The sequence below is a fragment of the Prionailurus viverrinus genome, chromosome B4, assembly GCF_022837055.1.
Source record: "Prionailurus viverrinus isolate Anna chromosome B4, UM_Priviv_1.0, whole genome shotgun sequence".
NCBI classification, from domain to species: Eukaryota; Metazoa; Chordata; class Mammalia; order Carnivora; family Felidae; genus Prionailurus; species Prionailurus viverrinus.
In genome coordinates this window covers 129337078-129475327 of record NC_062567.1, presented here as the reverse complement: position 1 = coordinate 129475327, position 138250 = coordinate 129337078, and the positions used below count along the sequence as shown (strand labels likewise).

The 138250-nt window shown below is 55.7% G+C and overlaps 3 protein-coding genes across 17 annotated transcripts; 2 read left to right on the top strand and 1 right to left on the bottom strand.

Annotated features, from left to right (window-relative positions):
* Positions 1-23662: 23662 nt before the first annotated feature.
* On the top strand, positions 23663-57404 carry CSNK1E (casein kinase 1 epsilon). Of its 9 annotated transcripts, XM_047866482.1 has the most exons (12): positions 34435-34580; positions 37968-38055; positions 45887-45997; positions 46111-46259; positions 48000-48228; positions 49207-49377; positions 50869-51017; positions 54266-54326; positions 55134-55326; positions 55425-55564; positions 56301-56366; positions 57355-57404. In XM_047866482.1, exons 2-11 carry the CDS (start codon positions 37980-37982, stop codon positions 56315-56317), a joined length of 1296 nt encoding a protein of 431 aa, XP_047722438.1. In that variant the 5' UTR covers positions 34435-34580; positions 37968-37979; the 3' UTR covers positions 56318-56366; positions 57355-57404. The 9 variants fall into 9 exon arrangements, 8 of the variants coding, with proteins under 8 accessions (XP_047722436.1, XP_047722433.1, XP_047722438.1 ...); XM_047866483.1 differs by lacking the exon at positions 54266-54326; XM_047866484.1 differs by lacking the exons at positions 54266-54326; positions 55134-55326; positions 55425-55564; positions 56301-56366; positions 57355-57404 and adding exons at positions 51611-51714; positions 51811-53493.
* A 13250-nt stretch (positions 57405-70654) lies between these two features.
* On the top strand, positions 70655-120117 carry TMEM184B (transmembrane protein 184B). 3 transcript variants are annotated; one of them, XM_047865199.1, is made up of 10 exons: positions 70984-71125; positions 94388-94547; positions 95599-95847; positions 97312-97477; positions 109401-109491; positions 109954-110029; positions 113089-113180; positions 114152-114321; positions 114766-114960; positions 117603-120117. In XM_047865199.1, exons 2-10 carry the CDS (start codon positions 94527-94529, stop codon positions 117842-117844), a joined length of 1302 nt encoding a protein of 433 aa, XP_047721155.1. In that variant the 5' UTR covers positions 70984-71125; positions 94388-94526; the 3' UTR covers positions 117845-120117. The 3 variants fall into 3 exon arrangements, with proteins under 3 accessions (XP_047721156.1, XP_047721157.1, XP_047721155.1); XM_047865200.1 differs by lacking the exons at positions 70984-71125; positions 94388-94547 and adding an exon at positions 70655-70672; XM_047865201.1 differs by lacking the exon at positions 94388-94547 and having other exon boundaries at positions 70980-71125.
* Positions 120118-121897: 1780 nt separating this feature from the next.
* On the bottom strand, positions 121898-133178 carry MAFF (MAF bZIP transcription factor F). 5 transcript variants are annotated; one of them, XM_047865204.1, is made up of 4 exons: positions 132147-132388; positions 126770-127011; positions 123901-123966; positions 121898-123628 (listed from the first exon to the last, which is right to left on the bottom strand). In XM_047865204.1, the coding sequence occupies exons 3-4, from the start codon at positions 123934-123936 to the stop codon at positions 123176-123178; spliced, it is 489 nt and encodes a 162-aa protein (XP_047721160.1). In that variant the 5' UTR covers positions 123937-123966; positions 126770-127011; positions 132147-132388; the 3' UTR covers positions 121898-123175. The 5 variants fall into 5 exon arrangements, with proteins under 5 accessions (XP_047721160.1, XP_047721163.1, XP_047721159.1 ...); XM_047865207.1 differs by lacking the exon at positions 132147-132388 and adding an exon at positions 127600-128102; XM_047865203.1 differs by lacking the exons at positions 126770-127011; positions 132147-132388 and adding an exon at positions 133019-133178.
* Between the last annotated feature and the right edge of the window lie 5072 nt (positions 133179-138250).

The window sequence follows — 138250 nt, the reverse complement described above, 5'->3', positions numbered from 1 at the left end:
GAGGAAGAGGTGCAGAGGCGGAGAGAAGAGGTGGGTTGGGTTGGGGATGTGGATGTGGCCTCCCGGCCCTGTGTTCGAGGCCCTGTGGGGCAGCCCCACCCTGTCCCACGCATCCCGCGGGGCCTCTGGTTACAGGGCGAGGTAAATCTCCCCAGTCCTTCACCGGACAACTGCAACAATGAAATGTCTGCACCTTATAGATTACAAAGCTTTAAAAAAAAAAAAAAAAAAATTTTTTTTTTAATCTTTATTTTTGAGAGAAAGAGAGAGACAGTGCAAGCAGGGGGGAGGAACTGAGAGAGAGGGAGACACAGACTCAGAAGCAGGCTCCGGGCTCTGAGCTGTCAGCACAGAGCTCGCTGCGGGTCTTGAACTCACAAACTGGGAGATCATGACCCGAGCTGAAGTCGGACACTTACCCAACTAAGCCACCCAGGCGCCCCTACAAAGCCTTAACCTTTGATTTCTCATTTGACATTCCCATCAGCCCTCTGGGGAGGGACCCCGTTCGGATCCTCACTGCACAGGCGGAGGTTCTGAGAGGCGGTGCCCCCCTTCCCCGAGGTCTCACGGCAACATGGCACCTTCCCCGGGCCTACTGGTGACGGGCTCTCAGTCCCTGAGCCACAGCAGAGGCTGGCTGACAGGAGAGCGGGGCTGGAAGGGGGTGCGTGTGGGAGAAGACAGTTGCCAGGCGAGGAGGTGAAGATCTGGGCCTTTCCCTGCAGGCCGTGGGAGCCCTGGACGGTCTTGGAGCAGGGGAGTGAGTGATGGGGGAGGCACTCAGGAAGCCGCGCTCGGGCTGAGTGGGCTGGAGCGGGGAGTGGGCAGGGACGGAAGCTGGCTGTCCAGGGCAGGCGGAGTGGCAGCCCCGAGGGGGTCCGGACTGAGATGTTGCCAGAGGAGCCTCGGCAGGGGGCGGTGGGGGTGACGGGGTGGGGGTGGGGGGAATGGAAGGGGTGGGATGGCTCCCGTCTTCGCCATGACAGGTGAAGGGAGGGAGGACACGGGCAATTGAGCACGGGGAGCAGCAAAGGTGGAAACCTACCGTGAGGATGGACAAGGCTATTTAGGGCCCAGACCCTGCAGGGAAGGGGTGGGTGAGGAGGAGGCCACAGATGACCTCCCCGCCCCAGGGACAGCCAAGAACCCAGGCTGGGGAGGTAGGGGGGCGCGATGGGGTGGGGGGTGGTGGTGGCTAGAAATCAGTCTTCGACTGAGGAATGCCTGGGGCTGACTTTGTTGCTTCAGGAAGGAGGCAGCAAGAAAGGGCAGGGTTCTTGAGCCCACAGCCTCCCTGAGCGTCGCAGTCACGTCCTTCCCTTTCTGAGTCGTCCTGTGGGATCTGTCTTCCCTCTCGGGGCTTTACCGGTAAGAACGACACAGTAACAGCGGCTCTTTCATGGGGACGAGGACATACAGACAGACTAGAGTGGCACAGTGTCAGGCAGGTTCTGGGCTAAGCAAATGAGCATTCCCTCTCTGCCCTCGGGGATGGGTAGGCCTCGGTTGAAGACCTGGAGAATGGGTTTGCTGGAGGCAGGGCAGGGAAGGCAGGCTCCGAACGCTCCCTCAGTCGTCCCGGCCCCCTCCCCGCCCCCAGCCCTCTGTCAGTCTCCCGGCGACACGTCTCAGAGTACTAGAGCTGGCCAGGCCCGCTGGGACCGGGCCTCATCTCCTTGAATTACAGATGGGGACACAGGGGCCCAGAAGGGGAAAGGACATGACCGTGGTTGTGTGGTAACTTGGATAGAAGCAGGAACACCCCAGGCCTGACCCTTCTTGGCCTCAGGCCCGTCTGTGGAAAGGGGATGATGGTGGCTTCCCGCCGGGATGGGGCCTGGGCTCCCAGAACTAACGTGTGCAAAGGGCCCCCCACTTAGTAGGTGCTCAGGAAAGGGCTGAGCCTTCTGCTTATCACGGTCATGCTCACGCACACAGCTGTGGTTAGGAGCGCAGTCTCCGGCGCCACCCAGACCCAGGCCGAATTCCCGGCTCTGCCACTGCTGCTGTGTGACCTTGGGTGAGTGGCTTGGTGTCTCTGAACCTGGGTCTGTTCTGTGAAGTAGGGAAAGCCGCAGCTCCTACTGCCCAGGGCTGCTGGGAGTGTGGAGGGAGGTAATGACTGTGCCATCAGGCTGCCGGCCCCCTCGGCAGCTGTCGTCCTCAACCGCTTGCCAGCCTGTGCCCCTCGCCCCACACCCTGCCACCCGTGCCCACACCCTGCCCCTCCTGCCAAGCTGTGGCCTCGGCCTCTCCTGCCTCCTGGTGACGGCCTGGGCACCCAGGGCCCTTCACCGAGCCGAGGCTGCCTGTTCCTCCTGGCTCAGTTCCAATTCCAATGGAGGGTCTCAGTTCCACTTGGACACCGTGTCTCCCATAGAGCCCAGGACCATCACGCTGGTCAGGGGCCCCGCAGTCTCCATTGCATTATTCAAACGAGGCCCCCTGCATGTTTCCACAGCCCCATCAGAAGTCCTCCTGGGGGCAGAAGGAAGGAGACAGGACTGCGAGGTTAGGAGTGCCACCATGCACCTTATTCATTCAGCCCACAGAACCTTCTCCCCAGGGCGAGGCGCCATTTTCTAACCTCAGCGTCCCTGCACATGTAGTTCCCCTGCCTGGGACGCCCTTCTCCTTTAGCTCCAGTTGGGACTGGAAAGCGGGCGGCCTAGGTCCGCGCCCTGAACCACTCCAGGGTCCCTCTGGAAGAACATGCATGCGGAGGGACGGCATGGGCTGAGCAGAGCCTTAGGGAAGAGAGGTCGGCTCTCATGGGGCAGAACACGCTCCATTGAAGGTAAAGGCTGAGGCTCAAACAACATTCCCAGGCCCCACCTCGACCCCCACCTGGGCTCCAGGCTCCCGGCTGCTCAGCTCCTCGGCAGAAAAAGGAGTCTCAACAGTTCCATCAGAGTCCCAGAATCCTGCCCCATCGGCCAGGCTTGAGTCACCTGCAACCCCTGAGCCCACCACGGCCGTCAGGGGCATGGGCACCTGACTGGCCAGGCCTGAGTTGTGGACAGGAAGAGGCGCTTGTCTTAATGGGGGGAAAGACAGCCTCAGCGGGGCCGGGAGGCTGGGGAGGCTGAGAAGAAAGCCGAAGGGAGGAAGGAGGCCAGGCACCAGGGATGGGAGAGGGAGGCGGGGCAGGAAAAGATCCGTCCCCTTCAACCCCAGCCAACTTCTACTCAGGCACAGCACAGAAGCCGGATGTCAGGAGACAGACGCTGCTGGGCTGTGTGACCTCAGGTTAAGTCACACCATGTCCCCGAGGCTCAGCTTTCTCATCTGTAAGATGGGGCAATAGTGGCACCGAACCCTTGCGCTGTTACGGGAGAGTTAAGGGGCTTAAGCCCTTAGTTAAGGGCAGTTGATATTTTTATCCTCGTCCTTCCAAGTTCACCTTTCAATCCCTGCGCGCCGGGTGACCCTGGCTCAGCACCAGACAGGTGGCAAAACCCCTTTCTAGCCATCATCCGCGGGGGAGCCCCCAGGCCCTGGGAGGCTCCTCAAACCCCGTCTCCCGAGGCGACAGAAAAGGCCGGGCTGCTGGACCGCCTGCCCGAGGCCCCCAGCTGGTCACAACCCGAGCCCCTTCCATCACGGCAGCTGTCGGTGGCATTGGGTAAAGATGGGGAGGGAACAGCTCCTTGCCTGTTTCCCCTCCAGCCGCAGAAGACACCAGAACGATCGCTCCCCAGGGAAGTCCGCGCCAGAGAAGCTGTTAAGAGTAATTCTCACCTCGCCCCCCGCGGGGCCTGTATTCCCCGCCCCCCCCCCCCCCCCCCGGGGACCCTGCGCGGTTCGCGGGGTCCCTGTCCCACACCGCCGCCCCGTGGCGGCCTCGGGGACTGCAGGCGGCGGGCGCCCAGCGACGTGGCCCCGGGCGGAGCATCGGCAGCCCCTCCCCGCCGGGCGCCGCGGCCGCCGGTCCGCTGGGTCTCCGAGGCTTGAGTCCCGCTCTCCGCCTTCTCTGCGCCACCAAACCTCCCCGCAGCCGTCCTGCCGCCCTGCCACCAACACCCAGCGGGCGCCTGCACGAGGTCTCGGGTGCTCCTCCACCGCCGCGGGGCAGGGCTCGTCCGCCGGTTCCACCCGGGCGCGCACATCCAAGCTCCGGAGGTGAAGGCAACTTCCAAGGTCTCGGAGCGGCACGGGGCGCGGAGGGGACGCAGTCAGGATCTGAGCCCAGGTGTGACTTTGTCCCCGTATTTTGTGTGGGGTACCAGAGTTTGCAAAGTGCTTTCCAGAGGGACACTCTCCAGCCCAGCGTCGCCCCCACTGTGCCCCACCCCCCACACCCCCGCCGCCCGGCCGTCCGGATCAGACTCGCGGGCTGTGCTTTCCAGAACCGCAGCCCGGACCCCGCAAAGACCACTCGACGCGTGGCTCATCGGAGTTGACGGCTGTAAATGTAAAACACTCGCCTGATTTCAAGGACTTAGTGTGTGGTTTTTTTTTTTTTTTTTTTACGTTTTTTTAATTTATTTTTGGGACAGAGAGAGACAGAGCATGAACGGGGGAGGGGCAGAGAGAGAGGGAGACACAGAATCGGAAACAGGCTCCAGGCTCCGAGCCATCAGCCCAGAGCCCGACGTGGGGCTCGAACTCACGGACCGCGAGATCATGACCTGGCTGAAGTCGGACGCTTAACCGACTGCGCCACCCAGACGCCCCATGACTTAGTGTGTTTTAAAAAAAATTTTTTTTTAAATAAATAAATTTAAAAAAGCATGCAAGGGGCCCAACTCTTGACTTCGACCCAGGTGCTCGCTGAGACCGGAGCCTGCCAAGATTCTCTCTCTCCGGCCCCCTCTCCACCCCCCCCCCCCACGTCTGCCCCTCTTCCTGCTTAAGCTCTTTCTCTCTCTTAAAGGAAATCTTAAAATAAATAAATAAATAAATAAATACTCCAAAACATGTGTCTTGGAAAGGGTCTCATTCTTCTCGAAAAAAAAAAAAAAGCAAAATATCTCCAGTAACTTTTTATTACCGATTACATGTTGAAAATGATATTTTGGATACCTCGGGTTAAATACAATACATAACTAAAGTTTTGTTTTTTTTTTTTTAGTTTTTTTTTTTTAATTTTTTTTTTTAACGTTTATTTATTTTTGAGACAGAGAGAGACAGAGATGAACGGGGGAGGGTCAGAGAGAGGGAGACACAGAATCTGAAACAGGCTCCAGGCTCTGAGCTGTCAGCACAGAGCCCGACGCGGGACTCGAACTCACGGACCGCGAGATCGTGACCTGGCTGAAGTCGGACGCTTAACCGACTGCGCCATCCAGGCGCCCCCATAACTAAAGTATTTTAATGTATGTATTAAGTATATTTATTGACTGTATTTTCCTCTAGGGGCACCTGGGTGTCTCGGTTAAGCTTCCGACTTCCGCTCAGGTCATGACCGTGGGGCTTGATCTCCCGAAGCGTGAGATCGTGACCTGAGCCGAAACCAAGAGTGAGATCGTGACCTGAGCCGAAACCAAGAGTCGGGTGCTCAACAGACTGAGCCAGCCAGGCGTCCTTCTTTCTACTTTTTTATGTAATAGGTAGAAAATTTAAAAGGACAGATGCAGGTGCTGTTTGAGGTCACATATTTCCACAAGATAGCTCTGGACTAGGTAGACAAAAAGTGCCCATTTCCGGCCCCCGCTCCCAGGCCTCTGGCAGCCCTGAATTGTAACGAATCTTTCAAGGGATGCGGCGGACCACCAAAGTCTGAGTCTAAGCTCCAGGAAGGCCTCTGGCGTGTTCACCGTTATATTTCTCAGACTCTTGTATGGGGCCTGGCACTAAGTAAGGGCTCGCTAAATATTTGCTGAATTCTCACCGAATCCTCCTAGTAAGTAAAGGAGATAAGACACTTTACCAAATAGTAATTATGGGGTTCTGTGCACCAGCCAGAAACCCAGCATTGACTTCTATGTACTAAGAGGAAAGATGGCCCATATATATTGCTAAAGAACATTATCTATGGAATCCCATCAAACAAGCTATTTTTTTAAGTTTATTTTGGGGCGCCTGGGTGGCGCAGTCGGTTAAGCGTCCGACTTCAGCCAGGTCACGATCTCGCGGTCCGTGAGTTCGAGCCCCGCGTCGGGCTCTGGGCTGAGGGCTCGGAGCCTGGAGCCTGTTTCCGATTCTGTGTCTCCCTCTCTCTCTCTCTGCCCCTCCCCCGTTCATGCTCTGTCTCTCTCTGTCCCAAAAATAAATAAAAACGTTGAAAAATGAAAAAAAAATTTTTAAGTTTATTTATTTTGAGAGAGACAGAGCGTGAGCAGGGGAGGGACAGAGAAAGAGGGAGAGAGAGAATCCCAACCAGGGTCCCCTCTGTCAGCACGCAGCCCAATGACGTGGGGCTCGATCCCACGAACCATCGTGAGATCATGGCCTGTACCCAAATCAAGAGTCAGCCACTCAACCCACTGAGCCACCCACAGGCGTCCCCAAAATATTTTTATATAAAGGAGAGATGACCTGATCTCTTCCACAAAGTGCAAAGAAAATGAGATATAGTAGGAACCTACAGATGGAGACTTAATTGACCAATGACACCCTGACAGGTTTTGTTAAGATTCCTGACTTCAACAAATGGAAAAAAAAAAATGACATTTGATAATGTTAGGAAATTGTCATTATAAGATGGTAAAGGGGTTTGGATTTTTTTTTTTTTTAAGTTCTTGTAGAGATACGTCTTCAGGGGCTCCTGGGTGGCTCAGTCGGTTAAGCGTCCGACTTCCGGCTCAGGTCATGATCTCGCCGTTGGTGGGTTCGAGCCCCACCGTTGGTGGGTTCGAGAGAGGATTCCCTCTCTCTTTCTCTCTCTGGCCCTCTCCTGCTCACATTCTCTCTCTCTCTCTCAAAATAAATAAATAAACTTAAACACTTTTTTTTAAAAAGAGAGATACATCTTCAAATGTTTAGGGACTGCTTTATATGTATGTGGGATTTGCCTCAAAATAATATGGGATGGGAGAGCTAAAATCGTTTGATTTGGTATGTGTCTAAGCAGGTCGGTGGGTACAAGGAGGTTCACTTCTTGTTGTTGAAAAGTAGATGTTGAAAAGTTTCTATAATATAAATACTTACAAACGAAGAAATCGGGTCACCTCTCACTAAGCCAACTAGTCGTCGTTTGTTTGGAGGCAAATAAATTGTCCTTCTTTGGAAAAAGATCAAAATCAAAAGACTTTTCACTCTATTAATAACAGACAAATGAGGCTTCAAGGCAAAAGCATAATTATTTTTTAATGTTTATTTACTTTGAGGCAGAGAGAGAGAGAGGGCTCATGCATGAGGGAGGGAGGGAGGGAGGGGCAGAGAGAGAGGAAGAGAGAATCCCAAGCAGGCTCCAGGCTGACAGCAAGCCTATCACACAGGGCTCGATCTCATGAACTCTGAGATCGTGACCTGAGCCGAAATCAAGAGTCAGATGCTTACCTGACTGAGCCCCCCGGGCGCCCCAAGGCAAAGGCATTATTAGAAACAAAGAAGGAATATATAACTCCAAGAAGATCGAACAGTTCTAAACTCATACACCTGGCAACATAACCTCCAAACACATGAAGCAGAACGAGGAGAAATTGGCAAACCCACTATTCACAATTAGTGATTTCATCACAACACTTTCGATGACTGACCTATCAAAAAGAGAAAAGAATCACTAAGGATACAGAAGATATAAACAAGACAGACAGCCAGTGTCATTAGTAATCAGGGAAACATAAATTAAAGCCACAATGAGTTGGGATTTTACTCCCGCTAGCTTGGCAAAAATTATAAAGTCAACCAGTTCCGCATTTGGCAAAGGCATGGCTCAGTGAGGACGCTCACCCACTTTGGGTAGGAGTCAAAACTGGTTCAATCTCCTTGGAAAATAGGTTAGCCTTGCAGAGGGACAGAGAGAGAGAGAGAGAGAGAGAGAGAGAGAATCTCAAGCAGGCTCTGAGCTGTCAGCGCAGAGCCCTACACGCGGGCTCGAGCTCACGCACCCAGGAGATCGCCCTGAGCGGAAATCAAGAGTCAGACACTTAACCGACTGAGCCACCCAGGCGCGCCGAGATTGTTCTTTAAATTGTTTACCTTTTGCGTGCGTGTCTTACCATAAAAACGCTACGCCTGTATATTTGCATATACCACATCTGTATGTAAGGGCACAAGAGGTTGGAAGGAGACCCCAGACTGTTCACAGTAGCTTTGCCTATAGAGTGTTGGGGGGGGGGGGGGGGGAGGATGGGCAAGCAGAGAATTCATGCTTGCTTCAAACATTTCTGGATCGTTTGCATGTTTTTTCCAGAAAGCAATTGTAAAGACACAGAGCAAACGAAGCAAAAGAAAACCCAAATAACGTTACCACGAGGTGGGAGAAAACGGGCACTGGGGCATTTTAGGAGGCTGACTGGTGGGTTGGGAAGGGCTCGCCGCTGGCTGGCGAGTCACGTGATTTCCTGAAGGCTCCGTTTCCTCCTCTGTAAAATGGGCCTCCTGCGGTCCGGTCTCATGGGTCATGGGGTCTCTGAGGGACTGGATGCGATGGGATGGGTGTAGGGCTGGGCTCAGCCCTGGGCACAGGAAAGGCTCCTAAGCGGGGGGGTGGGGGGTGGGGGGTGGGGGTGGGGGGCAGGCGTGTTTGGGAGTCTAGCAGAGGGGATGGAGGGCAGGACTGGGAACGCACTTTCAGCTGGGAGGTGCGGAAGGCTTCTGAGGGAGGTGATGTGTGTGTGCCAGGCCCTGGGGACCCGGGAGAACGTGCAGATGGGACACGAGAACGGTGTATCTGGCTGGAGGACGGGGGAGGGGGGGGGGTGGGAGTGAGGAGGAGGGGCTTCTACAGGTCCGGGGATGGGGGCAGGGCTGGGGGATGAGGTGGGAGGGGAGAAGCTTTCCTTAGGCCCAGGCAGAAAGGAGCGTGAGGGCTAACGGAGGCTTCCTGGGGAACCAGGGAAATCATGCAAATATATGCAAAAGACCCTGCACGTGAGCCCGGCTGGTGGCTGGTGGGAAGAGGCCCCAGCTGGCGATTTTGTTCCCGAAGTGTGGTCCCGGGCCACCTGTGACAGAATCACCTGGGGAACGCATCCTGGTCCCCTGCCACCCCCAGACCTACCGCTTCCATCCCCCGGGGGGCTGCAGCCCAGGAGCCCACGTGTCTAAGGAGCTCCCCAGGTGATTATTTACTTTCGCATTCATTTATTGAGCAAGCACACGGTCATGCATTATAATTATAGCCCCTCGGAATATATGCGCCTCGTAATGCATGATGTAAACATTCAAACAGAAAAGTGAGTCTCCTCATTCTCCGCCCCCGTGCCCAGAGGCAAGCACCAGGACTGTTCCCCTGTGTCCTTCTGGAGGCTACTCTTCACACTCCCATTTGATCCCCTCCCTGAGCCCCCATTTCCTCATCTGTATCGGGTGGCAGTGGCTCTCGGATCTCAGGGCAGCAACGCTGTGGGTCAGGAGAGTCGCGCAATGGAGCAGATCAGACTCTTCAATGCGCGCTGGTTTCCTTCCCGAAGAAAAGGCTGAATCTGGAGCAGAGGTGATAAGAACAGGGAGATTTTTTCCAACATAAGCTGGCCAGGCTTGGGGCCGATGGGTGTGAGTTCAGGATGGGAAGGGGGGCTTGTTATCTCTCCTTGCTCTCAGGCAGAGATCTCTCTCCGCTGGGGTTTTGGGTGCTCTGGGGCCTGGGAGGGCAGCTGTGACCCCCGGCAAAGACCCACCCACTCCCCTTGGCATTCAGGGCCCCCCAAGGTGGGAGGGGAGCCCAGTAACATCTCCACGTTCACTCTGGGTCTCTCTGAATCAGCCTTCACTTTCTTTTTCTTTTCTTTTTTCTTTTTTTTTTTTTTTAACATTTGTTTTTGAGAGAGTGAGAGACAGCACCAGAGGGAGAGGAGCTGAGACACACACACACACACACACACACACACACACACACAGAATCCGAAGCAGGCTCCAGGCTCTGAACTGTCAGCACAGAGCCCAACGCGGGGCTCGAACCCACGAACCGTGAGATCATGACCCGAGCCGAAGTCGGACGCTTCACCGACCGAGCCACCCGGGTGCCCCTAAGCAAATTTATTTTAAAAGGAAACTCTCTTGGGGTGCCTGGGTGGCTCAGCAAAGCCTCGCTACTTTAGTCCAGCACGTAATTCAGCCGGCGCCTGCACCTCTCCAAGGCGGGGCGCTCACCAACCCTCAGGGCCACCTGTTCGAGTGACACGACGCCCCAGAAGCATTCCTGGTTTCCCTATTCTAAGTGACCCCGTTCAAGGCACTTCTAGGGGGTCGCAGGCTCAGGCCCGAAGGTTTCGGACAGTCAGGGCTCGTCTTCTCTCAGTGAGCTGCCCCGCGTCCGCGGGAAGCTTGGCACCGAGGAATGCCCCAGCCCCCCCTCCGCGTGACCCCCACCGGGAGGCACCGCGGCGTCCCGGATGCAGCACCCGCAGCTGCCACACGGGGGCAGCAGGCGAGCGCCCTCCACGCCGCCCGCCGCCTGAGTTCTAGACCAGGGCCTTTGCCTGGACTCTTCAGAGAGCAAAAGCCTCAGGGAGAGGACTTGGGCCTGGGTCTGGCTGTTACTACCTGGTCTGGGCAGGTCACCTCATCCGGGGAGCCTCAGTTTCCCCATCTATCAAATGGACTAGGCTGCCTCCAGGGGACTTTTTTTGACCCTGGCAATCCCTGAGTGAACGTTAGTAACAAACGGAGAGGGGCTCTGTGCCTTGGTGTCCGGGCTCAGACGGTGGGGTCCTGCCTCCAACTGACAGAAGCCTCTTATCCCCAGGTGGAGAAAAGCTGGGAGACGGAGGGAAGTCCCTTGAGGTCACACCTGACCCGAAGCCCAGCCCGGGGCCTGTGGGAATCCCCAGGTACAGATGAGGAACCCGAGCCCCCAAAGGGGAAGCGATGTGCCTGTGCTCTCACACTGAGGACAGGGCAGAGGTGTGCCTCTGTCTCTGACCAGTGCTCCCTGGACCTTTAAGGGACGTTTAAGTCCATTCTGCACACAGAGGGACGAGGGAGAGGCTCCAGAGGCCCCGTGGGAGGTCCTGGACTCAGGGGACAGTCCCCCTTCACAACCTCTGCAGTGTCGGCCCTGCCGCCCAGTACCTGCCTCCCACCTGGTCCCCTTCCAGCTGCCTCCTCATGGCCAGCCTAACACAAGCCCCTTCCATCCCCCGCAAGAGGGAGGACAAAGCTGGGGGTGCCTTTCGAAGCCCCGAGGCATGGCCCCTCTCACGCGCACAGCACAGCAGCTTCAGGAGGCAAACGAAGATACTAAGGCTCAGAGTAGCTCAGAGGCAGGCCAGGACTTGAACCTCCCTGTCTGCAGGCCTGTGTACACCACCCAGCTGTCATACCTCAGGGCAGGAGAGAAAAGGCAGAGGGGATATTTGCCGAGCCCCTAACCACGAGCCTGGCCCTGCCCTGGAGTGCTTGCCTTACTGGGTGCTCCGGTCCCCGTGGGACACAACACCAGCACCTGTCCCACTTACGGATGAGGATGGGGCCATGGCCACTACGAGTGAGCAGGCTGGAACCATATGACCCGGGTCAGCCTGGCTGACACCTGGCACTGAGCCTAGGGTCTGCCCTGTCTCCTGGGCAGGGGCCCAGCAGGCTGCTTCCCATGTGGCCTCAGATGGGGCACAGTAGGGGAACAGGTTTCTAGAGTGGCCTGGGTGAGTCAGAACACCTCCCCGTGCCTCAGTTTCCCCAGGCCTACCCACTCACAATGCAAAAAAGTACCGAAGAGAGCCTCCCAGCTGACCCGGGTAGCGTGTTCCAGACAGTGCCAGGGTTGGGGGAGAGCATCAAGGGCCAACCCTCCAGTAACCCCCCCAGGTTAGGGGGGGGGGGGAGGGAAGGCCACAGAGGGGACAGCCAGGGCCACCAGCCTCAAGGACCATGGGGAGGGGCGCAGAGGATGAGAGGCTGGTGGCATGGTGGCGACAGCTGCGGTCCTCCCCCGCCACCCTGCCCTCAGACCCAGGCAGTGCCCAGCCTTGGCAGAGGTGGTAAAAAATGTGATCCCGGTCTGCAGGGACCGCCCTGGTCAGAGAAATGTGTCAGCGGGAAGGCTAGAGATTCCTCCCCCTCTTCATCATCACCGCCATCATCATCATCATCATCATGGACTTCCAAGAAGTTCAAAGAATTTCCTCCCCTGGCCCCAGTTCAAGGCCACACTATGGAAGCAGGAGTGCTGGGTGAGAAGCCCTCTGGAGGCCCCACCCCCACCCCCGCTGCGGTGGGTGGAGCGGCGGGGGGGGGGGGGGGGATCCTGAAGCTCATCACGTGATTCTCTGCTTGGGAGTCTGGGAGACTTCTCAGAGGGAGTGGCTTGTCCCCCGAGTTTGTTTTGTTTTTTTTTAACGTTTATTTATTTTTGAGACAGGGAGAGACAGAGCATGAACAGGGGAGGAGCAGAGAGAGAGGGAGACCCAGAATCTGAAACAGGCTCCAGGCTCTGAGCTGTCAGCACAGAGCCCATGCGGGGCTCGAACTCACGGACCGTGAGATCATGACCTGAGCGAGCCACCCAGGCGCCCCCCGCCCCCCGCCCCCCGGAGCTTTTTTTAATGTTTATTTATTTTCAGGACGGGGGGGGGGTGGGGGGGGTGGAGATAGAGAATCAGAGTGGGGGAGGGGCAGAGAGAGAGGGAGACACAGAATCGGAAGCAGGCTCCGGGCTCCGAGCCGTTGGCCCAGAGCCCGATGCGGGGCTCGAACCCACGAAGCACGGGATCATGACCTGGGCTGCAGTCAGTCGCGCAACCGCCTGAGCCACACCCAGGCGGCCCCTCTGGGCTTTTAGAAACAGGTCGTATGGTTGCACTCGCATGTGGTACCCAGAGGAGTCAAATTTGTAGAGACAGAAAGAAGGGTGGCAGCCCCTGGCTGGGGGGGGGGGGCGGGTTAGTGTTCGGTGGGCACGGAGTTTCAGTACTGGAAGATGGTGGTGGTGACAGGGGCACGGCAGAGTGAATGAATGTATTTAGTGCCACTCAAAAATGGCTAAAATAGGGGCGCCTGGGTGTCTCAGTCGGTTGAGCGTCCGACTTCGGCTTAGGTCATGATCTCGCGGTTCACCAGTTCGAGCTCCGCGGCGGGCTCTGTGCTGACAGCTCGGAGCCTGGAGCCTGCTTCGGATTCTGGGTCTCCCTCTCTCTCTGCCCCTCCCCTATTCACGCTCTGTCTCTCTCTGTCTCAAAAATAAATAAACATTCAAGAAAAATTTTTTAAATGGCTAAAATGACAACTTCATTTTTAAAAAAATTTTTTGATGTTTATTTTTGAGAGAGACAGAGGTGAATAGGGGAGGGGCAGAGAGAGAGGGAGACACTGAATCTAAAACAGGCTCCAAGCTCTGAGCTGTCCGCACAGAGCCCGACGCAAGGCTCGAACTCCCGACCCGTGAGATCATGGCCTGAGCGGAAGTCAGACACTCAACCGACTGAGCCACCCAGGCACCCCAAATTGTTTTCATTTAAAAAAAAAAACAAAACAAAACAAATTGCAGGAAATCAGGCAGGCAGAGCAGAGCAGTTTTGAGCAACTTCTCAAAGTTGTAGAAGAGGAGGGAGAGCGTGTCCCCAAGAGGCAAGGGGACTGAATTGGGAGCACAGAGTGCAAAAGGGGAAGGAAATGGGGCACTGACGGGGGACAGGCAGGCAGGGCACGGCTAGCACACTCACGACTCCCTTGTCACTGTCATGCAATGTCCCAACACCTCCCAACCCATCCGAGACCCCGACCATCCCAACACAGAGTCACGCTGGGCAAGACACTCCATGCTCCCAAGAGCACGGTCATGGTAACTCAGGGAGTCTTAGAGTCCTCCTGCCCCTACCCCAGCTGTCACGCACACCCTTGGCCTCTGGGAAAACCCTCGGTCCTGTCCTCTGCTAAAAACCTTCTGGGACCCCCCATAGTCTGCAAGATATGACCCAGAGGCTTTGTTCTGGCATTTAAAGCTCCTGGCTCCTGGCCCCAGCTGACCTCTCCCGCCACCCCGCGAGGGCCAATGGGCCCCACCACGCGCAGGACCCTCTGCTCGCCCTGTGGGCACCCACGACCACCTCGAGGAGCAGCAGCCTCACGGGAGCCCACGTCCTGCCGTTCCTTCCCTCCCTCCTTTGGCTCTGGCCTTCCTGCCTCTAGGAATGGCCCCTCCCACCCTCCAAGGCCGACCTCGCCCCCACTTCTGGGTGCCTCCTTCGTCTTCCCCCAAGGCCCTGTGACCTTCCACTGGGCAGAGCCGGCTCCCCACAAACTCCAGGCTCTTCCTGGTGCCAGCGCCCAGTAGGGGCTGCGGCACAATCTGCCGAGAGGTTTGTTTAAAGCGGGCTCCCTGTCCACCCTCTTAACTCAGTGGGAGCAAGTGGGGCTGGCAGAGAGTTCAGAGTCTGGAGCCCTGGGTTCCTGCCCTGTCCAGATTTGCTGTGTGACCTCAGGCAAGTGTCTCCCTTCTCTGGGCTTTGGTTACAACCTTCTAGGAAATGTAGCCTCCTGAGTAGTCAGTGCCAGGGAACACGTTCGGTCACAGAGTAGTAGAGGTGGGGCCGAGGGCGTCATCAGAGCCATGGTCTGAGGGTGGGGCTCAGGTGGTGAGACAGCCAAAGTCACCACCGCCACAGGGGAGTTTTCTGGGTGCTCACCCCCACCCCCCAACCCAGAGCTATGCTCGGCACTTAGCTGAGGCTGCCCTGCCCTGCCGGAATGTCAGGGAGGGGCCAGAGCTTTGTCCCTACCACCAACACCACCTTCATCGTCATCATGCCCAACTCCATCATCATCAAGAAGTTCAAAGAATTTCCTTCTCTTCAGGGCATCTCTGGCCAGAGACGAGCCAGCTCTCTGTATACATAGAGGGCTGGACAAGAAGACCTTCCTAGGCCGCTGGAATTGGGGCTGAAGGGAAGCGCCTGTGTCCCTGTCCTCCTCAGGCACGCGAGCGAGGGAGGGGACCCCGCTTTACTGGCCAGGTGCTGGGCTTTCTCTCCATAAGCTTCCAGGAAGGATTCTCCGCCCATCTTACGGACGGGAAAACTGAGGCTCGGAGAGGTCAAGCTTGCACAGTTGTGAGTGCACGAGGTGGGGCTTAAACCCAAGTCCTCTTGCCTTCTGTTCGCTCACCGCGATGCTGCCGGGAACGTAGAAAAATCGAGAAAACCTGCCTCTGAGAGCTGCTCCTCCCACTTCCCCGAGCGTCCATCCCCCCCCCGCCCGTGACCCGGCGTGCTGGGACGCCGGGGCAGTGCGGCAAAGAGCCAGGCTCTGGGGCCTCCCTACCCGGGTTCACATCTAGCTCTGTCTCTTACCCGCCCCGTGAACTTGAGCCCCAGCCCCCAGGCTGGCCGCAGGGCTAAGCGGGTCTGTGTGTGGAGAACAATTAGAACAGAGTCAGGTACACAGCGGGCCCTTGAGAAGCATCAGCTGGCAGAATTCTCTTTTTCCAGCCGGGCAGACACCTCCTCGTCCTTCGGTATCTTCCTGACCACCCTCCGGGGCCCAGCCCAGGGCTAGCCCCTGCACGCCCTCAGGTCTGCTGCTGGTTGAATAGGCGACTCCGCGTCAGTTTCCTCCTCCCACTACTGCTGGCCATCTCCTCACCTCCCAGGACTTTGTGGAATCTTCCCTGACCTCCTGCTGCCCCATCTCACAACTCCCTGAACCCAGATTCTCCCCAGTCCGCATTCCTCTACCCTTCAAGCACAGGGTGAGGCTCCTCCTATAATGTCTCCACCACACTGCACACCTCCTGGCCTCAGTCCTGCTCTCCAGGAGCCTGGAGTCTGGGCTGCCCCGACCTGCCCCGCCCACCGGCTCTGTGATGTTGGGCAAGACTCTGCCCCTCTCTGAGCCCCGGGGGGATGTCAGCTGTACGAGGGGGAAGAGAACCCACGCCTCAGTGGATGGCTCTGGGTATTAAAGAGAGAGGGTGGGGAACTCTTCGTAAACTGTAGAGGCCGGTGCACTTTGGAGATCTGTATTAGGGGGTGCTAGATGCTAGATTAGGGGGGTGCTGGGATATCATTCCACCATGGGTTAGTTAGAAACCCACCCCCCCTCAGAAGAACTAAGCTGAATGTCCCAGCTGAGTGGGAGGGCGGCTTGTGTCCCGTGGCCTGGGACCCAGAAGGCCTGGGGCGAATTCATTCCGCCCCTGGCCTGAGCCCTTGCTCTGGGCCAAGACATGTGCCAAGCATTGGGACCAGGTGAAGCCACAGTCTGCGTCCCACAAGAGCAGAGAGCCTTATAGGGCAACAGTTCTGGAAACCCTTCCCTACCAGCCAGTGTGAACCAGGAAGCCGGGGCAGGGAGGCGTGAGTGCTGTGGAGGGCAGAGTGTGGGGGATCCTAGAGGACTTCCCAGAGGAAGTGGCCCCAGGACCAGACTTGGCAGGAAGCCCCTGCTACACAGAGTGAACCTGACTGGTAGGAGCCTCCAATGCCCCCGGCACTCCTTGGTAAACTCTAGAAAAGCTTCAGAAGGAGGCAAATTAAGTCTCGAAAGAAACTGCCATGATCCAATCGGAAAATAATTTCGTTAATTTAGTTAAAGAACCACTTAATTGCATTTCTTTCCAAATCCATGCCTACTCAAAAAGCTAGTGAATCCAGCGTCTGCTACATTTAAAGTAAACTCCCAAATCATCCAAGGAAGGGGCCAGTTGAGTCAAGCCCCTGGTAAACCTAGCCCAGAATCATTCCAGTCCTATGACTGCTCATTCAATCGGCTTATCCTTTTTTTTTTTTTTTAATAAAGTATAATTCAGGCAAACAATAGTACACTTCGGTCAAATAACCAGAAAGTTCAGGACGAAGCACGGCCGGCACCAGTTGAATGAGAAATCCGTCACGCCTGCTGGCCAGCTGGGGCTGGCACTGTGTGGTGACAGGGCCGATAGGAAGGTCATGAGCCATGAATGTGAGCTAGACGTTGGCTCCCCACCGCACCCCAGCCTTGTAAGCTCAGGGTGTCATTCTCCGGCTCTGAGTCTCAGTGGCCATATCTGAAAAATGGGGAGGCTGCCATGAGGATTAAATCAGGAGACCAAGATGGATGCCCTACCAGAGGACAACCCTTCTCTCCTGCCCTCCTCCACCCTGGGCCGCCTATGAGAGGCACTTACAAACTGGACACCCGCAGAGCCGCTCTCTGTAAGACGGACCCTTAAACTTTGAATTGCATGTAATTTTTGGAATGGAAAATCTTTGCACGTGGATCAAAGTCTGAAAGTTACCAAAAGGGGTACGGTAAAAGTTTCCGTCCCGTGCCTTGCCCCCAGCCCCCCACTTCCTCTCCTGGAGGGGACGGCCACTCAACAGCTTCTGACACGACCGGCCAGAGACGCACGCGTATGATAGAAACAGAAGAAACTGATGTGCGTTCTTTCTTCTCCCTGCCTTTTTCCATAAAGGGACACCGACGCAGCACAATACTTTGTGTAGCCCTTTCCCCATTTGTAAACAAAGAGCTTCCTCGTTTATGTGACTTCCTTATGGTCCCTTGGATTAATGTTCTATGATTTACTTTCTCAGCCCTTTTACTGATGGACAAAAGGTATTTCCAACTCACACACACACACACACACACACACACACACAGACTCTGCTATGAATAATGCTTTCGATAGGCCATTTCCCTCCTGTGCGATTATACCTGTAAGATAAATACCTAGATTTGGAATTCCGAGGGCAAAGGAAATGTGCAGTTGTCAATTTGGTAGATGTTACCCTCCTTAGAGGCCGTTCTCATTTACTCTCCCACAAATGAAGGTGCCAGTTCCCCCTGAGACTTGCCGTCAGTGTGTTCCCAAAATGTTGTAACTTTCCTCACCTGCCGGCTGAGTGTGGAATCTCTGTGTAAATTTTAACTTGCATTTCTCCTATTTTGTTTTTTCTTTTTCTTTTTTTTTTTTTTCAACGTTTATTTATTTTGGGGACAGAGAGAGACAGAGCATGAACGGGGGAGGGGCAGAGAGAGAGGGAGACACAGAATCGGAAGCAGGCTCCAGGCTCTGAGCCATCAGCCCAGAGCCCGACGCGGGGCTCGAACTCACAGACCGCGAGATTGTGACCTGGCTGAAGTCGGACGCTTAACCGACTGCGCCACCCAGGCGCCCCAACATTTCTCCTATTTTGAATGAGGCAGCAGTCTTGACCTGGGTTTGGGAGACCTTTGTATTTCCTTTTCTGCCAATAGTCTGTTTGTATTCTTATTTTCTTATTGATTTCTAGGTGTTCTTTGTATATGAAGGACAGCATGATTTGCACATTTTTTTTTCCCCTTCTGGAGGGCTGGACTAGGTGACCTTTCTCCTTTCTAGGGCAAGAGCTAATCACCCCCAGGTCTATCTCCATCCGTTTTTCTTAGGCATTTGAGGGTAGGGACCATACCTGGGCGCAACATCCAGGCCTCCCAGTGCGCTGAACGCTAATCTCCAGACTCCTATCCCAGTGCTGTCTGTACTCCTCACTCTGTAATAAGCCTGCGTATTCTAAGTATGTGATGGGCCAAAGCACACCCTCTCTTCCTCCTTCCCAAAGACACACATTTGTGAGAATATGTCCATGGTGAGGAATGGAGTCTTCAACCACAGCCCAAGTCACACCTCAGGCCTTATTCGTACGGTGGGCTGATTCCACTGCCTTTAGTCCCCGTGGCAAACTCCTACACGTACTTGAAGGCCCAGATGCAGTGATGCTTCCTCTGGGAAGACTTCCATGACTCCCATATCTTTTTCTCTTATGGTTCTGTACACCTTGTTTGTGTCTATATTTAGCAGAGCAAGAACTGTGTTTTCTCCCTTTATCTGTCATCTCAAATCTCCTGACACGGATTACCAAATGACTCATCAAAGAAAGGCAGCTTTCTTCACCATTTGGGGCCTTAGTTTTCCTCATTTGAAAAGGGAGATCAGGGGCACCTGGCTCAGTTGGTTAAGCACCTGACTTGGGCTCAGGGCATGATCTCATGGTTCGTGAGTTGAGCCTGCATTAGGCGCTTCGAAGCCTGCTTGGGATTCTCTCTCTCCTCTCTCTCTCCCCCTCCCCCTGCTTGCTTGTGCGCTTTCTGTCTCTCTCTCTCTCAAAAATAAATAAATGTTAGGGGCGCCTGGGTGGCTTGGTCGGTTAAGCGTCCGACTTTGGCTCAGGTCATGATCTCACGGCCCGTGAGTTCGAGCCCCGCGTCGGGCTCTGTGCTGACCGCTCAGAGCCTGGAGCCTGTTTCGGATTCTGTGTCTCCCTCTCTCTCTGCCCCTCCCCTGTTCACGCTCTGTCTCTCTCTGTCTCAAAAAAAATAAATAAACGTTGAAAAAAAATTTTTTTTAATTAATAAATGTTAAAAAAAAAAGAGTAGACTTAGGCTGTGATTACCAATGGATGTTAAAATCACTGGGTCAGATGTTGATGGGTAACTTTATAAGAGACAACAAGGCTAACAACACCTAAAGCCGCCGATCAACGTTACCATCCCTAGAAAGTAGAAGAAAGAGCCTGACAGCACAGCTCTTATGCACCAGGAAGACGATGACGTCATCTGTGGAATATTCTTGATAAAATAATTGTATCCAAATCCAATCAAGCCTCCAGCCTCTAGAGTCCACATTTCAATGACCAGTTTCTAGGAAATATGGGGGATAGTGGAACATGTTAAAAGACACCACAGGGATGCAATCAAGCAACTCCAGACTGGGAAACTCAGTCTGGAATATTATTCAGCCATGAAGAGGAAGGAAGTATGGACAACACGCTATGTGGTTGAAACTTGAAAACATGATGCTAAGGGAAGCCAGACACAAAAGGCCTCATATTGTATGATCTCATTTATAGGAACTATTTCCCATAGGCAAAAGACAAAGGTAGATCAGTGGTCCCCGGGGACTAGGGGAGGGCAGAAATGGGGAGTGACTACCAGTGGGTAAGGGGGTTTCTCTTTGGGGTGATAAAAATGTTAGAGAATTAGGTGGTGGTAATGGCTGCAAACCATGTGACTCTACAAAAAGCCACCAAATTGTACGCTTTAAAATGGTTCATTTTGGGGCGCCTGGGTGGCTCAGTTGGTTAAGCATCCAACTTTAGCTCAGGTCATGATCTCGCGGTCCGTGAGTTCGAGCCCCGCGTCGGGCTCTGTGCCGACAGCTCGGAGCCTGGAGCCTGCTTCGGATTCTGTGTCTCCCTCTCTCTCTGCCCCTCCCCCACTCACGCTCTGTCTCTCTCTGTCTCAAAAATAAATAAAAACATTAAACAAAAATTAAAATGGTTCATTTTATGGTATGTAAATTATAGTGCAATGAAAAAGAGAGAGAAAGAGGAATGTAAGAGATATATCAACCAGATATAATAGGTAGTAGGCCTTCGGTGGCTCGTGATTCAAACAAACCAACTAGAAAAAGACTTTTTTCTTAAAGTGTTTCGTATTGGGGCGCCTGGGTGGCACAGTCGGTTGGGCGTCCGACTTCAGCCAGGTCGCGATCTCGCGGTCCGTGAGTTCGAGCCCCGCGTCAGGCTCTGGGCTGATGGCTCGGAGCCTGGAGCCTGTTTCCGATTCTGTGTCTCCCTCTCTCTCTGCCCCTCCCCCGTCCATGCTCTGTCTGTCTCTGTCCCCAAAATAAATAAACGTTGGGAAAAAAAAAAAAAGTGTTTCGTATTTATTGTGGGGGAGGGGAGGGGAGAGAGAGGGGGAGGGGCAGAGAGAGGAAATCCCAAGCGGGCTCCACGTGGTCAGTACGGAGCCCAACAGGACACGGGGCTCAAACTCATGGACCATGAGGTTATGACCTGAGCCGAGATCAAGAATCGGGCACTTCACCAACTGAGCCGCCCAGGCGCCCCAGGAAAAAGACGTTTTGGAGGCACATTAGGGAATTTGAACAGGGACTGCCTCTTAAATAATTTGATGAAAAAAACGGTGTTACCACTGCTAGGTGTAAGGAGGGTATTATGTGTGTGGGTTGTTGTTCTTTTACAAACCCTTCATCTGTTAGAGGTAATTACTGAAGTATTTATAGGTGAAATAATACATCTGGAATTCCCTTTAACAAAATGTAGGTGAGGGATGGATGAAACAAGAATGGAAAACATTGATGTTTGTTGAAAACGAGTGCCGGGTGCATGGGTTTGTTACCCTATATTCCCTCTACTGTTCAGTATTATTTAAAATATCTAGGGGCGCCTGGCTGGCAGTGAGGCATGAGACGCTTGATCTCAGGGTCATGAGTTCGAGCCCCATATTGGGGGCAGAGATTACTTAAAAATAAATAAATAAATACACGTTAAAGAAATAAAATAAAAGACCCACAATAAAAGGCAAAGCAATAAAGGGGTCGGCTTTTGCTTTCTTCTTTATGTTTTACGGGTCTCTCCAATGTTCTATAATAACTATATGTTGCCTTTATAATCAGAAAAATATATTAAGGCTACAACTAATCAACGAGGCTGAGTTAGCTGACCTCTCAACTTTGGAGCTTGGTCTCTGGAAAGCTCTATCTTCCCTGGGTCCCACCAGTGTGAGTCAGCCTCAAAGTCTCCCAGGCAGGAGGGAAGGACCCACCGACAGGGAGGAAGGAGGGCACGCTGAGACTCTGTGGTTCCCTGTCGCAGTGTTTCTCCTCTTAAAGCCCAAGGATGGACAAACCCTCTCCGTGGCTCCCTTTAGCCCAACTGAGGCTGGTAGCCTTTTTAGCCTGGTGGCTAATCAGGAGGGTGCTTAAAAGTGCCCCTTGGCCTTGAAAGAGGGAAAGCATTTCTGACCTTGAGAAACAACCTCTCAGACCTTGGTTTCCTCATCTTGTATCATGAGGAAAATAGTAATTCCTATTATTCAACACTATGGCAAGGATTACGTGAAAGGGGCTTATCCTAGATTCTAGTAAGTGCTCAATTAATGAGAACGTTTTATGACATAAAGGAGCTTTGGGGAACCTGGGTGGCTCCGTTGGTTAAGCGTCCGACTTTGGCTCAGGTCATTAGCTCACGGTTTGTGGGCTCGAGCCCCGCGTCGGGCTCTGCGCTGACAGCTCAGAGCCTGGAGCCTGCTTTGGATTCTGTGTCTCCCTCTCTCTGCCCCTCTCCTGCTCATACTCTGTCTCTGTCTCAAAAATAAACAATAAACGCTAAAATAAAGGAGCTTTATAAAAGTGATATAAGCCCATTAGAAGAAAATGCAGGAAAATCGAGGATGAAAAAGAAGCCTCATAGTGCCCCCACCCAGAGAGAACCACAGCGAGAATTTCTCTCCAGGCTCTTTCCTGTGCGTGAGATTGTGTTCTGCTTTTAAGCGCAACTGTAATCCTGCTGTCAACACATTTACATCCTGCTTTTCTTCTTGTAATAGTATAACACATTTCCTCATATTATTATAAGCTGTTTGTAAACATCCCTTTTAATGGCTGTGTAATATTCCACCGCGTGTTTGTGCTGGTCACCCCTGCCCTGGGGTTTTGGACACCTACACTTATTTCCAATTCTCACCATTATAAAGAACACCACAATAAATAAATAAAGCAAGCAAGCTATAGGAACACCTCGATGAACATGTATTCTGAATGACTTCCTTAGGTAGATTTTCAGAAACAGAATTGCTCAGGGTGCCTGGGTGGCTCAGGTGGTGATCTCACGGTTGGTGGGTTCAAATCCCCCATGACGGGCAGCTCACGGCCTGGAGCTTGCTTTAGATTCTGTGTCTCCCCCTCTATGCCCCTCCCCCACTCTCTCTCTCTTTCTCTCTCTCAAAAGATAATACACATTAAAAAAAAAATTTTTTTTAATGTGAAAAGAAAAAAGAAAAGAAAAGAAATGGGATTGCTGGGTCCAAAGGTGAGCACATTTTTAAAGCCCTGGATAGGCGAGGCTGGATCGCCTTTTCAAAGAAGCGATGCCCTTTCTTTTCACCACAGCCGGCAGGTTGGCGTTTCCAATACAGAACTTTGCCAAATACAAGCAATCTCGCATGATATAAAGTAGATGAAAATAGTTTTCTGACCACAGGTGTCAGATGCCCGATTACCTTTTCCTAACCCCCAAGGGCTGGAACCACATTTCATGGTTACTCACCATACACCCCCCATTCTGGTTTCCTTGGCGGAAGGGGTCGGAGGAAGGGTCCTGGGGAAGCACCCAGAGGGGGGTACAAAGAGAAGAAAACACTCGGGGGAGCAGAGACTCCCTCTGTCCCTCGGACGTCACTCCTTACTTCCAGTGATTTGAACCTGGAACCTGCGGACCTAACAGTCCCTGTAAACCCGGGGTGGTGGTGGAGGGGTGGGGGTTGGGGGGGGGCAGTAGGGATCCCCGCTCTTTCCAGGCTTTCTCAAAGGGACCCTCGCTTTGGAAAAGTAGTACCTCCCCTTTCAGCCCGCCCACCCCCGGGGGGAGCCCTCGGAGGCTCCCTTTGGTCGGTGCGGCTGGGGGCTGGGGGCTCCGCCCACGTGGGGCGTGCGGGGCGGGAGGAGTGTCCCCGGCAGCTCACCCCGCAAGCACGACAATCACCACCGCCTGGGGCCGGGAAGCCGGGGCGTGGCCTGGAAGCCGGGGCGGGGCCGGGAAGCCGGGGGCGGGGCTGGGAGGGTGGCGTCACGGCCCCGCCCCCGGCCGGCTCCCTCCTTCCTGCGAGGCGCCGCCGCCGAGTCCTCACCTGGAGGGACAGGTGTGCTCATCTCGCGTCTCGGAAGGCCGGCCAGCGAGTGTCAGGTGAGCGTTAGCAGGAGCCCCGGCTGGGGGCTGGGAGGAGGGTCCGGGGCGGGGGGGTCCTCACCGGACGCAGAGGAGAGCCTGGTCAAAGCAGGCTGGTCAGAGAGAGGGAGCTGTGCGTGGGTCTGGGGAGGCGCCGGTTGCCCCCAAACTCCTGCGATGCCTCTTGGCTAGAGTCACGTTGTACTGAACATGTAGGCTCTGGAGGGATTGGAAGGAGAGGAAGTTGAAGTGGAAAACAGCAGGTTTCCAAGTATTTCAGCCACAAAGCTATCATTTTTTTGGACCTGGTATCTTTTCTTCGTTTGAAAAGTAATGCGCATGGATTGACTGTTGGGCAAATGGAGCAAAGTAGGAAAGAAATCAGCCGTGGTCCTAACACACGCACGAAACGACTGTGGATATTGCGGTGTATTTTCTTCCAGCGTCTTGTTTGTGTGCACGATCGTGTGACTATAATTTTATCATACTGTATTTACAATTTTTGTGTCTTGCTTTTCTCCTCTTTACATTGTGTCGTGAGCATTTTCTCGTGTTGTTATTAGTCATCTGTGTGTGTGTGATCATTATTTTTAATGGCTGCATAATGTTACATTTGAGGGAGGGGCCGTGGCTGGGTGCTCCTCTGAACCCTTGCAGGAAGGATTTGAGGGGGGAGACGGGGAAGTGTCAGAGGAAAACACGGGCTCTGGCTCAGGCCAACCTCCACCTCCAACACTGGGATCTCGAGAATGATCTTTGCATCAGTTTCCACATCAGGGAACTGGATCCATAAAGCTACTTCCCCAGAATGTTGTAAGGATTAAGTGAGCTAATTTATGTAGAAAGCCTCCCACATCATCCCCATGGTTCTGGAAGAAAAAGGGTCCACATGTTTGTGAGTTTGGAGGAGGGATTTGGGCCAGCCAGAGCTGCTGAGGGAGTAGACGAAGAGCTGAGGACAGGCTCCCCAGAAGGGAGATGTCTCTGGGTCTGGGGCCGATGGGCTCATATCCGCTGTGTGGGGGCCAGGCACAGACAGGACCCTAAGGCAGGGCTGTGACCTCCAGGCTCCTAGAAGGGTTCAACCCCTTGGGATAAGCTTCCGGAAGGGCTTTGAAGTGAGAGGACTGGAAGAAAAGTAGGAGGGAAGGGTGAAGGTGGAGCTTAGGAACCAACCCCTTGTACAGATAAAGAAACTGAGGTTCTGGGGCGCCTGGGTGGCGCAGTCGGTTAAGCGTCCGACTTCAGCCAGGTCCCGATCTCGCGGTCCGTGAGTTCGAGCCCCGCGTCGGGCTCTGGGCTGATGGCTTAGAGCTTGGAGCCTGCTTCCGATTCTGTGTCTCCCTCTCTCTCTGCCCCTCCCCCGTTCATGCTCTGTCTCTCTCTGTCCCAAAAATAAATAAACGTTGAAAAAAAAAAATTAAAAAAAAAAAAGAAACTGAGGTTCAGAGAACAGGGGATCTGTTCAGGATGCACACAGGAAGCAGTAACGGAGTAGGTGTAGACCCAGGGCTCCTAACCCCCCCCCTCACCCCACACCCCCCCCCCCCCCTGCCCCAGGGATCTCTGCAACAGAGACTACGGGATGCTGGGGGAAGGAGGAGGTCAGGGTTGAGTCATCACTGCCCTTGGACTAGGCTAAGGTATGCCTAGAGAAAACAGAAGTCTGTGCTTTGGCCTCGGTTTCCTCATCTGTGAAATGGGATAATAACTCCCCCCACCCCCCCCCTCACCCCCCCTTCCTAGTACCCACTGCCAAGCTTGTCCATTGACGGGTAGCCAGGGCCTCCTTCCATTTTTAGGGCCTGTTCGATCTCTGGTCATACACCCCCCCCCATGACCCCCTCATCTTCGTGGCCCCCTGGCCATCTTCAGAGAGGGATCTGGGTACCTGTCAGCTGAATCTGGTGAGTACCTGTGGCCCCATCTTGGTTAGGATGAGACATTCCATACCTCATCTGTTTCTAGGCCCGAGAGATTTTGCTCTGTGTTTCTAATTTGGCCTTTGTGGAATGTCCCCCTACAGCATGCGACTCCATGGTGGGAGTTTCCCAAGTGCTAAAAAAATCTTGTAGTGAGGGTCCCCGACCCTCTGAAGCCACGTCTTTCTGCCCAGCCTGTCACTCTAGGACAGTAATAAGGCTGTCAGCCTCCCCTAGCAATTTTAGCAGTCTCCGTCTTAACCCTGGTCACACTGATTTCTAATGACTTCTTTTGGGTTCTGGGTCTCCTACAATAGATGCACTTCCCTAGGGCACAGCCCACCCCAAGGCCCAGGCCAGTCCCAGCTCTGTTCCCTGTGACTGCATCAGTAATAACTGTATCTGTCATTCAGGTGTCAGACTCCGGGCTGCAGGCTTTATGTGCATCAACTCTCGTAATCCAATGGACCTTCCATGTCTTTCTTTTCTTTCTTTTTTTTTTTTTTTAAGTTTATTTATTTTTGAGAGACCGACGGAGCAGGTGGGGGAGGGGCAGAGAGAGAGGGAGACACAGAATCTGAAGCAGAATCCAGGCTCCGAGCCGTCAGCACGGAGCCCAAGGCCGGCCGAGCTCAAGAACTGTGAGATCAGGACCTGAGCCGAAGTCAGCTGCTTAACCGACTGAGCCACTCAGGTGCCCCTCATGTGCGCATTGTAAACCATACATGAAAATAGGATATTTGGAAAGCTAAGATTGGAAACTTAAATAAGAATACAAATTCTGATCTTTCTTCCCACACCCCAGTAGATTGCCTAGGGAACTTCCTGGGCGCTGGCATCTACTTTGGAGACAGCTCCGTTAGTGGTCACCAGAATCCCCTGGATGCTTTTCAGCGTAGGTGAGCAGACTCACGGTGTCCTGAAGAGGAAGGGGACCCGTTCATCGGGGCCTCAGATCCATGCAGGTTCCTGTTGGCGTGCCCCATGGGAAACGAAGGCTGAGTGGGGTACGGTCCCTAAGGCAGGGTGAGGCCCCGGGGTGGGTCCGAAGGGTAAATTGGAGTCCTTCCTAACCTTTGTGAATATTAAATCACGTTCTGGGGGCGCCTGGGTGGCTCAGTCGGTTGAGTGTCCGACTTCGGCTCAGGTCATGATCTCACAGTCTGTGGGTTCGAGCCCCGCATCGGGCTCCGTGCTGACAGCCCAGAGCCTGGAGCCCCTTTTGGATTCCGTGTCTCCCTCTCTCTCTGACCCTCCCTCGTTCATGCTCTGTCTCTCTCTGTCTCAAAATAAATAAACGTTAATTTAAAAAATTTTTTTTAATCTCTCAGTCTCAGGTTTCTACCTGTCAAACAGGTGGGGTGATCTCCCGCTCATAGGCTGGCTGTAGAATTAAGCACGAGCCAATGAAAAGTGCCTAATGTGGTGCCTCATGGTCCAGCAAATTCGAGTTCCCTCACTCTCTCCCTCTTCTTCCTTTCTGTGTGCAGAACTCCAAGCTGTTCTGAGCAAAACCAGTGGATAAATCCCATCTTTAGCTGCTTGTGGTTAAAGACCCTTCGTGCCTCCGTCTCCCTCATCAGCCTTCTCCCCCCAGGGAGGGGGATCCTGGGTGCCACTTGACTGGTGTCCCTACGGTGGGCCCCCCCAGCTTCAAATGTCTGAGATTCCTACCGTAGCGTTGGGTTGGCTCGGGCTGTTCCTCTCCACCCTCCAAATCTCCCCACCTTCGAGCCCCTCCTCCTTCTCCCTTCCCCAGGGGCAACTCCCCAGTTTCTCCAGGGAAGGGGCTTGGTGGGCAATCTGGTTAGAAGAGGCCTCAGGGACTTCTCTGGATGCTCATCCATGTAGCACTTCGCATAAAGTTAGAAACTCCCCCGTTGTGCATTTCACAGGATGCCCTCCCCGGGTGCAGGGGGAGAGGGGCGGCCGGCCACCCCGCGGTGCCACTCCCCCCCACTGACCCCAGGCCACGTGGACGTGACCTGTGGCGCTCACTATTTAGCAGGTCCTCTCCGGGATCCTTCATCCATCTTTTTTTCCTGTGTATACCCAGCTGCCCCAGGATTGTCAATTGGAGGCGAGCAGGACTCGGTGTGGATCTCTCAGGCCCCGTGAGGAGTAGGCATCAGGAAATGTTTGTGGACAGACGTGTGACATGGTGAGATGATGAGTCGCCCCAGCTATGCTGAGTCGAGAAGTGTTGCTGTGGGAATTGGGATCATTAGCCGTGGCAATCATCGTAATTCCCGCGGCCCGGTTAATGAGTGGTTGTGCGTCCCAGAGATGGGATTCCTTGGATTCCCAGAGGATGGAAGGAGCACGTTTTGGAGAGAACTGGCCGCAGTGCGAACGGGGAGGTCGTGTTGAGCCGAGGGGCAGCGAGGTGACAGGCCGAGTTGAAGGAAGGATATAGACAGAGGCGGGAGAGCGGGGGTGGGGAGAGGTGAAGCCGGTGGCCCTTTGGTGATGCTGGGGTGCCTGTGCCTATAGCGACCGGCGTTCCCAGCTCCTCTGGGGAGTCGATTCCCCCAACAAAGACCAGCAGCACAGGGAACACTGAGAGAGGCTTTGCCCCGGCGGAGGGGGGCGGGAACAAGAGCCCACCCCAAGAAGGGGTGGACGGGGTGGGGAGGAACCACAGGATAAGGAAGGCCTGTCCCTAAGGGAAGGCTGTCAGGCATCGGCTGGCCCAGGGATGGAAAGTGCCAGGCCCTCGCCTCCACTCCTACAACCACACACCCACAGCAGAATTTGCTCATTGTACAGGTATTTATGGGGCACCCATTACCAATTGGACACCCACAGGAGCATATAAGAGGATTTCTCTCTCCTGGAGCTTATGTGTAAGGGCATTCAAAATAAACAAGTTAATGTTTTCAGCCCGTGGTAAGTGCCATAAAGAAAATAAGACGGGGACGCCTGGGTGGCACAGGCGGTTGAGAGCACGACTTGGGCTCGGGTCATGATCTCGCAGTTAATGAGTTCGAGGCCCGCGTCGGGCTCCGAGCTGACAGCTCGGAGCCCTGGAGCCCGCTTCGGATTCTGTGTCTCCCTCTCTCCCTGCCCTCCCCCGCTCACACTCTGTGTCTGTCTCTCAAAATAAATAAATAAATAAACATGAAAAATTAATAAACAAAAAAAAGAAAAGAAAGCAGGATGATCCAGTAGGAAGAGAGGCAGAGGGGAAGGAGGCCTGCTTAAGATTGTGTGGTCAGGGCACCTGGCTGGCTCACCCGGTAGAGCACGTGAGTCTTGATCTCGGGTTGTGAGTTCGCGCCCCTTGTTGGGTGTGGAACCTACTAAAAGACTGTGTAGTCAAAGAAGGCCTCTCCGAGGAGGTGACTTTTGAGTTGTGGCTTGAACACCAGTCATTGCGTTCAAGCCCTTGAAGATCTGGGGGGAGATAATTCTAGGCCGGAGGAATGGCAAATGCAAAGGCCTCGAGGCCTTTGAAATGCAAGAAGAAATGAAAAAAGATAGTTTGAGATGAGGTCCGAGAGGCAGGCCGGGGCCAGATCATAGCAGGCCTGGGAAAGAACATTGGATCGCACGCTAAGGACAGAAAATACTAGTGTATTTTCGGTAGCCGAGGGGTGTGATCTCCCAGGTAACAGACCACTGTAGTATCCGAGTGAAGGATGTAGACAGTGAGAGGGGACCGGGTTCAGAGTACAGCTGGGAGGTGTTGCTGATGGGATGTGTACAATGTTTTAAATATGGGAGTGGTGGGGGGAGAAAACCCTTTTCCTCTGAGCCCACACGTGTGTGACCTCGGGATCTTTCTCAACAGAGTGCCCCAGATGTGGAATGTGTAGACCTTCCCCATCCAGTCCAGCCCTTAGTTTATAGATGGGGAGACTGAAGAAAGGGCCTTAGAGCTCTCCTTGTCCAGCCCCTCAGAGAGGGGCTGCGAATTCTCCAAATTCCTGCTGAAATCCGGTGGCTGAGCTGGGACTCAAATGTGGGCTTCCTGGGCCTCTTGCTACCGTACCCGGCTGCCTCACCACCGAAGCTGGAGGAGGAGGAGGAGGAGGGAGGAACCACTGCCTGAGAAAGACCAGGCATGGCGATGTGGTGAGATCACCAGGAGAAGCATCTAGAGCCAGTGGAGTCTGGAGAGGCCCAGGCCAAGTCCCTTGCAGCTGCCCTGAGAGCAGTCAGAGGTGGGTGGGACATCGTGGAAGAGTCTGGGGGCAAGCTGCCAAGGCCTCGCTGGGCGAGAAGAATGCACCAGGGCAGCATTTTCAGGCTGGCAAGCTGGAGGAGGACCCCTTGGAGCCCGTGGTGGGTCATCGACCCTCGGGGGTCTTGGGAGAGGCACAAGTAGCAGCTAAGAAGAGGAAGACTCAGAAAACGCCCTGCAGGGGCATCCGAGAGCCAAGGCCATAGGTGAAGACACAGGGTGGGCAAGGCCAGTGGCTCACCTGGGCCCCCCTGCAGGTGCATACCTCCGCCCACCTCCACTCAAGGGGACGGGGAGGGCAAGGGAAGACGAAGCTGGAGGTGATGCAGCCCGTGTGCTAGAAGTCCGAGTCAGGTGGCCTGGGTTTCCCTCCCTGCCCGCTCTTCACAACATTATCAACATCTTCCTCTCCCTCAGGGCCTCTTCTGGGCCAACTTGCCTGTGCATCATCATCCGTATTATCTCCATTTTACAAACGAGACTCAGAGGTTAAGGAACTTTCCTAGGGTCACACGGTTCAAAAGGAGCGAAGTCAGCATTCGAGGCCAGCTTCTTAACCACAGGGGGCTTCCGTCTTGGGCTACCTTTGTGACTTTGAGTGAGGCTCCCTGGGGCTCATTTTCCGCCTGTAGAATGATCGAGCTGGAATCAAGGAGCCCCCTCGGGCCCCTGTGGCTCTTGGTGGGGCCCAGAATTGCTTTTCTAGGAGAGGGGCTCAAGAGTCTGATGGAGGGGCTGGGGACTCGTCTCCGCCCTGTGTTCTCCACCAGCTTGGGAGAAGTGGGTAGGGGCGCAGATTCTGTCGGTCTACTTCCTCTGCTGAGGATGGACGTGTAGGTTGGATGACTCAGTGCGGGTAATGTGTCCTATAGAGTGCCTGGCACACAGTAGGTGCTCAATATGTGTAGCTCTTGTTTTGTCAGAGAGAGCGAAGGCTGTCTCTTCACGGACTATTCATTCGCTCATTCAGCAAATATTCATTCACACCTCCTGTGTGCCAGACGCTATTCTTTTTTTTTTTTTTTTTTAATTTTTTTTAACGTTTTATTTTATTTTTGAAAGAGACAGAGCGTGAACCGGGGAGGGGCAGAGAGCGAGGGAGACACAGAATCGGAAGCAAGCTCCAGGCTCTGAACTGTCAGCATAGAGCCTGATGCGGGGCTTGAACTCGCAAACTATCAGATCATGACCTGAGCTGAAATCGGCCGCCTAACCGACTGAGCCACCCAGGCGCCCCGCCAGAGACACTATTCTTGATACTGGCGACCAGTGGTGTCCCCAAAATAGCAATAATGCCCTGCCTTCATGTAGCTGTTATTCTAGAAGGAGACTCAGACAGACCAAAAAAAAAAAAAAAAAAAAAATTCAAGTATCATGTAGAATACGTTATAGAGAGATATGTTTTATAGAGAATATGTTAGAGAGAGAAATGATACATAGAGAATATATTATAGAGAGATAAGTGCCAGGAAAAAATGAAGCAGAGAAAGGGGGGAAGCAGTGCCCTAGTGGGGTCAGGATCTTCAGTTAGGAGGACTGGAAGATCTCTCTGTGAAGGGGGTGAAAGCCAAGACCTCAGGGAGGTGAGGGAATGAGCCATGTGGGTGTCTGAGGGAAAAGCATCCCAGGCAGCAGGAACAGCCAGGGCTAAGGCCTCGGCACAGATTGCATAGGGCCATTTGAAGGACCTTCCCTGATGTTTAGTAAACCCCAGGGTGCCCATAGTCAAGACTCAGATTACAGATCCCTTTGGGAGGACTGAAAACTTCCCCCCCCCCATCTCTGGTTTCTTCTGCAATATTGTTTTGTGGTCTGGCAGTTCCAGGGCATTCCTTGAGATCCCCAGCCCGGTGCTCCAGGGTGCCGAGGAAACAGTAGGGTCAGATTGGGAGAGTGTTGGGGAGTCTCTCCTCCTGACCCCAGTGCAGAGCAGCCAGACTCCAGGGTGGGGCCCATGTGAGCTGGGACCTATTGTTCAAGGTTGATTGCATCTTCTGGGTGAGTGAGTGGGTGTGCAGGGAGCGGACTGGGGTGAACTCAAGCGGGCCACACCTTGGGTGTTACGTCCCAGGAGGAATCATTGAGAACCTAGTATGAAGACAGAAGTCAGGCCCAGAGGCTGCTAGAACTCCGTAAGCTTTCTCCCCCCCTTGGAACTGCCTCCATTCCTCCACTCAGTTTTATGTCACATCTCAGTTTCTCCTTAGAGCTGAGCTGCAAAGCTCTTTAGAAGGACCCTGGGGGGCTAGTCTTCCAGGAGTTTAGGAAGGAGGAGAACTGGGGCCCACACATAGGTAATCAGAGCCTGGGTGTGGGCGGTGGGTGGAGACAGCAGGAGAAAGCCTTGGAGCAGGCCTTAGGGGACAAGTAGATCTTAAGACTGGGTGGCCCAGGAAACTGACCAGGATCCTTCCGTGGGGGGTGGGGGTGTGACAAGATTGGACAGGGAAACTGGGACTTTGTGGTTAATGCGTGCCCTTAGGCAAGCACTGTTAAGAGCCTCAGATGCGGGCTCTGTGCTGTGTAAACTCAGGGAAAGAATAGAGTAGGATTTAATCTGTTGTTGTCTGAGAGGTTAACCACCTCCCCCAGGGCCAGGTGCTTCGTGGATGCTAAAGCCGGACCAGTCCCTTCCTGGAGAGGGAGGCCGTAATTGGGAAGCAGAGCCCGGGTCGGAGGGGTGGGCGGTGACACAGGGGTGCATTCCACCCTTGCTCAGTACTTCCAAGGGCCCTCTGCCTGGGGCCCCAGGCCTGGGCACCTTGTGTCACTTTAGGAGAACCTGCAGCCCCATGGAGGGCTGGCATCCTTGGACACTGGAAACAGAGCCTCTGGATTCAGGGTTGGCGAGATTGAGATGAGAACAGATGACAAAGGGCATTGGTATGTATCACAGGGTGGTGGCTGGCCTCTAGGACAGGGTCACACTTGGGGACTTCTAGGGGATGAAGGAAGTCATAAAAATGGATACAACAGACTCACGTGAGGAAACGAGATGGGGGGCTGCTGCCTCGGCCAGCTGAGTGTGGTCACAGCCCGGTGTGAGTTTGGACCCAGAGTTGCCTGTTTTCCCAGGGCTTCAAGAGAAATAGGGAATATGGATCTGTAACATGAAATCGGCCTATTTACAATACTGGTTATCAATGAACAAAACAGTATAAATAACAAAGAAACGCCCACCACCTTCCCTGGTGACCCCTGCTCTGGCAAAGGGTGCGCTGAGGTCAGGTCCCCAGCTGACTGGTGATCTCCCCTGGGAGAAGGTTTGTTGTCACTTTCCTGCTCTTGGAAATGACCTCATGATAGACTCAGTCTTCCAGGGACATCGGGAGAACAGAGCTATCTCTTTGGCTGTGCTGTGTGGTCCTGAGCAAACCCCTCCCCTCTCTGGGTCCCATTTCCTGCTGTGTGATAGAGAAGAACCTGGTCTGCCGGGCTCCCACCAGTTTGGACAGTGTGTGACTAAGTCCCTCAGCCTTGAGGGAAGATGCAGTTATTATGGAAGTGACTCTTCCCGGGAACCATGCTTCCGGGATTGGATACAGTGCACTCTGGCATTTTGTGTGTCCACAATCACAGTTGTGCCTGTGAATGGATGTGTGTCATAATTTGGAGCTGTGCATGGCGCAGTGTCAATATCATCTTAATAACTTTGCCCTAGAACCTTTCATTGGCTACCCTGGAAGCTGGTGAGAAGCCTTAATTAATTCTCCCAGTGACCTGGGGAGCAGGGTCTTCTTCCTGATTTGCAGATATGGAACCCCAAGCCCAGAGTTGGGAGGTGCCTTAGCTAACCTTGCACCACTGGCGCCTCTGACTCAAGTGTTAGTTCCGACGCAGTGTGTGGGGTTCCTCATGAAACCGGTGAGACCAGGATTAGGGTTTGGGGGTCTGTTTTGTACCCATCACAGTTTGAGCTGCTGGAAAAGCAGGGAGGGAGACGGAAAAGGTCTTTGCCTTTGATCTTTCCATGGGTGGTGGTGGTGGTGGTGGTGAGGATAGCTGAGCCCTGGCTACCTCCCTGGGTCTTTTGTCAACATCCCTATCTCTTGCTGTCCTGCCAAATCATTGACCCCTGAATTAACCTGGACTGTGTCCTCTGCAGTCCTCAGAGCCCCCGAAACATTCTCCTCTGGTTTGAGAGGAGAAAGAACCGAGCAGGTGGAAGAGGAGGCTCTGGGTCTAGAAAACCCCAGCTTTTCGTGCGCCCGCCTCCTCCCCACCCCCACCCAGCGTTTTCCACCTGTGCCCCAGACTGGATCAGGGTGTCGGTGTCTGTGTGTTCCCCGGCCCCACACGTAAGACCGCCTTCCCGCAACGGGCTACTCGTCAGGCTGGGGGACTGTGTTTCCCTGCCGCGCCCCCCCTCCCCCCACCAGCGTCCCCGGGAGCCGAGGGCGCGGGCCCTTTAAATCCTCCGGGGCGGCGGCGGCGGGCCGGGGATGACATCAGCGGTCGGGCCCGGGGCTCAATGGGAGCCGGCGGGCGCGCGCCGGGCGGGAGCGCGCGAGCCGGCGGCGGGGGCGGGCGGGCAGGAGGGCCCGGAGGAGGGAGGTGGCGGCGGCGGCGGCGGCAAGAACCTAGAGCCAGAGCCCGGCCGGGGCCGAGCGGAGCGGAGCGGAGCGCGGCGGCGGCGGCGGCGGCGGCGGCGGCTGGGCCGGGAGAGGCTGGCGCGCCGGGCGGCTCCGCGAATCCTCCGGCATCCGCCCCGGCGGGCCGCCCCCGCCCGCGGCAGCCCCCAGAGCAGCGGCCCGGTACCGGCGCCTTCCCGGCGGGGTAAATATTGGGGGGCCGCGGGCCCGCGGAGGGGCGCAAACCCGGGGGGAAACGGGGCTCCCTCCGCCTCTTTGTTTTTGCGCGAGAGGGAGGGGAGGGGAGGGCGGACACACGCGCGTTCGCACTCGGGTACGGGGAGGGGGGGGCAGCCCGGGCGCCGCCCGCTCGGCCCGGCGAGGACAAAGGCGCGGCTGGGGACGAGGAGGAGGAGGAGGGTGACTATTATTTTGCAGGCTTAACCGGGGGAGGCCCCCCCAGTCTGGCCCGCCTCCCCCTCCCCCAGCTGGACCCTTCAAGGCCCCAGCCGGCCGAGAGGCCACCCCGGGCTGGGATTGGGGGGACGCTGCGGGGGGGAGGGGGAGGTCCGGGACTAGGGTGCTGGGGCCACCCTAGACTGTTGATACTGTTGATTCGGGCTTCTCGGCCAAACCCTGGGCTTCTGTGTGTTTCACTGGACAATCAGCAGCGCCTCCCCCCTTCTCTCCCGGCTCGGGGCTCCGGACCTGGGGGTCAGCGAGGCTGCTCCCGTGTGTTGGATGGGGGTGCTCCGGGGGCGCCTGGGGGCCCTGAGGTGATGGGGTGTGTGGTCACTCAGCCACAGATTCTGTTTTCCTTTGTGGAGAGAAAGAAAGGGGTGGGGGTTATTTATCAGATCGCATTCTCCCGTTTCTGCTGGGAGAAATCCATGTTTTGCGAGTCTCCGTGGACACAAACTATGTTTTGTCCGGGTCTCTCTAGAGAGAGGATTCCCAAGCTCCTCTTCACGCCCAAACTCAAAGTGGGGTGAGCCCCCTCCCCAACTTTTCCCTTAGTTCTCTTGCTTGTGTTCTCAGCACAACCTTCCTGGGCACAGCCTTCCTCAGGGAGAAGGATTTGGGGAGAAGGAGATCCAGAGTGTCTGAAGTTACGCCCAGGGAATGCCTGTTTGGGGGCTCCTTTGCCTTACTGTCTAGAGCGTCCCTCCAATTTTTATGTTAATGGCCCAGCGATAAGGGCTCTGGCTGGGGGTGAGGGGGTATCAGAGAGTAAGAAAACTGTCCATGTGCTCTGCTGCTTGGTAGTTTGTGTAATTTTTTTTTAACCAGCTGAAACTCCGGATTTGCGTCTGCCTTTTTTTTTTTTTTTTTCTTTTTCACTTCGTTTTTTCCACCCCCCCCACCCCCCCACCCCCCATGGGAGAATCGGCAAAGAACTGGAAAGCTTCTCCTTTTCCTGACTCTATCCTTTCTCCTTTCCTCTGGGCGGCTTTTTAGGGGACAGTGCTGGGACAGTCTAGGCTCTCTCTGGGGCCCTGCCCCCCGCCCCGGGTCTGGGTGGCTAGCGCCCAGCCGTGGTTTCCTGCAGGGCTGTTGTTTGCACCCTCTCTTCTTCCCTTCTCTGCCCACAGCCCGGTGAGTGGGGAGGGGCTGGGGGGTCATGTGCAGTGTATTTATGTAATTTATGTAAGACACCCAGACGGAGGGCGCGGGTATTTATATAACCTGGCGTGGGTATTTATGTAATATAGGATGCGGGTATATTTATGTTTCTCTCCTAACCTGCGGCTTTCCTGGCTGCCATGTGTGGTCTCTGAATTGGCGTTGGCAGAAAACGGACTGGGGGGGCAGTGTTTGTGTATGTACACACCCGTGACCCCCCCGGTCCCCTCCCCCTCTGTGCGGCTCACGGTGTGCGTCTGCTTTCCTTTCTTCCTTTGGTGGGTACACACAGGTCGGTGTGTATGTGAAATGTGAGTTTTCTGCAAATGTGGAGAGTGTTCCGCTGGCAGCCGCGGCACCTCAGCCGGGACTGGCCAGGCGTGTGGGCAGAGGCCCTTGGTTGAGAGCCCAGAGTTTGGCTGGCATGGGGTGGAGGCTACTTCCTTGTGGCCACCGGGGGAAGGGCCAGTGGAGGCTCCCTGGGCGTTAGGTGCCAGGGCTGGATGTGTCTCCTGGGCAGGAGCTGTTGGCTTCTGGCCTCTGCGGGGCCAGAGAGCTCCAGCCTGGCCATCTGTGAACTAGATCTCGCCCATCTCCCCTCCCAGGTGGGTCTGGCTTTGGGGATGGCGTTTGGCATAGGAAAGAGGCAGGGCTGCTGTGCCTGGTACAGCTGCTTTTCCGTCTTCCTGCTTTGCTTCCCAGGCCTGGCAGGAAATCAGTCCTGATTGTGTCAGGTGGGGCAGCGGGAACCCCGTCTGGGTCCGAGGTGAGGAGACTGCCACCAAGTTGCTGCTGGGGAGTGTGGGGCAGGTGATGTGGTCTCCCTAGTTCCCTGTGTACAAAGGGAGACCCCCCCCATATGAACACTCTGAGACGTTAGGGATCCCCCGTCTTTCTCCCCATTTGATAGTTCACCATCCCCTCTCCCCTAACTGTAGAAACCATCTCCTGGCCTTTGAGTTTCTTCTTCTGCAGGCCAGGATCCTGGAGGGCACAGGGATCCCCACCAGGGTGGCCCCTGATGTCTCATGGGCTTGGGCACAGGATGGGGCACAGGAGGAGGGGAGCTGCTCACATCAGCATCCTTCCCTCAGACCTCTCCCCCCACCCCAGAGGCCAGTGGCTAAAAACCTGGCTTTGGTTGCCTCAGTTGCTCTGTGGGGCCCTCTGGGGAGACCCTCCTTCTAGTCTTGAAGGAAGCCAGCCCCAAACTGTCCGTCCCCAAAAATACGTGCAGCGAGACCTGTGTGAGGTGCTTGGTGTTGTGGGAGAGGGAGGTGACTGGGTGTTCTGGCTGCCCCCTGAGTTGGGGAGGAGGCCCCTCTCCAGCAGGGCACACTGCACACTGGCAAGTTCTGGCCTCTGGAAAGACCAGGCCGGGCCATGGAGGCCTCGTGTCCGGTTCCTGGCACTAGAAGCAGAGAAGGTTAGGGGTGGGGGCCGGGGTTAGGGTTCACCTTGTCCTTCCGTCCCTGGAGGTTGGAACTTGCCGGTGGTTGCCATGGTAGCACCCCCAGAACGAGCAGCTCCTGTGTCCCCCCCTCCCCCATCACCCCCTTTGTCTTTGATTTTCCTTTCAGGGTCTTGGCCCTTTGTGACTGGCCCGCACCTGAGAGGCTCTTATTGGAGGGTCCCCAGATGCGTGTCCCCCGAGGAGATGCTTGCTTGGCTCTTTCCTCCCGGGCCTTATCTCCAATTCCGCCTTCTGCCTGGCCACCCTGACATGTGTTCGCAGCCCGCCTCCGCTATTGCTCACACGTGGAGGCCATCAGGCCACCTGACACCTGGGTGCCCTCGGGCAAAGCCAGGCCAAATCTCTTCCTGTGCAGTGGGAGGGAGAATGTTGGTCTCCCGAGTTCCTTGGGTCTTTCCCTGGCCTTTGGTGGGGGATCTGGTGGGGTCTAGCGGTCTAGGCTCCCTTCCCGGCTCTCCGCTTCCCTGACCCGTGTGTCTCTGCTTCCCTCCGCAGCGAGAGTGAGTCATGGAGCTGCGTGTGGGGAACAAATACCGCCTGGGACGGAAGATCGGGAGTGGGTCCTTTGGAGACATCTACCTGGGTAAGTGTCTCTAGTTCCGGCCTAGTGGTTTTGGGGCCCTGGGGACAGCGCCGGGGACAAGCAGGAGGGAATGTGGCAGGTCTTCAGGCTCTGAAGCCAGAACTTGGCCTCAGGCCTCCCGTGGCATGTTTGGGCCATTTTGTCCCCAGGGCCATCCCAGGTAAGGAGGGAAGCAGCAGGTTGTGGGGGAGGCAGGCCAGGGGGCTCCTCACGCAGTCAGGGTGGGGTGGGGTGCCCACCTGCTGCAGGCTGGGCGGAAGAGGGTGTTTTTAGCTCTGGTTTCCAGCTGCAGGTGACCTGGGTCTCCAGCCGGGCGCGGGAAAGGCCAGGCTGGGGTAGCACCCCTGTTTCTTGCCTCCTGGGAGAAGGATGCTAATAGGCAGAGGAGGCCTGGGCCCCCTCCCTCTGCTTGGGGGGCCCCCTGGAATTCAGCCCAGGCAGGCTTCGGAATGACAATGACGCAGGCTCTCCCAGTAACCTCTGGGTGGGGGCGGGGGGTAGGGGTCTGGCCATAGCGTTCTGGATCTTTCTCTCCGGATGTGCTTCCTGTTGAAAGTCTGAGTTTGTTCCCGTGTTGTCATTTGAAACGAATCGCTCACCCCGTTCCCTGACCTGGCAGAAAAGGGTCTGGAGGGGAGATACTGTGTGGGTAACCTTGAATGGGAGTTGTTAGAGCAGGGTGGCCAGCCCCTGGGGTCTATCCTCGTCCCTGTCCCTCTTTTCCTCCTTGGAAAAGCAAGGTAAATAATTTCTGTCCCGGGCAGAGAAAAGAAAGCATCAAGGCAGTGTGCTGTGCTCATCGGTTCTGAACTTGGGGAGGAGGGGGTTTCTCTCACCCAGTGGTCTGGGTCTCTGCCCTCTTGGGGTACGGACTCCTTCTTGGTGAGCTGCTGCCTCCCCCGTCGGAGGGGACAGGGAGGGGACATTCTCTGAGCATGTAGTTGGTTCTGGGCAGGGTCCTAGTTGAATGTGGTCGCCCCGCACAGCAGCAGCCTCTAGAGCCGTGCTGTCCCTTCCGCACACATCAAGAAGCAGGTGCAGTACCATTGATGGCAGTACCTGGCCATCAAATTGGCCACCCAGGGTTTCTCTTGAACACTAGAAAAGGCAGTCTTTATACCCCACATGAGCGAGAGGGTGTGACACAGAACATGAGGGGAAGACGTCAGACAGACCCGAGTTCCAGACCTGGCTGTGTGCAGCTGCAGGAAAGTCGTGTGGCTGCTCTGTGCCTCAGTGTCCCCATATGGGAAGTTTGTGTGATGTTGAGGCCTGGCTGACCAAGAGCAAAAGGCACGGGGAGTAGTTTTCGGCACGCGTGCACATCTGCTTCTAGGAAGCGTCCAATCCAGGGCCTTCTCTTTGCAGAAGGGAACAGAATGGGGAGAGGCAGGCCAAGGTCATTTCAGAAAGCTAGTGTCCCTGGTCCATGTGGTGGGACCTCCCTGGGGGCAGGACTTCCTGTTTATCTAGTTTATTTTAAAAACCAGACCCAGATTTGCTTCTCTTTGGACAGGCCCTGATGTAAATTCTACCAGGGTGCTTCTCGTATGCCCTTGAACAGGTGATGACCTCTGCCAGCCTTGGCTCCCCTGTCAGTAAAACGGGGTCATGAGGCCCGCAGGGTGGTGAGAAGTCACGAGATCAGAGTGTGCACAACGCCCGCACGTTTCGGCCCAGCGGTAGTGTTTTTATGTCCCCCCCCGCCCCCCCCCCCCCCCCCCCCCGCCAGCCCTCCGTCTTTTTTGGGATTTGCTACTGTCCAAAGGATTTGGGTCCCCTTCGGCCTGAGTGGAGGTGGGGAGCCCGTTCTGCCCTGAGCAGCTGCCCTGTCCAGCCTTTGCTGGGTGCTCAGGCCGAGGGGGTCCTGGCGTGACGCCGCGTCCTGCTCATTCCTGGGCTCCTGCTGGTGTGGGGACAGTGGCGATTGTAGGGCCTCCCCAGCTGGCCTCGCTGGCTCCCTTTGTTCAGAGCTCTGGCTGCATTCTTGTCGCTGGTGCCTGTGCCAGGGCCTGACTCCAGATGGCCTCTGCAGGTGGGGTTGGGTGCGGTCTCCAGGCCCTGCTTTCCAGGATCACCCGAAGGCGAGTGCTTTGTGGATATGGCTTCGAAGCCTGCAGCTTCTCTTCCGGTCCCGCCTCCAAGTATCATAACGGGACAACCAGGAGAGTGGGACCAGCTTTGTCAGGGCCTCGGGTCAGCTACACGGAGTCCAGAAGTGGCCGAGACTGTGCCCACTCTACCACCACTGGCTGTGCGCCCTTGAGAACTCCCTATGCCTCTTAGTCTCTGCTCCTCGGTTCTCAATGGCGAGGGGACGGTGCTCCCCAACGGGTGCTTGTGGGGGTGCTTTCTTCTGCACTTCCAGTCCAGCCAGGTCCCTGATTATATACGTGAGTCTGTGCTGGGGAGAATGAGCCCCCACGTGAGGTTGGTCACCCCCTCTCCCCACCCAGGACTTCCCCAGGCCCCAGATCCTAGGGCGGGCCGGCTCCAAGCCCTTCTCCGTGTCCCAAGTTTGTTTTCCAGACTGGCCCATCCCCCAACAGGGCCACTGTATCCAACTGCTGGGTCACCTCCACCACCCCTGCTCTGGCACTCTTCACTTAGAATTCTCCTCCATTGCCTCCACAGAAGGTGAGCGGTGTTCATCCAGGACAGGGCTGCCTCAGTGGTCCAGGGCTCACTGTGTATGTGTCTGTCGATTGAACGACTGAGCTGCTAGACAGTTGGAGTAGAGAAAAAAAAAAAAGAGTCTTTGGGGACTAACATTTAAATCCTGGCTCTGCCCCCAGCTAGACCTATGACCTCGGGCCAGTTACGTCACCTTACTGAGCCTCAGTAGCCGAACGCAGGGAGCTCAGAGACAAGGCTTGCAGCTTCCTGATAGAACCCAGAGGCAGCAAAAGGCCTTGTGGTGGTGGGAGCCTTTGGGGGCAGGCAGCTGTGGTGGCTTTCCAGCACTCTGCAGGGACACGAAGCCTTGGCCTAGGAGCGAGGTCCGTGTCCTGGGGAAGCGAGCGTGGCATTTAGTCTTTGACCTTTGGTGTTTTAGTTTCTGTGGGTGTGAAGGAGAGATACAAACAGTAGTCCTTGCGGGACTGCAGGAGAGTTCAAAGGAATAAAGGGCTCCTTCCCCTCTCCCCCTCTCCCTCCTGCACACATCTGCTGAATCATAAGAGGCCCCACTTCCAAAGTGTCAAGGTCTCTGCCTCCTGCCTGGCTGGGACCACAGTCAGCTCTTGCCTGGACAGTTAGTTGGAGCGGCTCCTTCTGGGGCTCCCTCGCCCCTCACGTGCCCTTCCAGTCCTTTCTAATATGGCGGTGGGTCCGAACGAGGCCGGGGGGAGTACAGATTTATTTGTCCCACAGGAGATATTTGGCAAGATCTGGGGACATTTTTGATCGTTTCAACTCGGGGAAGAGGAGGGTACCGCTGGCACCTGGTGGGTGGAGGTCAGAGATGCTGCTGACGGCGCAGCAATGCACAGGACAGTCCCCACAGCAAAGAACTGCTGGGCCTCAGGTGTCAGTGGGAAGGCCGAGAAAGCCTGTAATAAAGGCATTCATACCCGGCCTGCAGAGTCTCAGGCTCATGGCCAGGATCTTAGCCTGGCATTTGAGACCCTTCTGATCGCTCCCTTGCTCACCTCTTCCCGTGCCTTCAAGCTCTGGCTGCACCAAACGACTCAGAGTTCGCTGCACCCCACTCCCGTCTGGCCTTCGCAGGTGCCGTGACCTCCCTCTGGCACAGTCCCGCTCATGCATCGGGAGCCCTGGCGGCCTTTCCTCCCACTGGCCTGCGCGTGGTTAGGACCTATGTGGGCTCACCTCTGAAGCCCGGGGGCCGGTACTTACCAAACCCAACTTTTGTTGAGCACTTACTGCGTGCCAGGCACTCAAAACACCCTCTCCCGTGCCACATCCTTGCTGTCCCCCAGACACGTGTGTGGCTGTCCCCAGCGATGACTGGTTGCTATGCCAGAAGCGCTTTACAGTTTGCAAAGTACTTTTTCTCCCGTGGCTCCCTGGATTTGGTCCTCTGTGATCTTTTTCATTTTAGTTTCATTTTACGGGGTTCAAAACTGAAACGACACAAAACCAAAACCCAAAACACAAAAGCATGCGAAGTGAAAGAAGCCAGTCACAAAAGATCGCACGTCGTGTGATTTCACTTACACGAAACGTCCAGGATAGGCACATCCATAGACACAAAGCAGATGAGTGGTTTTGCCCAGAGCTGGGGTTTGGGGGAGTTGTCGAGCAAGTACTGAGGGGTCCTGGTGTTCGGGGTGAACTTGTGAATGTGCTAAAAAACCACTGCATTGTATACTTCAGAAGTGATTGGAAGTGTGTGAATTCTGTTCCAACACAGGTGTTGGGAAAAAGTGACCACGAGGAACCTGGTGTCCAGTGCGGTGTCCTTCACCCTTCCGGGGCTAGGGGTCGGCGTAGCCCTGTAGCCCTCCCGGGTCCTTACTGGTTTCTCACGCTTCTTTGCAGTGTTCTCTTACGTAGATACAACCAAACACAGATAGGGACGATTTCCCCACCTTTGTTTGTTTGTTTGTTTTTAAACTGGAAAGAGCAGAGAAGACGTACTAGTCTGTACTTTGCCTTTTCACTTCCTGTATCTTTGAGATCTGTCGGCTCGGGCACAGAGAGAGCTTCCTCATTCTTTTTCCATTGTATTCTGGGTTATCGGTGGGCCCTTCTTTCTTTAACCCGTGGCCAGAATGATGGCCATCTGGGCTGTGTCCACGTTTTGTTGTTGGAAACAGCTCACCACGGACAGCCTCGTCCCGGGCCTCTTTGGCACTCGCCAGGGTGTGGAGTGCACTCCCGAAGCGGGAGCGGGGATGCACCCGGGGCACAGTGCCCACCGCCCCACAGCTCTGCCGGGACAGCACACGCGTCTTACTGTTGTGGCATTGCCACCAGTCAGAGGTGGGAGTGCTTTTTCAGGACCATGTGCGTTTCTCTTATAAGGGGGCTGAGCATCTTTTCATAAGAGTACGCCATTTTTATATAAACGGTTTCCTCCTCTCCATGTGTGTGTTCAGATTCTTTACACTATTTCCTTTGAGCCTTGAGTCTTTTTCCTACTGATACGTAGGAGCTCGTTAACGTAGTAGGGCCACCAGCTCTTTGCCGCTGCAAAGAGTTACAAGTATGTATTTCTTAGGACTTTGTTGCTGGTATTTTTGCCACAGAGAAGGGATTCCCTTTCTGGATGGGACAGAGCCCCCCCCCCCCCCTTTTTTTTTTTAATGGCCTTCGGATTTTAAATCAGGGATTAAAAGGCTTGCCTACCCCAAAGTTAGAAGGCAGTTCTCTCTTCTATTCCTCTAACGTCTCATTGTTTTTTTTTAACTTTTTAATATTTTTTTTTTGTTTTTAAGTAATCTCTACACCCGAAGTGGGGCTTGAACTTACAACCCCGAGATCAAGAGTCACATGCTCCACTGACTGAGCCAGCCAGGCGCCCCTCGATGTTTTGTTTTTATTAAGCATCGAGTAGGCACAAAGGAATACGTACAACAGATATGCATAATATTGGGCACCCTTCCCCTCGGGGGAGGACGCCCCCTGGCAGCCCACTGTATCCCCTCCTCTGCTTTCCCCTCACAGAGCGAACCACTGACAATTGAAATCGTTCCCTCTTGCGAAAGAGTTTTATCACGTTTGTATCCCTAGACCTGACAGTGCTCAGCCCTGCACGTTTTGAACTGTGCCTGCCTTGTTCTGTCTTCCTCTTTTTTCAGTTGAGGTGAAATGCACCTAAGAAAATTAACCGTTTTTAAAGTACACAGCTAAGTGGCCGGTGGGACGTTCCCAGTGTCGTGCCGCAACCACCATTCCCACCTAGTCCCGAAACATTTTCATCACCCCAAAAGAAAACCCTGTACCCATTAAGTAGGTACTCCCTCTTTCCCCCTCCCCCGACCCCTGGCAGGCACCAATCTACTTCCCGTCTCCGCAGATTGACCTATTCTGGACATTTCCGATAACGGAATCATGCAATATTTACGCTTGTGCGTCTGGCCTCTTCACGTAGCGTGTTTGTAAGGTTCATTAGCGTTGCGGCGCGAGTCCGGCCTTCGTCCCCTTTTTGGGCGGGTTAACATCCCACCGCGTGGAGAGATGCATTCAGTGTGTCCACGGGTTCGGTGCTGGGCACCGGGTTGTGTTCCCGTTGGGTTCCTGTGAATGGTTCCGCCCCTTGTTCTCTTGTACTGAGTGTGAAGATGCCGGGAGCCGCCCGCCAGCCTTTCCTCTGCACTGCTCTGCGGCATTCCTCTCTCTGAGACTGCGTCCTGACTTGGCCGTTCTGAGGTTGGACCTTTGGCTGGTTTGGTGGTGTGCACATTCTTGTCCTCCCGGGGGCTCACATGTTTCTGGAGGGCACACACTCAGGGGTGGGCTTGCTTGGGCGAGGGTTTGTGTGTGTTCAGCTTTACTAGATGAAGAAACGTCAACCTGGTTTTCAAAGTGGCTATGCTCGGGTGCCTGGCTGGTTGAGTCGGTAGAGCATACAGCTCTCGATCTCAGGGTCGTGAGTTCAAGCCCCACATTGGGTGTAGAGATTACTTTAAAAAAGGGGGGGGAGCACCTGGGTGGCTCAGTTGGTTAAGCGTCCGACTTTGGCTCAGGTCATGATCTCATGGTTTGTGAGTTCCAGCCCCACGTGGGCTCTGTGCTGACAGCTCAGAGCCTGGAGCCTGCTTCGGATTCTGTGTTTCCCTCTCTCTCTGCCCCTCCCCTGCTCATGCTCTGTCTCTATCTCTCAAAAATAAATTAAAATGTTTTAAAAAATTAAAAAAAAAAAAAAAAGGCTGGGGCGCCCTGGTGGCTCAGTCACTTGAGCATCTGGCTCTTGATTTCAGTTCAGACAGTGATCTCATGATTTGTGAGTTCAAGCCCCACCTCAGGCTCTACGCTGACAGCCAGGAGCCTGCTTGGGATTCTCTCGTTCCTCCCCTCTCAAAATAAACTTGAAAACAAAGTGGGGGGGGGGCAAAGTGGCTATGCTCACCTACACCCCCCACCTTTTTCTTTTTTCTACACACTTTTGCTTCACTTGGGCTTTCTCCTGGTGTGTGGTGTGAACTATGGTGACTTTTCTCAGACGGCCAGCCAGCTGTTCCAAGGACCCTTATTACAGAGCCTCCTCCTTTCCCCTGACTTGAGACTCAGACCTTCCCTCACCCTAAATTCTTCTCGTGGTAGTGTTCTTTCTGCTCTGTTTGTGTGTTAAGACTACACTGTTTCAGTGGTTGCAGCTACAGTTATAGTGGCCCATCTCTCAAGTCTAGCCCCCAGACCTCTAGCTCAGTCCACTCCGTATTGGAGCTGGGGAAACTGAGGCAAGGCACAATTTGGATTTGGGTCTTTGTTGAGACAGAGCCTTGCCCTGCCCCCTTCTCTCCTTCCCACACTGACATCCCACTGACCTCACTCCTCTCCGGCTCAGTGGCTCCCATTCACCAGGATAAAATTCCTTTTACGTGACACGTCTCCCTTTACATCTGGCCTTCCCGCTGCGCCGGCCTGTGGCTCTGTGACATGTCTGTAGTTCTTCCCATCCCTCCCCTCACACACGCTGCCTTTCTTGCTCTCCGCAGTCGCCTAAGCTGGGCTGGTTCCTGCCCCTGTGCCCGCAGCCCCTCCACTTCCCTTGGATGCAGTGCTGGGCCCTTTGCCACCATTCCGGCCTCCCCCGAGGGGTGCTGAACTGCTCCGGGGCGAACACGAGTTAGCCCTGGCCCGGGGCCACCTGCCTGGCCCAGCGTGACCCAGGTCCCTTGTGCTCCTCCCCCGCCCCTGGCAGGTGCCAACATCGCCTCTGGTGAAGAAGTTGCCATCAAGCTAGAGTGTGTGAAAACGAAGCACCCGCAGCTGCACATCGAGAGCAAGTTCTACAAGATGATGCAGGGGGGAGGTGAGAGCTGTCGGGGCCTGGGGGCAGAGCGTGAGGAACTGTGCATGAATATGCGCGTGCATTCACAGGAGGGCCTACCCTGACGCACCCCCCCCCCCTTCTCTGGCCCTCAGTGGGAATCCCGTCCATCAAGTGGTGCGGAGCCGAAGGTGACTACAATGTGATGGTCATGGAGCTGCTGGGGCCCAGCCTGGAGGACCTCTTCAACTTCTGCTCCCGCAAGTTCAGCCTCAAGACGGTGCTGCTCCTGGCCGACCAGATGGTGAGCCCCCACCTCCCCTCCCAAGCCAGGGACCGTGGGCTCTGCTGGGCTTGCAGCTGCCCTCCCAACCGCTGCGTCCCCACCGGGCCACTGGGCACAGGGTGCCGGCTCTGCCTGCTGCCTCTGGAGGCTGCCACAGCGGGAGGCAGTGACAGGACCATAGGACAGGCTTGGTTCCTGGACCGGGACCAGGGGTCCTTGGCCATTGGCTATAGAATGGAGGAAGGGGTTAAATGCAGATTCCCGGTCCCACTCCAGAAATCCTGGGTTGGGCTCTTGGGGTAGGACTCTGCTCTCGGGTGATTCTAAAACTAGTGATCATACAGACCTGGGTCCCACCCCGCTGTGGTGACTGTAGGAGACCGCTAAGCCTCTCGGAGCCTCAGTCGTCTCAGATGAGAGTCTCCCCTTGGCTGGGTTGTTCGTTGTGGGGTCACATGGGACTCCACACAGTGCCTGGACCAGAGCAGATGCCTACTGATGAGCTCTCCTTGGGTCCTGACGCCCTGTTAAACTCAGGGGAGGAAAACGCTTTAAAAATATAAAAGCACAGAATTTTGGACTCTTATTTTATTTTATTTTTTTTTATTTAAAAAAATTTTTTTTTTCAACATTTATTTATTTTTGGGACAGAGAGAGACAGAGCATGAACGGGGGAGGGGCAGAGAGAGAGAGGGAGACACAGAATCGGAAACAGGCTCCAGGCTCTGAGCCATCAGCGCAGAGCCCGACGCGGGGCTCGAACTCACGGACCGCGAGATCGTGACCTGGCTGAAGTCGGACGCTTAACCGACTGCGCCACCCAGGCGCCCCATCTTATTTTATTTTTAAATTAGCTCTGCGCCCAACGTGGGGCTCAAACTCACGACGCTGAGATCAAGAGTCGCACATTCTGCTGAGTAAGCCAGCCAGGTGCCTCAAAAGCGTAGCATGTTGGACCCGGAATGATACACAGACCTCTTATTAGGCAGGGGTCAGGGTCTGCGGCTGACCTACAGAAAGTCTGCAGGCACCTGCAATTTTGGTCTAAATGTGTGTGTGCAGAGGAGAGTCGTCAGGTTCTCACGGGATGTGACACTCAATAAAGGCTTAGGAAATACTCAGCCATGCCAAGGGAAGCTGTGGATTTTCAGAAGCCTGAGGTCCAGAAAGGGGACTGACTAGCCAGAGGGTGTGTATCGTACGCGTATAAGTCAACTTACTTTACTGACCTGATGTTTAAAGGAAGAGAAGAGTCTATGTGTCTGCCTGACTTGGGTGTCCTTTGCAAGCTGGGGGACAAATCCTGTCTTTTAGACTCCATCTCTGTCACCATTGTCGAGGCTTCACTGGCTCTTCTCCCTCTCCCCCCTTCCCCCGTCATTTGGTTGCCAGAACACCCTTCGAAATGCTTCTCTGACTCTGGCTTCAGGCAGCAAAGGCTTCCATGGGGGCCCAGATGCCTTTCCAGGTTTCGTTTCCTATCTTGCTCTCTTTCCCCATCTCACAACAACCTCGGTGAACTCCTCTTTCAGAATTTCTGTATCACTTCCTCCAGGAAGCCTTCTCTGACTTGCCCCTGGAAATCGTCTTACATAGTTGCAGACAGATCTTTCTCCCCTACCCGGGGCAGGGACCATGGATGTGTTTTCTGTCCCTGCCACCCCAGTCCTCCGCCCCCAATCCGGGGCCTGGCGCAGAGTGCTTGGTGAAGGCCCTTCCGTGGACCGCTTGCTGAATGATTTGCTGTCCCCTCCCCAGATCAGCCGCATCGAGTACATCCACTCCAAGAACTTCATACACCGCGACGTCAAGCCCGACAACTTCCTCATGGGGTTGGGGAAGAAAGGCAACCTGGTGTACATCATCGACTTTGGCCTGGCCAAGAAATACCGGGACGCCCGCACCCACCAGCATATCCCCTACCGGGAAAACAAGAACTTGACTGGCACTGCCCGCTATGCCTCCATCAACACCCATCTGGGCATCGGTGAGTGTCCGAGGCCCAAGAGCAGTGTGCACCCATGGGCTGCTGGTCGGGACCCTGGCTTTCTGTGGCCTGGATTTACCCCTCACCACCATCCCCCCTCCCCCCCCCCCCCCCCGCCCCCGGCCTTTTTTTCAGTTTATTTATTTTGAGAGAGAGATTGAATCCCAACTAGGCTGCGTGCCATCAGCGCAGAGCCAGATGCAGGGCTCGAACTCACAGACTTGCGGGATCATGACCTGAGCTGAAATAAGAGTTGGACGCTTAACCAGCTGAGCCACCCAGGCGCCCAGTTCCCCCAATTTTTGCCCCAAAGTCAGATCTTCCCCTTAAGAAGAAGAACTGTGGCGTAGCGAGCGCCTGAACGTGCCTTTTTCATCCCCGCGGCAGCCTTGGAGAACGGGTGGGGACGGTCCCCTTTTACAGTGTGGCGAACGCGGGCTCACGGGCGCAGCACAGGTTGCTTTAGGCTGCGCAGCTTGGTACGAAAGCTGGATTTGACCTCAGCCCTGGGTGATGCCACGCTTGTGCCCTGCCCGCAGAGTGGGCACCCGTTATACATAGTTACTGATTGAATAAGTAGCTGAGCTGGAGAAACTGCCCTTTTCTTTCCTTTTTTTTTTTTTTTTTTTTTAATGTTTATTTGGGTTGGGGGGCAGTGTGTGTGAGTTGGGGAGGGACAGAGAGAGAGAGGGAGACAAAGGATCTGAAGCAGGCTGCGTGCCGACAGCAGAGAGCTCAGACCGTGAACCGCGAGATCATGGCCCCGAGCCGAAGCCAGATGCGCCCCCACACTGCCCTTTTCTGCAGAAGCGTTGATAACCTGCACCTGTTGGTGTTGGGGTTGCAGCAAGTGAGCGTGAGGGGGTGCAGGGGCGGTGCCCCCCCCCCCCCCCCCCCCCCGTTGAGGAGGGTGTCCTGGAGGAGGGGATCCCGGCCCAGGCGGACCCTGCCCCTCACCCCGTCCTCGATTCCATGCAGAGCAAAGCCGTCGAGACGACCTGGAGAGTCTGGGCTACGTGCTCATGTACTTCAACCTGGGCTCCCTGCCCTGGCAGGGCCTCAAAGCGGCCACCAAGCGCCAGAAGTACGAGCGCATCAGCGAGAAGAAGATGTCGACGCCCATCGAGGTCCTCTGCAAAGGCTACCCCTGTGAGTAGCCCAGGTGGGGAGGCGGCCAGCCTGGGGACCCCCGAAAGCCTCTCGGAGGGGAAGACAAGGCCACGCAGCCCACACGGGACCGCTGCTGCCCCCCCCCCCCCCGCCCCCCCCCGCCCCCGCGCCAGAACCATTAATCGCATGCGCTCTGTCGCTGCTCGGGCCTCCTCTCCGGCCTCTTCTCGCGAGGGCTGCGTGTTAGGAAAAGCTAGTTCGGCCTCACCCCGGGAGCCTCCTTGGCTCCCCGCATAGAACATGTCCCTTCTGACGCTTCTCCCCAAACGTGTGGGGTGTTACCCGCCCCCCGAGCAGTTCTGTGCGACACCAGCTGGGTGTCCTCTAGTGTAGCTCCGTTGGGCCGCCGTCGGCCTGGAGGTTCAGGGCTTGATCCCACAGGCTGTCCTCCTCCTCCACCTCAGATGCCACTGACAAGTCCAGGTTGCCACCTGCGCCGTGTGTCTGAGGTTCCCACGCCCTGCTCTTCGGCTGGGATTAATTTGCTAGGGCGGCTCGTAGGAGCCCGGGAAACTTACCTCGTCCACCACTTTATTAAAGGCTGTGCTGAAGGGTGTGGACGAACAGCCAGAGGAAGGGGTTCATGGGACGAGGTGTGGGAGGGGCCCGAGCACAGGGGCTTCTGTCCCCAGGGCGTCAACGTGTGTCACCCTCCCGTATGTGGATGCGTCCAACTGGAAGCTGCCCAGACCCCACACCGTTGGGGTTTTTACGGAGGCTTCCTCACGTAGGCATAAACAGTCACTGACTCCGTTTCCAGCCTCCTCCCTTCTAGAGAAACGTTTGGGGAGATGGGGCGTGAAAATTCTAAGCTTTCTAATCGTGGCTTGGTCTTCCTGGTGACCGGCTCCCATCCATCCAGGAGCCGCCGGGAGCCCGCCCAGAGTCGCCTCATCGGGAACAGAAGATTCTCGTAGTGCTCTTAGCGTGTAGGGCTTCCCCGGGGTTTTAGGAATTCTGTGCCAGGAACCGGGGGCAGAGCCCAGTGTACGTTATGTTTTCTGTTCTCTCACGAGGGGCTCTCCCCACCCCTGCTGTGGGCAGGAGGAGATGGAAGTTTTCCCCCTGTGGCTTAGCGCACGTTGGGAGTTCCCACTGATTGGGCTCTTGGCCGTCCGTTGGGCTTGACAGCTCTTGATCTGCTATCTGCAAGGCTCCCAGAATGGTCGGCAGGAGCAGGTAGAGCGGTGACCTAAGGCGCTGTGGGGCCTGCTCACCGCGGGGGGACGCTCGCCCCTAACACACGCCTCCTCGGTCTTCGGGGGGGCTCTGCCCGCGGGCAGGGACGGGTTTTAGTGCCACCCGGACGCCCGGAGTTCTGCTCTGGTGCCATCTTGTCATCCCCCCCCCCCACTCCCCGCCTTAGGTTGAAAGTGTTTGTGGGGACGGTGGGTGGGTGGGACGACACAGGCTGCGGGGCCGCCCGGGAGCCCGGGCCTCACCGTTTCTGTGCCTTGTGACCCCCGCCAGCCGAGTTCTCAACATACCTCAACTTCTGCCGCTCGCTGCGGTTCGACGACAAGCCCGACTACTCTTACCTGCGCCAGCTCTTCCGCAACCTCTTCCACAGGCAGGGCTTCTCCTATGACTACGTCTTCGACTGGAACATGCTCAAATTCGTGAGTCACGTGGAGGCCAAGGCGGGCTTGGGGGACTGGACGGGGAAGGCCCTGACTCACGAGGCCAAAGTGACCCAGTGGCGGGCGGGGCTCCCGAAAAACGGGAGCTATGAGCTGGACAGCGCAAGCGACCTCGCTGGGGTCCCGGAGTCCCCGCGGCCCCCCCGCTCCGGCCTCATCTGTGCTGACAGCACGTGCCGCTGTGGTCAGCAGGGCCCGGGCAGGGCTCCACCTCCCACCAGACCCAAGAGGACCTGGCTGGGCCTCGAGTCCCTCCTGGGTGCTCTCGGTGGGGCGTGGGTGGCGCTGGCGGGCCCCCCCGCTGTCCTCATTGTCGCCTACACCACCCTGCTCTTGTTCTGCACGTCCCAGGCGGCTGCCTTCACCGTGGCCCCTCTGGCCAGCCTGGACCCATTCATTGTGGTTTCTTTCTTCCTGGTCATGGGACCCTGGGTGTTGCTAGGCGGTTGCTCTGTCTCCCTCTCTTAAGGGTCTTGGGGGTAGTAGGGTGGGGAGAAGCGTGCGCCAGCCATGCCCCGGAGCTCCGGAATCTGTGAAATTGTGTGTCTTGTTTCACATCTCTTCTGGAAAAGGGGGCTTCCTCGAGCCAGGCTCAGCCCCGTGACAGCGAAGCTATTGCACTGCCCTGCCCCCGCCCCTGTCCCTGTGCCGGGCCCACGTACCCACCCTCTTACTGGTAAGGACCCTCTGAGGCCTGGCCTTTCCAAGATTTACCGCTTGGCTGGGCAAGCACAAGAGGCTGAGCCTCTGCTGTGCTCTCTGTCCCTTCCAGGTGCCCGGCGCCCCTGGGCACCCAGGGCCCTCCAGATAGGCCCGTGGAGGAGGTGGAGGAGCTGCCCCCCCAAAACTACTGGCCCGTGGTCTGGACTCCAGGGCCCCAGTTCTGACGTCACCAGGTGTGTCTGAGCCCATCGGGGCCAGGCCTGAGGAGGTGTCCCTTGGCGTGGTGGGGTGCGGTGGAGAGGGGGGTGGTGGAGAAGGCCCTGCCGGGAGCTTCTTGGGGATGAATCAGCAGCTGCCTGACGAACAGAGCCTGAAGGAGGGATGATGTTCACCCGCCCCGGAGGGCCTGGTGGGAACGGGCGCCGGGAGCGGCTTCAGCAAGACCCTGACGGTGGCCTCTGTATCGAACCTGAACTCATTAAACGCCCCCCACCTGTACTGCGCTCCATCCTGGTGTGCCTGTCCTTTCGTGGCGGATCCCCTCGGCTCGCTCTGCCGGACGCTCAGGACGCGAGGCCTTGTTCTCTTGGACGCTGGGGTCGGCACTGGGTCTCGCGCCCCTCTTCTCTCTGGGTCTCAGGCAGTGGCCTGGTACCGTTCCCTGAGGAGTTCGACAGAGGTCGGGCAGAGAACAGCGGTCTCACAGGCCAAGGGACCCGAGGGGCAGGGGTGGGAGATGGGCAGTGGGGCACCTCACAACCCAGACCTTGCAGCTGGGAGTGTGGCCGAGGGCCGGCTCTTCCCGCCGGAGGGCGTTGCTCAAGGCATCTGGCCGCTGGGCACTCACTCATCTTTGTGGAAAGTCATTCCTGGGTCTGGTTCGGGGATGGGCTTGGCCCTTCCTCTCCGTGCAGCTCCAAGAACGGGTTTTACATTGTCTAGGCTTGTGCCAGGCAGTATGGTAGCCCCTGGCCCCGTGTGGCTGATTTTTAATGAATTAAAACGAAAGCTGAAAATGTAGTCCCTCAGTTGCATTTGCTACATTTCAAGCCCTCAGGAGCCACAAGCGGCTGGTTAGTGGCTACCATATCCAGCAAGGTAGACGTGAACCTTTCCGTCATCACAGAAAGCTCTGCTCTAGATGGCTCCTCACAGAACCTCTCGTGGGACCATCTGGCTGGCAACATCTCACGTCAAGCCAGGCCAAGAGCACCCTCCCCGCTCACTGCTGCCACTCTGAGCCCTTCCTGGGGTCCCTTTAGAGGCAAGCTCTCGAGTCGGAAGCTGAGCAGAGGTGCCAGCAGCCTTATTCTGCACCGATCTCTGACTTGGCCTGGGCTGGATCAGCGGGCGCCTTTGACCCCGTCACCATGGTGAGCTCGACCGTCTTCACCTGCCCTTTGGCGGAAGCATCTGCAGACCTGTGACGGGGACCTTCCATGCCTTCACCTCAAGGCCAGGCCCCCCGGTGCCGTTACCAGCACCTACCTGCAGACTGGACACCGTGCTGGGCACAGAGGGCCACGGGAAGGATCTTACCCTTGACTGAGAGCTGCTCTCCCTGAAGTGGCCGCCCCGTTCAGCATCAGGGCCCTGGAATCCCTGGATACCTGGAGCCTGGGACATTGCTCTCAGCACACAGAGCCGCTGTGTTCCAAGGTCCAACCAGCAGGCCAGGAGGATACTCCATATAGCCAAGGACAGGGGTCCACACGACAGGGGCTGGATGCTTGTGTGACTTTGATGTTGACCTTTTGTGTTTTCTGTGGGCAAATAAAAGCCAAGAAACCTCCCCGGTGTGCATTTCTTGAGGCATCACTGGTTAGGTGGAAACGTGGAGAATAGCTCCTCCTGCTTCGGGCCTGGCCTTGACCCGAGACTGCTGGGGTCACAAAGGGCAGGGTCTCCAGCCCTCTGCTCAGTCGGTCGCCCCAAGGCTGTGCCCCTCTGAAGGGACCACTTGACTTCATCAGCCTCAGTTCCCCCAGGCAGGGGATGAATACATCCCTGGCCTGCCCTCAGGAGGTTTCCTGAGCGGTGCTGCGGCTCTTCTCACAGGCTTGCTCTCGTTCTGGCTGAGTTGCTCTCAGCCAGCTTGTCACTGAGTGGGCAGGAGCCCGGGAGTGGAGAGGGGGTGGAGACTGGGAGTCAGGAGGTTGAACCCTGGTGGTTCCAGGCCTGCCTGCGCAGGCCTGTGGGCGGGCGGGCTGGGCATGCGCATCCCTAAAATGTCCTACAAAGTCCTCTGGGGTGCAGAGCGCAGAGCAGAGCCGGGTGGCAGAGGCCTGGATTCAGATCCCGGCTCTACCCTGAGCTGTGACCCCACGTAGGTCATGAGGACTCCTTGGGCCTCAGTTCCTCACTAGGATTCAGGGATCATTCTGATCCCTAGTCCCTACCTCTTGGAGTTGCTTCAAGGCCACGGCCATCCCCAGCCATCATTTCCCAAGGACAGCAGGGCCTTCTCGGCCATTTCCCTGGGAGAGACACAGGGTTGCAGGAGCCTGCACCCCGTGGCCTGTGAGCAGGCCCCCCCACTCAGCCTGCAGCTCTCTTCTCCACAGATGCGGCCCCCCTCCTGCCAGCCCCCTGCCCTTCCCTGTGGACGACCCCAGGACCAACTAGGTAACGCGGCCGGGTGCCGCTCCCACGCCGGGCTCCTTTCTCTGGGCCTTTCTCCTTTCCTCCTGCACTGGGCGGGGGCAGCAGCTGGAGGGCAGGCCCTGGGGGCTCATGTTCCCCCTTCTGCCCCAGCCTGCCTGTCGGGCCTCTATTTCTTCTTTGGGGCATCTAGCCCGTTCTTTCTCGAGCTCCCCCTGAGCTCTTGTCTTGTCCCAGGGCCGGCAGCATCTGTGTGAGTCCCTGGGCCTCCCCCACAGCACCTGCCAAAAGTCACTGCCAGGTCCAGGGACAGGGGAAGAAGAGCCTTTGACAAGATCCCCTGGCTGGCGCCCTGGTCCAAGTGCTGGCCCTGCCTTTAGCTAGCCTGTTACTCCTTCTCTGGGTCTCTGAACACCTGCTCTGCTCTGTTTGGAAACCTGGAGGGGCCAAGGGCTTCTGAACACAGTAGGGGCCCAGGTTGGGAGGGCCAAGGAGTGCCCTTGGTCTTCGTGGGGCATTAGCCCTCTCGGCTCTGCTTCGGCCCCATGAGACCAGGGCAGAGTGACCTCCCTCTGCTTCTCAGACCCAGCTTCCTCCTCCTTCCGGGCGGTCGTGTGGCTTCGTTTCTCTGTACTGTGTGATCGCGGGTCATTCCCAGGCTTCTCGGGCTTCCTGCCTGGTGGGGAGGAGGTTGGACCAGAGGGTTTCTGAGCTGCGTCTCCCCCAGGTGCCCGCCTGGCCTCCTTTCCTGTGCTCTGCCCTGCGTGAGTGCCGGATCTCAGAGCACCCTGAGCTCACAGGGGCTGACCAAGTCTCCTCTCCTCCCCACAGGGCGCAGCCCGGAACCCCGAGGACGTGGACCGGGAGCGGCGAGAACACGAGCGCGAGGAGAGGATGGGGCAGCTCCGGGGGTCCGCCACCCGGGCCCTGCCCCCTGGCCCGCCCACGGGGGCCACCGCCAACCGGCTCCGCCCTGCTGCCGAGCCTGTGGCTTCCACCCCAGCCTCCCGCATCCAGCAAGCTGGTGAGCGGGGACCTTGTGTGGTGGGCCGGACCCGGGTGGGCCGGGGGCACCCAGGGACCCGGACACTGAGGGTGGCTTCCCCCCGCCTCACCCTCTAGGCAATACTTCTCCCAGAGCGATCTCACGAGTCGACCGAGAGAGGAAGGTGAGCATGAGGCTACACAGGGGTGCGCCCGCCAACGTCTCCTCCTCCGACCTCACTGGGCGGCAAGAGGTCTCCCGGATTTCAGCCTCACAGGTGAGCCGCCCTCTCTGCAGTCCTCCTGCACCTCACCACTGCGCCACAGGGCCTTGGCCTGGAGGGGGTCCGGGCTCGGGCTTCTGTTCTCCCCCCTCCGATAACCTTGGAGCAGCCCCTTTTGTTGAGCAGGGACTTGGCTTCCTTTAATCACTCTGAGGTCAGCTTAGCCCCACTGACCAAAGTAGACTGAGGCTCAGAGAAGTAGGTCGCCCCAGCAGGTGGTGGAGCTGGGATCCTGCCTTCACTACAGGGGCCCGGCCTGGGTGGGCAGCAGGGGCTCGTGGTCCCTGCCATCAGGAAGCCTCCCTCGGGTCAGGGTCAGCACAGGAGTGAGAGATGGGCAGATCCCGTCTGGTGGCCTCACTCAGGACCCTGTTTGGACTGGGAAGGTTAGGAAGGGGCAGTCCGCGGTGGCCCAGGGAAGGTGTCTTGGCAGAGTGGGGCAGGATACCTGCTCTGGTCCTTTTGTCTGCCGTGGGAGAGGCTCGGTGTGCCGCGAGCTGGGAGTCTGGTGCCTTGCCTCTCTAGGCAATGTTCTTGGCTACAAAGCAGCTACATCCTAAGGTTGTTGAGATCACACAGCCCTGCCCTTGGCTCCAGGGGCAGGGGCGGGGCCGGGGCCGGGGCTGGGCCGGGGCCGGGGGTGTGTGGAACTCCACAATGGGAAGAGATTTGCCAGGTTACCATTACTAGCCACTGATCTCCTCCCCCCGCTGTGCCTCTCCTCCCAAAGACAAGCGTGCCATTTGACCATCTCGGGAAGTGAGGAGGAACCGCCATCCGACCAGTATTTGCTTAGGTGAGTCCATATCTGCCGTAGATGCAGCCCAACCAGGTCTAGAAACGCCCCTGGCCCCAGGAGGAGACGAATCTATGTTGTGGGGTATGGCGGGGAGTGGCAGGGACCCCTAAAACCAAGAGCTCTCAAGAGAATTTAAAACCTCGAAGCCACTTGATTCAGGCTTTCAGTAGGCCCGGCCCACACCAGCTAATTTCTGCCAGAAAACTCTTTGCCGTTAGGCCAGTCATCCATCTGCCCACCCCGCCTCCCCTGCCCGCCTCTTTGCCCTAAAGTTGTCCGGAAAGTTAGTTCCTAGCAGAGAGAGTCTCCGGACCCAAACCCTGACCTCCCCTGGGGCTTTAGTCCTGCCTGTCCCAGCCCTCGGGCTGTTTTTAAACACTTCTTTCACACGAAGCGCTAGCATAGGGATTTAGGAGTACTTAGGAGTCTACATGCTGGAATAGAAGGCGCTTGGTGGCCTCCACAAGCCCTCTGGCCAGTGTGAACCTCGATGGGAGTTTATGACCATGTGTGGTCTTCAGGTGGTGGACAGCAGGCCTCTGCTCTGGGGCCTGGCTTGGGGAAGGGGAGGTGGAGATTCTTTGGGGGCATGTGAGGGGAAGGTCCCAGCTCCCCAGGGAGTATGTACTTTTCAGGGGGCTCCGCCAGCTTGGCCTCACACCAGGACGCCCTGGGCACGATTTGCTTTGCAGAAATTCGTTCCAGAGACCGAGCTGGGACCTAAAACAGGGCTTACCTTCGTCGGGTCTCAGGTCCAGGGACCAGTCCGTCCGTGGCAGGGTGGGGCAGACGTGTGGCCACTCAGCAAGAGAACAGAGGAGGGAGAGAGATTGTGTTCTTCCTGTGAAAATGGAGCACCCGCCGTGTGCCCCAAAGAGGGTCCCGTTCAAAGCCTCAGGTCAAGAGCGCAGGAACTGCAGGTGGTCTGGCGGATGGGTGGCCAGAGGCAGACATGCGCCTGATCTGTCTTTTCTCCTCCTTCCAGTGTCTTCACTGTATTTTCTTTTAAAAAACAACAACAACAAAAAGATGGGGGAAAAAACCACTCAAGAGAACAAAAAGGAAAAAAAAAAAACTCAGCATAAAACCGACGATGGATTTTGTTCCTTTTTTTTTTCTTTTCTTTTCTTTCTTTCTTTCTTTCTTTTTTTTTTTCCTGCCAACGGCAAGAAGATGGGAAACCTTCAGCACAGCGGATTCTTGTCCCTCCGCATTTGCCACTGTCCACAACCTTCAGGCTCCCAAATGCTCCCCCAGACACTGGGCTCCACGTGCCAGACGCCAAGGCCCCACCCCAGCCAACACAGACACCAGCCAGGAGGGGAGATCTCTGTGTTGGAGATGCAGACGGTCCTCCGGTGCCATCAAGAGATGGCCTGAGGAGCTGGGGGAACGGTTTGGCTGGCCGGAGGCAGATCCCACTGGGTGCTCTTGAACCTCAGGACCCCAGGAGACATGCACAGCCCCTCCCGCCCCGCAATGACCGTGGCCGAGTTTCTGCGTTGGGCTTTTACCAGCGTCCCCTGAGCGTTTGGGTCCCTTCTTTGCCTCTCCAAGAAGACTTTGAGGAATGGGTCTCAAGGTGGTGGGGGCCGAGATTCCTTGTGTGCGTGTGTGTCTGTGTCTGTAGCTCCCAGGACAGCAGGTGCCCCGCCCCACCTGCCGGGCCAACGTTTTGTTCTCCTCCTAACAAGGACACAGCGACCTCCACGTCCCTCAAGAAGGCCAGCGGGTCCTCGCCACCGCCGACCCCTGAGACTGTCATCAGCCTGGGGCAGCCCCATCCCACTTTCCTGGTCTTAGGGCAGAATCCGTGGAGACTGCTTCCAGAAAGCATCTGGCTCCTGGGTTATAAATGAATTCTCCGGTCCTGACACCCACTGGGGTCCCACCGTCCCTGGGTCCTGCCTCTCTTGAGGAGGAGCCTGGGGTCAGGGCTGGGTGCTGGATTTATCCACTCCTGGTTAACACCTGTTTTTACTTTCTTTTTGTTTGTTTTCTCCATGTGTGTATTTCCTAATTTATTTACCTCTTTTTCCCCTTTTTTCTTTTTTTTTTTTTAATTAAAGAGCAAAGCTTTTTATTACTTTGTAATTTAAAAAACTGAAAAAAAAATACTGAAGAACTTTGGGGGGAATTTTGTACTTTTTTCCTGTGTAAATATTGGACTTTTTTGAGCTTTATTGTGGTTGTTAATTTGAAGTAATAAAGTAGAAAAGGATAAAGTGACAAGGGCAGCCCTCGGTCCACCTCTTTGCTGGGGCGGGGCGAAAGGGAGCCCCCCCCCCCCCCCCCCCCCCCCCCCCGCCCTTCGGCAGCAGACCTGGGAGCGGGGTGTGGCTGGCAGTCATAGGTGCCTCCCTGGGGATCTTTTAAATCAATCTGAAAAACCGCAGACACCTGCCAGCCTGCCCGCCTGCCCGGGGCCTCATTCAAGTGCAGATTCTGACTCCAGAGGGTTGGTGTGTGGGGACTGAGTGTCTGCCCCCTCACAAGGTCCAGATGATGCCTCTGGCCCAGGACCACAACTGCAGAGGAAGGTTGAAAGCTCTCTTCACAACCTGATCTTAACCTACACTAGAATTCTGAGTGAGGTCCTATTAATCTCCCTGCCTTCAGATGGAAAAACAGAGCACAAGTAAAATAACTTGCCCAAGATCACACAGCTAGCTCTCCAGCAGCAGAAGCAGGATTTGAACTCCACCATCCACCAGGGAGCCCTGGGAGTGGGGATCCTGGGGTCGGGTTCCAGGGCCAACGGTCGCCAGTGACCGTGGGAGGCCTGCCTGGGAGAGTCAGTGGCCCCCCAGCTCTCTGTGCGCTCCCCTCAGGACCTCTCAGGCTGCATATCTGACCTCCAACAGTAAGTGTGGTGTTCCCAACTACAGGCCCTGAGGGAAAATCTGAGGAGCTAATATTTTTTTATAAAAAATCTATATCCTGGGGCGCCTGGGTGGCTCAGTTGAGCGTCTGACTTCGGCTCAGGTCATGATCTCGCAGTTCGTGGGGTCAAGCCCCACATCGGGCTCTGTGCTGACAGCTCGGAGCCTAGAGCCTGCTTTGGATTCTATGTCTCCCTCTCTGCCCCTTCCCTGGCTCACAATCTCAAAAAAAAAAAAAAAAAAGTTAAAAAAAAAAGAAAATATGTATCTTTTGCAGCAAAAATCCTAATACTTAGTAACACTAATGTGTTGTATCCTACAATATGCGTGAGTTTCCAAATTATAATGAAAATTCTTTTAGGTTTACTTACTTAGAGGGTGAGAGTGTGCACGGCAAGCGGATGGGGGGGGTGGGCAGAGAGAGAGAGGGAGAGAGAGAGAATCTAAGCAGTCCGCTCTGCCAGCACAGAGCCCAACATGGGACTTGAACCCCTGAACCGCGAGATCATGACCAGAGCCGAAATCAAGAGTCGAACACTTAACCATCTGAGCCACCCAGGCGCCCCTCAAAATTACAATTTTAATATTACTATCAAATATATACCTGTGGAGTAAAGAGGTGCGTTTACCGTTTTCGGGGGGATTTTATCGTCCTTGGAATGCATTTCACTAAGGATGTATTGTAAGAGCACAGTGCCCAGAAGTAACTTGAAATTATCCTTTTCTCTGTGGTTATTGCATTGATTTAGAAAAAAAAAAAAATTTTATTTTTTTAAACTTGCATCCAAATTAGCATCTAGTGCAACAATGATTTCAGGAGCGGATTCCTTAGTGCCCCTTCCCCATGGAGCCCCTCCCCCCTCCCACGACCCCTCCAGGAACCCTCAGTTTGTTCTCCATATTTAGGAGTCTCTTCTGTTTGGTCCCCCTCCCTGTTTTTATATATTTTTTGTTTCCCTTCCCTTATGTTCATCTGTTTTGCCTCTTAAAGTCCTCTTATGAGTGAAGTCATATGATATTTGTCTTTCTCTGACTAATTTCACTTAGCATAATACCCTCCATTTCCACCCACGTAGTTGCAAATGGCAAGATTTCATTCCTCTTGATTGCCGAGTAATACTCCATTGTATATATATATACCACATCTTCTTTATCCATTCATCCATCGATGGACATTTGGGCTCTTTCCATACTTTGGCTATCGTCGATAGTGCTGCTATAAACATGGGGGTGCATGTGTCCCTTCGAAACAGCACCCCTGTATCCCGTGGATAAATGCCTAGTAGCGCGATTGCTGGGTCATAGGGTAGTTCCATTTTTAGTTTTTGGGGGAACCTCCATACTGTTTTCCAGAGCGGCTGCACCAGCTTGCATTCCCATAGAAAAAAAAAAAATTTGATGTTTATCTACTTTTGAGAGAGAGAGGGAGAGGGAGACACGGAATCCAAAGCAGACTCCAGGCTCTGAGCTGTCAGCACAGAGCCCAACGCGGGGCTTGAACCCACAAACCGCGAGATCATGACCTGAGCCAAAGTCGGATGCTCAGCCAACTGAGCCACCCAGGCACCCCTGTATTGATTTTAACAATGAGTTAGCGCTCTTCCCCCATCCTCGTGTTTTCATTTTATTTTGGAGTTGTTACATAGATGAAAGTCAAGCTATATAAAAAGTGAGAATCGCTCCTGTTCCTGTCCCCTCACCCTGTTCCTACCCATGATCCTCGCTGGTTTCTGGCTCATCCTTCCCGTTTCCTATTCTGTGAGCTAATGTAAAAGGGAGCAGGTGGTGCCTGACAGTCTCTGAGGAACTGACATTTAACTGAGACCAGAGGTGACCAGGATGCGTCAACCATGCACACGGTTTATTTTTATTACGTTCGCCAGATAATCACCCGGAAATTTTGCCCAGACTGGAGGGGGCAAACATGCCACTTGGTGAATCATTTTCATTCATGCAACAAACAAACATTGACTGGGCTTGTGTGGGAGGGAGCCAGGGAAGCCAGGTGCTGAGCTGAAGCAGAGTAGAGTGCTGGGGTGAGGGGTAGGGAGCACAGGGCTGGAGTCCCGAAGGCCAGCTTGGCCCCTCTGTGACCTTGGGCATTGTCTGGGTCCTGGTTTTTCTATAAAATGGGGGTGATGATACCTGCTTCAGAGGGTGATAGGATTAGGTGAGATGGCAGAACACTGTACGGGTTCTCCATGCCACGCCATGTTCCCAACCCTTTGCTCCTAACGATCCTATGAGGTTGGTGGGTAAGGATGCCCGTTTTGTAGATGAGAACATTGAGGCTCGGAGAAACCTGCCTGGCTCCGTAGCCCATGCCTTTAGCCTTCACTACAGCCAGGCACTTTATATGTGCTCAGTAATGGTGACTATACATCTCAAACGTGAGGTGTGACCTTGGCTTCCAGGGGCTCACAGCTTAGGGGAAAGACTCAGACAGACCTAGCAAAGGGTTCATCCCAATCCAGAATCCGGTGTGAGATGTTCAGTGTGAACTAGAGACAAAGGAGGGAGGGGAATGTGTCTGGTGTCCTCAAGGAAGGTGTTTCAAAGATACTTGACCTGAGCCTTGAAATGTAACAGTTTGTTGAGGGCAAGTCATTCCTGGCCGAAGAAATAGCATGTGCAAAGGCCCGGAGGTATGAACTAGCTTGATATTCTAATTCCAAGCACAGGGAGGGGCGCCTGGGTGGCTCAGTCGGTTAAGCACCCAACTCTTGTTTTAGCTCAGGTCGTGATCTCACCTTTCATGGGACCGGGTCCCAAGTTGAGCTCTGCACTGACAGTGTAGAGCTTGCTTGGGTTTCTCTCTCGCTCTCTCTCTCTCTCTCTCTCCCTCGCTCTCTGCCCCTCCTCCACTCATGCTCTGCCTCTCAGTCTCTCAAAAATAAATAAATGTTAAAAAATTAAAAAAAAAATTCCAAGCACAGAGAAGAAGGAGAAGATCCAAAGGTCCACTCCACAGCAGCTGATGCTGGAGGACACAGAGGTGATTCTGTAAAAACTCGGGTGCAGAAAGCTGTTCTTACTTGCAAGCAACTCATTATTCTTGAGCCTTGGTTTTCTTATCTGTCAAATGGGAATGATCATGCCATACAGAAGCTGTAATTCCCCACAGGCCCGACCAATTCAGTGCCTACTCTCCTGCCTGACTTTATCTGCCAGCACCTACAATGTGAGACACGCCTGATTAGGGGAGAGGATCCTCATGGATGTGAACTTGAGGGATGTGAATCTGGCAACAGTAGACAGGGAGAAGGGTTAGGGAGCCATGCCAACAACCCAGGCAGGAGGCATCCAGAAGGCAAGGATGACTGAGCCGTTTCAGAACACGGTCTGTTTTTAGCTCGCTGAGAGAGAGAGAGGGGAGTCAGGAGGCTGCGAGGTTGCCTGCTCGGACGCCTGAGAGCACAGCAGGAACACCGACAGAAAGCTTGAAAGCAGGTGGAGCTGGAGACGTGCGTTCTGAGAGTTCCAAACCCGGGGCGGGGAGGCGGCCAGCGAGGTGGGGGAAGCAGAGCTGGGGGCGGGGCATCAGACAGGAGGGCGTGGCCAGCAGCCAGCCGCGAAAGAGCAGTTGAATGGGTGAGGCCGCCGAAAAAGAGAGCTTCTGGCTGACCATTTTGAGTTCCTTAAAAAAGGAATATAATTTAGGAAAAAAATGCACGTATCTTAAGTTTACAGCTCCATCGTTCTTCACCTGTCTCTACACACCTGTGAGATCACCACCTGATGAATTGTAGGCGACTGTCAGTACTGCAGCGGGCTCCCTCCAGCCCCTTCCCATTCAGTGTCCCCCACTCCCGTACAGACACAGGACGCCACCCTTCCGGATTCCATCAACAGGTGATCTTCTGACTCCAGGAGGTGGGAGGAGGCAGTGCGCGCGCAGGAGCCCCCACGGGAGGAGGAAGGCCTGGGCCCGGCACCTCCTCGGGTGGGTTTTGAGGGTCAGAGACTTGTGCACCTGTTTGGAGGCCGAAGAACCCTTGGGCGGGGGGCGGGGGGAGGCGGTGACGGGCTGCAGAAGGTTTAGAGGAGCGGGGAGAGGAGGGGACAGAGGGAGAACCTGGTCTGGGACAAAAGGACGGGCAGGGCCTCTACGGGACTCGGTTCGGTCACTTCCCCTGTGTGGCTGGTCACCCGCAAAAAGCACAAGCCCCTGGTGTCACTGCGCTGCTCCCTCCTAGACGGTGGCCTCCCGTCTGCATTCCTACCTACAACCCAGGGCCTCCCACGGGGAGTGGACCCGGCGGACCCCTGTGGCCAGCTCCAGGGGGGAGGCCACTCCCGCAGGGCTTTAGCGACGGGAAGAGCCTTCTACTCCAAGATCCTCTCGCCCTCTGCCGCTCCCCCAGCCATGCCCTAGTTGAGAAACAGATGTGGGCAGGGTTGGAGCTAAGAACGCCGAGCCCTGCGTCACATCCTCCCTCCCAGAGCGCACCACACAAGCGCCCGCAGAAACGCGCCAGTCAGTCCGAGGGATGGACACCTTCCGAGCTCCCGCCTCGCCCGGCCCGATCCCCAGCCCGTACGACTCTCTTACTCACGCCACACTTCTCTGGGGCCGTGACCCTGCCGTGGGGGAGAAGGGGTCTGGTGCGCACGATCGATGTTGCCGTGGTGACACCTGTCCCCTCCCCTCCTCCTCTCCCTCCGGCCCCTCCCCGCCTCCTCTTCTTTCAGCCTCTCTCCAGCAGCTTCTGTGCCCTCCCAACTGCGTGAGGCCGCAGCCCCCACAGCCTCCTGAGGTTCAGGAAGCTGCCCTTCGGGGCCTGGCTTCACCCAGGCTGTGCTACCCCTACAGGAGAGGCTGTCGGGACAGGGGAGCAGCCCAGCCAGCTTCCCCCGGGGTGAGCAGAGTGGAGGGCCCAGCCCTGGGGCACAAGGAGGCTCCCCGGGGACCCCTGGGGACTGTAACCTGGCCTCCTGCAGGTCCCGGGGGAGAATAGCACTGGAGGTAATTTACACCTCCCAGCTTTTCATCTCAGCATCTTCAAAGCACCCATGACGAAGGGGCGGCCCCTTTGAAGTTGTACCCAGTCACTGTAGCTCCGAGGCTGGCACAGCCCAGCCTCTTGCTTTCTCCTCTCCTCCCTCTCATTAAAGCCTCTCTGAGGAAACCCTGGACCCTGCCTCCCTAGCTCCCCACCTGCAGTGACCCTCTCTTTCCCAATGGCAGCCCTCCAGGGTAGCTGGCCGCAGCCTGGGATTTTGTAGAGAATCTGACCCATGTTCCTAGGAACTCCAAGGAAACTGGCAGTAAATCCTTCTCTCTGGCCTGCTTTCATTTGCTTGTTTGTTCGTTCCAGCTAGGTAAATTAGAAGTGGGACTCGGCCTCACCTACATGGGAGGGACAGGGGTGTGTGTGTGTGTGTGTGTGTGTGTCTGTGTGTGTGCACGTATGTGTCTCCACTCAGGCTCTTTTCGCGGCAACCTGTAAATCATCACCAGCCACATCCCTGATTTATACACACACCCCAGATGGCATCCGAGAAACGGCCTTGCTGATGGCCACCGATGCCCTGAATGTCACCACCCCTACAAGAGAGGCTGTGCGAAGTCGCAAGCATTTTCTCTTGCTGCCCGATTTTCCTAGTCCCCTTTGGGCTGGCATGGGTCCCGGGTTCATGTCACAAACGTCCTGTGTGCCAGGCTGCTCTGGTGTGACCTTGGCCGCTCTGTGCCTCAGTTTCCTCATGGCAGTCACTGCTGCTTGCTGAGATGACAAAGAGGTTAGTGCATTGCTGGCTCCGAGTAAATGCTCAATAAATAGTAGTTGTGATAAAGGTGATGGAGAGCACACCCCTGTGTGTCGGGTGCTGGGAATGCAAAGATGGTTACGATCTGGTCCTTTTTTGCCCTCCGTTTATGGGAGCACTATTCTCCTGACTTCCAGAAATTTTCTGTGCATTTTAAATCATACACACACGCACGCATACGCCCCCCCAATACATATGCCCATATGTATTTGCATTAAATGTGACATCCAGGACTCACTGTCCTTTGTGATATTTTCTTTTTTCCACTTGATGACATAGCCAGGGGAACTGATATTTTATCAAGGACCCGAGAGGAGGGGCAGAAGGAAACGGGGCGGAGACAGGAGTCAGGAACATGTTCCCGGTGATGACAACAGCAGCCTCAAGGCCCTGACGCTGCTAGAAATAGAATCACTGATGGCAGATCAGAATCAGCCCCGTAGAGCCTGTTTTTGTTTTCAGTTCCAGACAGGAGTTTCAGGAAGGGCCTTCTTACTGTTTCTATTTGTAGCTACTAAAAACAGCACACACTGAGTGCCCGTAACATGCCAGGTCCTGTGCCAACAGCCTGACTTGTGTTATCTCATTTAATCCTCACATCAGCCCTGCAGGGATGGATGGTACGGTTAGTCGACCCATTTTACAGAGGAAGAAACTGAGGCTCGGAGAAGCTAAGTGATTTGCTCAAAGTCTCGCAACCTATCCGCGGTGGCGCTGGGATTTGAACCCAGTAGTCTGGCCACTGCACAGACCAAAGGCCTCAGAAAGAGCCACCCCCTCCTGATGGCTCTGTCCTAGTGCCTTCGTTGTCTGCTGTTGAAGTCACACGTCAGCCCTTGTCCTTTCTGGGTGACGCTGGGAGGGCCACTTAAACGTTCTGAGCTGCTGAACATCTGAGGGTTTTCCTCCCCAGACATCCCCTTCTCCTTAACAGACCCTCCCTTCCCTCTCAGTACTTTGGGTTCCTTAGCGGCCGACTCCACCCCCTGGCTCTGGGGGAGGGCCACGATCTAGGCCTGGCCAATTGGAGCACTGCATCTCCTGGCTACAATCATTGGCTCAGAGAATGGAACATGACTCAAGATGGGCCAATCAGAGGCAGTCCTGCGATAAAACTTTTTGAGACTTCTTGAGAAAGAGGTACTCTGCCATCGTCGCTGTGGGGGGTAAGAATGCCCGAGAACGAGGTCAGCGCGTGCGGGCGAACGTACACACACAGAGACAAACACGCGACAGAGAAATAGTGTCCCAATGACCCTGCGGGAAGCCTCCGGTCCGGCTCTGCCTTGCACTTCCTAATTGAGCCCATAAATTCACTTTCTTTGTGTAACTTGAACTGGGTTTCAATCTCTTGGCAAACAAAAGGGTCTGATTCAGGTAAAAACGTTAGCTGGGTCTTCAGTGTGGACGGCAGCGCGACCATCAGCGGTGTGCACAGTACTGGGCTGACATTTTCACATATATTTATCAGGACAATTCTGCCAGATGGGCTGTTCTTACATTCCACCTACTTACTGATGGGGAAACTGAGGCTCCAAGAGGCGAAGCCACATGCCTAAGGTGCTTTGCCTGCCACACCATGCTGCCTTTCCAGGGCACCAGGCCAGGTCCCCCACAGCATCCTTGGGGACAAGTTGGAGACACAGAGGCTGCAGGTAACCTGAGTGCTCTGGGCTCTGGGCCGCTCATCAGCTTGCCCTGCTGCGGCCTTCGCTCTTCCAGAATCTGCACTCCCTTGCCAAATGCTAGGAGTGGGTTTTGGATGTGGAGATAATCCAACCAGGTCCCTACCATTGAGAGGTTCTCAGATGCACAGTGAGAAGAAAACAGAAGGAAACAGTATATCATTTATGTAAATAACCTTTGTTCTTGTTTCGGAAACATTACGTGCTTTTGCCAACAAATTTTGGAAAATACAGGGAAACAAGGTGGCTGGGGAGGGGGAAGATAACCAAACCAATATTTATAACCCTGCCACTTAGAAGGACCCACTGTTGCCTTGCATCCAGCTCTCTGCTGTCAGCATAGAGCCTGCTTCAGATTTCAGATCATCTGTCTCCCCCCACCCCACCCAGCCCGCTCTCTCTGCACCTCCCCGCCTCACGTTCTCTCTCTCAAAAATAAATATTTAATAAAAGGACCCAGTGTTGACATTTTGTCATATTTCCTTCCAATCTTTCTTCTAATCTTTTTTTTTTTTTTACAGAGTTCAGACCAGGTTGTCATGCAAATGTATTACTTCCTTTTTACTCATTATGATTCCTAATCATTTCCCCACGTTACTAGAAATGTGTAAAGAGGCTATTTTAATACCTACACAATATGCCATTGTATGGATAGGCCGGAATTTACTTCACGATTCTTTGATGACTTTCAGGTTGTTTCCAAACTTTCTGTTGTGGAGAAACGAATTCAGACATGGGGGAAATAGGGGAGGGATCGAGAAGGAACCAAAAGATGACCTCTGGTACGGTCTTTGAGGGAAGAGTAGCTGTTTGCTGGAGGTGGAGAAAGGCATTCTGCCTTCAGTACCCACTGGGCATCTATAAAGATGACTGGTGGGCGGGGAACTGTTATAATTGTCCAGAGATAAGGGGACCGGAACCAGGGCAGTGACCCCAAGCGTGGAGGGGAGAAGGGACCGACATGAGCAGCATCTTTGAGCCTCCGTGGATGGGCAATTGCATGGACTGGGGAGGAGGCAGAGGGGGTGAACACTGATCTTCATTTTGGAAAGCCTGGGAGAGAGAACGAGGAAAAGCAGAGAGCAAACAACCAGGGTTCCCACTTCCTCCTGCGAACCTGCCGTGTCACCCAGGCCAGGTGACTTTCTGTCTTCAAGCCTAGAAATACCCACGACTTGTCTCTGACCCCACCAGCCGAGGGCCTCCGTAAGTTGAGACCCAAAAGTTAAGTAAGTACCCTTGACGAGCAGGGGCTGAGAACCCGAATTTGGGTGCGGTTTGGCCCAAACACTCTGAAGGGGTTGGCGGAGGTCGGAACGTGTCTGCTTTGTAAGGTTTCTATGCTAAGCATGAGAAATAGTGGAACCGGGACCAGAACTTTGCCCTGGAGAGCTGGAGAGTCATACACAGATGATTATAACGCAAGCAATAAGGCTTGTTCTGTGTGTTGGGATAGCCGCGAGGAACTTCTTACCTGAGGCTGGGGAAGAATTTTTTTTATAGGACTCTTTCGAGAAGGTATTCATTAGTGCTACAGACACCTTTTGAGCGTGTTCTCTATGCCAACCCCAGTATGAAGTACTGGGATTAGATCAGGAAACAAAAAGAATGTACATCTTTGTCCTCATGGGGCTTTTGTGCTACTGACGGAAGACAGAGAAACAGGCGAACCATCTATTAAGATAGAAATTCAGTGATAAGGGGAGAAATAGAGCATAGGAAGAGGGAAGTCAGGAGTGCATGTGAGGGACTTGGCAATTTTATTGGTGTGGTCAGGGAAGGCCTCAATGAGTGAGGAACATTTGAACAAATCCTTGAAGAAGATGAGGGAGGGACCATTTGGATATCTGAGGGAACAGTGATCCTAGCAACTGGAACAGCCAGTGCAAAGGATTTGAGGCAGAGGGTGCTTGGCTTGTCCTAGGAACAGAAAGTGGTCAGTGTGGAGAGAAAGAAGAGGTGGCAATGAGGTCGGACGAACCTTGGTGGATAGAATGTCAAATCAAGCAAGGCTTTGTGAGGATTTGTAAGGGCTTTTGCTTTTACTCAGAGCAAAAATGGGGGAACAACGGGGGTTTTTTGAGCAAAGAACTCCCATGTTCTGACTTAGGTTGTTTTTTTTTTTTAATTTTTTTTTCCAACGTTTATTTATTTTTGGGGGGACAGAGAGAGACAGAGCATGAACGGGGGAGGGGCAGAGAGAGAGGGAGACACAGAATCGGAAACAGGCTCCAGGCTCCGAGCCATCAGCCCAGAGCCCGACGCGGGGCTCGAACTCACGGACCGCGAGATCGTGACCTGGCTGAAGTCGGATGCTTAACCGACTGCGCCACCCAGACGCCCCTGACTTAGGTTTTAAAAGAATCCCTCTAGGGGTGCCTGGCTGGCTCAGTCAGTGAAAAGTGTGACTTTTTGAGCTTATTTATTTATTTTGAGAGAGAGAGTGTGTGTGCAAGACCACGTGTGTGGGGGAAGGGCAGAGAGAGGAAGAGAGAGAATCCCAAGCAGGTTCTGCTCTGTCAGCACAGAGCCCCATTTGGGGCTTGATCCCATGACCCATGAGATCATGACCTGAGCCAAAATCAAGAGTCCGACGCTGAAATGACTGAGCCACCCAAGCATCCCTAAAAATAAAATCTTAAAAAAAAAATAATAAAACAAAATAATCCATCTTGCTCCTATACTGATAGAGACAGGGATGAGGTTGGAATAAGAAAACAGGTTAGGAGAACATTGTCTTGGTCATAATCTTGGTCAGTTTGGGCTGCTGTAACAAATTACCATAGACTGGGTGGCTTATCAACAACAGAAATTTATTTCTCATAGTTCTGGAGGCTGTAAGTCTGAGATCAGGGTGCCTGCCAGCACGATTGGGTTCTGATGAGAATCCTCTTCTGGGTTACAGATTGCCAACCTTTCTATTCTCACATGGCAGAAAGGCTAGAGGACTCCCTGGGATCCTTTTTTTATAAGGGCACTAATCCGACTCATTAGGGCTCCACCCTCGTGACCTAATGACTTCCCAAAGTCCCCACCTCCAATACCATCATACTGGGAGTTAGGATTTCAGCATATGAATTTGCGGGAGACACATTCAGTCTATCACAAGAATATTGCTGTGATCCTTGGCAGAAACTGGATGAGGGTGTTAGCAGTGGAGATGGGGTGGAAGAGATTAGAGTCTAGATATATTTTGCAGGTAGAGCCAAGAGGATTTCTGGCTCCAGTGGGTAACGGAGTGTAAGGAGGGATTCGGGGATGACTCCAGGAGTTCTGCCCTGAGCACTGGAAAGACAGGGTTGCCAACAGAGGCTGCGAGGGTGTGGGTTTGTATGTGTTTGGAAGGCACGCTTTGAGATGTCTACTGGACCTCAAGTATGAGTTTTTTGTTTACTTATTTATTTATTTATTTTGAGAGAGAGAGAGAGAGAGGCAGTGTGAATAGGGGAGGAACAGAATGGGGGGATGGGGGGGGGGAGGAGAGAGAGAATCCCAAGCAGTCTCCCCACTGCCAGGGGAAAGCCTGCGGGGGTGGGGGTTGGTGAAACTGAGCCACCCAGGCGCCCCATCAAGCATGGAAGTGTTGAGTAGACAGCTCAGGAGAGGAGTCTGGGCAGGGGATATAAATACATTTGGGGATCTGAGCACACCAACGCCAGAACTTGATTGGATTTTTTTTCAGTTAAGTGGGTAAGGTGTAGACCCGGCAAACAGCAATGGGATAGGCGGCTTGAATGACCCCTGAAAAATTTTGCTGGTTAGGCTGCCTAGAGACAGGCGGGGCAAGAATGAAGCGCCTCTGTGAATTGGCTCGGGAAGAAAAAGTCTCGTTCTCTGCTCTGCAATTTCATCTCGCGTGATTGCATATAGGACTTCAGTACACGTTAATTCCGCATTTCCAAAAGCATCCTCACTCGACAAATAGCCATTATATATTGTTCCATCTTCAAAACAGGCCCAAATGGAGGTAATTAGGGTTAAGAAAAGTGAAGCGCCAGACAGCCTGCGAGGGTCGGGGACAGACCTCGGAGCCCACGACTCTGTCTGTGCACCCTAAGAAGCTCTGTGGTGGGCAGGGTTGGGGGGGTCGAATTGAGGTGGGGGAGACGACTCTTGAGGGTTTGTTTGCGAGCGCCGGGGAAACCTAGGTCTGCCGCACCACCCCGCGGAGAGCGGGGGATTCCGGGCGCGGCCCCTTTAAGGCCGGGCGGGTGATCTCAGCGGCGAGTTCGCCGCCCCGCCCTCCCCGGAGGCGTGCTCAGCGCGCAGGCGCGCCGCGGCGGCACTCCGCTGGGCCCGGGACCCGCCGGCGGCGGCGAGACACCGGGGCTGCGGCGCCGCCCGCCCGTCCCGCCAGGAGAGTCCGGCTGCCGCGCGCCGTCCGCACACGCCACCGCCACCGCAGCCATGGGCTCCTGAGGTACCCAGCCTGGCCGGCCTCGCGCCGAGGCCCCGAGGGGGGTGGCTGCGGACTCCCGGGGGCGGGGGCTGCTCGGTCTTGGAGAGGCCCGCGCGGGGAGCGCCCCACGGGTCGCGTTGGTCGCAGGTCCCGGGGGGGGGGGGGGGGCGGGGAAGGCACGAAGGTGGCCGGCCCGGCCGACGAGGGAGGGGGCGTCCGCCGCCCAGCCCGTCCCGCCCTGCGCCCCCTCCCCGCCCTGCAGGGTCGCCGGGCTGCCCGTGGGTGTGCCTTGGCCCCCTCCTCGCCAACGTGGCAGGCCCTCGCCTGGAGTGTAATCGGACCTGCCTGTGGGGGTGGCGGGGGGAGAGGGAAGGCCGATGGACAGGCCCTTTGCAAGTGGGGTTTGTGTGTGCCCGGTGGGTGTGCTGGCGCCTGGCACCACCGAGCGGGGGAGGCATCCGTGCCCTGTGAGGGTGGCTGTGATCTGGGAGTATGGTTGGCCTGGCCAGGCCTTCGGGGATGCTTGCATGGAGGGTGTACACGCCTTGCATAGGAGCCAGCTGCTCGGAGGGGCACCGAGGCTAACCTAGGGCTCAAAGGATATTTGTTTCGAAAGGGACCGTAGAGGCTGCTTTCGGGTGTATGTATCCATCTCATGGGTTGTACATTTCCTCTCTGGGCACACTGCTCAGGTCTAGTGCTAATTGACTCCAGGCCATGGCAAGGCAAGAGGGTTGAGGGAGGGGCATGGGTATCTGTTCCCAATTCACGTTCTCCCTGGGGTTGTGCCAGGCCAGATAGCATATACACGTATGCATGGGTGTGCCCGCACACCCAGGGCCCCGGGGCGCAAAGCAGGCGTTTGCACGCCTGATACCTGTGTGTGAGGTGAAGCCCATGTATTATTTATCTGACTGCCGGGTGTTTCGTGTCAGGAAAGAAGCAGCAATCTGTGCCCTGGAGGCCTGTGCGCTGCGGAGCCAGCCAGGCAAACAAGTTCACTTGCACCTGCAGAGGAGATGCAGGTCTCAGAGGTGTGACTTCCTTCCCGGGAACCATGGGGTGGGAGGGTCCCAGCAGCCCGAGCCGTGTGCCCATCTGGTCGGCCCTTGGACCCAAACTATTGATGCCCTGGGCTTCCGGGAGCTCTCAGGCTGGTGGAGGGAATCAAACTTCGAAACGAGTAATCACAATGAAGTGAAAAATATAAGACAATAGAGGGAGTGCAGTGTGGGTTCACTGCTGGAAGAGGGGGAACATGGCCAGCAGCAAAGATCCAGCACACACGGACAGCTGAGCTGAAGCTTAAAGGATGACGAGCATGCGTCTGATGCTTTGGTGTTTACCACATATGTTTTCCCAGTTAATTTTCTCAGTGGCTGTGTGAGCACAGAGCCGTCGTCATCCCTGTGTGCACTTGAGGAAACTGAGACCCAGGGACAGCACATGACTCACTTGTCCGTGGTGCATGGCAGACCTGTGTGGAGTTGTCCTTGAGCCGGGGCCTCTCTTGCTGCCAGAATTGGCTGCCTGGTAGCTGATTGAACATCTACGTGCTGGGCACCGTGCTAGGGGCGCAGGTGTCTGAACATGAATGGGGCCTGGGGCCTGGCCTCAGTCCTCCCGGTCTGCTGGGGAGATGGGCATACAGTGACCCCCCCATTCAGACACCAGGGCCCAGTAGCCCATTCGGGTGGAGAAGGCACCGAATTCCCACCCCACCGAGGACCGCAGACAACCCCGGGGTACCTTCGCGCACCCTTTGGGGTTCTGGGTGTGTTGTAAGTTGCTCCCACATGGTGGTGGGCTATACAGAGAGCCCCTTCCAAAGCTCTCCAAGTGGGCGGGAAGGAGACCTTGAAGGCCCAATGGGTGCGAGTGAGCTCCTTGTCCCACTTCACTCGTGTCGGCCGACTCCTGTGGAGTTTGCTCCCCGTCTGCCTTTGAGGTTTTGCTCCTGGTTTCTGGCGGGCCAGCCCAGCTCTCGCCCCAAGAGGGGCTCGGTGCTATTTCCAGTCCCTGCTGTGCCCATTTCTCCCCGTACATTCCCTGGAGTGGAAACAGCCTCAGTCGGGCAGAGTACAGCCCTTCATTGTTTTGAAACTGAGTTAACAGCGAATGCCCTTCTCGCTCCGTGGGGCATTTAGGCTGGGAAATTGGTGCGCGAGTTGTGGAAGGCCCGCAGCCGGGCCCTGGGAGAGCTCTGTGTGAGGCCTGCCGTGGGCCTTCACCGTGGCGGTGGTGGTCAGCACTTGCTGAAGTCCTACTGTGTGCGGGGCTCCTTGCTAGGCCTCAGGGGACAGAGGCCTGAATGGTGCCTTCTGAAAGGCTGTGGTTGGCTGAGGGAGTCCAATGTGTAACAAATATGCAAGACAGTGCTCTACTTGTGGTTGAAACAGAGGCCCTAAAGGGGTGCAGAGGACAATAGGAACAACAGCTTGTTTATTAAGCACTTACTGTGTGCCAGGCACAGTTCAGAGTGCTTTGATGAATTACTGTGTTTCATCCCCCCACCACCTGGTGAGGTGGGATCAGTTACCTTCCCGCTCTGCGGAGTCAGCCTGGCGGGTTCAAGCGGTGGTAACCCCACGGTGTGGGTGTGCCAGAAGTCTTCTAGAAGCCAGAAGGTTGAGGAGCCCCTGGGCAGAGTGTGGAGGCCTGGGATACCTCGCCTCCCAGACCACAGTGGCCACAGTGGGCCTGGGCATGAAGGTCTTTGAAGGCCCCCCGCTAAGGAGTTTGAACTTGACCCCCCCCCACCTGGTGTGGTCAGCAGGGAGCCCCCGGAGGTTGCAAAAATGAATTGAGGTCCCCAGCCGTGGGTTACACACGTGAGGGACAGCGTTACCATCTTTTCTCCTTCCCTTATTCCTGCAGAGAACTCCGAGAACACCTGACCTCCCTGTCTCCTTCTTTGCTTTTCCTCAGGACGCTTTTCCCACAGGCATCGTTTTTATTTTAGGCCCAGCTGCCCTCTCCTTTTCTTCCAGCAGCTTCTGGTTTTGACGACCCCGTGTGACCCCGGACAGGCTCTGGAGCCCACCGTTGTCTTGGTGTCTGCCCTCCAACTGGCTCCTGGGACCGGCTGTGAAGTGGCTCCACTGGACCAGAACCCGAGTTCTCCCTGGCTGTCCCGGGTCTTGTGGGTCCCCACTGACTTCTCAAGCCGTAGATCTGGAATGAGCTCCCTTTCCCTGTGGAGAGCTGTGGTGGGTGTGCCTCCTCCACAGGCCCCCACGCTTGCTCGGCAGCGCCATAAATACAAGCGGAGGGGGGTGGGGACGGAGCAGGAGCCGGAAAGCTGGGCTTAACTACGGGTCCCATGCGTGAGTTCACTGGGGAGATGCCTGCTCTCCCTGCCTGCTGTGCAGGATGTCCAGGGGCCAGCATTCACGCAGCTTCTCTAGACCCCAGGCCCCGGGGCCGAAAGATGAGGACCCATGGCGTGAGGCACCCGCATTGCATCGGGCGTGGGAGCTTGGGGTATATAGGACATGAAGGGAGGAGTCAGAAGATTTCTGAAGTGGGTGCCTTGGGAGAGGAGGCTGAGAATTCAGTAAGGGGACGAATGGGCACTGACAGCACAGGGGAAAGAAATGCCCCTTTGGGCACAGGGGTGGGGGGTGGGGCGCGGCTGAGCAGTCCTGGTGGCCTGGGAGACCTTCAAATCGGGAGACGTTCAAATCCTCACTCTCTTGTTAGCCCTGCGGGGCCTTGGGCAAGTCGCTTACCAGGTTCTAATTTCTGTCCTTTAAAAGTGGGGGGAAATGACGCAGTTTCCTACATCTGTAACGCGGGAGTAAAAATAGTGCAGCCGTCACGCAGCTGTCGTGACCTCATGTCTGCACGGAGCTCAGCACGGCATGTGGCACATAGTACATGCTCAGTGAACACTGGCTTTTATTGTTACGTTACAGGCTGCTCAATTTATTTAAGCAAGAAGTTGCTGGGGTGCCTGGCTGGTTCAGCGAGGAGGGCGTACGCCTCTTGATCTCAAGGTCCTGAGTTCAAGCCCCACCTTTGGTGTGGAGCCTATTTAAGAAAAAAAAAAAAAAACGTATCTAAAAAAACCAAAGAACTGTGTGTCAGTGTGTCAGCGCAGGGAACTGAGTCCTGCTGGGGAGAGAGACGGCAAACAGGAGCCATGACAGTTGTCGTGGGCACTCTGAGGGAACATCAGGGCATACCTGCCTGGGCAGGCACTTTTCTGATGAGGTGCCATTTAAGCTGCTGTCTCGGGTAAGGAGAGGAGGCGGGTTCCAGGCAGAGGGAACAGCATGTGCAAAGCAGAGGTCTGAGTTCCTGTCTGTAAAGTTATTTGGCATCGGGTCTTAGCACCTGGTGGACCTTCAATCAATGATCATCGAATGTGATCTTCTCAGCCTCAAAGAGGACAGGAAGGAGAAGAAGTAAAGCGGGAGGGCGCTGCGGAGAGAATTGGATGGTCTTGAAGTTTTGGGGTTACTCCCGTTCCCTCCCCTCTGCTTCCACCGGTACCTGAGTGCAGTGCCACTAAGCTACCAGCACCCTCTACAGGGACCCGTTCTCGGACCCTGCTTTGTCTCAGGACTGGGCAGGGGTGGGTGGCGGGGAAGACCTCAGGCAGAGGGAGTTGAGATGCCAGAATTAGGTTGCACACCCAGGCAGCGTTTGTTCACATTTCTGTTGCTCCTGTGCTCGGGCAGAACTTGGGAGGATGATGTGTGGCCTCGGTTGGTCGTTCCCAGTCTCGGGTGAACGATGGCTCAGTGTCTGCACAACGCCTTGCACAGAGTAGGTGCTGAATAAGTTTTCGGCTGCCCAAATGAACGACTGCGTGGGTTAATGTCATTGCCACTCAGGATAAAGCTGGAATTATTCTCGAGAGGTGACGGACATTGAGGCCAGGATTAATCAGAACAGGATTGTTGGTTAGAGCCAAGCTTCCATCAGGAGCCGATGGGGCACATGGGAGGTCTCGGATCCGGGAGGTCTGGGGCCTGTGCTGAGAGGCAGGAAGCCCCGCAGTCACCTCCTTTTCCTTCTTCGCTGGGGCGGAAACGAGAGGGGGAAGATCCCACCCAGAAAACCTTTGTGCCTAACCTGCCTCACTTCCGCCTCTACTATGTTTTACAAAGTCACACGCGAGTCGTTGAGTATTTAACGGAAAGTTTGCAGGGGTGATCTCTGTCTTTCAGCCTTTGAAAACAATAGGCTTCTCTTGGTTTGGACAACAGTATACTTGTTGATTGTAGTGAACTTGGAACACAGAAGATTAGTGGGTAAGAATAAACATCACTGCCAGTTTCATAACCAAGAAATAGTCACTGTTGACGTGGGGGCATATTTTCTTTCTAGGTATAATCCGGAATTATCTCGTTGTTCACATAATGCCAGCTCATAAGCATTTACCCATGAAATTAATAAGTTAGCCATAGATATAAAAAAAAGTTAGAGAAGTTAAAAAACAGAACCCCTGGGGCGCCTGGGTGACTCAGTCAGGTAAGTGTCCAACTTCGGCTCAGGTCATGATCTCAAGGTTTCGTGGGTTCGAGCCCCGCGTCGGGCTCTGTGCTGACGGCTCGGAGCCTGGAGCCTGCTTCGGATTCTGTGTCTTCCCCTCTCTCTGCCCCTCCCCCGCTCATGCTCTGTGTCTTTGTCTCTCAAAGGTAAATAAATGTTAAAACAAAACAGAACCCCTGCTGCTGTATCTGGTATCTGTGGGAAAGATGATGTCCCCACCCTTTTTGCACTAGGATGGCACTATGACTCTAAGTGGCCAGCAGAAAACTGCATGGGAGTCAGAGAACTGTTGACCTTGGGCAAGTCCCTTGCCCTCTGTGGGGGCTATTTGTACCCGCTCTACTCACCTGCCGTGTGCCGCAAGGCTCAGGTGAGGTCTGTGGTTATAAAGCCTTGAGCTCCCCAAGGGGAGGGCCTGATTTAGAGTAAGAGCAGGTCACGTGAAGACGGGTGTGTGTGTGTGTGTGTGTGTGTGTGTGTGTGTGTGTGTGTGGCTTCTTTTCCAACCTGCAGTTTGCTTGGTGATCCTTCTGAAGACTTCGGTCTCCTCGCTGGTGACCTGTGATCTGTGCAGTCTTGTACCTGCGTCCGTGGGCAGTCCCTGGATAGCAGGGACAGCCACCCCCACCTCAGGGTGGGTGGGGTGAAACCTCTACAAGTTACTGCATCTGTCACCGCGAAGGGATTTTCAGATCAGACAGCCTCCCTGCTCTGGAGGTCATGGTGGAGTTTGGTACTTTGGTACTTGATATTTTTCTCCTGCTACAGCTTCTGTGGACGGCCTGCCCCCGGGGAGGCCCTGCCCCGCTGGCAGGTGGCCGAGAACCTGCACTCTGCTGGGCCGTGCTGTTCCCCAAAGCCCTCTGGGTCACCATTTACAGGAAGGCTCTGAGGGAAAAATAGCTAACTCCATGGCTGCTGCTGCTATAGCCACTGGCAGAGCCTCCTGGTCTTTGCCTGTAGCACTTGGGTTTTTCATTCTAGAACAAACAGAATCTGGGATCCCATCAACAGTCATTTTGGGAGCCTGCAAAGCACAACAGTGGGTACTGGTGAAGGGATGTGTGTGAGGGTATTAAGATTAATCAATATTAACCTCCTTTAGAAAGGTTTCCTTATTTCTGAGAGCGAGAAAGAGAGAGCGTGAGCTGGGGAGGGGCAGAGAGGGAGGGAGACAGAGAATCTGAAGCAGGCTCTGTCTGGGCTGTCAGTGCAGAGCCCGACGTGGGGCTCAGACTCACGAACCGTGAGATCACGACCCGAGCTGAAGTCGGACGCTTAACCAACTGAGAGCCACCCGGGAGCCCCAGCATCTTAATACCAATGTTACTAATCCTCACCAGAATTTGTGTAGGGTTTGCAGTTTGCAAATCACATTCCACATAAATTATTTCTTTTAATCCTCCCGGTGGTCCTGGAGCCTTGGAATTATTGTGCCTATTTTGGAGCTGGATAGACTGAGGCTCAGAAGGGTGAATTTGCCTGAGATCCTGTGGAGGGAAGCTCACAGGTTTTCGGTTTTAATCCCGCGCCCTTGCCGCTCTGAGTGGCCCCCCAGCACAGCTGTGCTGTGAGACCCTAGATTTACCAAAACAGTACGGGTTGGCTCTACAAAGAAAGGTTGATGCGCTGTGCATTTGTTAGAAGAATTTCAGCGGCAGTAACCTCAGTGCATTTGATTTATAGGAGTTCCTGGCCCTCCGGTCCACTGGAGTGGAGCACGGGCCGGAAACAGGAAGGTTGGTGAGGGTTCTTCCTCTCGAATGCTGTCTTTGGTTTGCCAAGAGGTATCCCCCTCCCGTGTTGGGGGTAAGAGACCATTTCCTTCCCACTTCTCCGTAGTTGAGCTGGATTTGTGCAGGGGGGAGGAAACCCTGCCCTGCCCGCTGTGTTTACCCAGCTGTCCTCACAGGGAGGGCACTAGGCATCCAGAGGCCCGCCTCCATCCTCCGCCGGCTGCCCACTTGAAAAGGAGGGTTTAGGTGGCCATTTTGGTCAGACACATGTCATGTCACAGGCCCGTGGTAGACACAGCAGTGAATGTCGTAGAGCACGAGCATGTCTTGTGTGGCTGTGCCGTCCCTGTGGCCTGAACAAGGGAAGCACCAGGCGCTCGTCACTCGTTTGGGATGGCCGGGCTGGAGACGCTTGATCCTCTCGGGCTCTCCACTCCCACCCCTTCCCGCCAGGCCTGCTCTGTGGCCTGCTCCTCCCCTGGGCCCTGGCACCTATGCCCAGGCGGACCACTTAAGTCTGGGTGTTCATGGTGACTCCGGTCACCGTCCACCCTTCCACCTGCCCTGGGGCCAGGGCATCAGAGCCTGTCTGCGCTGGGAAGGGCCGAGGGGCTGAGCAGCTCTGGCCCTTCACCCACAGGTGAAGAAATACACGGGGAGGAGGGCGCTGGGCGAGCAGAGGCCGATGCGCTCTGTCTGCCGAACGGGGCTTTGCTCTACCGTTTCTTCGTCTGGGCACTCTTTTTTTTTTTTTTTTTTTTTTTTCAATTTTTTTTTTATTTATTTTTGGGACAGAGAGAGACAGAGCATGAACGGGGGAGGGGCAGAGAGAGAGGGAGACACAGAATCGGAAACAGGCTCCAGGCTCTGAGCCATCAGCCCAGAGCCCGACGCGGGGCTCGAACTCACGGACAGCGAGATCGTGACCTGGCTGAAGTCGGACGCTTAACCGACTGCGCCACCCAGGCGCCCCTGGGCACTCTTAACAACTACACGTCGTCAGTGTTTTTCCTAACAATTAGGCTTATTTCTTGATGAGGATTTAAACGGATCCCGTCTCTCTGGCAACATTTTCAAAGTCACTTGTACGCGTTCACCCAGCCGTTTGGACTTCCAGGAATTCACCCTACAGGTGTTCTAATATGGGGGCGAAGTGATCTATTGGAAGATTAGTCATTGCTGCCTGTTTGCACTAGCAAAAGACTAGAAGGAGCCTAGCGTCCATCCACCGAGGGCCGGGAACAAGTTATGCTGCGTCTAAACCATGGAATACTGTGCGGCTGTGGAAGATAAGGTTGAGACTCCAGGCGTGGGTACGGAACCGTGGCCGGCATAGTCTCCTGTGAAAGAAACGGGTGCAGGGCAGCATGTCTGGTGTGCCTCTATCTGTGTAAGTAAAGTGCACTTGCTTATGTGCGTACATGAGGTCTCGGGGGCTCTGCACCGAGTCGGTGGTTATGGTGCCTCTGGGTTCGGGCTGGTGCTGGGAGGCTGTTCGCTAGAGATCCTTTGAAGCATTTGCATGCCGAGTCATGGCGATAGACGATTTTTTTTCAAAAAATAAATTAAGGAAACAAGAACCGTAAGAAACGTATCCTTACATCTCGCCCGGTGCGGGAGGGTCAAGGGTCTGGCCACTCCCTCAAGGACCTGCCAGCCTCACTCAGGCTCCTACCACCATCTCATCAAAAATGCACGCTTGGAGCCCCGGGGCTGGCTCGGTCTGTAGAGCATGCGACTCTTGATCTCAGGGTCATGAGTTCGAGCCCCGTGTTCGACACAGAGTTTACTTGAAAAACAGACAGGGGCGCCTGGGTGGCTCAGTCGGTTAAGCATCCGACTTCGGCTCGGGTCATGATCTCGCGGTTGGTGAGTTCAAGCCCCATGTCGGGCTCTGTGTGGACAGCTCAGAGCCTGGAACCTGCTTCGGATTCTGTGTCTCCCTCCCTCTCTGACCCTCCCCCACTCACGCTCCGTCTCTCTCTCTCAAGAATAAATAAACATTAAACAAACAACAACAAAACAGACAAACAAAAATGTATGCTTGGGTCTCACAGAGGGGACCAGCTGTGAAGGTTTGGATGTTTCTTGGTAAATACGACCCCAGCCCCAGCCCTGGAGAAACTAGTCACCCCCTTCCTCTGAAACACTGCTATTGGCTGGCTTCTCATTTTATTATTATTATTTTTTTATTTTTAATTTTTTTTTTAAATGTTTATTTACTTTGGGGGGGGTGAGGAGCAGAGAGAGAGAGAGAGAGAGAGAATCCCAAGCAGGCTTCACGCTGTCAGTGCGGAGCCCAACGTGGGGCTCGATCTCACAAATCACGAGATCACGACCTGAGCTGAAATCCAGAGTCAGATGCTTAACTAAGCCACTGGGGCACCCCTGTCTTGTCAGTTTAAATCCTTGCTCCGATACGCTCGCTTCTTAACCTCTGAAACTGGCAGGGGCTTCCCCACTGACAGCAAAATAAAGCTGAACTCAGCCCTGGGCCTTCTAGGCCCTCTTTCCTGGGCCGCTTCTTGAGCCACACTTGACTAGTTACTTTTTCCTCTGTGTGCTTCCCTGACTTCCCACCTTCACGCCTCTGCCCATGTAGGTCCCTCTCCCTTCCTGCCCTTCCCTCCCTAGCAGTCCCCGTGGGCCCGAATCCTGTCTGCCTTTCAAGGCCTGGCTGCATTTCCACCCCCGTGGGGCCCTCTGACCTCTGTGGCTTCTTTATCTGTTCCTCTCGGCTGGCAGGTAAGCCTCTTGACATTGTGTCGTAGGTATCTGATTCCCCGCCCGACTGTGGGCTCCTTTAAGGCGAAATCCAGGTGAGATTGGAAGCTGTTTGGGGCAGGGCCTGGTTCACCCCTGCGAACCTCAGCGCAGCCAGGCCGAGCAGAGCAGGGACATCGGTCTTGTCTCGGGCCGGAGTGCCTGCATGCGAGCTTTCCTTGCGTCCTCACGAGAACCCCTGGGGTGCAGCTGCCATCATGCCCCCTTACAGATGAAGAAGCAGGGCAAGCAGCAAGAAGCTGGATTTGGGCACCCATCTGGCCGCCTCCAAGTCCTACGTTGCGTCAATTTTTTCTGTCTCCTCCCTCAAATCACGAGTAATACTGATACCCTGGGCTGACTCACAACCTGTCGCCCTGGCCACAGACAGCCTTGTATTATTTGACTATATTTTCTTCCCCACCAGACTATGAACTCTTAAAGGATTAGAGTCTCGTCTGAGATACCCTTTGGACTTAGCACACAGAAGGTGCTCAAAGATAAATATTTTTGTACTTAAAAAATTTTTTTTAAATGTTTTTATTTATTTTTGAGAAAGCACAAGCAGGAGAGGGGCAGAGAGAGGGGGAAGGAGGATCTGAAGCGGGCTCTGCGCTGACAGCAGTGAGCCCGATGTGGGGCTTGAACTCACGAACCGTGAGATCATGACCTGAGTTGAAGTCAGATGCCCAACTGACTGAGCCACCCGGGTGCCCCAATATTTTTCTACTTTTAAAGTTTTTAAGGAGGTTAACTTACTACATATAGTAAAATACATTAGTCTGGGCACCTGGGTGGCTCAGTCCGTTAAGCGACTGACTTTGGCTCAGGTCATGATCTCATGGTTTGTGAGTTCGAGCCCCACATCGGGCTCTGTGCTGACAGCATGGAGCCTGCTTTGGAGCCTCTGTCTCCCTCTCTCTGCCCTTCCCCACCCCCTCTCTGAAAAATAAATAAACATTTAAAATAAATAAAGAAAATACACTAGTCTTAGACCTGTAGCACAGTGAGTTTTTACATCTGTAAGTACCCATATAAACCATGTGCAGATCAAAGTTGCAGAACATTCCCAGAGCCCAGAAGCCTCCCAGGGCTTCCTCCCAAGGTAACCACTACTCACACCTCATCGCTAGTGACTCGCTTTGCCTGGCTTTGACCTTTCCAGAAATGGAATCTCATAGAAATACTCTGAGATTCGTCCAGATTGTGACCAGCAGTCCTTTGTTCTTTTTGCCTGCTGTGTGGGGGCCCACCGTTTGAAATTATCACCATTTAGTTACCCACTCCCCTGAGGATGGGCACTGGGCTCGTGTCCCACCTCTTGCTGTGAGCACAGGGCTGCAGTGAAGGTTCTTGTTCTTGTCTGCGGGACATGTGCACTGGTCGGGTGAACCCCCGGGAGGAACGCTGGCTCCCCCAACTTGGCACGAATTTGCAGGAGTGAAATTCAGGTTGGGATTTCTCACGGAGACACCTGGGGCAGGAGCCGGGTTCCTTGCTCAAGGCACCTCCCGGGTCGGGGCAGGTTCAGGGGTCTTGCTTGGACAAGCCTGCTCACACGGGGCAGTAGGACAGTTGAGGTTCGTGTGTGTGTGTGTGCGCGCGCGCGGTGCTGAATGGGGTTTAGCTGGCTGGAAAGGTGGTCACACTTAAGGGGACATAGAGTCAGGCTAAAGAGGCAGAGCTCTGGCCCATCTGTTTGCTGTTTGGGAGAAAACCAGAGTGATCTAGATCTGACCTGGTATGTATTAAACAACAATAACAACAACTTTAATTACAAGGCTGAATGAAGTCAGCCCTTGCTGACAAATTTTGGATGGCCCTGTTCGCTTATATTTCTGCTCCACGTGAAGGATAGCTACAGGATTGGAGGATTTTTCTCTCGTGGTTGGGGGGTTCGTGGGAGCTTGGCCCCGGGAGAAGGGGGAGAGGCGAGGAGCCATTGGAGTGGCCTGGCTTGTGGGTGTTGATGAAAGGGAGTGGGGCTGAGAGGGGACCCTGCCCCCTCGTGAGGGCACGTGACCCTCTTCCCAAAGGCTGCCCAGACAGAATTGGCCAGCTCCGGCGCTCCATTCCTCTAATCCCCTCTGGTGAAGGGCCAGGCTGCGGGCTGCTGACCTGCTCTGATGTGGGTCAGCCTCCCCCCCAGAAGGCAGCCTCCCCAACCCCCAGGAAGTTCATAGAGCCAAACAGCCCCAGGAGGCAGGAGGGCTGTTGTCACTGGCAGGTGTTAGAGTGGGGGCAGAGTGGCCAGTTCAGATTAGCAATTCCTAAGTTCTACTAGTGAGCTATGCTAAGATGGAATGTTTCATATATATATATATATATATATATATATATATATATATATGAGATATATATATGATAATATATACATATGATTATATATACATTTATAAATATATAGGGGCACCTGGGTGGCTCAGTCGGTTGAGCGTCCGACTTCGGCTCAGGTCATGATCTCACACTCCGTGAGTTCGAGCCCCACGTCGGGCTCTGTGCTGACAGCTCAGAGCCTGGAGCCGGCTGCAGATTCTGTGTCTCCCCCTCTCTCTGCCCCTCCCCTGCTCATACTCTGTCTCTGTCTCAAAAATAAATAAAAATATTAAAAAAATTAAAAAATACATATGTATTTTGTTTTTTTGTTTTTAATTTGAGAGAGGGAGAGGGGCAGATGGAGAGAGAGAATCTTAAGCAGGCTCCATGCTGAGCTTCCAACATGGGGCTCAACCCCACAACCCTGGGATCATGACCTGAGCCTAAATCAAGAGTCAGACTGAGCAATGCAGGTTCCCCTACATACATACATATATGTGTGTGTGTGTGTGTGTGTGTGTGTGTGTGTGTATAATATATAAACATAATATATATATGTATATATATATATACATAATATATATATGTATATATATATAATATATATATATATATAAAGTTTATTCTGAGCGAGAGCACGTGTGTGCAAGGAGTGGGGAAGGAGGGACAGGGAGAGAGAGAGAGAGAGAGAGAGAGAGAGAGAGAGAAAATCCCAAGCAGGCTCCTTGCTGACAGCAGAGAGCCCGATGTGGGGCTCCACCTCTATGAACCACGAGATCATGACCTGAGCCGAGCCAGATGCGTAACTGACTGACCCACCCAGGTGCCCCTCCATATATATTTTTTTATTTTATTTGTTTATTAAAAGAATTTTTTTAATGTTTATTTTTGAGGGAGAGAGAGCGAGACAATGTGAACAGGGGAGGGGCAGAGAGAGAGGGAGACATGAATCCAAAGCAGGCTCCAGGCTCTGAGTTGTCAGTGCAGAGGCCCACACGTGGGGACTCGAACCCACAAACCGTGAGATCACGGTGTGAGCCGAGGTCGGACGCTTAACCGACTGAGCCAGCCAGGAGCCCCACCCCTATATATTTTTAAAAATGAAATATATTCGGCAAAAATCCCTCTCCCAGGCTGTGTTAACATCCTGGGGACGAGCGTGTGGACAGGTTGCCAGCTTAGCTTGGCCTGTGGGTGTGTGTGGCAACTGCCCGGATGAGCGCTTCACGGCTGCAGCTCAGAAGGGCTTGGGTCTGAACCTAACGAACGAAAATATGATCTCAAGAGGTTTAAAACAGAGCAAACAATCAGAGACAGGAGGACAAGCCTGGGCGTCAGAGACTGCCGGGCATGTGAACCCCCCAGCCTGACCGCAGGATAAAGCGGCTCTAAAATAGGAGAGTCCTTGTAAGAGACAACATGATACAGGGCCAGACCCAGCGCTGAGGGCTTTCCTGTATTAACCTGTTTGCTCCTCACGGCTCTCTCTGAGGCGGGGGTGACTGCAAGCCCATTTCACAGCTGAGGAAGCTGAAGCAAGGACGCAGAGCTAGTAAGTGGCAGGGCTGGGGCTCAAGTCCAAGTGGCCTGAGTGCAGAGCCCGCAGCTCACTGATGGCACTTGGAAATCTGTGGATCTGATGGTGCGGCAAGGGCAGTGTCTGCAGCCCTTTAGCCGGAAGCTGTGGGCAAACCGCCTTGCCCCACTCCCCCCACCCCACCCCGAGCCTTTGTTTCCTCATCTGTAAACCGGGTGCATTGCTTTCCTAAGGCTTCTGCAAGAGAATGCCGGAAACTTAGTGACTTAAGATACGAATTTATCATCCTGCAGTTTTGAGGTCAGAAGTCCAAAATGTATTTCACTGAGCCCACATCCTTCGGGAGGATCTGTTTCCTTGTCTCCTCAAGCTTCTAGAGGTCACTTGCGTTCTTTGGCTCATGGCCCCTTCCTCCATCCTCAAAGCCGGTAGCCTGGCACCTCCCAGTCTGTCCGCTCTGCGTCCACTGTCACACTGTGTCCTTCACACCCTCAGCCTCCTGCCTCCTTCTTGTAAGGGCCCTCATGATTATATCCCGCCTCCGCAGATAATCCAGGAGAATCTCAGGGTCCTTAATTCAGTCACACCTGCTGAGTCCCTTATGCTGCATGAGGCAACATATCCCCAGGCTCAGGGGTTTGAGATGTGACATCTCGGGGCGGGGGCGGGGGGGCATTATTCGGTCTTTGGCACAGGAAGTCTGGGGGTGGGGGAGTAACAGCAAGCTGTCCCCTCCAACATGAAGTGAAATACTCCGAGATGGTGAGGTGTTCTCTGAAATCCCTAACTCCCAAGGCAGGTGACTGATCTCACACACAGCTTTGTAGCTTTTCTGCAAGAGGTGGGTATCTTCAGGAGGGAGTTAGCCAGATGTCTTGCTCAGAGAAGGGTGGAGGTAGGGGCTGTGTCAGGGGAAGTGAGTATCTGTAGCACTCTGGGTGGTTTCCGAAGCAGGCTCCACGCTCAGCTCTGGGGTGGGGGTGGGGGGCTCAATCCCATGACACTGGGATCATGACCTGAGTTGAAATCAAGAGTCGGGGGGCTCGGGGCACCTGGGTGGCTCAGTCGGTTAAGCGTCCGACTTCGGCTCGGGTCACGATCTCACGGTTTGTGAGTTCGAGCCCCACGTCGGGCTCTGTGCTGACAGCTCAGAGCCTGGAGCCTGTTTCCGATTCTGTGTCTCCCTCTCTCCCTGCCCCTCCCCTGCTCACGCTCTGTCTCTCTCTGTCTCTCAATAAATAAACGTTAAAAAAAATAAAAAGAAGTCAGGGGGCTCGATCCCATGACCCTGGGGTCACGACCTGAGTCGAAATCAAGAGTCGGACGCTTAACTGACTGGCGCCCCGAAGCCTGGCTTTCTGACCCACAAGGTGAGTTCCGTCCAGCCCTGTGGCTTGGTGACCCCCCCGCGGGGCTCTGCTTTCTAGAGCCCCCTGTGGCCTCCCGGGGAACTGTACCCCCGCCTGGATGCCCCAACTACACCTCACGCAGCTGTCAGGAAGGCCTTGTCAATCTGGAGAGCCACAGGTGGTCAGTCAGGCACTGCCTGTCCCCCACCTCGCCCCCCCTCCCATCTGTAACAGGGGCTGGATGCAGAGATTCTGCCCCGGGCGTGTTCCTGACCGAGTGCCTGCCCACAAACTGTCCCATGCCTCTGTTCATGTTGTTTCCTCTGCCCCCTAAGCAATCGGTCAGTAAGTACTCTGCCAGCATGGCACGCGGTCCCTGCCCTCATGGAGCCCAACTCACAGGATGTTAAGGGAACAGATTAGAGCAAACTCTAATAGGTTATAGAAGGCGATACCTGTCGAGGCTGGCGGGGACAAAGATCCGTGGGTGGGAGCAAGAGAATGCTCCACGCCCCAGGGCTGGGCATGGTGGTGATGGAGGGCATCCCAGAGGTTCAGAGCTGGAACGAGCTGCGGAGGGCAAACACCCGTTCAGCTGTTCCCTTATCCATCCCAAGCGTGGGAAGTGTGAACTACGTCCAGGCCCTGAGGCCGGTGCCAGGTCACGATTACACGTAAGACATGACCTCTGAGCTCCTGGAGGTTGCAGGCCAGCTGGGGAGAAGACAGGTAAGAGTGAACCACCCAACGGAGGCTCCTCGGTCAGTATTCCTGCCCCAGGGGGACTTCTAGCCTCATTTGATTGGGAGCTTCCTTTTTCTAGAAGCAACCGGAACATCGCTAGATTGTTCCAGTTGTAAAAACATCTCCATCTCAGCACACCCATCTTTTGCTGCTGCCACCAGGTGGACTGGGGGTGTCTCCTGTTGGACCTCATCGAACACGTCCCTTTGCCCTGGCTGGCGGGGCCTCTCCACTTTGGAAGATGGGTGTGGGACAGCGTGATGTAGCCTTCATCCTCTGCCCTCACCCGGCCCCGTTCCTGTCTCCAGCCAAAGGTCCGGGTCCTTCAGCCAATGTCTGGAGAGTGTCCAAGGTGGGGAGGGGACCAAGTGATGGAAAGCCTGTGTGGTGTGCAGCAGTCAGCTGATTCCTGGATTCTTGTCTTCCACATCCCTACGATGGTGTCTGACACAATGCCAGGCTAGAGACCGATGACCCAGGCGTGGGGAGACAAGAAGTGTCCCCGCTGATCTCTTAGTGCCACGGAGCAAGCGCAGTGTGGCTCAGCAGGCGTGGGCTGGCCCTCGGGTGAGGCCGTGATGCTCAGGATGGCTTGTGAGTGAAGAGGCAGCTCTCCTTAAGAGGACCAGGGCAGAGTGGAAGGCAAGTGGGCACAGAGGCTCAGGCCATGTGTGTGCGGGGACCCTAAGGGAGGAGGCGGGGGGGGGGGGGGGTGGGGTGGGGGCGAGGCTGGGACTCGGCTGCCGGGGGCCCCGGGCTTCTCTGCAAAGGAATCGGAGCTGCAGCCCGCCCACGTCACATCCCGACTCGTTCTCAAAGGACCTCAGGTCAGGAGGAGGGACACGGTCACGTTTGAAAATAAGGGAAGAAGTACACCACGCTGATTCCTGCTTCGTCGAACGTCAGCCTCCCTGCAGCTCTGGAGGGCAGCCCAGGCCCCCACCTTTCTGGAATCCAGAACACTCAAAATCCCAAAGGTTCTTCCAAGTCTGCAGCAAACTAATTTTGTGGCAAAAATCTGACCTGAATTGATGTGAGACTAATTATGGTCTTTAAAAATATCTCCTGTTTCTCTATGGAAATACTATGTGTTTGATTTTTTGGGTGCTGCCCACACCCCTCTGGGGTGCCATTCTATGCACACCATATCCAGCACTGTAATCCTTTCTCAATCTGAAAAAACTCTGAATTCCTAAACTCTTTGGGCCCAGGGGCCCCGGCCACAGCATGGTGCACCCAGCAGACAGGTTCAGAGACACCCAGGCACTTGCCCAGTCACAGCTGGGTGGTGGCTCCGGGATTCCAGCTGTTTCCCTGACTCAGAGCCTAGGACAAAGTACAGACCGTGGCCTGGCTGCTTCACAGCCTGGGGGTTGCGTGTCGGTGCGAGGACACAGGCGTGGAGCCACCTGGCCGGCAGGTGGCTGCCGGGAGAGAGGCGGGCCCAAGCCTCGACTTTGCTTTGTGTCTGACTCAGCCTGGGATGGAGGGAACAGGTGCGACCCCAGGAGAGGCCTGAGGACAGAGAAGCAGAGGCATCGGGGAGGAGAGGGAGCCCTGTCGGCGACTGGCTACACTTTTCAGATTCACGCCTCCCTGTCGGTAGAAAACTTTCTGGTTCCGGATATGCACCCCCAGCGTATGCATATCGCTACGTACATGTATTGCCTCGCTGTGAGACCGTGTACATCCTAAGACCTCCGCCAAAAAACAGGAACCAAAGCAGGAGCTAAAGATGGGATACTTAAAAAAAAAAAAAAAATTTTTTTTTTTTGGTGGTACAAAAACCTTCTGGCTTCATGTGCTTGATTATTTCTGGAAAGTGTGCTTTAATGCTACAGTTGGAAGGTCTGGCTCTGTGTTCAGTTTGTTTAGATGTTTGGTTTTAATGGCTGCCCTCTCTGAAAAAGATCCCTGCCTGAGACATGTAGCTGTGCACAGAGGAAACGCATCACTGGCTCTCTTTCTAAATTGGGTTACTCCTTTTTCCACCCTGTCCACTGCGTATGCGGAGGATTTGTTGAGATTTGGCTGGTACATTTCCATCCTTCCTGATGCCAATCAGATGTTTTTGTAAACTAAATGGAAGGTATTTTATTTTAAAGTTCTTCACACATGAGTCCAAAACCCACTCCAGTGCTTTGGAAATTTTTAAACAGATTAGAAAATTCTGTTACGTAGGTTTTTAGGAGTTCAGGTCTGAGAGTTCTCTAAGTTACAGACTTGCATTGTTTTCAGTAACAAATCTCTATGGCAGTGGGAACATTCCCAACATTTCCGAATATCCTTTTCCAGAAGGCTCCGCCAGCCTAGGTTGCTTCTGAAAGAGTAGTTCTGCTCCCATTTGTTGTGATAACACGCCTTTCCCACAAAGGGACGTGTTAACCATGCTTAAAGATGGTTCAGAAACTTAACTGGGAAGCATATTCCTGATAGCCCGTGGTCACAGAGAAAGAAGGACAAATATGGAAATTTTTTTTGTGAACGGAAGAGGTGTTGAAGTAGGCGGTTAGGTCTTTTTGATTGCTTTTCTACAAGATAACCAGTAAATCTCTGAAACAGATGATTTCCTGAGTCACTGCCCATGTCATTACAAATTTTGTGGAAAATTCTGTTCTACTGTCTAAAGCGTTTTATTGTGGAAAATTTCAAACACACGGAAGTAGAGCAAATGATAGAATGAATTTCTGCCTGTCAGTCCCTGCGCTTCAGCAGTAAGGAATGTCCTGCCGTCTTGCTGCCTCTATCCCTCTCCCCCTTAAAAAAATTGTTTTTAACGTTTACTTATTTTTTAGAGATAGAGACAGAGCATGAGCAGGGGAGGAGCAGAGAGAGAGAGGGAGAGAGAGAGAGAGAAACAGAATCTGAAGCAGCCTCCAGGCTCTGAGCTGTCAGCACAGAGCCTGACGTGGGGCTCGAACTCACGAACCGCGAGATCATGACTTGAGCCGAAGTCAGAGGCTTAACCAACTGAACCACCCAGATGCCTCTATCCCTCTCCTCCATTTACAGAGCGAATCCCAGAAGTCCTGTCATTTTTTACCCTTTAATAATTCAGTATGTCTGTCTTCTTGATAAAGACTTTTTAAAAAAGCTTGTTTTATTTGGAAATAATTATAGGCTCACAGGAAGTTGCAAAAAATAGTATTCAGAGTACCCTGTGTCCTTCTTCTCCCAGTGGTGACATCTCGAATTGCTGTGGGACGCTGTCAAAACCAGAAGTGGACATCATTACGGTACTATTAACTATACCACAGATCTCAGTCAGTTTTCACTGTTCGTGTGTGTGTAGCTCTGTACAGTTTTATCACCTGCAGACTCATGTAGCCACCACCACTGTCAAGGTAGAAGGGATCTCGGGGGCGCCTGGGTGGCGCAGTCGGTTGAGCATCCGACTTCAGCCAGGTCACGATCTCGCAGTCCGTGAGTTCGAGCCCCGCGTCAGGCTCTGGGCTGATGGCTCGGAGCCTGGAGGCTGTTTCCGATTCTGTGTCTCCCTCTCTCTCTGCCCCTCCCCCGTTCATGCTCTGTCTCTCTCTGTCCCCAAAATAAATAAACGTTGAAAAAAAAAAATTAAAAAAAAAAAAAGGTAGAAGGGATCTCATCACCCGCAGGGAGGTTCCTGTGCTGCCCTCTATTTGTGCACACACCTTCCCGATCTGTTCTGCATCTTTATAGATTTGCCATTTTGAGAGTGTTCTATATAACAGATCTAGACAGGATGTGACCTTTTGCGGTTGGCTGTTTTCACGAAACAGAATGCCCTTGAGCTCCATCCAGATCTCTGCCTGTATCAGTAGTTTGTTGCTTTTTACTGCTGACTAGTATTCCATGGTCTGGACGTACTGGAGTTTAACCTTTTGCCTGTTGAGGGGTATTTTGATTGTTTCCAGGTTTTGGCAATTACAGACACAGCTGCTGCAAACCTAAGTGTGTAGGGTTTTGTGCGAGCATATGGTTTCACTTCTGTAGGAGAAACATCTAAGAGTGATCATTGGGTTGTCTGGTAAATTGCATGTTAGTTTTATAAGAAACTAACTGGTTTCCAGAGTGGCTGTACCATTTTATGTTCCTAACAGGAACGTATGTAAGAACGAGTTTCTTCCTCATCCTTGCCAGTGTTTGATGTTGTCTCCCTTTTGTATTAATGTGTGTATAGTGATGTCTTGTGGTTTCAGTTTGCATTTCCCTAATTGCTAACAATGTTGAACAGCTGTTTATGTGTTTATTGTCCATGTATCCTTTTTTAAAAAGTTTATTTATTCTGAGAGAGACAAAGACAGCACAAGTGGGGAATGGGCAGAGAGGGAGATAGGGAGAGGGAGAGGGAGAGGGAGAGGGAGAGGGAGAGGAGAGAGAGAGAGAGAGAGAGAGAGAGAATCCCAAGCAGTCTCCTTGCTCCCAGCACAAAGCCCACAAAGCTGCAAGATCATGACCTGAGCCAAAACCAAGAGTTGGATGCTCAACCGACTGAACCACCTGGGCGCCCCTCCATGTATCCTTCTTGAGTGAAATGTCCATTCATACCTTTCGCCCATTTTCTGATTTCTGTTTGTTTCTTTGTTTGTTTGTTTGTTTGTTTGTTTGTTTGTTTTACTGTTGAGCTTGAACATTCTTGCTGTATTCTAGATGCTTGCCATTTGCTAGATATGTATCTTCTAAAAGTTTATAGCCTTGCATTTTAGATTTAAATCTGTGATCTATTTTGAATTAATTTTTGTATATGGTATAAAGGCTTAGGTTAGGGTTCATTCTTTTTTTTTTTTTTTTTTTTTTGCCTCTGTTCCAGTTGTTTATTGAAAAGATGATTCTTCTCCCAGTGATAAGGATGTTTTTGTACCCGCCCTCCACGATCTCACCTAAGAACGATCTCACCTAAGAATTCCTGTGTGTTACCTATTTCAAAGATAACTTTTCTTCATTGGTTTGTTAGCCTCAGGACCTAACCACGTCCACACGTTGTATTTAATTGTATCTTGAGTCTCTATTCTGTAATAGCCCCTCAAGCACCTTTGATTATAAGCCACCGATTTGTTGGCGAAACCAAATCATCTGACCTATAGACTGTCCTGTAGTCTGGATTTGCCCGCTGCTTCCTCGTGATATCATTTAGTCTGTCCCACTACCCTCTGTATTTCCTAGATACTGGTCGTAGTTCTAGAGGCTGGTGTCAATCCCATTCCACTTTTGGGTAAGGGTCCTTCTTGGGTGGTGCTCTGTGCTCCCTGTGCATCCCATCAGGAAGCTGGAAACTTCTCGCTGCCCCGTTTTGGGGATGCTGATCTTGACTGTGGGTTCAGAGTTGGACTTCCTCCAGCTGCCTGGTGCATCCCTTATCAAGTTCTCCATCAGCCCGTTAGCCAGGGGCTTTATCATCCATTGATGACCCATGTCTACGTCTAGTATTTGTTTTCCGAGTTGCAAAATCGTCCTTTTCATTCTGTTATTCTGTCTCTCTTTATTAATGGGCCTGCTCTAGAGTAGGACACACCCTTAGCATTCATGTAGTTACCCTGAAGTATTGTGCATAGGGAAACTGAGGTTCTTAGAGATGAAGTCACTTGTCCACACTAGCCGATGGTGGAGTCTGGCAGGAATCCCGTCGGGTGACCTCAAAGCTGAAGCTTGGCTGTGCTCCTTAAACACTCTGCCCCACAGTCCCTGCCACTTTGAAGCCTTTCCTGACCCTCTCCCCCCAGCCTTGGCCGAGGCAGGTGACGCTGCCCGAGTGTTTACTTCAAAGCTGCTGTGAGAAAAAACACGAGGCGATGCTTGGGAAGATGATTTGTAAACCACGAGCGCTGCCTGGCGTCAAGGAGGTGGCTGGGAAACCCAGAAGCGCGGCGAGCACGGCCGGGCCGGAGAGCCCTGCCAAGCATCGGCTGCCCCTTCCTGCCAGGAGGGTCTCGGGCCTGCTGGGAAGGGGCTGTGTCCCGGAAGGAGGCTCTGGAGCTGAGGGGGCTGCTCATGCGGAGCCCCCACCTCCGAAGGCGTGGGGGCCACAACGTATACATAGGACCTGGGTTTGAGTCCTGGCCCTGACGTTGGGGCGAGTCCCCCACCCTGCTGAGCGGATCTCCTCCTTCTGTGAACTGACTGACAGACACGGGGAGCGTGAAAGAACTCAGCATGCCGTTGTCTCTCCGGGGGGGTCGGAGAGGGGGGCGCTCGAGCGGCCCTGAGCAAAGCCCCGGGAAGAAGCTGGGCCTGGGGCCTTCGCCCGGCTTGCCCGGCTCCCCATAGCTGAGGAGCCGTCCTGGCGCGTGTCCCCACCCCGTGAGCAGGGTCAGCTCAGCGGTGCCCCTATGCAGGGCCTCTCAACGCTGCCTTTGGTGGTGAACAAAACAGCCTTTGACCCACCCGCCCGCCCTTGCTTGGAAGCCGCAGGTTTAAGAGTATTTGTACTCCCTCCAGGCGCCTCCCCCCACCCAATTCCCAGTGTTTATTCATTTAATTTGGGATGACAGACAAAGATGATGATTTACAACCCAAATCTTCTTTTTTAAAGAAGTATTTCTGGCACCGGTTTCCAATTTTGCAGCCATACTTACAGGAGCTATTCTTAGACTTGTCGCTGTTTCCTTTTCAGAGCTCGCCACTGCCACCGGTCTTTATATAGACACCTTCTCCAGTTTGGAGTTTCTTTATATAGATGCCTTCTCCACTTTTGATTTTTAATCTGGATTCATCTCTTGGTCAGTGTGTTAGAGATCGCTTATTTGCGCAGGAAAACAGAAATGCAAAGGGCTCTCGTAGGGTAAAAACTCACAGCTAAGAGCAGAGGTGGCGCGTACGGGGCCGGGGGTTCTAGAGACGTGGGAGAGGGGCCGGGGGCAAAGCCAGGAGCGTGCGGACACAGTAGGCAAAGAGCCTCTTCGCGCAGGGTCAGGCTGTGGGCCTGGGTGCACCCAGGGCGCCTCTGCTGCGGGGAGATGGCGGCTCCAGGGTGGCTCTGACCAGCCCGTCAGCAGCCGGCAGAACCGAAAGGGACGCCTGTCAGGGCCGCGGGGCTCCGATGCCCTTGGCCACTGCTGTGGCCAGCCTCTCGAGAGTGGCTTGACTCTTTGACAGCAGCTTTTCCTTGGGGGCACCCGGGTTAACTTTTTAATGCGAAATTGTTCGTTTGTTACCAGGGGTCTTAGAGTTGCCGCTGGGAAGGGCAGCGGACGGAGAGCCTGCGTGGGGTAACCGGATGGGACCCTAGAACGCCAGCCTGTGTCCCATCCGCTCCCGTCTTTATTGTCCCACCCAGAAGCTCCCGTTATGCCAATCTCCTCAGCTGTTTGCTTCTCCGTGAAAGCCTCAAAAGTGTTTTTTTTTTTTTTTTTGTAATAAGGACTGCAAATCAACAGGCAATTAAGTAAATGGCTTTGGTGCTGAGCTTGGTGCTGGGGACTGAATGATGGAAATGTGGTCTTGCCTCGAAGAGTGGACAGCCCCAGGAGGAGAAGCACACGAGCAAGTGACAGGGCTGCATGTTACACAGAAGCCCAAAGGCATGGAAAAGGGATCGACGTCCCTGATGGGGGAAGGAGGGCGGGCAGGCATTTAGGAAGAGTGATCCAGAAAACTGGATTAAAAGAGCAGTTCGAAGGCCCACAAGGTGGGCCGCAGAGTTTCTAAAGCAGCACACACGGATGATGAACGGGCGTCAGCCATTAGGGAAGTTGGGGAGAAATGGCAGAGAAAAGGCACAGCCGTTTGAAGAGATAAAGAAACAAAGTGATCTTGCTAGACTGGGAAGCGTGCAGGTGTGTTTATCCAGCGCCTGCTGTATGACAGATGCTGGAGAGCCCACTGCGAACAGAACGAGCAGAACGCAGGCCCTGCCCTCGGGGCGCTTATGTTCTGGGGAAGGAGGCAGAAAGTTAGCAAGTACATGAGCAAATGTATACTTTGTCAGAGGGCGTCAGGGGGGAGTGAGTGCTCTGGAGAGAGATCAAGCAAAGAGGTGAGGAGTGCCTGGGGTCGGGGAGGCGTCACCATGTATGAGCGGGTGGCCAGGGCAGAGACCTACGGGCAGTGCAGAAGCGAGCAGTGTGGCTGAGCAGAGACAGCCGGTGCAAAGGCCCTGCGGCAGGAGCAGGCTCGGCACAGCAGAGGAGCAGCAGGAGGCCTGTGTGGTTGGAGTGGAGGGTCAGGGTGAGAATTGTAAGGAGGGGAGATGAGAGCCTTGGGGAGCCGTCGGCAGTCTTGTGGACCACTGGACAGATGGCAGCTTCCGCTTTGAAGGAGATGGGACCTACCGGGGAGTTTTGAGCAGGGGGGGCCCAGTCTGGCTAACGGCTGAGAAGCCTCATGTGGCCGCCGTGTGTGGGGACTGGACAGTAGGGGCAAAGGCAGAAGCAGAGAGACGGCTCAGGAGTCTGTTTCATGAATCCAGGGGAGACACGGTAGGGGCTGGGACCATCGTAGTGGCCGGGTCAGGGAGACACGTGGTCAGAGTCCAGTTACATTTTGAAGGTGGACAGAAGAGACCCGGAAGATTGTTTGCGACGCTGCCACTCACCCGGGAAGGAGGCTAACAGTGCGATTTCCTCTCTTTAGGCCAGCTCCTCGCTTCCTGCAAGAGTTTCTCTCAGGGACCCCCTGCTGCCAGGCACCATGACGGTGAGGGGGGCCGCACTGGCCCCGGATCCAGTGTCGCCCACGACTGTGGCAGCCTCGCCCAGTGTCTCTGTGACCCCTGAGGGCAGCCCCACGGCCATGGAGCAGCCTGTGTTCCTGATGACAACTGCCGCGCAGGCCATCTCTGGCTTCTTCGTCTGGACGGCCCTGCTCATCACCTGCCACCAGGTACCCAGGCCGGTCAGGAGCCTTTGAGCCAGAGAGCCTCTGAAGGCCCTCTGGAAGGATCCTAAGAGGTTTTCTAGCCCAACAGAGTATGAGGCCGAGCTCTGCTGCAGTAATAAATAAGCTGAATCTGGGGGTTCCACCAGGTAGAAGTTGATTCTCGTTCATGTCCCGATCGGTGCGGCTCAGGCCCCACTGTATGGCTCCCCTGTCCTGTAGCTTCATGGTATCGTCCGTCTGACAACTGGTTGTGGCTCTTCCACTGTCTCAGTCCAGAAAGGACACGCGTCACTTCTGCTCACCTTGCGTGGGGCAGAACGTGTGCAGGTTCCATATGCAGCCTGAGCTGTGGGGGGCCCTGCGCGGACACATGGACGTCAGCGGCCCCTTTGCAGATGAAAAAACTTGAGACCTCGAGATGGGAGGGGGTGCTGGCCTACTCCCGCACAAGTTGGTGGCAGCACCGGGAGAGAAGCCAGGTCTCCTGTCCCCCCATACGCGCAATCCCCACAGGAGGCTGGTGTGGGCCGAGACCTGGCTCGGCCGTCCGAGGAAGGAGAAGGTTTGAAGAGGGGAGGCTGAGCCCATTCGGGTCCCCGTCCGCTCCTTACCTACTGTCCTGGGTCCCTGTCCCTCCTCGAATGCGTTGGCTTCCAAGGCAGTTGGCTCGTAGCAGATGGGGAATGTTTTGTTCTCTTCCTCCCGAGCCCAGGACTCGGCGGGGCCAAGTGTGAAGTCACGAGAGTTGGGACGGGACTCTGGCTGCTGGGACTGAGGAGGGTGGCCAGAGCAGTTGTTGGCATTTGTGTGTGGCTTCTATTTTCCCCCGCTTTCTAAAAACTGCGCTTCATTCTCCCAGCTTCCCAGTGAGGCAGGCAGCGCTGCCTCTGTGTAACAGATGGGAAAGTGAGACGCAGGATGACGTCACTGCAGCCGCTCAGCCAGAAAGCGCTTCCACCTTCCATGGAAGCGAGGGTCCCGTCTGTCCCACACACGGGGTGGACGCTGCTGCCCTGAAACCCCTGGGACCAGGCGTCAGGGAGGCCGGGGCGGAGGCGAGGAGATGTAAATATCTCCTCTGTGCCACTCGCCTGAGGTTCCCAGCCCGGCTGTGCACACAGGTCCCCAGGGAGCTTATTATGACTCTACACTCCCCGGCCATCCTTGACTCTGATCAGTGCAGCCTTGGGCATGCTCTCACGGTCCCGTGTCTGTGAGTCTGGCCTGGGCACCGCTGAATGTGCCCCTGCAAGCTTTATGCGCCCTCTGGTTTGATGTTCAGAACGGCCCTATGGGGAGTTTCATCATCGAGGAGGGCGCTGAGGCTCGGGGTTCAGCAATGTTCACAGAGCTGGCGAGCGGCAGAGCCGGAGGGCAGAGAGGAGGAGGAGGGTGGCGGCGGTGCTGCCGTGACGGTCGGGGGGGGGGGGGGGGGGGCCGACTGAGCCCGCCCCCTTCCGCCCCCAGATCTACATGCACCTGCGCTGCTACAGCTGCCCCAACGAGCAGCGCTACATCGTCCGCATCCTGTTCATCGTGCCCATCTATGCCTTCGACTCCTGGCTCAGCCTTCTCTTCTTCACCAACGACCAGTACTACGTGTACTTCGGCACCGTGCGGGACTGCTACGAGGGTGAGGAGGGCTTGCGGGGCGGGGCAGGGCGGGGCAGGGCGGGGCGGGCCGCACACCCCTCCCCCCGGGCTCCCGGAAGCCCCCCTCCCCGGGTTCCTCCAGGGCCTGCCCCTCGCTTCTCTACCCACTTCGGGGCTTCCAGCCAGGCCCCAGTTGACAGGGGACAGCAAACGTCGTAGCACTCTGCCACGTGGCTCCCACAGCCCCTTTACAGGTTACCTGCAAGCAGGAACCCCGCCCCTGGGTCTCCTTTCTCAGTCCGGCATCTCTGATAGGGGTGAGCGGTCAACAAGTTGTCCGTTTGTAGATAGAAACCCCAGGTACGGATGGGTCAGGGGTTTAGCCAGGGGCCCATGGCAGGGCAGTGGCAGGGGCGAGCCTCCCTCCCCCATGTGCCTTAATTCTGAGGGCTTTGTCCCGAGAGGCTCTGCTGTGCCACCCAAGAAAGCGACCCGCTGCCTTTCACGGGCCTCGGGTCTTGTGTGTGGTATGGAAGCTCTGGTGCTGAGCTCCAAGCACCGGCCAGGCCCCCCTGCTGGCTGCTAGGCCGAGAGGAGGAAAGCCGAGGAAAGCCGGCTCCTCGGTGCCTGCCTGACCGGCCACCGGACGGGGCAGCTCTCTGCGAGGGCCTGGCCACAGGCACAGGGAGCAGAGACTCAGAGCATCCTGGGCAGACAGGAGAGCTCATGCACAGGGCAAGGAGGGAATCCCTACTCTGCGGGCCGGGAGGTGCGGGAGCCGGGCTGGGGGCTGGCCACGGCCAGAAGAGATTAGATTAGATTAGATCAGATTCTCTTTTTTACTGTGGATGCACAAAACTATGACGCGACTGGAAATTGCAGGTTAGAAAATCTCTCTGTGGAGGATGGGTGAAGGAGGGAGAGGCCAGAGGCCCTGAGACAGGTCACAGGCCCATGATCCCTGGGCCGGCATAGGCCGGCAGGGGTGGCGGGAGGGGTCCTTGAATTCAGGATCCCCCACTCTGATGCCCTCTGCCCCTCCTGTCAGGGTCGTGCATTTTTCTCTTTCCTCCCGTATCTGCACTGTTGGTCTCAGGCAGAGTGACCAGATGTCAGGGTTCCTCATGTTGAGGCTGGGCAGCGCTGACCACGACCAGTTGTTCACGTCCCTGACTGCGCGAGGGCTTTGCCTTGGGCCCTGGGCTCCGTGGATATTGGAGTGCAGCGTGCTCACCCCCACGGAAGCGGAGTCTCCCTTCCTGTCCCACTTTGAACCCGTGTATCCCTGAGGTCTCGTGGGCCTCAGGAAATGCCTTCGGACTTGGCAAAGAAGTGTGGGCGCCTGACAGGAGCGCTCTGGGCCCCTCCTGCCCCTCCAGCCACAGACCTCGCCCTCACCTGCCCCTCCAGCCCCACCCTCGTGGCCTGACCGTGCGTGCCTGCTTTGCCCTCTTCTCCCTGAGTAGACTCCGCTCCTGCGAGAGCAGGAACGGGCAGAGAGCCCAGGTGGTAGGGCCAGGCCAGGTGCTCACTCAGTCTGTGTGTTTTGAGTGAATAAGGGACTTTATCGAACACCTGCTGTGTGCCTTGCATTCGCGTGGGGTCTCACCGAATTCCCGGGCTGGGATCCCTGCCTGGCTCTTGCAGCTGAGAATACTGAGGCCGGGTGGGGACCCGCTCCGGGCATAACTGGGGCTCTAATGTCTGATGTCCCTGGAAGCAGCAGAGTCCAGGGAATCCTCTGGGTCCCCGGGGAGCTGCCAAGGCTGGTGTTGAGAATCCTTCTCTGATCACAAATGTGTGCCCGGGGGCAGCCTCTGCCCACTGGTCCCCTCAGAAGCAAGAGGGTGTTCCCTGCCGCGGGGTCCTCCCCTATGTGGTCAGGGGGCCGTGTAGTCTCCCTCCTCTATGGGGCCCAGAAGACTAGGCTCCTGGCAGACGAGGAGCCTCAGTACCATCCTCAGAGACGGCGGCAGATGGTTGGCTGGGTCCCCCCACTCCAGAAGCCTCTTTGTTCAGGCCCCTCCTGTCCCAGCCTTCCTCCTGGTCCACTTAAAGGTCCTGGTAAGAAGTCTGCCTCCCTGCTAAGCATGTCTCCTAGCAACGCTATTATCCCCTCACCTCTCCGCCTCTCCCAGGGAGTTTACAAACAGTGAGGCAGCTGCGGGGAAGTCCAGGCCGCCCCAGGGTACACCAGCTTTAGTGTCTGGGTTGGTGGGCTTGGCCTTTTCTGCACCTCTGCTCAGCGTCTGGGACCCCCTCCCCTTGTCCTCTCATCTGCAAGATCCCCTGCAGAGTTGGCGATAAGAGTAGGTCCCTTAAAATTCAAAAAGAGGCCCCCCCATTCATTCCCCTCCCACCCTTCCTTCTCAGTACCCGCCCCCCCGAACCCGGGAAGGGACAGAGGGGAACAGGAGTAGGGCTCTGCCGGGCGACCCCTATTTCGGAGCCAGGCAGCCCGCACCTCACTGGGCACTGCACAGATATTGGCTTGTCTTTTTACTTTTTTTCTGAAGTTTTTTTTATGTTTATTTATTTTTGAGAGTGAGAGAGACAGAGTGCATGCAGGGGAGGGGCAGAGAGAGAGAGAGAGAGAGAGAGAGAGGGAGGCACAGAATCCGAAGCAGGCTCCAGGCTCTGAGCTGTCCGCACAGAGCCCGATGCGGGGCTCAAACCCACGAACCGTGAGATCATGGCCTGAGCCGAAGTCGGACGCTTAACCGACTGAGCCACCCAGACACCCCGATTGTCTTTTTAACAAAACTAAAACAACTAAAATTTTAACCCTCATAGTGCACACAGTTGAAAGGTAAAATGACCCTGACTCCTCCTCACTCCCAAGTTCACTGCATTTTCAACTCCGTAGACTGTTTTTTTTTTTCCTAGAATAACCTAAAAATATGCTTATACTATTGTTTCTTGATCTTTCGGTTTTAGATACTGCTACATAGCGACCTCCTGTTGTACAAGGCTTTGATTTAGGCACCTTCTCCCCGCCCCATCCACACGCACACACACACAGTGCTCTTTTCTTCATTGTGACTAGATCACCGTTTTTTCTAAGTCTCCATTCAGCATTTGCTTTATTACCTGTCTGTCAATATTGATCACAGCTGAGCCTGAGTTCTGAGCCTACATAACCCTGTATAACTTTTCATTTTCCTCTGGCTACTGCTTGTCTTGCTTTTTGGTTTGCTCTGCTGTGTATCTATCATTAATCTGTTCCCAAATGCTTCAGCTGAATAACAGAGAGAAACCTCTCCTCCGTGCAGACACAGCAGTGAATCTGTTAGCTCTGGGTTTCCCTTGCTGGCACTCCCCCGGGCCTTGCTTTTCTTGCTCCGGTCTGGACTGGCTCCTGTCTGGCCTCTTAACCACTCAGCGTCTGTCCTGGGTCTCTCCATCACCATCATTCTGGAATCCTGCTTGTCTCCTCTGCTGAATCGCCTGTTCCCTGGATGCCATTTTTCCCCTTATTTGTGGTCTACTCCCCCTTTTTTGGTCAGTACATACCTTCCCAGAGCTTCCTGGCCAAAAAAAAAAAAAAAAAAAAGTGCCTGAAAAGCCTAAAATCTGAAAATTATCTGTAACTATTTTTACTGTATTGTCCTGTTTGGAGTTTGACGGGAATCCAGTTCTAAGTTGGAAATCATCCTCCCTCTGAATTTTGAAGACGTGTTTCCCCCTGTATTTTAGCTTTCAGTGTTGTCTGGGGAAAGTCTGCTGGATTCTGATCCTTAATGCCTGTATGTGACCTACTTTTTTAAGGCTTGCTTTTGGGACCGTGCCTTTTTCCCCTGTGTTTGAGAATCTCCCAGGTAGTGGGACGTTCCTCGTGCGGGGCATCTCGTGGGCCCTCTCCGTGTGGAAACCCCTGTCCTGAGGTTCTGGGCAATTTTCTTGTATGTTTCTTGGTAACTTTCCCCCACCACTTTATCCTCCCTTTCTGGAATTCCTGTTTGTAGGATGTTGTGCTTCTGGATTGAACCTCAGAATTTCTTTATAATTTTCGAGCTTTTTTTTTGTTGTTCTGTTTTCAAGGAGCTGTTGTTTTGTTTTCTTTTGTTTTAATCTTTACCCTTGAGCTTTTCTATCAAAGGCTTTATTTATTTGTTTATTATTTTCTTTAATGTTTATTCATTTTTGAGAGAAAGAGAGAGAGAGTGCTGAGTGTGGAACCTGCTTGAGATTCTCTCCCTCTCTCGCCTTCTCTTCCCTCCGCTCTGCCCCTCTTCCCTGCTTATGCTCACTATCCCTCTTTCTCTCTCTCTTTAAAAAAAAGAGAAAATGGGGCTTAAAACTGCTGGGCCTCCGAGTTGGGTAACATGATGTGCCCTCTGCCATTTTTATGCAGGGGAGCAGCGCAGGGGGCAGGCACCAAATGAAGACTTTTTGATTCTGGGCCTGTTTCCCCAGAGAGCAGTGTTCTCGCTTCCAGCCTGGGAGGCAAAAGCTGGGCAGGCTGAGTTGAGGGCACAGATGGGGCAAGGGACCTGGCATCTCGCCCATCGCATTCAGGCGTTGCCTACTTTCTGGCCATCTCGTTGCCCTCCGCTGAGCCGTGTTCTCTGAGGACAGAACCGTCTCCACCTGCTCTGAAAGTACAAACCCAGTAGCTCCGTGTGGAGACTTGTAGCTGAGTTTCCCGTTTGCACCCTCACCCACAGCCATCAGAACTGCCCAGCGTGTCCAGTTTTAGGGCTTCTCCGGGGTTCTCGTTGGCCTCCCCCCATCTCCGGGTCGGTGACCACACTGTATCTTCCAGAGCTGTGGGCAGCATCTCTGGTCGGCTGTCTCCTTGTGCGTGAAGGTTGGTACTCTCCCCTCCCCCACCCCCCGACCTGTTCTCACTTCAGTGGCGTTTCACTGGGGGGGGGGGGGGGGGACAGCAAGTAGAACTGAACCCCGCAAATTGATGGCAGTATTGCTGTCTTGCAAGGTGGGGGTTGCATCTCAAAGAAGTAAATGGCTCACCCAGGGTCACATTTCTCCCATCTGGCAAGGGCTGTGATTCACGTGGCGCTAGGTTGTGCCATCGGGGCAGGGAGACAGAGGAGGGCAGAACGAGCCCCCCGCATGTATGTAGTGCTCGTGCTCAGGGCGAGGGTAGCCCCTAATGATGCCTCTGAGACCGCCCTGGGGAGCTCTGTGGTCAGGCGTGCAGAGGGGCCAGAGCTCAGAGGAGGGAGACCTGACTTCTCCCATCGCTTTATGCAAGCACTGTTCTCTTTCTTTTTTTTTTCCTTTACTTTTTTTTATGTTTATTTATTTTTGAGAGACACAGAGACACAGCACAAGCAGGGGAGGAGCAGAGAGAAGGGGAACGCAAAATCTGAAGCAGGCTCCAGGCTGTCCGCACAGTGTCCGACGCAGGGCTCGAACTCACGAACCATGAGTTTGTGACCTGAGCCGAAGTCGGGTGCTCAACCTGAGGAGTCACCCAGGCGCCCCAAGCACTGTTTTCTTAATCCTGTTTGTGTAGCATTTCAGTTTTACCACCTGCTTTTCGGTACTGTTAGCTCATTCTCCCCTCCCAGTTACCTGGTGGATATACGATCGTCCCTGTTTACACGTGCGGAGAAAAGAATTTGAGTCAGTGAAGAAACTTACGATTACCTGGAGAGTAATTGCCAGAGGCCAGACTCACCCCAGGGTCTTTGGTCCCCAGAATTGCCCTGTGTGTCAGCCTGGGTGGAGGAGTGCAAGATGGGTTTCTCTGGTGGAAAATCATGAGCTCTGGTTAGGAGAGGAGATTTTAGGTGCCTGGAAAGAAACAGTTCAAGAATGATGCTTCATCCACCCTGTTTCAGATTTTGGACAAACGTTGCTTCCTGGAATCCAGCCCAAAGTGAAGTGTCTTCCTAGGCAGAGAGAGTACAGCAGGGTCACCCGAACCCAGCCGAGGGCCACACACGCAGGTGTCACAAGAGACTCACCGGCCAGGGTGCTGCCAGGCACCCGCTGGCTGTGGTGGACCAGGGGTGGCTGTCCAGGGTGCTGCCAGAGCCAGCAATGACAGGAGCTGTCGATCAGAATGAAGAAAGGTATTGAGAGCAAACCAGTCAGAAGAGGCGTCAGAAACAGTGATGTGGATGGCAGGAAGCAGCACTAAGCAGAATTGAAAGGACAGAAAAGCCACAAGGGAGTTGGAGAGAGCTGCTGTTGGAGCAGCTCGGGGCAAACCCCCGGCCCACCATGGCTGCAGCAAGTGGCATCCATTCCTGTCCATGGTGATCGTTGAAAAAGAGGGGGAAGCATGTTCTGAAGCTCCCATTTCCTGAGCACAGAAGATTCTGGCCCAAAGTGGTCAGAATTAAGTTTTCCAGGGGCGCCTGGGTGGCTCAGTCGGTTGAGCATCCGACTCTTGATTTTGACTCAGGTCATGATCCCAGGGTCTTGGGATCAAGCCCCACATCAGGCTCCATGCTGAGCGTGGAACCTGCTTAAGATTCTCTCTTTCTCCCTCTACCCCTGTGTCCCACTTGCATTCTCTCTCTCTCTCTCTCAAATTGAAAACACATATATATATTTTTTCAGTTTTTTTATTTATTTGAGAGCGAGAGAGCGAGAGCTTGTGAGCAAGTGGGGAAGAGGCAGAGAGAATCCCAGGCAGGTTCCGTACTGTCGGCGCAGAGCCCAATGTGGGGCGGCGAAGAAGGCTGGGCCACAGGGCCAGCTGTAGGTGCTGCAGGTGCACGGAGGCAGCGAGTTTGGAACAGCAGTAGGTTGCCCCCAGGGTCACCGAGGTTCCGCACACGGAGCGTGGCACATCGGAGGTGTCTAGGGAGTGGTTACTGAACGAACAGACAGATGTGCCCGTTTTGACCTGTAGCGGGGAGCTTGTGAGGACTCCTGTCCAGGCAGCTGTGGGTTAGAGAAGCCTCCAGTGAGGAAAGAAGGCCTCGAGTCTCAGGGACAGAAGGGACCTGTAAAGACTAGGTCTCTTAGGAGTCCTTCATAATGTCTGCTAAGAGACTCTCCAGCCTCTGATTGCTAGCTTCCACTGGCACAGAGCTCACTACCTTTCATCTCTGACGATGGCCTGTTGGCAGTTGTTACTTACATGAGGCCGAAAGCCTAGGATCTGCCCCCTGTCAGACAGGCGGGTCCCGTCTGACTCTCTGGACCACATCATGTCCTTTATATGAAGAGAGTGACCGTACTGTCTTTTCTCCGGGCCTCAAGGCTCTAGTATGATCTTGATTTCATCTCCATCTCCATCTCCTTTGCTCCTGCCTGTGTACCTTTGCTCCAGTCCATTTAAGATTTCATATCTAGAATGGAGCAGAAAGTTCCAGGTGCCTGATGGTCCAGGACAGGACAGAGAGAAGGACCATCCCTTCCTTCATGCCAGATGCTCCCCCTCTAGACTGGAGGGCCTGGTTTGTGGGTCCCTTGGTCGCTTATGTGTCCACGGGCCGAGCACAGAGCCCGGCACCAAGCTGTCGTTAGTATTTAGGGAGGCATAGAGTCACTTTGTGTCTCTGGGGCAGAACCAGAGCTGTGGTCAGAAGGGCAGGCGGGCAACAGCCTGTTGCCTAAGAAGTGCACTGCTGACCCCCAACTCAGCAGTTTTGCTCTTCTCAGGCCCAGGGCCGGCATGTTTTCATGTTTGTTAGGGGTGGGGGGAGGGCGGGGGGGGGGGGGGCGGTGGTAAAGCTGTCCACTGCAGACACCCTTGCTGGGGTGGGGGTAGTGTTTTGCCTAGCTCTGTAATTTCCTAGGAGGGGATTGATTTGTGCAGATGGTCAATGGGTGCTGATGTGGGCTGTTTGAGTCATCTCGAGGAGATTCTATCTCGTCTCCCTTCACTAAGAGTGCATTATTGACTCACTAATGATTCTTGAAAGGAAACCGTCAGCGCATTGGTATTTTACAGACCAGCTGGCCCTAGAGCACTGGTAAAAGGTCAAGAACCTTGCACTGAGAGAGAGAGATGGATGAAATTTGATGATTCTAGCCAGTCGAACGCAGGGCTGGCTGTGGATAGACAGCTCAGCCACGTAACTCAGGAGGGTGCTGACGTGTGTTGTGACACAGAAAAGGATGTGAGCTCAGACACCAAGGTCCTCTCAGGAGTGGGTTACAAGACGGCCTGGCTTTGGAGGGTGGTTCCGGGCAAGGGGGCTGATGAGCCTCTGCCCCCGTGGCTTCTCTCGAGGGTTTTTGTCTTTGGGAACCAGAGTCTGATTGCCTGGCGCGGGCGCAGCTGCGCAGCCCAGGAAGGGTGAGCTCTGTGGGTGCAGAACGGGGTGCAGGCCCTGTGCCGGCCCCGCCTGCCTGCCTCTCCGAGCTTCACCCCAAGTTAAGGCCCACGTCCGTCTGTTTCTTCTTTCTGTGCTGATTGTGAGTGCCAGGCCCTCTGGTAGTCAGGGGTAGGCCTCAGTTCCTGCCTGCAAGGACTTTACAGTCTCGAAAGAGCAGTAGGTAACACACTGTGGATTGCTCAGTGTGAGCTCAGCCTTACCAGAGGAGTCACACTTGGCCCTTTCCTCACAGCAGCCCCACAAGGAGGGAGCTGCTGTTTTCCATGGCTTACAGATGAAGAAAGCAAGGCACAGAGCACTTAAGAAACCTGCCTGAGGTCACACAGCTCATAGGTGGTGGGCCCGCCATCTGTACCCTGGTAGCCTGGCCCCAGGGTCCACGGCTGTCCTGCTTCATTATGCTGCCCCTGAACAGGAAGGATCGGACGGATCAATAGGGAGACTGTGGTGTGCGGAGCGAGCCGGGCAATGGACAGAGGGCTGCCAAGGGAGAGGTGGCACCTCAGGGCCTGCCCCTGGGAGTTAGCAGAGGCATCAGAACAGGCTGCCACAGAGGTGTGAGAGCCCATTGCACATCCTGGCAATTCCAGGAGTGGTTTTATATCACACACACGTATGCATGTACATACACACATATATAACTATATGCACACTTACATGTGTATGTACATGCATATACACGTGTATGTACACACCCGCATACATATATGCACACGCGTATAATAAACATATGCACACATGCACATATTGCGTGCACACATATGCACATATGTACACATGCACAAACGTGCATGCACACACGCATGTATACGCATATGTGCCCACGTTATACACACGTACGCATATACATATATGCACACACATATACATACATGCATATACACAAATATACACACACTTATGTATATGCATATACACAAACACATGTATACGCACATACATACACGTAAATACACATACACATGCATATATACGTGTACACGGGTATATTATATACCCCCATATACAAATATGTATACACATATATGCACACGCATTATACACATGTTTGCATATTTATACAACACACACACGTATATACATATACATACACACATACATATATACACACACATATGTATATGTATACGTTTACTATGGCTGCATAAATAATCACCCCAGACAGACTAGTGTAAAACAACCATTTCTTTTGTTCATGGACAGTGCAGTTCAGTAATTTGAAAAGGGCGCAGTGGGGATGGTCTGTCCCTGTGCCTTGCTATCTGGGCTTCCACTGGGGGACCTTCAGCTGGGGTGGGATCCGAAGTCCGTTTCACTCATGTGTCTGGCAGTCAATGCTGGCATCGGCTGGTCCTCAGTTCCTCCTGCGTGAGCCACTCTGGGTAGTCTCACCACGTGGGCTGGCTTGGCCTTCCTTGAAACGTGGTGGCTGTGTCCAAGGGCAGGCATCTCCAGAGAAAGAACCAGACGACAGAGGCCTCCTCTAACCCCAGCGTCAGACGTCTTGGAGTATCGCCTCTGCTGTAGGCACCGCAGTCCCCCCAGATGCAGAGAGAGGGAGGAAGACCCTGTCTCCCCACAGAGGGGTGTCAGTGTCCCAGGGTGTGGCCATCTTTGGGAAGTACCATTGGCCACAATGTAGCTGGACCCAGCTGGGAATGGACACATCCAGTCTACTTGGCCTTGTGTGGTTTTGGACATTAGCAGACTGCTGTCAGATTTGGCTTGACGCCCACCCTCTTTTAGCCCCAAAGTTCTTGTCACCGAAGAGTGCTTTGGGGTTCGGTGGAGATTTCTGCAGTCCCCACGTATCCGGAGCTGCTCCCATGCCAGGCAGGCAGCTTACAGCGTCCTCTGCCCCATCCAGGGATGCTAGCCCTCACGGAAGACAAGCAGGTAAACAGTACTGGCCACCTAGTGAGCACTGCTGAGTGCCAACCCCTCTTCTGAGTCCTTGGCATACTCAGACCACCTGGCAAGGCAGGTACCTTTACTGTCCCCATTTGACAGATGGGGAGACAGAGGCACAGAGAGGCCCACAGCTAACCGGTGGCAAACCCGTGTTGCAAACCCTCTGCTGTGTGTCCATAGAGGGACGGTCACAGCACAGTGTGGTGGGTGCTGTGGGTCGTGTATATTGGGTGCTACCCATCCCAGCTGTGAGCCCTTAGTAGGTTAGAGCAACGGAGTGGTAGGAAGCACCTCAAAAATACTCCTTTTCCCAATTGCTGGAGGCCACTGTTTGCCTATAGCTCTGTCACCAGGCTTGGATGTGCTCCACTTCAAGGTAGTCCCACATTAGTGCCGAGCGCGGTGTCCTGCTCTGGGGAAGAAGTGGGCCCCTTCCAGGGGCCGCAGTCCAGTGACAGCAGTCAGGGATCACGCTCAGCCACACTGCGGGGCCGGAAGTACCGCACAGCGTCTGCGGATCAGCAGTTCCGTGGGTGAGAACACACCAGCCTCCGTGGCGAGGGGCCAGAGACTTCTCAGGGGGTCTGATAGGTTTCACGGGGACCAGGAGCATGGAGAGAAGGGCGCCCCAGGTAGGGGGATCGGCAAGGCAAAAGCATGGAGAACATCATAGCCTGCCGGGAAAGAGGGGTATCTAGTTGCTGGGAAGGGTGGGCGGGGGCCAGGTCGCTGTGGAAAAACCTTGAACGCCAAGCCCAGGGCTGCGCCAGGAGCCTCAAAGCCTCTCTGTACTACGGGGGGACAGCAAGGAGCAGATGAGAAGGAACCCTCTGGCGGCGGGGCCACTGGTACCCACCCTGCCCTTCCTGTCCCCTGATCCCATTTGGACCCTCAGTCCATCCTTTGCTGTATGCTCTGGAATTTCCCCTGCTCTGCTCAATCTTCCTCCTGTGCCTTTTCCCTCCGGCGGCCTCTGCTGCGTTCCTCCTGCTCCTCTCCGCTCTCCCTGTCCTTGCCCCTGGTGCGTCCCCGGGCTCCTAGCACCCGGCAGGCTGCAGCCTTCATCTTGCTGGCCCCGCAGAAATCCTCTGACCAGGAGACCCGCTCACAGCGTTTTGCTAGAATTGTAGCATGGACGACATCCTTCTGTGCCGTCGGTCACTGTTGCTGAGTTGTGTCTTTGCGGTGACATCGAGCCGCATCCAGAATGAGCCGGCCCAGCTTCCCACGACGTTTGTGCACCCGCAGAGTTGATGGTGATGTGGGCACACTGTCACATCACTGCAGGTTGCTGAACGGACAGAGGTGCTTCTGTCTCAATCTTGTAAAAACTTCTCCTGAGATCCCTCTAGAGAATGTTTTGTGCTTCTTGTGTTGTAAAACTGTGATCCTGCACCACACAAACGGAAAAGTGGCTGAAACTAACAAGCAGTCATGAAGCCAGTACCTGTTGAACCCCAGAATGTGCGCGTGGCTGGCTCCCACCAGCCCTGTGAGCCCGTCCTGGTCTCCCGCTCCTGCGGCGTCCCCACACAATCCGGAACTTTGTGCCGATTGCCTCCCTGTGTTTCTGGTACGATCAGCAGCGTCACGTGCGCGGCCCGAAACAACATGACTTAGCGTTGCCTGATCTCGGTCACAAATGGAATCCCTGTGTGGGTCCTCACGTCCCTGTGGCCTTGCTGCCCCTGACTGGGGCGCTTCGTCTCCGTGGCTGTTTAGAATTCCACTATCTGTTTACCCATCCTGTTGATTTGAGTGGTTTTCTCTGGACGCTTTTCACAGCCTTGGTCATCTATAATTTCCTGAGCCTGTGCTATGAATACCTCGGGGGAGAAAGTTCCATCATGTCAGAGATCAGAGGGAAGCCCATCGAGTGAGTATGAAGTCTCCCCACAGCACCCCGTTTCCTGGGCCTGTCCTGGCGTCAGCTGGACGCACGGACCGCCTCTGCCCTCGACCTGGCTTTGAGGTGCCCCGCCACACTTCCTGAGCCACACTGTTCACTGGGACTCGGGGGAGGAGGGCCTCTCTCTCTCTCTTCCCGTCCCTCCCCGTCTGCCTGTTTTTCCCTCTGGCGGTTTTTCCCTTTACTGCTTTTTACCTTGGTTTGTTGCCGCCCCGGCCAGCATAGCCCGCTCCCTCGAGCCCTCCCGCAGGCGCACACACCTCCCTTTGTCTCTCCGTGTGCTCGGCCTGGGCTCTGTGCCCCGTTCCCAGCCCAGTCCCCTCCACCCGGACTCGTGTGTATGTGAGGGAGGGCGGCCTTCCCCAGCCCCACCATTCCTGAATCCTGGCTGCCTGCCCGCCAACCCCCTTCTCCGCTTGTCTCTTCCAGGTCCAGCTGTGTGTATGGCACATGCTGCCTCTGGGGAAAGACTTACTCCATCGGATTCCTGCGGTTCTGCAAGCAGGTGTGTGCCCCCGCGGCCGCCCCGGGCAAGGGTTACCGGCCAGGGACCGGGAGCCCCTGGTTGTCAAGTGGCAGAGGCGGACGTAGGGCCCTGGGGACCCACTTGTGGGGCCGCCACTTCCCAGCCCCGGCACCCACTCCCCACGCTGGCAGGAATGCACGCGCGTTCGCAGGGTGTGCTCCAGGGGGCAGCGGCGGGTGTCCTGAAGATGTCTGGAACGGCCCTGGGGCGCGAAGTGGTCCCATACTTTTGCTCACTTTGACCAAGTCTCGGTGGCTGGGGGGGGGGGAATCGGAAAGCGCGTGGGGATTCTAGAATCTCAGTTTGAAACCTCAGCTGCGTCTGGAGGCCAGGAGGGCTTCTGTGTGAAAGATACATGCCAAGACGGGCCTGTGCAGTCTCTGGTCTGTTCCCCATGTCTCCGTTGGCAGACCACCAGCTTCCGGTTTCCTCGGCTGCCTTCCCTGTGGTCTCGAGTAGCCTGGGCGGAGGCAGTGTGGTGTTGTGGTTAAGTGCATGGGCCTGGGTGTCTGCCCATCTGAGTTTGATTTTCAGCTTTTCCTCTTGACTGTGTGACCTTGGCTAAGTTACGTAACCTCTCTGAGCCTTACTTAGCTAGCTTCTCCTTCTGTGAAATAGGCACAATGATACTTCTTGAGGGATGGTTGAAGGAACAGGTGCGGCGGTGGCTACAAAGCAAGCGACACAGGCTGGCACGGAGCCCGCTGTCTCTTGTTCGGAGAGGTGCCACACCTCGCCAGTATGACCTCAATTTAGTCTCCCCTTTGGTGCCAAGACCTCTGCCAGCCCCTCCAGCGTCGCCTAGAGAGTAGTCGCAAGGGGAGATGAAAACCACAGCTGAGCACTGTGGCCACCAGAGGGCTGGCCTTTCCGCTCCCCTCTGTGCGGGGCGGGTGGGGGCGGGGGCTGCCTGCAGTGTGGACATACCCACAAAAGCACCTACCTGGACGTACCAGGTCTACACTGCTGCTTCCAGCTCTGCCTTCCCTTGGGTGTTCTATCTAGATCCCCAGTCTCCCTCCTGGGCCCGGAGGGCAAGAGTTAAAACTGTCCTGGGGTCACAGTGGGTGGGGCCTTTCAGAGCCATTGTTTACCAGCCTTCCAGCCGCCCAGGGCCCAGCTGTGACTCACTGCCTTCTTTGATGAGTATATTGTGTACAAAGTTTTGATCCCATGATCGCTAGCTAGCTTGCGTAGCCTTGTTATAAATGATTCCCCAGCCCTGTGGGTTCGGACGTCCTGCTGACTTTCCTGGAGGTGGCAGGGAGAGGTCGTAAGAGGCAAGAGGATAAAAACAGCACCCCTTTCGCTTGGGAGAAAGTTTCCTCCCGAGAAACGCAGGGCCAGCGCCCAGTATCTGAATCTCCTGGAGAGCCGGTTCAGGGTAGAGACTCTCTGGCCAGCCACCCCCACCCCAGCCTGACGGAGAAGGTCTGTTAGGGAGCTCCGGGCCCGGAATGTGTTTATAGCTCCGCGGGTGGTTCTGATGTCCAGCCTGGCTGGGAACCACTGACTGATTTCGGACCCGATCCAGGGGTGTGGTTGAGCGAAGGCTCTGCGGCCTCTTCTGCCCCTTCAGCTTCTCCGTGCCTTGGTTTCCCCAGCTGACCAGGACGGCACCGGCCTGTTGGCGGGCTCTTAATTCTCCCTGGGCACAGACTGCTGCTCTTTCCTCTTCCCCGAACGGGCTGGTCCTGCTCCCTCAAGGTGTGAGGGTTGGCTGGTGGCAGCATCGCACCTCTGTCCCCGTCACATGTGCTTCCCCACAGCTCAACCCTCCCCCTTCCCCCGGGACTCCCCACAAACTGCACTCAGGTCCCCGACGGGGCAGAAACTTTGGGTTCAACAAGCTACTGTCCCTGCCCCAGGGTCCTTGCCTGGCTTTGAGCCACACTGGCTTCTCCTTTTTTTTTTTTTAATGTTTATTTTTGGGAGAGAGAGAGCAAGCTGGGGGGGGGGGGGGCAGAGAGAGGGGGGCAGGGGGTCCGAAGCAGGCTCTGCACTGACAAGCAGCGAGCCCAATGTGGGGCTCAGACTCACAAACGGTGAGATCATGACCTGAGCCAAAGGTGGACGCTTAACCAACTGAGCCACCCTAGGTGCCCCTGGCTTATCCTTTTAAAGCTGCTCCCACCTCTACCGAAGGGGCCTTGTGGTTTGGCCTTAGGTTTATTGATTTCAAAAGATCGGTGATTCTGGCGGTTTTATGGGCCCCCTGGGTTGTCCTGGAGTTTACTGGAACCTCTGTAGGGCCCTGGGAGGACCCGGTTTAGGAATTCTGCCAGTGGCCTAGCAGATCAGTGGAGGCCTTTATTGAACACAGAGAGGGGGGAGAGTGTCCTTCAGCCCTGCGACGTGGCGCTGGTTACATCCGTTTACCAGTGAAGTGGCCGCTCAGAGGCTAAGTGACCGCTCACTTGAGCTTCCCCAGATGGTAGTGAGGCCAGGATTCAGACTTGGATTCGGGACTCCAGACCCTGTGCTTTGGGCTGCTCCCTCTGTTGTGCTCCTGGAGGTCCCCTCCAGCCCCAGGGAGACCCCCAGCTCGGCATAAACCAGCATGGGGCCAGGAGCCAGACCCGGGGGTGGATGAGGAGGCCTCGAGCGGGACCCTGGCCCCCTTCCTGCCCGCTGTCCATCACCAGCATCTTCCTGCTTGCCTGTGTCTGCTCTCAGCCTCTCCGTCTCTATAGGCGCTGCGTGCTCTGCTGTCCTCGTCTCTCTGGCACGTTCCTTCTGACCCCTTTTCTGAGGAGCCCTCTCTGATGGGCTCTTCTGTGCTTCTATGCCCCTCCAGTGGCTGTCCTTCCTTCCTTCCTTCCTTCCTTCCTTCCTTCCTTCCTTCCTTCCGCTCACACAACTGCCTTGCTGACCCCCATAGAATCTGTCTCCTCTTCCAGAAGGCAGTCCCCTCGGGGCAGGACATGGGGCCCCCCCACCCCGCCCCCCAGCATCCAGCACAGGCCCAGCTGGCCGGAGGAGTGCTTGTCACACAGTTCCTTCACTCATCCTCAACTCTTGACCTTCTCCCCCAACAGGCCACCCTGCAGTTCTGCGTGGTGAAGCCACTCATGGCTGTCAGCACCGTGGTCCTCCAGGCCTTCGGCAAGTACCGGGATGGTGACTTTGAGTAAGCAGCGGGTCCCCCTGAGGGGCGTCGGGGGGAGGAGTGTGGGTGCCGGAGTGGGTGGGCCTGCCCAGAGGCTGATGCCCTGCCTTAGGGAAGGGAGTGGTTGTAGACTGGCTGCACGCCCATGACCTTCCTTAGAGGGGAGGCCAAGCACAGCGCGGCCCTCCTCACGCCTCCCTGCACCCCCGAGTTGCAAGGCCCAAGCCTGGCAGTGACAGCCATCACACCCGGCCCCGCCTGCAGCCCAGGAGCCAGCCCTCTGCACACATCCCCTTCACGGACGGCCTACAGAGTGGTGCCCCAGGGGTGGGTCAAGAAGGGACAGCGACCACCCCCAAGGCAGGGAGCAAGAAGGTCCGAGCCCTGAGAGGCCTGTCATGAGTCCCCGGGTAGAAGACTTCTCCCACGCGGATTTCATTCCGTTTTGCGGGTTAGTGACGGTGCCCGCGTACCCAGGCCCTGTGCCTGCAGACGCTTTGTGCGGACCCGCTGTACCCCGCGTGATGGCCCCACCGGGGCAGGTGAGCAGACTGAGGCTCAGAGGGGGACGTGACTTGGCTCAAGAGAAAAGAGCAAAGCCGAACTCCGTGTCACTCTGACGCCTGTTGCCTGACCGTCGGGATGAACCCCCGCCCCCAACCCTGGTGCTGTTGGCTTCCGTGTTGGTGTCCCCACCAGGAGCCTGGGCACCAGAGCCGCAGGCCTGCAGCCTGGACACACCTGTGAGCAAAGCAGAGGCGGCAGGGCCGGCTGCACCCCGGGTGCACACCCTTGCACGCCTCCCCTCCTCCGCCCCCTGATGTTTTGGTCGCTTTGAGCCCTTTCTCAGTGGCTCGTGGGGCACAGCTTGGGGGGTCACTGCTGAGAGCCGCCGTGGGGTTTGGCATACTGGAGGGGTAGAGGAGGGAGGGAGACCCCTTGTCCCTCAGAAAGCTCTGTCCAAGCCAGAGAACACTCCGTGTTCCCCACAGTGTCACCAGCGGCTACCTCTACGTGACCATCATCTACAACATCTCCGTCAGCCTGGCTCTCTACGCCCTCTTCCTCTTCTACTTTGCCACCCGGGACCTGCTTAGCCCCTACAGCCCTGTCCTTAAGTTCTTCATGGTCAAGTCCGTCATCTTTCTCTCCTTCTGGCAAGGTGAGCCTCTTCCCAGCCCCTGTGAGGCCAGCCCATGCTGCCCTGTCCCCTAAGATATGTCCCCTCCTCCTGCTCTTTGTCCCAGTGCCCATGGGGCCTGTGCTGTCCCTGGATGATCCCAGCCTGGAGCCCAGAGGGTCTCTGTCCACTGGGCACCTCCTGGCCACGGGGGACCTTCGGTGGGGCCGCTTCATGGACGGGGGATCCAGGGAACCCCATGTAACTGGTGACATCTCAGTGTTGGTGGCCAGCAAGTAGCCAGTAGAGTGGGGTTTCCTGAGGCCTCAGCTTGGTGTTGGCATCCCTGACCCAGGGGGGAGCAACCGTGGACCCCAGCTGTCATCCTTCCTGGCGGGAGTGACATTCGGGCAGTGCTCCAGGGAGGAAGGGGGGACCAGAGGAGGGGTCCAGTCTAGGGCCACATGCCCATGCTTCCCCTCCCAGGCATGCTCCTGGCCATCCTAGAGAAGTGTGGGGCCATCCCCAAGATCCACTCGGCCCGCGTGTCTGTGGGCGAGGGCACCGTGGCCGCCGGCTACCAGGATTTCATCATCTGTGTGGAGATGTTCTTTGCGGCTCTCGCCCTGCGGCATGCCTTCACCTACAAGGTCTATGCTGACAAGAGGCTGGATGCGCAAGGTATGAGCCAGGGTCCTGGAGATGACTCCCCGGCGGGAGAAGCCTTCCCCGGCCCCGCCCCAGGGCCCCTCCTGCCCCCCAGTGTCTGACAGGTGGTGACAGGTCAGGCGTCTCCAGCTTACTTGTGGGAGAGGGGACACAGGTCGAGGCTCTCCCCGCCCCCCGCCCCCAACACAAGGTCGCAGGGACGTCCTGGAAGCTGGAGACCCGCCTGTCTCTTGCAGCAGGCCTGGAGTATGGAGACTCCCAAGATGCTACAGCACAATATCCCCACGGGAAGGCCAGGGTGGAGACCCTAGAATAGACAAGTTCCTCGGGGTTCCTCACGCCGAACGCGGCTTTGCATTCTGTGCTGTAATTGCCTCCTCTCTAAAGTTCTTTTTAGCCCGGTTTACTTCTAAGAAACACGCTCAGATGGTAATCGATTTTAACAGCTTTCTTTTTACACCTGCCCATCTTCCTCTTTGTTAGAAGAGGTTGGCACCCGCCGTTGTACATTAGAATGCCCCAGAGACCCTTTCAGAATCCCATGTGTGAGCCCACCCTCCGAGATCCTGCGATAATAAGTGGTCTGGGCCTGGCGGTAGGGGGTGCTTCCCAAGCCCCCTGGGGCCTGGGGTCAGGGGACCTGCCTCTGGCTGCCGCTGGGCGGAGGGGGGATGGCCAAGGGGGGTGGGAAGAGGAGGCCGGGCTCGCCTGAAATGACTTCTGCGGGTCTGGGGAGGGGAAGCTCCTGGTCTAACACGTCCACCCGGAGGTTGGGCTGCTGGGCGGCTGGCTCCCTTCCATGTGGCTGGAGGGTAGAACCCCACTTCCACAGGCCCTGGGAGTGGGGGTGGGGAGGGCGGCAGCAGAGCCCCTCGGCCCCCTCCCCTTCTTCCTGGCTGGAGAGAGACCCGCTAGATGCCTGTGGACTGAACCGCACACCGGGTCGCTCAACTCTTATGCGCCCGACCGTGTTCTCCCAGCACGCTTGCCGGCCGAGGGCTGTAGGCACCCCTGTTCGGTGCCAGGCGCTGTGCTGGCCATGCCCTACTGCTGCCAGCTGGTGTCCTACCCGCTTCCCGCTGGGCCCCCCCACTGGAAGGACCTGGCAAACACCCTCCCAGTGTTGAGAGCGATGTCCCTTGGACTTGGTCCCGAAAGAGCCTGTGCCCTTAGGAAAGTCAGCATTGTGCCTAGACCCTGGGGCCATAGCAGAGAACCCTTTCTGGACCCTTGAGGTTTAAAAAGGCCCACGTGGTGGCTCTGCCGTGGCCCTCTTCCCACCCACTGCTCCCAGACATCCACCCCAGCGAAAAGGAGCGTGGCTAGAAATCCGGCTCTAGCAAAGACCCCAGGCCAGCCCTACCGGGGAAAGGCAGGACCCCACCTCTGTGCTGGGCCCGGGCCTGTTGCCCAGTCGCTAACCCCTCAGCCCTCCAATCAGGCTTGGGTCCAAAGCCGCCTCGACTGCGGGTTCTGCACAAGTAAGCACCCCCCCCCCCCGCCACCCCCCACTGGAAGCGCGAGCCCTGTGGGAGGAGCCATCCCCGGGAGACATGCCCTGCCAGGTGCCAGGCTCCAGGGGGCAGCCGGGGCTGCCCGGGTGCTAGGTGGGGCCTGGCGGGGAGGCGGGAAGGGCGCATGGTTCGGTGTGCCGGCCTCGGTGGTGGGCAGACGGTGTGACTCAGCCGTGTCTCTTGTCTTCTCTATTTCTCTGGCTTCTCTCCCCCTCCCCTCCCCTCCCCTCTCCGCCCTGCTTTTGCCCCGGGTTTGGCCGCGGGCAGTGCCAACATACGGCCCTTACGGTAGGTTCTGCTCTCGGTCTACGCGTCTGTCCTGCACGTCAGTCCTGGTCACTGTCACCAGCATGCCTCTTCCCCTAGCCCCTTCTCTGTGTCCCTGTCTCCCCGACAGGCACCCCCCGGGCAGCAGAGCTCAGAGCACCTGCCTGCCAAGGGCTGCGCTCTGTAGAGTTTGCCTGCTTCCACTCTGGTCCCTCGTTGTTCCGGAATGTGCCCTGCCAGGTTCCGGGGGCTCGCGAATGGGAAATCTATGGCCGAGAACATGAAGGTGGAAAGAGCATGCCACATTTGAACTTGGAGACCCGGGCTTATCCCTTACCTCTAGGTTTTATGGCCTGGGCCAGTTCTCCCCCCTTAACCCACGGGGACCGTTCATTAGAGAGGGAGTCGGGAGGAAGCACGTCAGGGCTGGCGGCTTCCGCCCTCTCGGAGGGGAGCCGGTGAAGACTTACGTCAGCCCCTCTGTGGGCCCGGGCCCCTGGCCGCCTGCCCTGACAGAGCTGGTCAGGCAGACTCCGGTGTCCGTCCCAGAGTCGAGCTGGGCCCCTCCCCCAGCACGCCGGCCTCCCGGGGGCACGCCAGGCTCCTCGTCTGCCGGATGCCATTCTCCACCCTGGGTCCTTTCCCGCCAGCCGGGCTCACGAGCCTCCGGTGGCCGCTTAGCTCAGCGCCCACTCTGTGCCCTGGCCAGAGAGCCGTTCCTTTGCCTGTGCCTCCTTGTGTCCGGGACCCCGTTCTCTGCTGCAGGAGGGGGCGGGTTGGGTGACAGAGCCTTGGGGTGGGGGGCAGTCCCCGGACCAGGGGCCTCCTGCTGCCCCAGCCCCTCACCCCTGCCTCTGGGCTCCCACCCTGCAGGCCGCTGCGCCCCCATGAAGAGCATCTCTAGCAGCCTCAAGGAGACCATGAACCCGCACGACATCGTGCAGGACGCCATCCACAACTTCTCGCCGGCCTACCAGCAGTACACCCAGCAGTCCACCCTGGAGCCCGGGCCCGCCTGGCGCGGCGGCGCCCACGGCCTCTCCCGCTCCCACAGCCTCAGTGGCGCCCGCGACAACGAGAAGACTCTCCTGCTTAGCTCTGACGACGAGTTCTAGGCACGGCTGCTGGTGGGGAGGACCGGCGCCTCGGCTCAGGGCAGGCTGTGCTCCCCTCTGGCCTCACGCCCGGGCCGGGAGGCAGGCTGGCGCAGCTTTGGCGTCGCCCGTTAATTTATTGGACCAGAAACGCTCACGTGTCGCTTCCGAAAGAACAGCCAGAAGCTGTCTGCCCAGGGGACAGCCCAGGCTCACGACGAGCCTTCAGGAATATTTATACAAGGCCACCCCCGCGCTGCTGGGCGAGGGACAGAGGATGCGAGGAGCGACTCCCGTGCCCCCGTGGCTCGTCCTGCCATGTGGCCATGGTGGACCGGCGGCCGCAGCCCTCTCAGCCCCGACGCGGGTCACGCGCTCCCCCGCGCGAGACTTCCAGCCCTGCCCCCGACACCGTGCAATACTCTGACCTGGGCTCTATTCCTGCCTGCTCCCTCCCCTGTGCCCTCTGTCCTTGCTAGATTAGCCTCACCTCGGGCAGGAGGGGGAGGAGGGAACCCAGATGCTCCCGGTGGCCTCTCCTGACCCAGGGCCTGCCTGGCATGCTGCAAGGACCAGAGCGACACAAGAGCCACATGGCCCACGTCAGAAGGGCGCTCAGGTGCATCTGGGCCCCTCCTCTGTTGACGAGACCTCTCCAGGCAGGGGTCTCTGGGCCCCTGGGTGTCCTCTCCGTGGCGGCCCCTCCTGCCTGCCTCGTGCCCCTTCCTCCTGGCCTGCTGAGGGCAGCCAGCAGCCCAACTGCCCTAGCGCTTGGGGTCTGTCTTCTTGAGAGCATTTTGGGCAGGGCCCTTGCTTCCCGGCTGCTCAAAGCGTCGGCGGCTCCCAACCCTCCTTCGCGGGCTGAGCAGTGAGAACCTCCACAGGGTCCTGGCCTCTCCCTAGGGCTTCTCCTTCCCACCTCAGGGGAAGGGTCTGAGTTTCCACATCTCAGACCAGCTTCTGGAGGAACACGGTCCTGTGGGAGGGAGGACGGAAGGATGGGGCATGCAGCAGGGAGCTGGGAAGTGGGAGTGGTAACCCCAGACTCCTCTTCCTGGCGCCGTATCCACACAGGGCCTGGTGTCCTGCCTCGGCTGGCCCCTCGGCCCATCTCTTCTGTGCCTTAGTCACATACGAAAGCTCCCCCTTCCTAGGCCCTCAGTCTGTCTGGCTGCAGACAGCCCCTGGGGGCGCCCTCTCAAGCTACTGGCGCTCAGGATCCTGCAGTGCTGGGCCACGCACCCTCGGACACGGGCCTTAGGGGTGGCCAGGATCACCGGTCCCCTCCCCTCGCTCGCCTCCACGCCCATACACCTGGAGCCTCCTAGGGCCAGACCCCCCCGCCCCGCCAGGCAGGCAGGGCGAATGCCGGCCACTGTCTTTCTTCGGAAGAGCCTCTGGATAAAGATCATACAGGCGGAGCCTTCTGTCCTTTGACACCCAGAGGGCGCTGGGGTTTGGGCTGTAACAGCCTGGAGAAGGTGACAGGGTGAGGAGGGCCCTGCCCTGTGGCACCAGAACTTCACCGTGGAGTCTCTTCCTTTTCGTTCATTACTGGAATGAACTGTGCCAAGGGTCTGCTGGGATGGGGGTGGGGGTGGGGTCCACGACAGCCGTCTTCCCAGGCTTCCTTTGGCCCTTGTGACCCAGCCGGCCCCCAGGTCACAGAGGCCTGCGTGCAAGCGTCCCGGAGGCCAGCTCTCGGGCCCTGCCTGGTGGGCCTGGCTCGCTGGGACCAAAGTGCCCAGGAAGGCAGCGAGTGGGAGCGGGCTGTCTGAGGAGAGTCTCCTCCCCCACTCCCACCTCTGCTTTCGCGAATCTGTTTCTCTGACTCTCCCTCCAGGCCAAACTCCCTGCCGACTCCCTGCCCCCTCGGTCTCTGCCTGCCCTGGCACTGGCCGGATGGCATGGTCCGTGGGGGGGACACGGAGGGGGACTCAGCGGCAAGGAGCTAGCGGCCCCCCCGGGGAGATGAGGGCCTAGGAATGCGGGCCCGCCCACTCCACCCCTCCTTCCTAGGATGCATAACCTACCTGTCTTTTTTGTTTTTGTTTTTGTTTTTAATTTTTTTCCCCCAATAGAGTAGCTCTTTGTACATAAAAGATACTTGAAAAATTAATTGTATGATGTATGAGAGGACAGAGTCCCCTAGTTTTGTATCTCGTGTATGACTGCCATGAGTTCCACCAGAAAGCGGCTCTATTTTGGTCTCTGACATTTTAAATGCGTGACAGAAGTGAGCAAATAAAGTGAGAGATCTATATATGAGATAATATAGATTGTATTGAAATCTCTTCTGCCTGTGGGTGAGGTTTTTTTTTTTCCCTTCCTCTTCCCGGCCTCCGTGTTCGTGCTTGGGGGTGGGCCGAGTGGTCGTGGGCAGGGGTATCCTAGGAGACGGGATGTGACGTGTAGGTAATGGGAAAAAAGCTCACATTGCCAGAGGCTGACACTGGGGTCCGGGCTCCCACCGGACCAAGTGTCTCCTCCTCCTCCAGCCGGTGGGACACGGTGGCAGCTTTGGTCCCAAGGGCCCCCCCCCCTCCCCACCCCACAGGGCTGGTGCGTGCAGAAGCTCCCCCTTCTGTCAGCCAGCGAAGGGGGGACCCAAACGCTGGCAGCCCCATTCCTGCAGGTTCCCCCCAGGGGTTGAAGGGATTTCCAGGGCAGCTGTTCTTTCCAGGCTATCTTCCTGCCTCCCTGAGCCCACCCTCCACCGTGGGACCCTAGGTACCTCCCCCTCGGGGTAAGGAGGCCCGGAGCAGGGCCCGCTGGGCATCGGCCTACCAGGCCAGGTGCCTAGCCTCACGGGGCACCACCGGCCTTTGGGGAGGAGGAGCTGGCCTGCTGACAGGAGCGCTCAGGAATGCGGCGTGGGTGGGGGGACTTCCCAGCCAGCCACTAACCTCCACTTGTCCCGGCCCCTGGCTTCCTGCTGCCCTTTCGCAGGCCTGAGCTCGGCATCCCGGGGTCAGGGATCAGGATGGAGGGCCTCAACCTGAGAGGGGGAGAAAGGCCCGAGGTTGGAGCCCACCCATGTGGTTCGGCCCCTCCCCGACTTTCAAAGCGGGCAGCTTCCCCAGACGTGTCCTTCCCCGAGCCCAGCCCTGCCATCTGTGTGGACAGAAACCCTCCTCGCTGCAGCTGTCTGTGCCGCTGGAGACGTTTGCTCTGCATGTTCCAGAGCCTGCAGCCCCCTCGGGTGCCTTCATCCTAGCCGTGGGCAAACCCAGGCTGCAAGAAGCTAAGTAAGTCACCAAAGGTCACGCGGATTCAAACCCCGGTCTCCCTGACCCCTCCTTCTCAGGGTGACCCCGAAAGGCAGGTGGATTGGGTTGAAATTAATGACAGCGAGTTCGGAGCCCAAGTTGCCTTTTCGGCCTGCAGGCTGGGACTGAAGAAGCCACTTCTCTCTCGGCCCCCCTGTGCCTTCCGGAACACGGGGAAAATATTTTCTACTTGGCTGTAGAAAATCAGACCTCGGTGGGAAAGTGCTGGAAAGATTACTCTTAAATCCGGGAATTTTCCTCTGGGCGGGACTGTTTATTCACTGAAGGGATGCCAGGGAATTTAACCCTACATTTCATTGTCCTCCTGGTATTTTCTTCCCCTGGGAGGCTCCAGGCAACCAGACGGAAGAACCAAGGTTTTGGCATCCGCCTGCCCTCTGAGCTCCCAGTGCTAGTGAGCGAGCGAGGGCTGATGGCGCAGTTTCTTCACTTGCGAGTTGGAGCAGGGGGTCCCGGCTGGGGTTGAAAGCTGGACTCCAGGGGCGCCTGGGTGGCGCCGTCGGTTAAGCGTCCGACTTCAGCCAGGTCACGATCTCGCGGTCCATGAGTTCGAGCCCCGCGTCGGGCTCTGGGCTGATGGCTCAGAGCCTGGAGCCTGTTTCTGATTGTGTCTCCCTCTCTCTCTGCCCCTCCCCCGTTCATGCTCTGTCTCTCTCTGTCCCAAAAATAAAATAAAAAAACGTTGAAAAAAACAAGAAAGCTGGACTCCAGCTTAGGCCCCTCGTTCGGAACCTCTCCCACCACCCCCTCCCCCAAAAGACCATAGCCCAGAGACGTATACTTCTCCGTGGAAAAAGAGAACTCGACTTTATTCAGAAAGTCTACAAAATACAGAAGGCGGATAAGTCGCTTACTGTAAGTCAGAAAATAAATAAATTCTAGGGGCCGGGCGAATTTTTTGCGTTTTTTTTTTTTTTTAACATTTTTTGGTCGTTGCCATCCGGCTTTCCCTAAATATAAGATAAAATGTGATTTATTTGCAGATATAAAATATAAAGTCCAGCGCAGGGCCACACACCGCTTTTCCCAGGGAGTGGGTGCTAGGTTTCTGGCTGGGAGAATAACTTAGATTGGTGCAATAAATAAACAGCGGGGAGGGACAACCGTATTGTGGGGCGGGGGGGGGGAGAGGGAGGCGCAGGGAGGGTTGGGGCTGGGGCTGGGCTTCCCAGGAGAATGGCAATCAATGACAGTGGCCAGCCCCTAAGCCACGGTGGACATTCCCAGGGGGAGGGGTGGGACCCTTCCCTTCTCGGGACCCCCACCCCTGGCTGCAGGACTTGAGCATCTGTCTTCCCACCTGCCACAGTGGGCGGTCACCTCCTTGGTCCCCTTTCTCTTTGGCTGGCCAGCTCCTTCCATCTCTTCCATCTGTATCACCTTCTCTGGCCTTCTACTCCTCTTCCCCTAACTCACAGAGGCGGCTCCCGGGTCAGGGAGGCCCTTCCATCACCCTTTCCAGTCCGTGTCCACAAGCCCCCTGCCAACCCCCGGCGGGATCCCCTGGCTGGAATCTCGGGGCAGCAGTAAGAAAGCCTAGCTTTTCCAGCTCAACCACTAAGCCCAGATGGCCTTGGGCACTGGCATGTCTGCTGGAGGACGGTGTCCCCATCTGTTAACTGACCTTCCCTTCTCAGCCCCGGGAGAGGACATAGTCCTAAATCCTGGGGGGGAGGCGGGGCTGTGGCACGATCTGAGCAAACAGTTTACACAATGAGGGGTGGCCCTCTTCTCCCCGACAGCCCTTCTCTAATCTGCTCTGTATTCCATCCTCCCAGTCCAAGAAGGCAGGACTCTCTCCGCCAAAAGAGACCCCAGGCGCCAACCCCACCCTACCATTCTCACCAAAGGTGCCCCACCCCAGGGCCACCTATTGGGTCCCGGTTATAGGGGCTACAACGAGGAAGACAGCAGGCTCGGGAGGGAACATGTGTTCACCACAAGAGCTGGTGGCTGCAGAGAAATGGCACCAAGGGACAGAGACCACGCTTAGGCACTTTGGGAAGGAAGCGGGGGTCGGAGGGGCGTGGCCTGGAATGGGCGTGGCCGGGCGGGGCGGGCACTAGGAGCAGGCGGCGGGGGCGGGGCCGGGGGCGGGGGCGGAGGCGGGGCCCGGGCCGGGGGCCGACTTGACGATGGTGATGACGCTGGCTGGCGCCACGAGCGCGGCCGGGCCGCGGGTGGCGGCCACCGAGCGCGCGAAGCCCTGCAGCGCCTCGCACTTGCCGCGCAGCGCGTCGAGCTCCAGGCGCATGGCCGCGTTCTCGCGCGCCAGCTTGTCCACCTCGCGCTCCAGCTCCGACTTCTGCTTCTGCAGCTCCTCCTTCTGGCACACGCGCTTCACGCGGCAGCTGGCCGCGTAGCCGCGGTTCTTGAGCGTGCGACGTCGCTGCTTGAGCCGCGTCACCTCCTCGGCCGAGAGCCCGCGCAGGTGCCGGTTCAGCTCGCGCACCGACAGCCCCATCAGGGCCTCGTCTGACAGGTGCGGCGTGTTCTCGCTCAGCTCACGCTTGATCTGGGGACAGCACGTGGAGCGCATGGGGAAACTGAGTGACCTGCTCGCCCCCACCCCCACCCCACCCTCACCCCTCCATCCACCTCCCTGGGCACACGGCCTGTGATCAGGCCTCTTGCTTTCCAGCCCACGGCCCTTCCCGGGGCCTCACGAACACCTGAAGCCTGCTGAGCCACCCTTGAGGATGCCAGTAACTGAAGGGGCAGTTGGGATGGGCCAGCCTAAGCCAGAAGCGAGGGGGAGAACAGGGACAACAGAGGCAGCATCCTCACCTTCAGGGCTTTGCTGGATAAGGGGTCCACAGACATGTTTGCAGAAGGTGCCCTCTGGGCTGAGACCTAGGAGAGAGAGAGGAGACCGAGGTTACTTTCTCCTCTACTTAGAATAAAACTCAGACTCACTGCCTCGGCATTCAAGGCCTCTGCTGTTAAGGAAGTCCTGTCATACCACCTTTCTCTGTCCCAGGGGCCCATTCCAGCCTCAGGACCTTTGCACGTTCTGTTCTCTTTACTGTTCTCTTGCCTTTCATCTTCCCATACCAGCCATCCTTCCACATGGGGCCCAGATAGGTCTATTTGTTGTTAACTTCTCACTGAAGTATAACCTACATACACCAAAGCACCCAAAACATATGTGGGGCACCTGGCCGGCTCAGTCCGTAGAGTATGTGACTCTTGATCTCAGGGCAGTGATTTCGAGCCCCACGTTGGGTATGGAACTTACTTAAAAAATAATAATAAATAGGGGCGCCTGGGTGGCTCAGTCAGTTGAGCATCCGACTTGGGCTCAGGTCATGATCTCGCAGTTCGTGAGTTTGAGCCCCGCATCGGGCTCTGTGCTGACAGCTCGGAGCCTGGAGCCTGCTTCCAATTCTGTGTCTCCCTCTCTCTCTGCCCCTCCCCTGCTTGCGCTCTGTTTCTCTCTCAAAAAGAAATAAACATTTAAAAATAATGAATAATATAAATAAACTTAAAAAAAAACCAAAACACCCAAAAAAAACATAGTCCCCTCCTCCCTCTTCCGCAGCCCAAGCCTTCCTCACCAAAGTTTGTCTTGGAGAAGCTTCCTCTGCCCGGCAGCCGCGAGCACGAATTCAGCACCACCCTGGTCAGACAGGGCAGTCATACCTCAACTGAGGAGGGGCCCAGGGGCCTTTAGTGTATCCTCCATAGGCCTGAAACCTCCATGTTCCTTCGGCAACTATTTATTGAGCATCTACGGTATGCCAAACACTGACATGGGGGAGATATGGAGAATGCATTCCGGAGGCCAGTGCCCACGAAGGTGACGGTCTCCCCAGGCCCCCTTTTAAAACAGCAGTCCTCTCTGTCCCTGCACATCGGATCTTCTCCCCCATTCGTTGTTAGCCCGCACTTCCTCATCTGTTACCACCCACAGGGAGGCAGTTGGGGGGGGGGGGTGAGGAGCACAGAGGACAGGGCGGGAAGACGCCCTGTGACCTCAGATGCAGCACCTTATCAATTCTCATTAGCAGTACCCAGTATGACCGCAGGGACAAATGAGGGCAAGCCCTGGTTTCTCGAGCTTTCTGAGGGACACACCTCACAGCCTCAGCTCAGCCTCTGATACCTTCCCACGGGCCCCGAGAAACGCAAGTGCCTGGACCCGGGTTGATGGCGGTTCCACTCACTACCTCCGATTCCGGTAGATCGGGTAACTGTACTGCGCCTCAGTTTCCCCCACAGAGTGTGTTAGGTCACTCATGTTACTTCTGCCTCGGGACCCTCCCGTGGCCCCCATCTCTCTTGGGAGTCAAAGTCAAAGTCATCACGATGGCCCACAAACCACTGCATGATGTGGCCCCAGCACACGCCTCTGACTTCAGCTTCTGCTTGCCTCCCCTTCCCTGGCGCTGCTCCAGCCACACCCTCCTCCTTGCTGTTCCTCAACAAACCACGCCCACTCCTCCCCAGGGCCTTTGCACTGCCTGTTCTCCTGGCCTGGCTTTCTCTTCCCCCAGATGGCCACAAGGCTTGCTTCCTCACCTTCGGGGCTCTCTTCAAATCTCATGTTCTCACTCCATTTAGAATTCCCAGCCCTGGATACACACACACACACACACACACACACTCTCTCTCTCTCTCTCTCTCCATTTCCCTTTCCTACCTCACGTTTCTTCATGGTACTTTCCACTATATGTAATTGTTATGACATCTATTGCACATATAGGTTCAGTGTCTGCCTCCCCATTGGAGCGCGAGCTCCACGACAGCAGACATTCTGTCTTGCCCTCTGCCTGCGTGCCAGTGCCCAGGGCCTGGCACCCAGCAGGTGCTCACGTATTCCTGCCGAACTACCGTTGGAACGCTCACTGTGACTCGGGCCGACGTGCAGAGAAGCCCCAGGCTTCTCTGGAGCCCCCCAGCAGCTCCTGGGGCCCGTATAGCCAGGGGCTCTGGCACCCCGGAGGGAAGCAAGGAGTGGGACAGGAGGGGGAAGGTGGCACTTGAAGAGATCCCCTGAGAGGGGCAGCCACCGTGGCCGTTGGGCTGGGAGGGTCCTCAGAGCCACCCAGGCTCCTTGCGGTGTAGCTGAGTCCCAGAAAGTCCCAAGTAGGACCCTGGCCTTTCACCGACACTACCCTGAGACCCTCCCAAGCCACCCCTGCCAATCCTGCCCTGCGACACGGGCCTCTTAAATGGCCTTCCCGCCACACACACACCCGGGAAGGGCCTAGAATGCTTCTCTGCTGGCCTCCGCTCATCCTCTTCACAGCAACTGGAGGTTCTTTCCACCGGTGACTGTGACCAGGTCACCACCCAGATGAAAACCTTCCATGGCCCCTTACTATCCCTGAACAGGGTCCAGGCCCACCTGCGTGGCACCTGAGGCCCGTCTGCCATCACTGCCCGCCCCCATCTGGCAGCTCAGCCACGCGGAGTTTCTTTCACTTCCTCCCTCCCACACCGTATGGCCCCTGGGCAACCCCACGCCCCGTGACACGTCTCCCCCTGACTTTATCTGGCAGACTCCCACTCATCCTTCTGCCCTGGGCCCAGACAACTCCTCCTCCAGGAAGCCCTCCCTGATCCGTAAGAACGTCATGGGTGCCGCCTACCCTCGCACATCCCGCCCCCCCCCCCCATCTTGTGATCGTCTGTTTCCTCGTTGTCTCCCCACCTGACAGGGAGCTCTGCGGCAGAAACGGGGCCGGAGCAGTGCTGGGTGCCGAGGCCACCAGCCCCGGGCCCGGCAGGGAGCAGGCGCTGGTGAGACGTGGGTGGGTGGTCTGACACCACGACCCGGCTGGTCAGTGTCGGAAGCGAATGCCAAGCCCGAGCCTAGCTGAACGCTGTCCAGGAGAAAACCTCCCCGTGCCCGTCTCCAACTCTTCCTCCGTTCTACCTGCCGCCTTCTTCTGCCTGGCAAGAATAGAACACGGAGGCTAGGGAGACGGGAAGGGAGCAAAAGGGATTCTGCCCTCACGATGCTGGGCCCCCAGGTGGGCTATGGGAAGGAAGGAGCACTGGATGGAGTCGAGCCTGGGTTTGAGTCCCGTCTCTGTCTTCTCGGGGTTGTGTGGCCTCGGGCAAGGCACTGCACCTCTCTGGGCCCCCACTTTTCCTGCTGTGGGATCAGAACGATACCTGCCGAGCAGGGTTTTGGAGGAACCGAGTGGTATAGAATGCAGAGGTCAGTGAGCACCTGGGGGTCATTAGAATCACTGAGTCCATCCAGGAGGGGTCGGGCCGGTAGCCCGCGCTGGGACCTTGCTTTGACTCAGGGTCCCCAGGCCAGCTGGGGTCACACGGGAAAGGCCCTGGGAGAGCATCCAGCCCTGCATCCTCACTTCACCCACGAGGTGGTGGAGACCCACGGAGGGGCATCTCTTGCCTGAAGTCACACGGCAGGTAAGTGGCTGCCTCCCCCCCAAGTTGGCAGGGGCTGGGGGGGGGTGGATTCTGAACACGTGTAAAGGACCCAGAGCTGGATCTGGACCCCTTTCATACCAGCATCAGCCTGGTCCTCCTGACGGCTCTGTGAGGTTAATGCCCAGAGAGGTCAATAGGGTAGTCCGGGGTCACCCACAGAGAGACCTGATAGGAGAGGTGAAGCAGGTTAACCGAGAGCCCGTCGGGTGCTAGGTGCTGAGCCCCGGGTGCTGTGGCTGATGCAGAACCTCGGAAGCACGGCCTGACCCACAGACGAGAGGGGACTCTCTGGGCCTTGGTTTCTTCACTTGTAGAGTGGGGACAATCATAACAGTCTAAGCACGTAAGATACAAGAGACTTAGACAAGGTCAGGAGCTGCAAATGGCTGGCTTACCTCCCCATCGCCCCCACCCCCTCCACTCTCTCTGCAGGCATCACTAATCAATCACAGCACTGTTCCCCCACTGAGCGGGGGGCGCCTGGGTGGCTCAGTCCGTTGAGCGTCCGACTTGGGCTCAGGTCATGATCTCGTGGTCCGTGAGTTCGAGCCCTGCGTCGGGCTCTGTGCTCACAGCTGAGAACCTGGAGCCTGCTTCAGATTCTGTGTCTCCCTCTCTCTCTGACCCTCCCCTGCTTGCACTCTGTCTCTCTTTCTCTCTCAAAAAAAAAAAAAAAATAATAATAATAATAACAAATAAGCATTTTTAAAAATTAAAAAAAAAAAAAAGACAGCCTCAGAATCCTTCTCAACACGGGGCGACTGGGTGGCTCAGTTGGTTAAGCGACTGACTTCGGCTCAGGTCATCACCTTTCACTCTGTGAGTTCGAGCCCACGTCGGGCTCTGTGCTGACAGCTCAGAGCCTGGAGCCTGCTTCGGATTCTGTGTCTCCCCCTCTGTCTACCCCTCCCCTGCTCATGCTCTGTGTCTCTCTGTCTCCCAATAATAAATAAGTGTTTAAAAAAATTAAAAAAAAAAAAAAAAGAATCCTTCTCAACACAACACGCGCCCAAGAGGCGGAAACTGTTGGCCATCTGCTATTCTATAGAACGGCTGAAGTTCCCATCCACTCAGCTGACTGGGATTCTAAATACTTTCAGTTTCTAGGGACACTGTGAACCTGTTCTTCCCTCTTCTCCTCCTCCTTCTCCTGCTCTAGCCTCAGCCCCTTCAAGCAAATCCTGGATGTCAGCAGAGGCACCTTTGTTTGCCCAGGAATGTCCCGGCTCAGCAAAGTCAGGTAATCACAGAGGGAAAGTCACAAGAAGGGGGAACTGTCTGATAACCTCAGGCTTTCACTCTCCAAGCCCAGGCCAGGGGTCGCAGGGCTCTAAGCCAAGGGGCGTGGGTCCTCCGCCAGGCTGCCTCGGCCAGTCTGGGGGACCCTGGGCCGGAGACAGCAGCAGGTCCAACCAGCTCTGTAACTGAGGCAACCAAGCGACTGTTTGATGGCAGTGATGGGCTGGGACCCAGGGGTCCCGATTCCCAGGACCCCCAGCTCGGGGCCCTTTCTTCAGTGCCGGCCACCACATCTCCCCCCACCTCCTCAGTTTCTCCTCTTCTTCCCTCGGAGGCCAGCAGAGTTGACCTCCAGGGTCTGCAGGTTCCCCACATTCTTTGGGAGGCATGAGAATGAGTTTACGCTCGGGGGTTGATTGACAGCTGCCTCGCCCAGTCAGCAGCTGCCCACCCTGCTGCACCCGCCCCCCTCCCGGGCCCCCCAGTCCACTCCAGAGACATCCTGCAGACGGCCCACCCACTGGCATGGGCTCCTCTCCGGCTGCTGAGCCATTCTGCTTCCTCTGTGAGGACAGAGGGAAAAAATGTGTTTTCCTGGGCCTTGGCCGCCAGCGCTGGTTGGAGCCTCCTCCCTGCTGGAAGCCGAGCAAAGCTGGGAGAGCCCAGCACCCCATGGAAGCGGGGCCCTTGCATTCGAGCTCTGGTTCTGCCACCCCCTCGCGCTCACCAATGTGACTTCAAATCCGTCCCTCCCCTCTCTCTCTGGGCCTCAGTTTCCCAACATGCCGAACTTCCCCCAAGCTCAATGTACCTCCCAGCACTGATGATTTGGGAGTTTTATAGAGTGTCAGATTCTGGTCCAGAATGGAGCTCCAAAACCACCAGCAGAGTGGACGCCCTGGGGAGGAAATCAGTGAAGGCTCCCTGGAGGCAGGGGCATGAGAACACAAGCTCGGAGACCATCGGCCTTGACCATCCCTCTGCTCCACCTGCACAGCCAGGGACCACTTCCCCTTTCAGCTGAACCAGGACTGTAGCTGCCTCCTCGCTGGCTTCCAGTCTGGTCTGCCTCCAGTGCCGGCCCTGCCATCTGTCCCGCACCGAGTGCTGCCCGAGGGTCTGCTCACTTTTGAGGGGCTGCTTCAAGAACCCTATAGCCCACTCGGGCTCCCTGCTTCACTGGAAGTTTCCCAGGCCTTGTTTTCCAAGTGCTGTGGAGTTCTTTCGGGACACGGGCCTAGTGTTCATTCCTTCATTCAATCAGCAACCATCTAAGAAGCACCTACTCTGTGTCAGGCTCGGTGCTGGGTCCCAAAGGCCCAAAGATGAATCACAGTCCCTGCCCTTAAGGGCCTCGTAGATGACCATCATGCCATCTGAGAACCCAGCTCACTGGTCACCTCCTCAGGGAAGCCTCCCTTGATTGCCCTGGCTAAGTCGGAGCCCTGTTTATATGCTTTCAAATCACAGTGGCTTCTGCCCCGGACTACCCATCTCAGCCATGGTTCTGCATTGAGTTTGGTAGCTCTTCCTTCAACTTTGGCTCCCCCTCCTCGATTGGAAGCTCCAGAGGGATCTGATTTGCTCACCATCTCATCCCCAGCATCTGGCCCATGACAGGCTCCATCGCTGGGGGGTGCCTGGTTCCTGCGCTCCTGGCTGCCGCCTCCCTCACCCAAACCCTATACTCCTGGACATCCCTGGGTCCAGCCTGGGGCTGTTGGCTCTTCTTTTTCTCCCATAGGCTGCATGTGGAGGCTGCCACACCCCACCCCACCCCACCCCCTTCTACACCCATCCTGCCGCCCTGCATGTTGCCTAGTCCCTGCTGCAGATGGAGATACTGAAGTTCTGAGCTGTGGAAGCAGGGCTCACCAGGGCTCAAGGATTCAAGGTTAAAAGTTCGTCCGGTTCCTCACCCCCTCAAGCTCAATCACTGCCCCCCCACCCCCACCCCGCGGCCGATTCTGAAGCCCTGTGGTGGGAGGGGGAGGGCAGAATAGGACCAAGGATTCCCTAGACCCCATCCCGTTCCAGGAGGCTGATGCGGTCGGGGGGGGGGGTTGAGTTCCGGGCCCCACCCCTCATACGTTGTTCAGGACCAAGATCACCTGTTCCACTGCCTGTTGACCATGCCTAGCCCAGGGTGAGGACTCTGGGTCCTAGGCCTGGCCCAGGCCCTCAACTAGCTCCTCAGGTCCAGCCATCCATAGGTCTGACTAATCCCACCTGGGAACTGAAACCACCAGGAGAGCAGAAACCAGCTCCACCCCATTCTCCCGGTCTCACCCTCCCCAACCCAGCAGGTACAACCTCAGAACCAGGACCAGCCAGAGGAGCCACCAAAGAGAGGAAGCCACGGATTCCTTCCTACTTCCCAGCTTTGTGGTGGGTTTTCAGGCCCTTCCTGTTCCTCCCGAGAGGGAGGGGATGAGCAACCCGGGGGAGATGAAGGAGAGTCCCTAGGGTCTGCCTTCCGGGGGCAGCTGGAAAACCTGGGGACAAGGACAGAGGCATCAGGGTGCTGGGGCGGGGGAGGGGGGGAGGGGTGGCCCACTCATCTCACCCCCCAGCCCAGCCGGATGGGGCCTTTGATACTTTGCCCCACCCTAGGGCTGCAGGCGCCGGCTCTGGGCGGGGGACAAACACCGCAGTCACATGGCCGCGTCCCTGGGAAACTCCGGGGACAGCCAGGGCCTGGCCGAGGTCTGGACGAAAGGGGACAGCCGGAGGGAGAATTCCCGTACCCCCGTGTGACCTTGGAACTGGCCACTTCCCTCGGTCGGGTCCTTATTCCACATTTATTCGTGCGGGCGCACTCTCTCCAAGGCACACACAGGCCCCGGGGTCTTCACCCCCCCGGGAGCGCGCGCGGCGGACACACCACACACACACACACACACACACACACGCACGCACGCACGCACCGGGCAGGATACGCGGGACACTGGCCCGGGAACACAGACGCACGCCCGCCTTCGGACGTAAACAAACCGCGCACGCACTGCTCGCGGGCACCGGTCCAGGGACTGTTCTCACCGAGTCACGTACGTGCACACACCGCCCCCGGTCCCGCCTGGGCGGACGCTGACGCTCGTCGGCCTGCGCTGCCCCTTCCTGCCCCGCTCGGCCGCCTCCCCGCGCGCTCCCCCAGAAGGGGCCCGTCACCACCGCACCCCGCCAAGCTCGCCTGGGCCCCGTCTCGGAGCTCCCGGACCTCTGGCCCCCGCCCCCACCCCCACCCGCCAGCCGTCCGGGCGAAGGACACACCAAAGCGCCGACGGAGCGGGGCCCCGGCGCCCCGCCCCGGGCACGTTCCCGGGCACGGAGACCCTGCCGCCTCGGGTTTCGCGCGCCCGTCCCCGCCTCGGACCCGCGTCCCTCACCCGCGGCCGCTTCGCCTGGCGCCCGGTGCACGCGCGGCTGCCGCTGCCGTCCCGGCGTTGCTGTCTCGGCCCGCGCCCTCCTCCGGTCCGATCCCCCTCCGGTCCCGACCGCCGGTCGCTCCGAGCCGGGCTCCCGAGAGCGCAGCGCCGAGTTTTGTTGTGGGGCGGGCGGCGCGGGGGGCGGCGCGGAGTTGTAAGGCGAGCTTCCCGGAATTACTCACTCACAGGATTCCTTTCATTCATAAAAACCCAGTCATGCGGTGACGTCACCGCCTGGCGGCCCCTACGGCCCCGGAGCGGCCTCCCGGCTCTGGGCCCCGCCCCCAGGCGGCCCCGCCCCGATCGGGCCCCGCCCACACAGGGCCTGATCTCCGGGCCTCCGCGCGGCGGGCGTTCTCAGCCCCGGTCAGAGGCGGCGGGGTGCGTTCACGTGATACCTCGCGAGAGCCGCGTGGGCGGAGGTGTCATTTGTCTCGTTTCTGCAGTCGACAGCCCCGTACCTCTTCTCCTTTCGCCCTACACCCTCTGCCTTGATCTCATCCAGTCCCGTGGTTTTAAATGCCATCCATATGCCCGGGATCCCCAAAGAGCTTCTCCAAAGAGTTCGAGACTGCCCACTCTGCACCTCCACCCGGGTGCCAGAGGAGGACCGCAAAAATCCAATGCCTGACCACCAACACTACCTCAGCTCCCCCACCCCCCCAGACTCCCCGATTTCAGTGGTTCAAGCCCGATTCTAGGAGCTTTGCTCCATTCCTCTTTCTCCCTTCCTCCCCACCGGTCAGGCTGGCTCTCCCTCCAACGCCGCCCTGCATCTGCCCACTCTACTCCATCCCTCGTCCCCCCACCTGGTCCAGGCACCCTCAGCTTACCTGGACAATGGCAGCAAGCTTCCTGATGGCCTCCCCACTTTGCTCCCAACGGCTTTCTCCACGCACCAAAGTTCTTCTTAAAACAAGGATCAGATTGTTTCACACACTTCCTGGTCTCTGGCTTAATTCCCTCACCCGCTTCCGTTTGCGTTTGAAATATAAACTGGACTCCTCCTTTTGGTCTATAGGGCCCTAAGCCACCTGACCTCTACCCAATTCTGCAGCCTCACCTCCTTCCACTCTCCCCTCACCCACTATTCTTCAGTCACACTGCCCTTCTTACTGTGTTTCAAACACGCCTAGCGCGTTCCTACCACAGGTCCTTTGCACAAGCTGTTTCCTCTTCCATTCGCTGCCAGGCTCTTTCTCATCTCTCAGGTCGGCCTAGATGTCACTGTCTCAGAGAGGCCTTTCCTGACTGCCCTAGCTAAAAGAGCCCCCACTTCTGAAATAGGTTTTTATATTACCTTAATATCTCCTATAGTTGCTCACTATGTAATGTCTGTCTCCCCAACCAGAATGTAAGTTTCTTGTCTACCTTGTTCACCATTGCATGTCCTGAGCCTAGAACAGTGCTCAGCACATAGTGAGCCCTCAACAAACATATACGGAGGACATATATGAGTGGAGGCTCAGAGAGAGAAAGTGACTTTCCAAAGTCACCTAGCTAGAAAGTACCAGAACTGGAATTTGAATCCAGACCTGATTGATTCCTGGTCCAGACGTTTGGCACTATACCCAAATGAGTGGGTCCCAGTATAAACGGGAGGGATGTATTCAGTGCCTGGAGCTCCACTCAAAAGGGGCAGTTTGGGGGGCACCTGGGTGGTTCAGTTGGTTAAGCATCCGACTCTGGATATCGGCTCAGGTCATGATCTCCTGGTTCTTGGGATCAAGCCCGGCACTGGGCTCCAGAATGAGAGAGCCCTTGTTATGCCTTCCCGCCTCTGGGTCCAGGTCCATCTGGGATGGGGACAACTGTCTCTCACTTCCTGAAAGCCTTGGGTTTCCTATGCAGATTGGCCCACTAGCTTCCCAAGTGACCAAATGTTGTGGCGAATTTGTCTTGACGCTTAAAGAACCACACCCCCCAGCAGATTGCCCACTTGGGCTACATTTACACGTCTCACAGAGCCCCTCATGTTACCCCTGGGGTACAAAAGTTCTTGATTTTACAAACTGCGCCCTTGTGGCTGGTGGTCTTTCTCTCTCCCCACCTCCATTTTCTAAGAGCATCTCAGGCCATAGTAGTGAATGAACTAGTGAATGAATCCCCGGTGGCCTGCACGACACCCCTGGACACCATGCTCCCTGAAGCCTTTGCTCCCGTCCCCAGCCTGCCCTCGTCAGGGAGTCAGCACTTCAGTGCCCACACGGCAGAGACTGCTTCCCCGAAGACATGGTTCCCTTTCTGGTCAAGGTCGAGTGACAATGTCATTTTTTATTTTTTATTATTTTTTTGCTAATTTTTTTTAATGCTTACTTGTTTTTGAGAGAAAGAACATGAGCGGGGGAGGGGCAGGAAGAGAGTGGGAGACCCAGCATCCGAAGCAGGCTCCAGGCTCCGAGAGGTCAGCCCAGAGCCCGACGCGGGGCTCGAACCCACGCACCGTGAGATCGTGACCTGAGCCAAAGTCCGAGGCTTCACCCACGGAGCCACGCGGGTGCCCCCAGCAACGTCGTTTTTAAAAGCAGCAGCTCTGTGGCTTGAAAGGGGGCTCCCACAGGACAAACCTAGGACAATTTGAACATCAAAATAAATAACAGTAATGATGATCAGAACCCATTAAATAAAAGGAAAATCGATGAGTCTATACTAATGTGAATAAATGAATGAATGGATAGATGAATGAATGAATAAATAAATAAGACAAAGCTCCTCCTTCCAGTAGAAGGAATGACAGGGTGAGAAAATGACCATTAGCGCAGTCGGTTAAGCGTCCGGCTTCAGCCAGGTCATGATCTCACGGTGCGCGAGTTCGAGCCCCGCGTCAGGCTCTGGGCTGATGGCTCAGAGCCTGGAGCCTGTTTCCGGTTCTGTGTCTCCCTCTCTCTCTGCCCCTCCCCCGTTCATGCTCTGTCTCTCTCTGTCCCCAAAATAAATAAACGTTGAAAAAAAATTTATAAAAAAATAAAAAAAAGAAAATGACCATTAGGCAAGCATTCTAGTGACGGTGGATTCCAAGAAGAATCGTCCATGGATACGAAGATTTGATGAGCAGCGTGAAATTGTGTAGCCTCCAAGTATTGCCCTAAATATGATTTTTAATTAGAAAAGGAACGATCGTAATCCTACAGTGGAGAAACCTGGCCGATACCCCTTTCACTAAGTGATCAAAGTTCCTATCCGCGCAGTGAGGGGACAAATCGACACGTGCATCCCCTAAATGATGCACTGAAAAGGACGCGGCATCCAAACACTCCTGGTGAAGGTGATCGTGAGGAAAACGTGTGACCACCCTAACGCCGAGAGACTGTACGTTTGAAAGAAATGGCGAGATCACGAAAGACGAAGAGAGGGCAGCTGTTCCAGGCTGACAGGAGACACGGCAACCGGCAACCGAAGGCGGTGTGGGGTCCAGGATTTCCTGCTGGTATGAAGGACGTTGTGAAGAGAGCTGGTAAAACCCCAGTGAGCTCTGGAGACCAGCTAATAGAATCTCACTGGTGTTGATTTCCTGATCTGGGGTCTTTGTCCTGCCGTCAGGCAAGAGAGCGTCCTCGATTTTAGGAAACACGTGTGGGCATATTTGGAGGTGAAGGGGCTTGCAATTTACTCTCAGATGGTTCAGAACAAGACAGAAGGGAGTTAGAAAGATAATGTGATAAAATATTAACAGCTGGGGGATCTGGGTGAAGCACATACAGAAATTCTGTCATTCCTGCAATTTCTGTTTTCATACCATTTTTTCCCTTTCTCTTTTTCTTTTTCTTTTTCTTTTTTTTTTAAAGTAGGGGCTCTCAGGGTAGTCTGCCGGCTTCAAATCCTGGCCTTCACCCCTCCACGGGCTGAGTGACTTAACCTCTCCCTGCCTCACTCTCCTCCTTTGTAAACTGGGTTTACAAATAGTGCCGACCTCATGGGTTGAGAAACAATTTAATGTGTTCACACTTAAAAGCATGTGGCCCGGTGCCAAGTGCGGGATAAGAGACTGATAGATATTGGGTGAGAGAAAGAGGAGTCCTCCGGGGTCCCCTAGAGGAACCTGCTTCCTCCCTGGGCGAGTGACACAAAGACAGTGAGGACCCCGCCCCCGGGGCCAGAGACCCCACCTCCTGCCGGCCGGCGGGGCGGGGCCCTGTTGTCAGTTTCTAGGGAGGGAGCATTTCAGCCAGCTGAGTCAGGCAGAACACTGACTGCGAAGCTCCACCCCCCTGTCGCCTGGCCAAGACACCAAATAGCACCCAAGCACATCTCCGTGGGACCCCAGCCCACAGGGCGTGCCTTGCTCAATAGCAGGTGCGCGGTGACAGCTTGACCCAGGCCAGGCTCTCAGCTCACTCGCACCCCTGGCTGACCCCGGTGTGGGGCGTTCCTCGCTCCCAGCCTCAGTTTCCCCATCTGCAGTGACAGCCTGGGATTAGGTCAGTGATTTTGAAACAATCTCAAACCCACTAAACTTTCTTCGAAGGAAAGTTGACTCTGCCGTGTGGGTCCCACATTGTAGAACAGCCTGGAGGCTCACTGCCAAGGGGGACCGGTGCTGGCTTTGAGACTCCCGGTTGGTTGGGCGAGTGTTCTCTGGAGGCGCTTCCTGCCCTGAGATTTGATTGCCAGGCCCCTAAGAGCTCCTGTCCCTGGACACTGGGGCCTTCCCAGCCCCCCTTGGGTGGGGGGCAACCCTCCCTCAACTGAACCAGGTGCCGCATTTCGGGTGCATTCCTCTGCTGGGTGGGAGTGATGTCACAGGGATCATTTCTGGCCCTTGCTCCCAGTTCTTCACCCGTCGCGTGCCTCTTACCACCTAATTACTGCTTAGGACTCATCACTATCACTGTGTTTAGGGGATGCTTCCTATGTGCCAGGCACAGCACTAAGTGCCTCAGACCTGTTTGCACGGTGTGTATTTCCCCGGATCTTTTCTCCCACTGCTAAATCCACCAACCATCCCCCCCCCCGCCAATCACCTGTGCTTTTATCGCATTTCAGCGTCTTTATAACTTCACTTTCCTTCTCACAAAAGCCCTCCACGTGGCAGGCGGGCAGTGGGGCACAAGTGATCAGCCTCATTTTAAAGGCGAGGACACGGACCAGTTTACGGGCTCGCCAGCTGCCCAGAGGGGACCCCGTTGCTGGATGTGCTGGGCCTGATTGCCACAGGTCCTCTCCACCATTTGAGCAGCTAGGCGTTATCATCGCCAGACGAGAAATCGAGAAATCTGAACGCCAGGAGGGGAGGCAAGACCGTCAGCCCAATATCCACGCATCCAGTCGATGGCAGAGGACCCGCCCCCCCCCCCCCCCCCCCCAGCTCCCGTCCACTCTCTCAGCACCGACATTTTCCCCAAGCGGCTGACATCACCAATCCCCACCCCGCCCCCACTTTTTACCCCCCCCATCACCTCAGCCCCCAGCCCCACCTTTTCTTCCCTTTTACAGCCAGATCTCTCTCACCCCCTCTGTGCTTTCTTGCCCCCTCGCCTCCCCAGGACCTCCTGGTTACTGAATCCAGGTTCCCTTTCCGTCCCAGTCTTGTCCTTGGACAGCATTGGACCGTGTGGCTCCCTTCTCTCCGTTTTGAAACACTCTCTTGGCTCTGCCTCTCTCTAAGGCTTGGGCTTCCCTTCCTACCTTTTCAGTCTCTATCCCTGCTTCCCCATGAGCTCAGTGATTAGTGATGCTCCGAGCTGGCCTCTGCCTGCTCTTGCTGTCCCTGGGGAATCTCATTCCCTTTCAAGATCTCAGGGGCCATCGGTGCCGATGACTCCCAGATCGTTGTTCACGCCTGCGACATTCCCTAGGCTATCCCTGCCTGGTCCCGTGGAACACGATCTCTTGTCATTTTGTGATTGTTCCAGGAAAATCATATTTGCCTATAGTCCAGAGCTTTGTCACAATAAACAACGACCTGTGTATCTGGGGCAAGTGTGCATTAAATTGTGAACTCTAAGGACAGGAACAGAAGGACCTTTCGTGTCCCCACCCCACCAAGAGTGAGGCTGTGCACGTAGTAGGTGCTTTATCCGTACTGGCTGGAGAAACTGAAGTGAGGAGCCCCAGAGAAAAAAGAA

Bases quoted from the DNA above. Each gene is read 5' to 3' on its own strand.
- CSNK1E (XM_047866480.1), top strand. From the start codon at position 37,980: ATGGAGCTGCGTGTGGGGAACAAATACCGCCTGGGACGGAAGATCGGG. The intron at 46,260-47,999 runs GTGAGCCCCCAC...TCCCCTCCCCAG, and splicing joins TGCTCCTGGCCGACCAGATG to ATCAGCCGCATCGAGTACAT. The intron at 49,378-50,868 runs GTGAGTAGCCCA...GACCCCCGCCAG, and splicing joins CCTCTGCAAAGGCTACCCCT to CCGAGTTCTCAACATACCTC.
- TMEM184B (XM_047865199.1), top strand. From the start codon at position 94,527: ATGTTACACAGAAGCCCAAAG. The intron at 97,478-109,400 runs GTGAGGAGGGCT...CGCTTTTCACAG, and splicing joins CGTGCGGGACTGCTACGAGG to CCTTGGTCATCTATAATTTC. The intron at 109,492-109,953 runs GTGAGTATGAAG...TGTCTCTTCCAG, and splicing joins ATCAGAGGGAAGCCCATCGA to GTCCAGCTGTGTGTATGGCA.
- MAFF (XM_047865203.1), bottom strand. From the start codon at position 123,936: ATGTCTGTGGACCCCTTATCCAGCAAAGCCCTGAAG. The intron at 123,629-123,900 runs GTGAGGATGCTG...TGCTGTCCCCAG, and splicing joins TATCCAGCAAAGCCCTGAAG to ATCAAGCGTGAGCTGAGCGA.